General features: G+C 36.7%; 5 protein-coding genes and 1 pseudogene across 9 annotated transcripts; 1 reads left to right on the top strand and 5 right to left on the bottom strand.

The window, feature by feature from the left end:
* Positions 1-3,074: 3,074 nt before the first annotated feature.
* LOC132311169 (AT-hook motif nuclear-localized protein 16) lies at positions 3,075-4,301 on the bottom strand. Its single transcript, XM_059808936.1, has one exon. It carries the CDS (start codon positions 4,277-4,279, stop codon positions 3,464-3,466), a length of 816 nt encoding a protein of 271 aa, XP_059664919.1. The 5' UTR covers positions 4,280-4,301; the 3' UTR covers positions 3,075-3,463.
* Positions 4,302-12,440: 8,139 nt separating this feature from the next.
* LOC132311168 (pentatricopeptide repeat-containing protein At2g42920, chloroplastic) lies at positions 12,441-14,167 on the bottom strand. The gene has a single exon (XM_059808934.1). It carries the CDS (start codon positions 14,067-14,069, stop codon positions 12,453-12,455), a length of 1,617 nt encoding a protein of 538 aa, XP_059664917.1. The 5' UTR covers positions 14,070-14,167; the 3' UTR covers positions 12,441-12,452.
* Positions 14,168-43,283: 29,116 nt separating this feature from the next.
* Positions 43,284-43,382, bottom strand: LOC132315228 (small nucleolar RNA R71; annotated as a pseudogene).
* A 27,096-nt stretch (positions 43,383-70,478) lies between these two features.
* On the bottom strand, positions 70,479-73,273 carry LOC132313856 (exopolygalacturonase-like). Its single transcript, XM_059812796.1, has 4 exons — positions 73,097-73,273; positions 72,663-72,968; positions 71,060-71,575; positions 70,479-70,709 (listed from the first exon to the last, which is right to left on the bottom strand). The coding sequence occupies exons 1-4, from the start codon at positions 73,271-73,273 to the stop codon at positions 70,479-70,481; spliced, it is 1,230 nt and encodes a 409-aa protein (XP_059668779.1).
* Positions 73,274-86,872: 13,599 nt separating this feature from the next.
* On the top strand, positions 86,873-122,341 carry LOC132311166 (uncharacterized). Of its 5 annotated transcripts, none has more exons than XR_009482871.1 (5): positions 86,877-87,146; positions 101,581-101,780; positions 114,826-115,301; positions 115,437-115,540; positions 122,204-122,333. XR_009482871.1 is itself a non-coding variant. In XM_059808931.1 (5 exons), exons 1-4 carry the CDS (start codon positions 86,996-86,998, stop codon positions 115,474-115,476), a joined length of 867 nt encoding a protein of 288 aa, XP_059664914.1. In that variant the 5' UTR covers positions 86,877-86,995; the 3' UTR covers positions 115,477-115,512; positions 120,155-121,477. The 5 variants fall into 5 exon arrangements, 4 of the variants coding, with proteins under 4 accessions (XP_059664916.1, XP_059664914.1, XP_059664915.1 ...); XM_059808931.1 differs by lacking the exon at positions 122,204-122,333 and adding an exon at positions 120,155-121,477 and having other exon boundaries at positions 115,437-115,512; XM_059808932.1 differs by lacking the exon at positions 122,204-122,333 and adding an exon at positions 117,126-117,828 and having other exon boundaries at positions 115,437-115,512.
* On the bottom strand, positions 117,939-122,736 carry LOC132311165 (two-pore potassium channel 3-like). The gene is made up of 2 exons (XM_059808929.1): positions 121,471-122,736; positions 117,939-118,577 (listed from the first exon to the last, which is right to left on the bottom strand). Exons 1-2 carry the CDS (start codon positions 122,487-122,489, stop codon positions 118,427-118,429), a joined length of 1,170 nt encoding a protein of 389 aa, XP_059664912.1. The 5' UTR covers positions 122,490-122,736; the 3' UTR covers positions 117,939-118,426.
* Between the last annotated feature and the right edge of the window lie 21,443 nt (positions 122,737-144,179).

Below are 144,179 nucleotides of genomic sequence, written 5' to 3'. Positions count from 1 at the left end.
TCAAAAAATAAGAGTGGCAGTGGCTTCAAAGGGCTTCTTCAGTGTCAAAGTTGCTTGAAATAAGCCTCAAGGATAGTGTGGTCATTTTCTATTTAGTGACTTATCCCTCATTACTGTTTTAATGCATTCATCACAGCTCATCTATCTGTTCTTGCTAAATTTGCTGAAAATTGTGTAGATTCAGTTCATGAAAACTGTCACAAATGATTCCAGGGGTAGCATTGTCATTTCTCAGTTGTATTCAACATATACACGTATGTTTTGGATGCTGCATTGCACTGGATTGACCTGAGTGAATCAGCATTGTCATTTATACAGTTTTGGGATCTTTCTTAGCTAAGAAGTTAAAAAATCTGTTGCAAGGGTATTCTGATCATTTCTTATTATGCTCAGTAGTGTGACACGTTTCAGTGGTCCCAAATTAAGTGAATATACAAGAATATTTCATTTCTTGGTGGCTAAGACTAGAGCTGAATGGAATTTGCAGCATTGTGGTGTATGTGTGTACTTTAGTGTGCATAGTGACAAATCTGCTTAGGTGGCCTTCTATAATTGGCTCTTACTCTTGGAAATATCTACATTGCACTGTGTCAATGATTGGCTTGAGGTGACAGGTGTAACCTGTGGGTGTATGAAGGTTTGTGCATCTTGAAAATCCATATATATATATATATGTTGTTATAGCCTTTTTAGGGTTTTAGACTTGTGAGAAAAGAGTGTTTTTGAGCTACAGCCTACATTAACTCGAGAGCCTTAAGTGAACAAGTTTGTTTGAAGCCTTTGATGATGATTCAAGCCAGAAAAACTTATTGATTCGAGCTATGTGACAGTTATAGTAGAGAAGAGGTTGCTGCTGCTGTTTTTCACTGCTGCAAGGGCTGAACTGAGTATTGAATTTTAGTTCCAAGGTGCTGAGGCCTATTCAGAGAGTTGACACAAGTATCAATCACCTTTTTACACTTGCTCAATACTGAATTATTGTTGAAATCATGCTGAAATCAAAAATGGACAGTGAGCTCATCTGTTATACTTAATTTTCTGAGATTTTCATGGATTCAAACACTGATTGATTATGACTTGCTGTATGATAAGTTTTTAATCCTCTAGCAAGTGTATTTTGATGAAACTTGCATGTTGAAGTTGGTTTTGTGATAGAAATTTGGTCTGCAGCAATTTTCAGTTCTTAATCCTTAGTCGTAGAATGTGTTTTTTGCTGAAACAAGGGTGACATTGGTTCTATATGCTAAACTCATGCTGCACTTCAGTGATTAAAAGTCATGAACATGAGTACCACAGCGAATGACGACTGAGTATGAAGTTATTGAATTAATCTCGAGAGGAAATTTCCTTTTTACCCCTTAAGACATAAGTGCTGAAAATTGGTGTTATGAAGTGGTAATCTGAATTACTGAGTTGTCAGTTTCATTTCAATTGAAGAAAGGATCTGTAATTGTTGTTTTACATTTGTTATAATGTATTTGGTGAGCTTAGAGAGCTTGTTTGGTCCTGGCAGGGTTGCCTAGGACAAGGGGGGTGTTTGTATACACTTTGTAAAGCTAGTGTGTGAAGTGAAGTGTGTGAAAATTAGTGTCTACTTCTGATACAAGGGTGTGTGCAGAGTGTGAGACAGCTGAGTGTGTAACAGCTTACTTACAACTAGTGGATGTTTGCATTGGCTGAGGCCAAGACCCAAGGTTTTCCCTAATTGAGAGGGTTTCCTTGTAAAACCTGTTGCTTTGCAGTCTATACTTGTTTTTATGCTATTTTCCAGCTTCATTTGAAAATGGTTTGACCAATTCACCCCCCCCCCCCCCCCCCCTCCTGGTTCAACAGAAACCACTTATCTGGTGCTACAAAAACAGGTTCAGGCTGAAAACATCATTGGTTTACCTCAAGCTAGAATTCAAACAAGAAGAGACTCACTGAGTTGGAAGCTGAAGATGGTGAAGAATATAGTCACTTTGCAATGTTGTCTTTTATTGAACCAAAATCTTACTATGAAGCACAGAAAAATGAAGATTCAGTAGTGGCTATGCAAGAAAAACTTGATCAAATTCACAAAAATGATACCTGGACACTTGTTCCTAGACCTATAGCAAAAAATGTCATTGGTTCCAAGTGGATTTACAGAATCAAAATGGATGAAAAAGGATCTGTCATCAAAAACAAAGCAAGGTTGGTGTATAAAGGTTATTCTCAACAAGCAGATATTGATTATTATAAAACCTTTGCTCCAGTTGTTAGAATGGAATCCATTAGAATGCTCTTATCCTTTACTTGTCACAAACAAGTCAAAGTCTATCAAATGAATGTAAAGTCTGCCTTCTTGAATGGACACTTAAATGAAGAAGTTTACCTGGAACAACTTGAAGGATTTGAGGATTATAAGCATCCCTCTCACGTGTTCAAACTGAGTAAGGCTTTATATGGTCTCAAACAAACCCCCTAGAGCTTGGTATAAAAAGCTGCATCACTTCTTAGTTGAACAAGGTTTTTACAGAGGCAAGGTAGATAGCACTCTTTATGTCAAAGTTCATCAAGACCAATTTCTTATTCTTCAAATTTATGTGGATAATATCATGTTTTGTGGCTCAAACACCTCATCAGCCTCAGAATTTACCAATCTAATGAAGACAATGTTTGAAATGTCCATTTTGGAAACTCTCAGATACTTTTTAGGCCTCCAAATCAATCAAACATCCAAAGGAATCTTCATTTCTCAACAGAAGTATGCCTCTGAACTGCTTAAGAAATTCCATATGGTTGATAGTGGCTATCTCAACACCATTGTGTCCAAATACCAAGCTTACTCTTAAGTGCACCACAGAAGTTGTCTCCTCACACTTTACAGGTCATACCTAGGCTAAATATATACATGCCCATAAATTAACCCAATTATAATGCTTGAACTTTTCAAAGCCCATCTGTTAAAGAGAGAGAGAGTGATTTGTAGATTTTATTATTATTATTTAATTTTGCCGAACTTGGTGAGTAAAAAAATTTCCACTCCATAATAATTTTCCTGTATACACAGGTATGGTTGTGTGCACATGTATGCGCTTGCAATTGAATGTATCTCTATTGTGCAATTTTTAAATACTAGAGGTATTTAATTTCTCTATCCTAAAAAAAGGAGGGGAGGTGTTCAAATTAAGGCGTGGTCAATAGGGTGCGTTCGTGTTTGCTTTATTGTTTAAAAAATAATAATAATAAAAAAAAATAAAAAAATTATTTGAGTGCTAGAGGGGCGCTTCGTACTCAAAACATTCATAAAATGTGTTCTCATAGGCTTATCGAGTTAGTGACCATTCAAGCAAGAAAGGCAAGTGATTGGTCTAACAGGATTGCAAGAGTGAAGCTACAATTGTGCTTTTTTTTAGCATTGAACCAGAATGTAAAAATTAAAGAAAGGCAATATCATATCATTGCATAATCAGAACAAATGATTTTCGAGCCCTGCGAACTAGGTCTTTGACAGTGATCGACCTGGTGCCCAAGAATATATCTCGTGGAGCATTGTGCCATTTGTGAGCAAGTTTTGTTGCAGCCCATAAACATCCGAGAGGTCTACGTGCTGCTGGCGCGGTCGACAGTTCTGGTAGTGCTGATTCTGGGCTGCTGCAGCAGTCATCACATCATCGTCCTCCAATGGCAGACGATCGAAAGTGGCGTTCATGAATGACGCAGCCATGATCATGACCGGGCCTGAAGCGATAAGACCACCAACCACACCCCCACCCACAACCTGCCCTTGAGCCCCGGCTAAGTAGATGGTGAGTCCCGTGATCCCCAGTGGGGCTGGCGAAGGCAGGATTGATCCCAGCAGTGAGAGGATCTCAAACCGGCCATGAAGTGTAACGACTGCTCCTGGAGATGAAGGCTGGCGCAATGTGACATTCATGACACACCCAGTTGCACCAAGTACGCAGATGCCGCGCTGCTTCCTACCTGCAAAGTTAGCTAAGCTTTCGCTCACGTCACAACCAGAGCTTACCTCCATTGCATGAGCTCGGAATGCATTAGCACTGTCCCTGGTGATGATAATGGGTGGTTTCGGTTTGTTCTTTGAGCCGGCTGGCCTGCCACGTGGCCTTCGAAGTGTTCCTCCCTCAGCTACTGAAGAAACTGCCGGCACTGCCTTGGGGACTTTAGAAGCCATTAGTAATCCCCCTGCATCAATGCCTGCTCTGTGGTTATTGCCCTTTTCTGGTTCCGGATTACTGTCTGTGGTACCTTTAGCAACAATCGAAGGGAGAGTGAGATCTGCGCCACCAGCCATTCACGCACTTCTTTGTTTACAGATATCAATGCAGGGGGGGAAGTTGCCAACTGGGTGTTCGAAACATGAGTTTAAGTAGAGAGTTCCTGCCAAATAAATTTAAGATGAAAACACAAAGGAATGATTTGAGGGTTAGGAGATGATTAAGTAACACCAACCCTGTAATTAATAGTCTTTTATTTGAATTTCTTCCCAACTCTCAACAGACATTTCTGTCATGTCAATTGTCTTTCCCAACAGATGCCAAATCTACATATATATATATATTACTCAAGCCAAAAAAATTCTAATTAAAAGTAGTAAAATGAGTCTACATTGATATTTCACAAATGAAGGGCACTGAAGCTGTCAATAAACCATGCCCCCAGAAAAGATAAGTAGAACACGAGCTAAGATTGGGCAATACAGGTTAACTTCAATTTTAAATATATACAATTTGGGTAATACGCGAAAATTCAACATTGTTTCTACTTGATTGAATTGTAAAAATTCCTTGTATCCCAGATTTCAACACCACTAAAAATAACTGAGGAGAAAAGGAACAAAAAGATCAACACAAATAAGATGTCAGTGGATCATGTGTTGTCAGATGCAACAGGGTGACTGATTAGAAAGCAGGCCGGTCTTGGGAATCAGCAAAGAATCCACACTTCGGCTTTGCCTATGATGTTCTTATGTGCTGCCAATCTGAGAATGATGGGAAGTAGGGTACAGCAAAGATCCAAATTGCTGCAAGTACTACCGACTCTGTTGATACTCGGCTTGCATTTAATTCTATCCCTGAATGCTGTTATATGTGCTATCTAAAAAGGCACATTGTTCTCCAACTATTCCACAAGGCATGAACCCGCATAGCAGGGGATTTTTTCATTCTGGTATCACTATGAAAGGGATTAGCCATCAGTTAAGAAAGAAGAAAGAGTAGGAAAAAAGACGGGAAGGTAAATGTACAAAACAAACATTTGATTCCATATGGTACATTCTGAGTCAGAGAGACAATAGCTGTGATTTGCGAATACTTTCTAATTTAAAACACAAGAAAGTTGATATTTGGGTCAACAAATTACAATTTGTTTTCAAATTGAAGGGAGGTAATTTCTTATGTTCGATCCCATCATCTCATATTGCGCACTACTACCAACCATAATAGTATATCATGGAGATAAAGTTGACTGATATAGTGGTACTAATTTTACCTGCTGAGAAATGATGGTAATTTCCGTCCTTATATTTGGAATTTAAAATATCATTATGGCCAATAGAAGTGCTTGCATGGGCAGTGGATGGGTAGTTTTATCAGCACACTAAGGAAAGTTGCCACAGGGAGACAACTTTCGCCATTGGGGAAGTTGTACTTCATGCCAGGACTATGCACTGGCAGTAGACTTTTTTTTTGCTAAGTAACTGCTGGCAGTAAACTGATGAATGAAATTCCACCTTGGTGCGTTTTCTGAGAGCTAGCACATGTCATGTATGCAGAACTCAGGGGCAGGGAGGGTAGCCAATAATGTCGGCATTATGGACGTCCAAAGGAGAGAAGGATGAGACTAAAGGTACAGCATAAGAAGGGAAGTACGCTCCTATAGATACGCTGGTGCTAGGCAAATTTGCTTGTGTTAGCCATTCAGAAAAAGGCACCTGATCTTGGACCCCGCATTCCACATTAGAAGAATACATGGAGGATAATATTCCTAAATCTGATCCCATTGACTAACTTTTTAGTCAAACATTCAAATTTGTATTCTTGATCATAAGTTTTAGTTACACTTTATGCATATAACTTGATGATTGTTTATTCAAGTTTCAACTGTATCAATGAAATCAAGAGAAGCCTAACTCAAATTTCTGATATTAAAGGTTTGGGTCCTGCGTATGTGATCATAAAGGCTAAAGTCACTAAGAAAGGAGCAGCTATTCTAATCCAATCACATTATATTGAAAAGCTATTAAGGATGTTTAATCACTAGAGTTGTAAACCAATCAAAACACCTTTCGATCCTACTCATTACTTGGTACCTGTTGAACGAACACTAGTATCTCAAGACTATATTCAGATAACATAAAGCTTAAGGTATGAAGTGAATAACATGAAACTTGATATTGCATGTACCCTTGGTACTCTGGTGGATATTCTAGTAATCAAAGTTGTAATCGGTGGAAGGAAGGAATCTAATAGAGTTTTAAGAGTTCAAACACAGTGCATTAATAATCACTTCAATAATGTACCACTGCTATTTTATGATGCTACAAAGCCTACAATGACACTATATAGAATTCTAAGTGAGTTAAGTTCAAGATCGGATAGTGGCTGGTAATTTTCTATGGGTGGTGGTATTGCTTTGTCTTCTCAATAAAAAGTTTGTGGTCTGTCATCCTCTATGGAATCTGTACATATCACTACGTCTCTAACTAGTAAGCACATGTTACAGATGAAATATTCTTGAGGCGTATTCTTTTTAACAATGTTCAGAGGATGATCAACTACCTTGTACTGTGATAATCAATTGAAAAGTCACAGTAACAAGAACAAGAGAGAATGTCTTGCTATTACTATAAGATCAAGGGAATATCTAATAATTGCATCAGAGTTGGAAAGTAAGTTTGTGCTTGAGTATATACCTACTGATCATATGCTGGAGACCCCCTGACAAAACCATTTATTATTGGTGAAAAGATCAGAACCAAGAGAGAGGTGGGATTTATACCTGTCCAATGGAGATAGTCTTGATTGTAACTTGTTGGTATCAGTTGACAATTGTCTATATTAAAGAAATCAAGTCCTTAGGGTTCAAAGAAAATGTAATCAAGTATTCCCCAAAGAAATAATAATGCGAGCTTGAACTTTCAGTGCATTGCTTTTCTTATGAATAGTGGTGGTAGTTTTTTTCTGAATAGTCCTAATCTGGTTAATTGCACTTTTTTTCCCAGAACAAGAAGGCTGCATTTTGTCCTTAACAGAACTCATAGCTGGTGTGGAGCAATAAAGTATTTATATTCTGCCTTTGCAACAAATAGGAGTCGGCCAGATATGGCCTACTAACACTGTGCCTCGAGGAATGTGAACCCTATGTATAGTATGAGCATGTTTCTTTGAGTTTTTACTGGTGACCTTCTTTGCTTGGACAGTGATTTGGGGCGATATTTTTATGCTTGACAAATAACCAACCGTTTACATAAACAAAACACTTGGGGAACACACAGGAGATATATGTGGTTCAGCAAAAACACGCCTACGTCCACGGAGAACAAGATTCCATTAGATTGTTGTTTACACCCTTATTTTCACCCAATGGAAAATACACACGTGGAAGGAATTTTTGGGCTAAGCCAGTTTGTGACATGTAAAAGGAGTTTGGGTCAAGGCTAAACTCAAGGAATTTCAATTTGAAGTGGTTGATGGTTTTTGTTTAAAAACAACTTCTCCAATTGAAATAGGTCATGTGGGGCATGGGTATCGATTTATTTGACAGTTGAATTGATATGGAAGTCTATCACAGGAGAAGCCACGTAGGAGCAAGATGACTTGGTCAAAGGAACATGTTGGATTTTCAAACGTGGAATTTTAGTGCCTCAAAATATGGAAGTTGGTTTCTTCAAAAACCACGATATAACAGAAGAGCTTTCAACGTGGGTCACTACTACCATCATTAGGAGTAATGGCCATTGATTCAGACAAAGGAAATCATGTGATCTATTAACGGCATCAAAGGGCACGATAGCATGATTGATTGCATATTTTGGAACGTGGGAGCTTTAATGGCATCAAAGGGCACGATTGCACGATTGTTGGTATGTTTGGAACGTGGGAGCTCCATGGGAAAATCAAACATGATTATACATTTGGAACGTGGAAGTTCCAGGAAATCAAAACACGGTTCCAAAATGTTTGGAACGTGGGAGTTCCAGACACGATTTCCAGACACGGTTACATGAGTGGAACGTGGAAGAGGAACGTGGAAATTCTAGAAGGATCAGAAAGGCACGATTGCATGGCTTGGACACTTGGAAGCATTTGGAGGCGTCAATGGAACTGCTATTATTAACTGCTTGTATTTTTCATTCTATAAATAGGTCATTATGTTGTCACGTAATAGGCCTGCTCAACGCCAAACATAGTATTTCAATACAATTTTACTTTACATTGCAATGCACTTTCAATATGATTAGTCTTGGTCCTGCACTTTACTTTTCATTAGATAATTTTACAGTCTTTCCAATTACTTTCTCAGTTCTTCCTAGCCAGTTAACTATCTCGAAGTCCTTTATCAAAGGCAAAAAGAACCCTGAGGGGTTCATTCCAGACCTCATCACAATCGCCTGGTCCAGCAGTCTTCCTTCTGGAATATTGTTTGGATCTCTCTTTAGAACTACTGCAATTCCTGGCACGCCCATCCGGTTCCATCGGAACTGACCTCGTAGCTTTTTTCAGGCCAAACATAGTAGCACGCCCGGTGGGACATTCTGAACGGAGTGTTTCTATGGCAGGAGGAAAAAGACATGGCAAATCTGTTCAAGATCCCGCCGAAATTGAAGAGGAACAGGCTATTGGACTTCCTGATGAAAGTTCGCGGGCTGTTTCTGAAGAAGGAGAAATTATAGTGAAAAAGTTCGTTGAAGCGATGTCAAGCGGACCTTTCATGGAAACTATGCGCTCGATAGCTCATAATCAAGACAAGAATACTTGTGAGCAGATAGATGTTGCTAATGCACAAGACCAAAAGATGGAACGTTTGGTGGACCAAATGACTAATAAATTGGGAATGTTGCTTGAGCGGTCTTTCGCAAGTATGGCCACTATTCCTCAAGGTATAGCCAGTCTTAATCAAAGCATGGCCAGTCTTTCTAAAAGTATGGCTAGCGTCCCTCAAAGCATGGCCAGTCTTTCCCAAAGCATGGCCGACATTTCTCAAAGCACAGCTAACAGGCCAAGCAATTCAAAAGATTCTCAGCAATCGACCGTTCCAGTGAACAGGCCAAGTACTTTTTTTTTAAGGAAGTCCATCTCATCAACCTATGAGTATCATACCATAGGCGCAGACAGTGCAGGTGCCACTTGTACAATCGATGTCCATTCCAATGACCCAACAAGTTCAGAATTCAGCTCCTACGACTCTGCCTCAACAGGTTAGTCATGAAGTTTTTTTTTAACAATGTGCATCAATTTGGGTCTTCTCAGGGTACAGCGCAGGCAGGTCAATTGGAAAATCAATCGTATTTTCCACCCAATGTTGGCCAGCAGAATGTTCAGCCACTACCTACCACTCCTCAAAGACCACCTCAGGTTTTTCTTGTAGCAGGTGGGGGGCAGAACATACCAAGGGAGCCTCCTGACCAAGGAGGCAACAAAGGTTACTAGAGGAATAACCCGGACCCAGACACATTTCCAATGGTGTTTGGGGGGCAACCCATGGCCAACCAACCACAAGGATGGCCGGAGAATTACCAACCACCAGTTCAGTTGCCGGTGATGGATAGATGCCAACTTGCTGAATTCTTTTAGCAGGAATTTGCTTTGACTAGAAGGGGTGGAAGACCTGTTTATAGGAAACCTTACCTGAGTTCGTAAATAATGTTGAATATCTAAGGAATTTCAGAATTCCTGAATTTGCCACTTTCAGTGGCGAAGGCAACCAATCCACCGTGGAACACATAAGCCGATTTACGGTTCAATGCGGTGAAGCAGGAGGCAATCAATGGTTGAAAGTCTGGTTGTTTCCTAATACTTTGACCGGATATGCCTTCAGATGGTACACTAACTTGCCTACAAATTCCATTAATAGTTGGCATCAGTTTGAAGAGATGTTCCATACATATTTCTATCGAATTGAGCCAGAAGTTTCCATGGCTGATCTTTCTAGGCTTAACCAATTGCCAGGAGAGTCCGTAGAAGCCTTCTTGTCCAGATTCAGAAAGGTAACACATAAGTGTCATGTAGATCTTCCTGAAATCGAGTATGTCAGAATGGCCATCAATGGTTTAGACCTTGAATTGCGCAAGAAATTCAAAGGGATAGAATTCCGTGATCTCTTTGACTTGGCGAGTAGAGTTGCCAAGTATGAAGGGTTACTTCATGAGGAGAAGGATAGGAAAGCTTCCTCAAAAGGAACTTACTATCGCGATCCAAATTATGAAGTCTTTGCTGCTGACCTTGATAGTGATTTCGAGGTCCATATAGCAAAATTAAACATCAAAAAGCCATGTATTTGTGAGGCACTTGTGAAGTCAAAATCTGTAGCTACGACAAGTGCCCAAACCGCTTCCACTTCAAATAGGAAAGGGGTACCTGATTCCACCAAAGGATATTCCTTTGACATTACCAAAGCTGAGCAAATATTCGACTTGCTAATGGCAGACAAATAGCTAATTCTAACTCCTGGGCATAAACTCCCAACACCTAACGATTTAATTAGGAAAGAATATTGTAAGTATCACAATTCTTGGAGACATTCAACTAATAATTGTGTTATTTTTCGTAATATTGTGCAGAAAGCGATCGAGAAGGGGAAGATGAAATTTCCAGAGAAAAGTGAAGCAATAGGAGTTTTAGAGGAGACAGTTGATGTTTGGGTTCTTTGGGTCCTTAGGGTTCCTTGAGGCCTCTGTGTTGTTCTTGGGACGTGTTCCCCTTTTGAAGGCTTTCTATTAGATTTTTACTAATCAAAAAGAAAAAAATGTTCTGACATAAAGACTTGATCCTCTTGGTGGTTGAAATTACTTGCTACATATTCACCCTCAATTCAGGGCTTGTCCACCTAACCTAAGGGCAATACCTTACAGCACATTTACATATGAGTGTCCAGGGATTCTTGTGGGTGTGTGTATTTCTATTCAAAAAAATAATTGATAAAATGATTAATCATCTCATAAATCTAAATGTGTTAAGATGATTTCAGAGGATAACCAATTATTTTGTCCATCCCTCCCTATTCTTGGTTTTCAGGAGGATGGACTATTGAACATTTGGTAAATCCCACATGGATAACTTGAACAATCTTCTTTAATGAAAAATAATAATAATAATAAAACTTGAACAATCACAAACTTTCCATATTCTACCCCATATTCCCATCATGTTTTTCTTTGGAAGTAGAACAACCAATATGAGGGAGCTTCATACTAATAAATTTATATATGGAAACTGATTTGTAGTATATGTATAAGAATGGCAGAATAGAAATAAGAAGAGAGAGAATAGCAGGAGATAGAGTCAACAGTTAAAATGTTGTCTCTAAATGTCAAATTTAGTTTTATAATGTTAGGCCATTTGTGGGTGGCTGCTAGATCGGATGGTTAACTTACCTTTTTAGACTGACCTGTTATAGGCCAATGACTATATCAGCCAAAAGGTTGCTTCCTTTTCAGAAAGGAGCTTGGGCAATTTATCAGTTACTATATAAAGGACTTCTTGGCATTAGCCAAAGTATGAAAATTCAAAGTCTTCCACTGCATTTTCTACCTCTGAAATCATACTGTGTTTACATTGTTTCAAATTTCTTTCTAATTTCATCAGTTGGTTCTGGTTCTAAGATAACTCCCAAGGAGTGTAATCTTGTAACATGGCCATTGAAGACTGGAGAAAGGGTTACTGTGAATCCATTTTCATCAAAATTGGGATTAAAATAGTGTCTTGGAGATGTCTTAGTTCATATATTTCCACTTCCCGAATTTATTTTACAACAGCCATGGTTCACACCATGCCAACCCATGACAAGACTAGTAATGGGTTATCTGCTACATGATAACAAAAATGACACGAAATAGAGGTATCAAGTGTAGAAAACTAAACTAGCATCACAAGAGAATATACATACAGGAGCAGTGTTAGTGAAGAAGTAAAAGAATGCTGCATTTCTATGTGCACGAAATTATTTTTATATATCAATGGTCAATTAATTTGTAGAACAATTTTGAGGTTTGTCTTGTGATATGGAAGGGTATTATTAAAAAGAGGAGAGAATAAAAATGTTACTTACATTGATATAAAGTAGTTTATGTTGTGAATGAAGCTACAGGCATTGGAAATCTCTATTAGCAAGTTTTCTTGTAAAAGAATTTGGTGATTTGTTGTTGAGAAACAAAAACCAAGAGAATCATCTTTAGAAGAAACCAAACTCCATCTTTGTTAAAATGTCATATATTCTGGAATTTCTCTAGCATCTGAATCGGCAACATGTTAACTATTTTTGACATGCTCCATTTCTTGTAACATCAAGTCATTCAATAAATGACATATCTTTTGGACTTGAGGATGCAACCTTCCACCAGCTAAAAACTCATGAACTTCCCCATTCACTTCAATCAAACTGCATCCTGGTTGTTTCTCTATCTTCTTGTCTTTCATTGAAATCCTCTCCTGCATTGCCTTCTCAAAATGACCAGCTGCGGCATAAACATTTGACATAAGTAGATAACCACAGCTTTCACTCGGACTCAACTCTATTAAATTATTCGCTGCCCATTGACCCATCTCGGTATTACCATGCTTCCAACAAGCTGAAAGTAAAGACCCCCATATACCAGGATCTGGATTCATGGGCATACTTTTTATAAGCTCTTCTGCCTCTTCAAGGAGTCCTGCTCGGCCAAGCATATCAACCATACAACCATAGTGCTTAATTGATGGTTCAATCCTATATGCCTTCATCATTACCGAGAAATAGTCTTTTGCTTTATCGATCAAACCTGAGTGATTACAAGCCGTTAAAATACCAATGAAACTAACATCATCTGGTTCAATATCTGAAGATTCAAGCCTTGAGAATAACTGAATTGCCTCATCATCACAGCCATTTACTGCTAGGCCTAAGATCATGGAGTTCCAACAAGATAATCCTTTTATGGTGGCTGTCTCAAACACTTCACGCGCCTTTTCAATGCTTCCACACTTGCAATACATATTTACAATTGCTGTGGTAACAATGACATTCGATTCGATATTGTTCTTCTTTATATAACCGTGAATCCATTCTCCTTGTTTAAGTGCTCCTAATCGAGCCGAAGCATTTAACAAGCTCACCATTGTAAACTCGCTCAGCTTGATATTCTCCTCCTGCATTCGGCTAAAAAGATGCAATGCTTCCACCCACATCCCGTTTCTTACATACCCACTAATCATGCTATTCCACGAAACTTCATTTCTTGTTGGCATTTTATCGAACAACCTCCTCGCATCATTAATTTCCCCACATTTAGCCAGACCCATAATCATAGAATTCCAGGCAACGACATCAAAATCTGTATCTTCACGAAACAATTTGCAGGCTTCGCCCAAAAACCCACAATTCATGTACATATAGATAATCGTATTTCGTATAAAGGGGTCGAATTGGAGACCCAGTTTGATAATCCTGCCATGAAGCTGAGCTCCATCATGGGCTAGACCAAGTTGAGCATAGGCCTTGAACACCGAAGGGTAAGTGAGTCTCTGTGGTTGAATTGGCGAAGTGAGCAGCATGTCAATGAAGAGAGAGATTGCAATTTGTGGGGTTGAGCTATTAGCAAAGCCTCTAATGATAGTGTTCCAAATAAAGAGGTTTGGGTTAGGAATTTGAGTGAAGACCATGTATGCATAGTTGATGTCGTCGATTGGAGACTTGGAGCATAACGCCAACACACGGCTGGCGAACATGGTGTGTTTTGAGAGACCGGTTTTGATGAGTTGGGCGTGAATCTTCTTGAGATCGTTCACGGTGGAGCATCTTGATTCTAGCAATGACAGATGAGGTTGGTCTGAGATGAACTTGGAGATGGAGGTTGATGGCAGAGTGACAGAGCAGAAACATGGCGTCATTTTCTAAGGTTGTTGACGACTTCGTTTCAGAGTATGTAATATAATAAATGAATAGGATTAGACTTCTATGTGCACCAGTAATACTGAGGCAGTGAGGTGTTATCGACTAGTAATTGTACCTTATCCCAAACTTAAAAAAAAAAAAAAAAAAAAAAAAAAAAAAAAAAAAAAAAAAAAAAGAAGAAGGTTATATCTTATCACATTAAAAAAAATAATAATAATAAAATAAAATAAAATTATTTATTTTAATAGATCTTCTCAAAAAACAAAAAAAAAAAAAAAAACAAAACAAAACAAAACAAAAAATTAGTAATGTGATTGTTTACGCCCTTTTTTAAATAGATCTTCTCAAAAAAAAAAATTTAGTAATGTTATTGTTTACATCCTTATTTTCCACTTTCCAGTACGAGATTACCCTGGTTGATTTCAATGGAAATGTACCACCACATTCTAGTGGAAATTCTTGGGACACATGGCAGCCAAGGAAGCAAGCAGTTACAAGTGGTTACATGCAAAGTCATGAGACACATGGCAGCCTAAGAAGTGAGTGGTTACAAGTGATTATATGCAAAGTCATGGGACACATAGCAGCTTAGGAAGTTGGTCGATTCCAATGGAAAGTTACTACGACATTCCAATGGAAAGTCTTAGGACATATGGCAGTCAAGGAAGCAAGCGGTTACAAGTGGTTACATGCAAAGTCATGGGACACATGGCAGCCTAGGAAGTAAGTGGTTATAAGTGGTTATATGTAAAGTCATGGGACACATCCTAGGAAGTGGACGGTTACAAGCGGTTATATAAAGTCATGGGACACATGGCAGCTAAGGAAGCAAGCAGTTACAAGCAGTTACATGCAAAGTCATGGGACACATGGAAGCTTAGGAAGCAAGCGGTTACATGCAAGCTACCATTACTAAATTCTATAAATAAGGCATGATATTGTAACTTAGAAGGTCTGCTCAACGCCAAACACAGCATTTCAATACAACTTTACTTTTCATTGCAATGCACTTTCAATATGATTAGTTTCAGTCCTGCACTTTACTTTTCATTAGATAATTTTACAATATTTCCAATTACTTTCTCAGTTCTTCCTAACTAGTTAACAATCCCAAAGTCCTTTATCAAAGGCAAAAAGAACCATGAGGTGGTCATTCCAGACCTCAACGCAATCGCCTGGTCCTGCAGTCTTCCTTCTGGAATATTATTTGGATCTCTCTTTGGAACTACTGCAGTTCCTGGCACGCCCAACCGGTTCCACCAAAGCCAGCACCAGCTTTTCCAAGGCCAAACATAGTTGCACGCCCAGTAGGACAACTGGGAAAAGATATTTCTAATGATGTATCTGAGCTTTGTTTATGAAGACTATAACCAAAGGAGGGTCGAAGAACGTGAAATGTATTTCCTAAAGATGGCACACGAACGTGAAAAATGCTACCAACGTAAACAGTATTTCCGAGCTATATCGTAGGTGCAGACAGTGCAGATGCTATATGCACAATCGACGTCTTTTCCAATGGAACAACATGTGCAGAATCCTATGGTAATTCTTCAACAGGTTTATCATGATGTTTTTACTAACAATAGGCATCATTTTGGGTTTTGTCAGGGTATGGCTCAAACAAGTCAATCAGGTAATCAGCCGTACTTTCCACCCAATACTACTCAACAATCAGCCATTTCAGTGAACAGGCCAAATACGTTTGTTGAGGGGAGTCCTTATTATCAGCTGGTGCATTCCATGCCATAGGCACAGACAGTGCAGGTGCCACCTGTACAATCGATGTATATTCCAGTGGAACAGCATGTACAGAATCCTGTGGTAATTCCTTAAAAGGTTTGTCATGATGTTTTTATTAACAATTGGCATCAATTTGGTCTTCTCAAGGTACAACTCAGGCAGGTTAATTAGGAAATCAGTCATATTTTCCACCCATTGTTGGCTAGCAGAATGTTTAGCCACCTCCTACCATTCCTCAAAGACCACCTCAGGTTTTTCCTATGGTAATTGGGGGGCAGAACGTACCAAGGGAGCTTCCTAAAGAAGGAGGCAATAGAGATCGCTGGAGGAATAACCCAAACCCAAACCCAAACCCAATTCTAGTGGTGTTTGAGAGGCATCCAATGGCTAACTTACCCAAAGGTTGGCCAGAAACTATAAATTCATTACCCCAACCTATAGTGTCGATTCCACCAGTAGTGAAGTCGATTCCACCACCACTTCCATCGTATATGCAGGTTCCACCTAAGGTGCAGAACCCTTCAACAACAGTGAAGTCGATTCCACCAGCAGTAGCTCAACCACTTCCATCGCAGATGCAGGTTCCACCTAAAGTGCAGAACCCTTTAGCAATAGTGAAATCAATTCCACCAGTAGTAGCTCAACCACTTCCATCACAAGTGCAGGTTCCACTTGAGGTGCAGTACCTTCCACCACCAGCAGTCCAAAAAGTTCAATTTCAGGTCCAATAGAATGTTCCATTTTCGAACATTCAGCAACCTACAAGCACACCACCAAGGCCGCTTATGGCCTTTCCAATGGCATTCGAAATTGAACGCCCTCCAAGGAAACCTCTCGATCAAGAAGTAAATCCAATCCGCCGGAGGATTATTCCCTTGGCAAACCCAAACCCAATTCCAGTGGTGTTTGGGGGGTATCTAATGGCCAACCTACTCAAAGGCTGGCCAGAAAATACAAGCTAACTTGCTGACTTCTCCCAGCAAGACTGTGGCTTGGCTATGAGGAAGGTTAACAAACCTTTCCATAGGAAACCATTATCACTTCTTCCATTGGAAGAAGATTTTTCACAGTCAGATTTTCCTTTGGAAACGGCACAAGCTTCTCAATCGTTGTATATTCTTCTGCATGAAGAATATAATGGTCATAGTATTTTTCTTCCAATTTTGGAAAAAAATGCTACTATTTTATTTGTCCCAGATTCATATCTTGTGAATTTTGGGGGGCAAAAGTTGGCTAATCAACTATGTATTTGGCTTGAAGACGTACAAATTCATCCTCCTCGTAAACCTCCAGACCCCGGGGAGTAACGAAATTGGACATAAGGCTTCAAATCTTCGTTTTAGTTAAATAAAGTTGCTTAAAAGTTTTCGGCCTAATGGTACATTCCGGTTGAAAAATTTTACTTGTTCAATTCCTTAATAATAGGAATATCACAGGATAAATTCTCACTCACATCTAAAATTTGATTTGCCTTACAATTCTTCAAAGAATATCAGGCACATAAAATTTGGGGGGCAATGTTTACACCCTTATTTTCCACTTTCCAGTAGGAGATTACCCTGGTTGATTTCAATGGAAAGGTACTACCACATTCCAGTGGAAAGTCTTGGGACATATGGCAGCCAAGGAAACAAGCGGTTACATGTAAAGTTATGGGACACATGGCAGCCTAGGAAGTGAGTGGTTACAAGTGGTTATATGCAAAGTCATGGGACGCATGGCAGCCTAGAAAGTGAGCGATTACATGCAAAGTCATGGGACACATGGCAGCATAGGAAGCTGGTCGATTCCAATGGAAAGTTACTACGATATTCCAGTGGAAAGTCTTGCGACACATGGAAGCCAAGGAAGCAAGCAGTTACAAGTGGTTACATGTAAAGTCATGGGACATATGGAAGCCTAGGAAGTAAGTGGTTACAAGTGGTTATATGCAAAGTCATGGGACACATCCTAAGAAGTGGGCGGTTACATGTGGTTACATGCAAAGTCATGGGACACATGGCAACCTAAGAAGCTGTTCAATCCAATGGAAAGGTACTACGACGTTCCAGTGGAAAGTCTTGGGACACATGGCAGCCAAGGAAGCAAGCGGTTACATGCAAAGTCATGGGACACATGGAAGCTTAGGAAGCAATCGGTTATATGTAAGCTACCATTACTAAATTCTATAAATAGGGCATGATATTGTAACTTAAAAGGTTTACTCAACGCTAAACACAACATTTCAATACAACTTTACTTTTCATTGCAATGCACTTTCAATATGATTAGTTTCAGTCCTGCACATTACTTTTCATTAGATATTTTTATAGTATTTCCAATTACTTTCTCAGTTCTTCCTAACCAGTTAACAATCCCGAAGTCCTTTATTAAAGGCAAAAGAACCCTGAGATGGTCATTCCAGACCTCAATGCAATCACCTGGTCCCGCAGTCTTCCTTCTGGAATATTGTTTAGATCTCTCTTTGGAACTACCGCAGTTCCTGGCATGCCCACCCGATTCCATCAAAACTGGCACTAGCTTTTCCAAGGCCAAACAATTATATTATCAATATATAAGAAACATTAAAATATTTTATAACAAGACTTTATTGCTAGGAATCTCTCTGAGACTTGCTTGGGCCATGAAAATATTATGAATCTATGTTTGTGGAGAGTCAGCCTCACCAATCATCAAGATAAGGTTTGATTTATCCAATATTGAAAGTAATGCTATTTTTGTGTGCATTAATGAAATTATATGTAAGTGAGAATTGAATGAGAATGAAAATGAAATGGAATGAACATTCTCATTCTAATGTTTGGTTGTAAATATGAAATGTGTAGGAATGGAATGATAATCATTATAGTGTTTGGTTGCACCAATTTTAAATTTAGAATCTAATAAATTTCAAATTGAGTTATTCAAAATATCCCTGTTAGTAAAAAATAAATAATAAATTAAATTAAATTAACAAAATGAAATCCTTCTATAATTTTTTAAAAATAAAAGGTGATAGTAGCGATGGTGGAAGGCGGTGGCAAGAGTGTTAGTGGTGGTGGAAGGAGATACTAGTGTAAGTGGCGGTGGTGTAAGCCAATGGAGGTGACTGTGGTGGTGGTGGAAGGCAATGGAGGTGGCGGTGGTGGAAGGCGGTGGCGGTGGTGGTGATGGAAGGCGATGGTGGTCGTGGTGGTGGAAGGTAGTGGCGGTGGGGTGGTGGAAGTTGGTGAAAGGCCCCAGCGGCGGTGGTGGTGGAAGGTGGTGGCGGTGGTGGTGGTGGAAGGTGGTGAAAGGCGGTGGCGGCGGTGTTGGTAAAAGGTGGTGGAAGGCGATGATGGTGGTGGTGGTAGCGGCGGTGGTGGAAGGTGGTGGTGGTGGCAGAAGACGATGGTGAAAGGCAACGGCGGCGGCGGTGGTGGTGGTGTAAGACGGTGGCAGTGGTAGCAATGGTGGTGGAAGGCGATAGCTGTGGTGAAAAGCAGTGGCGGCGGTGGTGGTGGAAAGCTGTGGTGATGGTGGAAGGTGGTGAAAGGCGATGGTGGCGGTGGTGGAAAGCGGTGGTGGTGGTGAAAGGCAATGGCGGTGGTGGTGGTAGCAGCGGTGGTAGAAGGTGGTGGTGGTGGCGGTGGAAGGTGGCGGCGACGTAGGTGGTGGTGTAAGAAGGTGGTGGTGGTGTAAGACGGTGGTGGTGGTGAAAGGCGGTGGCGGCAGTGATAGTGGAAGGCGGTGGTGATGGTTGTGGTGAAAGGTGATGGCGGTGGTGGTGGTAAAAGGTGGTGAAAGGTGATGGCGGTGGTGGTGGTGGAAAGTGGTGGTAGTGGAAGGCGGTAGTGGTGGTGGTGGAAGGTGGTGGCAGTGGAAGACGGTAGTGGTGGTGGTGGAAGGTGGTGGTGGTGGTGTAGACACCCCATTTTTTCCCTCTCCCTTTCATTATACCAATCGTCCAAACTCCAAGAAGGAACAACGTTTCCATCTCCCAAGACTATTTCTCGGTAGGGCCCGCTTACAGTAGAAAATTGAAAACTGAGAACTAAATTATCCAATTGGATATCGGGCTTCACCATCATGCTTATAATATCACATAACCTAAAGCAACACTTCGATCGACCATATCACACACTTCTCGGCACCTGATCACCAATTCCCCAAAAAAGGCAAAATTGAAATTTTGTATTGCAACCCTGTGATCCTATTGTCAGAATGAAAAAATACTTCACCATCATGTCCAGAGAACCCAAAAACCCTAAGGTAAACTTCTTCTTGAGATCCCTACCCTTCTCCATCACTCACTTTGACCAAACCCCTCAGCAGGGCCCGAATGGTCAATGATGTGTGTATACCACTCACAATAGCATAAATCTTTATAGAATAGGGCTATATTAAGGGTGTCAATCCCATAGTGTGATACCCCTCGATTCTAGAGCCACGGGTGATCAAGTCCCAGCATAGATTCGAGAGATGCCAAACAATTTAGTATATAAACAAGCATTGAGTACAAAAGAAATAAGAATAAATAAATAATTAAGCTGAAAGAAAACTAAATACAAAACCCTTGAAATACTAATTAAATAATCCTCCAGTAAAATTTCCAAAACCTCCAATACTAAAACAACTCGGGAATCCATCTAGTGGACCCCTAATTAAAAATCCCAGCTGAAAATAAATTGAACTAAAAAGGAAATCAAAAACTAAAACATAAATAATAGTCCTACGTAGTCGGAAGAATGAGTGACTGTCTCCGCTTAGCGCGAACAAGCTCTAAGACTGGAACCATCCGATACCTACATCCTAGACAACTCAACAATAGCTAAATAGTCCATATATGTATAAATACACACTATAGGATGCTCACTGGACCATAGGTCTGTCTCAACCTGAATAGAAAGTAACATGCAAATCGCACATAAAGTAGGCATGTATACCTAGACCTACCAGGGTACCCAGATGACTACTATGTCTTGTTATCCATCCCAGGCGATATACGCACCCTAACCATGATCCTGAGACTCAAGCTCATATCACCGTATCATAATCATATATATATAAATCCATCTAAAACCAAGGTATGTCATTCAACTGTTCATTGACCTGACACAAAGATAAGTAGGACTTAACTTTTATAGTTAATCCATTCCCTTATTCCAGAATAGGTAAGACTTAGCGTTTTGAGCTAATCCATTCCCAATATGCCACTGTCCCATACCGGTGCATATTATCCACAAAACAATCCATTAATTGATAAAACAGAGATAAATAGTTCATCAATTAAAATCCAAAGAATGATATAATGAAAATCAGATAACTAACTGAGCACATTATATTGAATTATACATGAGTATAATCATACTAATCCATTTAACTTGCTAGAACAACTACAAGCAATTAAATCTTCCATATCCATAGACAGCATGCAAATAAGTATTTAAATTTCATGATGTCTAATATTTTAGCATATTAGCATATACTAACCATTCTAGGATTATAACATGTTAATTTAAATCATTTAAAAGCCCCCATTAAAGTCCAGAATTGCATTTCAGCCCCTGAAGTTTCCAAAAATACCAAAAGTACACCTACTTGTGTATTTCAGCAAGGGAGCCGCCTCCCTTAAAGAGGGAGTCGGCTCTCCCTCTTGTGGAGCCGGCTCTCCCCCATGGAGAGCCGGCTCTACTCCTTATGGAGCTGGATCTTCCTCATGGAGAGCCGGCTTTCTCTCTCCTGGAGTCGGCTCCCTCATTTGGAGAGCCAGCTCTCTCTATCTCAGAGAGGCGTAACCTGAACCCCTTCATCTTCTTCACCTTCGGCGATGTTAAAACACCTCCATAACTCCTTGTTAAGGTTCCTAGGGTTTAGTCTATGTCCCAAATTATCCCAGAAATTCATCTCAATCCAGTATGCATCAATAACAGCAATTAAAACACATAATATGGAACAATTGATATGATAAATCAAATTAAATTTACAACACATAGTACAGTTTAAACTCTGTTCTAACATGCATACAAGACTATTTTTAATGTCCGATTAAATCCTGGAGATTATCTAGGCATGCACAGAACACAAGTCTAAGGGAAAGAGTAAGAGATAGAACTTGCCTTTGAGATTTCGGATTAAAATCTCAATGTCGTCTTCCTAGATTTTTCGGCAATCCTTGACTGTTCTCAACTCCTCTGTTGCCCTTGGTTCAACCCACGAGCAACCCTTCTTCCGTCCTCCTTGGTCTGACCTTCAATCTTTGGCCAAAACCCTAGCTTTTCCTCTCAGTTTTTTCTCTGAAACCCCTCTATATATTTTTCGGCCTCTATGTGTACGTGAATAGGGTTTTTAACACTTGGCAGACATATAATGATATATTTATAGGCAATATTAATTTAACCTAATTCTAATTACCTAAGGAAAAGGAAAATAAAAATAAACTAAATACATATTATATATATCGGCACCCTAATCCAAAGTAGTTTCATATATATATATATATATATATATATATATATAGGCCATTATAATTATATACTATATAATATATACTGAATATCACTATTAATGTAATTATTAATTTTAATTAATAATTAACATAATCTTATATACATATATACCCATATATATATGTATAACTATCCATGGATAAAACCGTACCCATTTAATCTCTTATCTAAGTAGGCCATGAGACCCAAATGGTTGGTCTATTACTACTGTCCAAGTCCATCCTTAAATCAAAATTTAAAAGAAAATAAAATAAACATTTTAAATGATTTAATTCCTAACAAATAAGCTACACAAAATACACATAAGCAGATACAAATAATTCATTTAAAGCATGTAAATTCAAATAAACAATTACTTCAATTACCACATAGACATACAATTTAAATTAAAACAAATAAGTCAACTAAACAATTAAACAATTAGCCAAATAATTCAAATAATAAATTTAAAAATGCACTTAAACAATTAATTAAATACCGAGACTATCCTTTTAAAGTTAAGGGTAATACATTCTTCCCCCTTAACAAAAGGAATTTCGTCCTCGAAATTCGCTCTTACCTTCTTCTAGTATTTTAGGAAACTGTGAGCGAATGACATCCTCCCGTTCCTAAATAGAATCAGCCTCATTATGGTGACTCCACTGAACACGCGCTAAAGGTATAACCTTATTGCGAAGAATTTGATCCCGACGGTCTACAATACGACACGGTGGCTCCATATATGTTGCATCCGGCTACAACTCAATCTCACCAACATCGATATGCTGAAATCAATCCTCATCGCGCAGAAATTTCCACAACATAGAAACATGAAACACATTGTGCACACGATCTAAATAATCCGAAAGTGCTAACCGATAAACGACAGCTCCAACTCGATCTGTAATCATGAATGGACCGACAAACCGCGGTGATAACTTCCCTTTCTTCCCAAAGCGCATTATTCCTTTCATAGGAGACACTTTGAGTAGAACCTTATCTCCAACCTGAAACTCCAATGCACGAGTACGATGATTGATGGGTGTGTTACCATACCATACGTTTAAGAGTGTGTATTAAGGCGAGGGCCAAGAGTTTTACATTTGTAAAAGCCACTACTACCTTTCACTATAAATATAGCTAAGGTGAGTAGGGATCGTCCCAAGGGATTGGAGTCGGAGTTGATTGTGGAATCGCTATTAGGGTTAGTAAGTCGAATGATCAAACAAGTGATTGGTTGGTTATTTAAACTAGAGAGCAACTAAATTAAATTAAGTAAGAATGCAATGCTAAAGAGAGTAAGTAAGGGAGAGAGAGATCTTGACGTTTAGAGATCACCACCAAGCAATGCATTTCTATATCATTAACAAGTGATTAATGAGTGCAAATAGTGGGTTGCAATATTGGTGTGTGTGTATTTGGTTGATTCAATAAGCAAGGATGACTAGTTAAGCATGTATTGTCTAAACATCATGTGAAAAGCACAATATAGCTAAGCTATGAAGCATATATTGTCTAAATAACATGTGAAAGGCACAATAAATCAAAACAAGTTATTTATCATTTCATTAAGCTCACAATCCAAATACAACACAAGGATAGAGACATATGCTAATTGCATTCACAAGCTTGGATCATCAAACAACGAGCATAGATTGTCCTCCCATTTAACACTACACTATATCTACACTACTAGTATGAAAATAAACTAGGGGAGAGGCACAATCCATAAAGAGGTAAGCATGAACCATCAAGAGAATCACAAAAGCATTCTTTTAAAGCACAATGTTTTGACAATCTCTAAATCTATAGCATCAATACATATAGACATGCATCAATAGCACAAAATCTAGAGATAAATACATGAACATCTATTCTAGCATACATAGACATATAGATAGAATGAAATGACCAATTGGAAGCATTAAACCACATAAATCATTGAATAAACAAGATCTATATATATTAAAGTGTCAAAACATCAATTACAACACTAATCCCTCAATAATACATAAGATTAAGATATAGAAAGCATGATTAGGGCTAACTCTAGCCCCAAGAGGATGTCTAGCCACTCATGGTGATGATGCTCCAACCCTCAAGGGCTAACTCCATGGAAGAGGTTTGCTCCTTGTTGATGAAGATCTCCAATGGTGTCTCTAGCCTCCTCCTCCTCTAAACTTCCTCTCCAAGAGATGATATGAAAAGTAATGTTCCCTTCTTTTTTAAAAAAAAAACAATCCTTATCCTTATATAGGTAGGTCAAAATGACACCCAAAATGAGCTGGGGTCATGCACACAATATTCCCTAATGATTGGATAAAGGACAACTTTTAATGAGATGGAATTTTAACTTTTTCGCACTGGAGGAAGTTCGATCGATCGAAAGTAAGTGAGATCGATCGAAAGTAAATGAGATCGATCGAACTTAGGTTGGATCGATCCATCTGGCTGAGCTTTTTGGAAAAAGACAAATTCGAGATATTTGTGGGAGATATTTATGGGAAAATGACAAAAGTGGTTGGTGGGTGGTACAGCTGTGGATAGGATCAATCATTTGGATAAGGACAAAGGTGTTCGATCGATCGAAGAATGATGTTGGATCGATCGAACTTTTGGACTTAAGTGCTTTGGGTCAAGGCTTGGATCTATCTTGAAATGCTGAGATCGATCAATGTTCGATCGATCGAACCTTGAACTTGGATCGATCGAACTTTGCTGCTTTGCTTCATTTTGCTTATTTCTTTCTCCACTTTGCTCCTTTCTTTGTTTAATCTCAGAATTGCTTCAATTAAGCTCTTATTTGGCTGAGTTAGCTTATTTTCGGGATAAGCGCCTGAAAATGAAAATAATACGAAATCAATCTAAAACGGTAAAGTAAGTTAGATAAAGGTACTAGAATACCTAAGTTTAAAGGGTTTAAATACGCACTTTTCAGTGCTCATCAACGATCAGTATAACTCTTCTGCCTACTCTGGGCAGTACGCATGCGATCTCTAATAAGAGTGATCTTCTCAAAGGTATCCTTAATGAACTCAGGACCCAAAAATTTGCTCTCTCCAACCTCCAGCCAACAAACAAGAGAGCGACATGGTCGGCCGTACAATGCCTCAAACGGTGCTATACCAATAGTCTTCTGGAAGCTATTATTATACGCAAAATCCACAAGTGGCAAATAATTCTCATGGTGGCCCTTGAAGTCAAAAACACAAGAATGAAGCATATCCTCCATGATTTGATTAACCATCTTGGTTTGACCATCTGTCTAAGAATGATAAACAGTGCTAAGAAAAAACTTTGTACCCAATGCCTACTGAAAATTCTTCCAAAATCCTGACACAAAGCTCAAATCCCTGTCCGATATAGTAGATAACGGAATGCCATGTAACTTCATAATTTTTAGAGTCTCGCCAACTTGTAATAACTCGGTCATTTTCCTTCCTTTCTTTTTTCTCCATTTTTACGGATTAATTTTTTTCGTTGAAATTTTCTTTCGTATAACCTCATTCTTCATGGTCGGAGTTGATTTTTGACTTCACATGCTTTCATTCTTATTGGTTTCCTTGAAAGGTGTAGCTTCACTTTTGGAGGAAAGCTCGCCGGTTGTTCCTTTCTCCCGTAGGGGCGTGGATGAAAAGATTCTTTAGAAACATTTTTGTTCTTGGGGTATTTTTCATAAATATCTTTTATCAATATTTTGGTTTAGGAGTTTCTAAGAAAATATCTTTTGAAATATATTTTCATTTGGGGTCACTTGCACAGTTATCCTTTTGTGTAGGGGCCTTTGTGCAATTAATGGAAGTTAATTGCTACGTGTCTCCTTTGGGCTTGAATCCCCGTACGGGATTCATTTTCACATTTCATCAAGTCGTGTACTCGTAGAATTGTCTTGTGGTCAAACCTTACAGTTTTCGGGTTTTCGGCCCTAGTTTGTGCCACACTTGTTTAGGGCATATCTCTCTGCTTGGGACTCAGTTTTCGATGACGTTTCTTCCATTGTTCATTTTTACTCATTTCAGTTCTTTTTCGTCCACGGAGTTTTGCAGTTTGAGCACGTCTACTCAAATTCCACTTTTCAGGGTCGGGCGGGACCCGTTCGGGGCACTTTTGAGATTCTATAAATAGGAGGAGAGAGACAACTTGTCTCTCCTATGGCCAGCCCTAGCAGCCCAAAGGGCTACCATGCTTCTTCTATCCTTTTGACCTATTTTCCCTTGGATTTTTATAGTGGTGCCTTAGTGTTTAATGTTCACTTTGGCAAAGCCTTCGATTTCAACCGATTGGAATTTCGTTTTGGCCATTTTTTGAGTTCGGATTTCAAGCCAAGTTTGGATTTAGGTAGGACTCCCTTGGGGTTTAATGATCACCTTGTTGTTCCCGACAAAACCCCAAAGTTTCATCGGATTCGGAGCAGTTTCATTTCGGTGGGGATTTGTGATTTCATCACAAAATGAGGTAGGTGATGTATTAGGATTATATATTTGTGTTGTATTGATGGTTTTCTAAGCATATACAACTTGTAAGCATGCCTTGTTCAAGTTCTAGAGATTTAATTTAATTATTTCTTTATATAAGATTTAATTCACATAGATGTATGTTACTTAGAATTAAATTGTGGCAAGCTAGTAAATTAGGCCTCGGTATGTTTGTTAACATATATTAAATTTGGAACATTTGAATAAGAATTGCAAAACTTATTTAATATTTATCTTTTATGAAAGATTAATTCACATAGTTGAAACAAGCATGAAATCAACTTGTAATGTGATATTAAAGTAGGTTTTGGTATGTTCTTTAACCTATGTTAATTTGAGGACAATTGGAGTTGTTTAAAAATCTAGAGAAAAATTAGTTAATGAGCTTAAATTGATATTGGATGTAATGGTTGATAATCCCTTGAAATGTAGTGCAATTAATTACCTTGTGAGCATGTTACTAACAAGATGTAGAATTAGTACTTGTGGCCTCTTAAAATGGTAATTGGACTTAGCATGATATAGGATATCATTGACTTGTAAAACTTGTTTAAATATATCTTGTGTAGGTATATAGCTTGTCTAGAATATTATAATTGATTACCTTGAAAGCTTTTTACTAAATTGTAACTTATTTAGTACTTGTGGCTTATGATGGTAATTTGGTTTAATTATTGTAAGATATTCGTGTTTTGTATATAACTGCATATTGAAGACTTAACATGTCATATGCCATTTAGACTTGAATTCTAGGACATAGTTTATGTAGATTCAACTTTACTTGTGCGTGGAATGTAGTAGCTTGCATTTGATTTTGTTTAAGTTTCGAACTTGTTGATTTTGGAAAGCTTGTGAGGACATAATTCATGTGATGGCTAGGGTTTGGCTCTAGTACGGAGACAAGAGTCTTCTAAGTCATAAGTGCGCACTAGGTACTACCTTGTGGGTCGTAATTACCCGAAAATACTTGCTTGGTCTAGCGACCGCATATCCTAGTCTTTCCACTATTTGATTTCGCATTTAATTTCAAGTTGTTAATCATAGATTACTTGTAGCTTGAGAATTGATGCTCACTTTGGGTATTTGAATTCTATTTAGTATACTTGAACTTGTATACTTGCTCTGTGGGGTTAAATTTCATTTAGTATGCTTGTGCCGTGTATACTTGTCTTATGCGTATTTCGTTTAGCTTAGCATACTTGTGTTGGTATACTTGATATATGAGTACTCTATATATATCAAATAGTTGTGTATGCATATTAGATATTTCTTATCTCGTTTAGCATGATTTAGAGTACTTGAAAATGATGCTTGTATGTTGTATATCATGTGTTAATACAGTTTAGTGTGCTTAAGTATGTATACTTGTATACCGTAGTTCAATTCAATTACATGAGAAGCTTAGGATGATCCCTGAGTCTCACTTATGACATAGAAACTTAGCATGATCCTTTTGAATTGCTTCATGTAAATGTAATAACCTTGTAAAAAGTTAGGTCGATGCATACCCATTCCCTACGAGTAACTTGTTTACTCACCCCGAAGTTATTGGGTTATTTTCAGGTACGAATGCTTTAGTTTGGGATGCACAACATCCCTAGGTTGTTTCAATGGTTTGAAGTTTATTTAAGTGTATTCTTGTTATGCAAATGTTAGCATGTTTGATTTTTACTTTCAAAGTTAGAATGCATAGTTAGGTCAAAATGTCATTTTTGCCTTGGACTTGTAATGTGTGCCTAAGCACACTCTTTGACATTCAATTTATGTATATGATATGTGGCCAAGGGCCAAGCTTCATTTGAAATCCTTGTATACTCATAAATGTAGAATTTTGTCTTTAATGAGAATATTATGATAACTATGCGTTTTAATATGTCTTTTATGCATCGCAGTGTGCATTGGATATGAAATTCATTATCTGGCATTCATTTAATATGTGTGAGGTGTGGCCATGGGCCAAACACCATTTCGTTCTCAATTTTGCATTTAGTTTCATACATTGTATATTTGGGCTAAAATTTGAAAATCCGAGCCTTTAAGGGCTCATTTCCAAATCGGGTGGTACAAAGTGTGCACGAGTACATCCACTAGGACTCATTGAATATACATGAAGTGTGGCCAAGGGCCAAACGTCCTTTTGAAAGCATTTAAGTCTAGTTCTTGCATTTTTTTGCCTTTGAAGGGCATTTTTCACACATTGGGCTTTGGATAGGTCATATTTTGCATCGGCGATATTTTTAGGCCGTGGATCATTGCAGCACATCCTAATAGGTAAATTACGTCTGCGGGCATGATCGTTTTCGAGAAAAGCCTTTTCCTTGGTGAAATGAGCCTTATACGGACTCATTTTAAAATTTTCTTGCATATTCTAGTTTAAGGGCATTTAGGAATTTTCCTACGGGAAATAAATTCCGGTCTTGATTTCGTCACATAAAAAATGTGATTTTAGGGGTAGTTTATTCACGGCATTTTTCCAAAAAATGTCGTCTTGGCCTTAGAAATCCCGATTCCATTTTAATTTTCTATTTTCTGCATTTTTTTCTAAGAAAAGCTGTTCCAGCATGCTCTCAGCTCAAAAGAGCCAACTCGGTTCTTAAAGGAGCCGACTTTTTCTTCAACCGAGCCAACTTAGTTCATAATGAAGTCGACTTAGTTCACCTAGGCATCATTTTCTTCATTTTTTTGTGCTCTCAGCCCAACCCAGCCGACTCAGTTCTTAAAGGAGCCAAATGGGTTCATTCACGCCTCATTTTAGTCATTTTTGGTGCTCTCGGCCTAAAGAAGCCGACTTAGTTGCCAACTGAGTTGACTCAGTTTGGCAGCCATGATAACCTATCTTTAAATGGTCATAACTTGCTCATACCAGGTCCAAATTAGGTCATTCTTGAGTCTAAATTTAAGAGCTTGAAGTCAGCTTTCTAATGGTATCAACCACACACTGAAACTCAAACCATAATGAGATTTATGGTGGTTTTAGTGAGATAGGGTTATGGTATGTCTAAATCGGTGGACGCCGCTTTGTCCTATTTTCATATCTTTGTTATTTGGACTTCGAATCAAGTAATTCTTGAGTCTAACTTTGTTTATTTTTTGTTGTCTTTCCAATGGTGTGCACGGTGGCACCCATTTCATTTTGGAATGGCTATTTTGCCCTTGGTTTATTCCTTGAAGGGTTTTGAAACCCTAGCTTTGGTTTTTCTTCCGCTGAGTCACGGGACTCCTCAAAAGGTCGTTCTTGTGTCTTAAGGATGATGTACATCTCTATAGACTTGTTCATATTTAGTTTCCACATTTTGGATCCGTTTCGGGTTATCATAGGACACACTGGGTTTGTAAAATCCAGGGTCGTCACAGGTGGTATCAGAGCGTCCGGATTCAAATACCTTTGGACAATGGGTTTTGGGTGCATATCATGCTTGTGTTACCATGCTTTATGTTTTTAGTTGCTTCTTGATGACATGTTTTGGTTTGATAACATGTTTACGTACTTATATGGGCGTATGTTTAGAAGTTTATTTTAACTGCTTTAGCATATTGTATGTGCTTGTCTGCCTGAGTACATTATATATGCCTATTTGCATTAGCGTATTGTATGTGCTTGTCTGCCTTAGCATACCGTATTTGCTTGTCAACTTTAGTACATTGTATATGCTTGGCTGTCATTGTTTATTATTTTATGCTTGTCTGCCTAACATGTAGGATATACTTGTTTGTTTTAGCATATTATATGAGCTTATTCATCTTAGCATGATGGTATGATGCATACACTGACATGACTTATGTGATTTTACCTCTTGTGTAAGTATGTAGTCCATTGTTATGTTATGTGTTAGCTGTTTATTTTTATGTCTTGTTTAGGCATTGTGGGATGTCCCAGCTTGGTTGGTTGAGATTAATGCTAGTGCATTGTCTCTTGGAGTCCGCTGTATCCCTATGGATACATTCTTGTCTTGCGGAGTTTCTCCTGGGGTAGGAGAAATTCATTCTATAAGGACCCCATGTCGGGAACCTTTTTGCTTATTTTGTTGGTTGGGTGTTTCAAGACCTTAGTCTAACGTTTGATATGAGTAAGGCTTATGCGAGCGTAGAGTCGCAGTCCTTGTCTGGTGGAATGAGACGTGGGCCAGGGAGGCATCGTTTCATTTTTTTTTCTTCGTGGCTTCGCGACGTGGTCGGGGAGTGTATGGGGTGTTGGTATTGTCACTTGGGGTTTCATGGTGACCTTGATATGGTAACGTCATTAGGATCTTGTTTCTAGCGTTATAGGACGATGAGTCGTGATTGACTCGGGTTCTTCCTTGGGATTGGGAGTTTCATTTTTCTAGGCCTTAATGGCGAGGTCCTGCATCTCTTCTTCTTAGAGTGGTGGTTAGGGATTTGATAGGTGCGTTGACCTAAAATCTCTTCTTGTGTTGCATTGGACAACTTTTATGAGCTAAGGTTGGGATGTGGTTATTTCCGTGTAATTAATTGCATTGGTGCAATTAATTACTCTCCCCCGTCGTTGGAGACTTAAGGTTTTGTTTAGGGTTCCGATAGGATTTTGTAGAGTTCTCATCGAACTCGTCGGCATCTTGAGTTAAGTTCTCTTGTCGGTGTCTCGTAATGGTTAGTATTAGGACTATCCATCACATCGTTGTTTGTTTTGTGTAACGTTAGGATTCTACCTTGGGTTTGAGCCAGTCTTGGGAAAGACTTGTAGACTTTTCATTTTGGGAACCTTAGTGTTCATTCTTGGAGATTATTCATTTCCTTGAGGTGAGGGATTGGATTCATTTGGGTTTTTGGGATTCACTTTCGGTGAGTTTGTCCTTTTGAGAGGCATTTCATCCCTTCTTGCTTATGATTTTACAAGATTGTTATTGTATAGTCATTCATACATGTTTATATGCCTCGTTGTTTTGAGCATGCCTTAGAAATATGTTAGGGGATGTGACTATTTGGTAGTTATCTGATGCCATAGATGATGTGTTTTTCATTTACTATATCTGTTTGTCATGCTAGCGTCGTAGGTGATGTGTAGTGTATCTTTGATGCTTGACCCCTATGTGATAGGTAGCATATTTGATTGCCCTTGTACACTATGTGTTTAGTTATTTGGTGCCTGGATTTTTGTTTACATTTAGTATACTTGTACCAAGTATGCTTGTACGTTGTTTATTTCATTTCGTTTTGGTTTAGTATATTTGAGCCTGTATACTTGTCTACCATGTATTTAGTACTGCTTAGTATACTTGTGCATGTATACTTGTACATATACATATATTGAGTTTCCATTTTAATATTTCTTCGTATACTTGTGAATGTATACTTGCATATATGTATATATTGTTTCATAATTAATTGCTTTATTAGTTCATTCCTTTTTATCATTCCTTACTGTGCTTGGGGTTGTACGACCATGGTTGTCAGGATTGTGTGTGTGAGTTTGATCCGATGTCTTGATTCCTCGGCATAGCCTTGTAGGAAGGTTTCAAAACTGAAACTGAAGGCAAGTTCTTATTCTAACTCCTTCCCTTAGACCTGTGTTCTGTGCATGCCTAGGTAGTCTCTAGGGTTTAAATTGATGTTAAAATATATCTTTTAAGTATGTTTGAATTGAATTTAACTGTGTTGAATTAAACTGTTTTATGGTTGATTGTTGTTCTTAATTAAATCTGGTTTTCGTTGATTATAAACTTATGTTTAATTCATGTCGTTGATGCATGATAATTCCTTATAATTAATTTAGGATAGAGATTGAACCCTACGAATAATAATAAAAACAATACAGAGGCTCTGAACTTCACCGGAGGTGAAGAAGATGAACAGAGTTGAAGTTACGGCTCTTAGGGAGAGAGAGATGGCTCTCTAAAGGAGGGAGCCAGCTCCCTCATGGACAGAGCCGGCTCCCACATGGAGGGAACCAGCTCCCAGCACTATAGATCCGGCTCCTATTTGTGGGGAGCCGGCTCCCAAGAGAGTAGAGCTGGCTCTCAAAGTTCGGGAGCTTGCTCTCGTGCCGGAACGTGCAGAAATTGTGTTTTTAAGTCCTGTTTGGCCATTGGAAGTATTTTTAAGTTGTTTAAGTTGTTCTAAGTGATTTAAATAACTGTTATGGACATAAAAAAAAAATACTTGGAAAGCATGATTACATTAATATGCTAAGGAATGAAACAACATGAAGTTAAACAGTAAAACTACATGTTGTGCATTAAATAGTTGGTTTAATTGCTTACTGATATTTAGCAATTTTGTTTCTTTACATGATTTAATAGTGTTAATCATATTTCAACAGTTTATTAAGTGTAGTTGATTATCTGAATATTACTATGCCTAGTTTGGGGTTAATTGATGTTTTACTTTATTAATTACCGCATTAATTGTTTGGACTATTTGGTATGTATATGCACCGGTATAGGACGGTGACATATTAGGGATGGATTAGTTCAAAACACTAAGTCCTACCTATTCTGGGTATGGATTAATTCAAAACACTAAGTTCTACCTATTCTGGGTATGGATTAGTTCAAACACTAAGTCCTACCTATTTCGAAATAAGTTGGATTAATTATAAAAGTTAAGTCCTACTTATATATATGTATATGCACCGGTATGGGACAGTGGCATATTAGGGATGGATTAGTTCCAAACACTAAGTCCTACCTATTTTGGGGATGGATTAGCTCAAAACACTAAGTCCTACCTATTCTGAAATAAGTTGGATTAACTATAAACGTTAAGTCCTACTTATATATATGTATATGTACCGGTATGGGACAGTGGCATATTAGGGATGGATTAGTTCCAAACACTAAGTCCTACCTATTCTGGGAATGAATTAGTTCGAAACACTAAGTCCTACCTATTCTAAAATAAGTTGGATTAACTATAAAAGTTAAGTCCTACTTATATCTATGTCAGGTCAATAAACAGTTGAATGACCTACTTTATTTTGGGTGAATTATTTATATATATACTTATGGTACCGTGATATGAGCTTGAGTCTCAGGATCATGGTTAGGGTGCGTACATCACCTAGGATGGATAACTGGACCTAGTTATTGATTCCCTGGTAGGTCTAGGTATACATGCCCACGTTATGTGCGATTTGCATGTTACCTTCTACTCAGGTTGAGACAGACCTGTGGGCTAGTGAGCGTCCTATAGTGTGTATTTATACCTATACGGACTACTTTAGTTATTACTGAGTTATCTAGGATGTATCTGCGTATCGGGTCTCTATATGGATTGTAGTATAATAGAACTTATTTGTGGGCCTGATCCACTATCATTTTTCAGGAATCGGACGGTTCTAGTGTTAGAGTTTGTTCGTGCTGAGCAGAGACAATCATTCACTCTTCCGACGACGTAGGATTTCCTTTCATGTTTTAGCTTTAGATTTTATTTTAGTTGTTTACTTTTCAGTTTGGGATTTTATTAAGGTCCACTAGATAGATTCTCGAGTTGTTCATTTACCGGAGGATTTTATGGATTTTACTGGAGGATTACTTAATTTGCATTTTAAGGATTATTATTTTAGAATTCTTTTCAGCCTCTATAATTTATTTCTTAAATTCTTTTGTACTCATGCTTATTTAAATATTAATTATTTGATATCCCTCAGGTTTGGGCTGGGGCCTGATCAACCTGTGGCTCTAGAAACGAGGGGTATCATATCATCAAAATAATACAATCCCATCTTTGCCAAATCATCAAGCATCTTCCACTTCCTAATGGCTAACTCAACCAAAGTCCCACGAGATTTCCAACTTAAGGCATCAGCTACCACATTTGCCTTGCCCGAATGATACTGCAAGTCAAAATTGTAGTCCTCTACGAATTCAACCCATCGCCTCTGTCTATTTTTCAAGTCCTTTTGGAAGAAAAGATACTTGAGACTCTTGTGATCTAAGAACACCTCAAATCTCTCACCATACAAGTAGTGTCTCTAACACTTCAAGGCAAATACAACTATCGCTAATTCCAAGTCATGAATAGGGTAGTTATACTCGCGAGTCTTCAATTGTCGAGATCCATAAGCCATACTTTACCCTCCTGCATCAGCACATAACTCAAACCATCACGTGAAGTGTCACAAAAGATCACATAACCTAAGCCACGCTCGGGTATTACCAACACTGGAGTCGTAGTTAGCCTTGTCTTCAATTCCTAAAAGGATGACTCACAGGCTTCATTCTATGTAAACTTGATTCCCTTCTAGGTCAATCTAGTCATAAGAGCTGCCAAACGAGAAAAATCCTTCACAAATATGCGATAATATCCCGCTAGGCTAAGGAAACTTCGGATCTCAAATATATTCTTTGGTTGCTCCTAATTCAGAACTACCTCAATCTTTGAAGGATCCACTGATACTCCACCTTCCGAGACAACATGTCCCAGAAACTTCACCTCTTGTAGCCAAAACTCACACTTCTCATATTTGGCATACAAACGGTGCTCCCGTATAATCTACAATATTGTGCTCAAATGGATCTTGTGCTTCTCCCAAGTCCGTGAATACACAGGGATGTCATCCACGAAAACTACCACAAATTTGTCTAAATAATCATAGAAGACATGTTCATTATGTCCATGAATGCCACTGGCGCATTAGTCAGACCAAAGAGTATAACAAGGAACTCGTAATGTCCATACCGTGTACAGAACGCTATCTTTTAGATATCCTCATCCCTAACCCGCAACTGATAATAGCCTGACCACAAGTCAATCTTCAAAAAATAACTGGCTCCCCTCAACTGGTCAAACAAATCATCTATCATTGGCAAAGGATACTTATTTTTGATGGTGGTGTGATTCAACCTCCAATAATCAATGCCCAACCTCAAAAAACCATCTTTCTTCTTAGCGAACAAGACTGGTGTACCCCACGGTGACACACTCGGTCAGATGAAGTATTTCATCCTCAAATCATCAAGCTGCTTCTTTAATTCTTCCAATTTTATTCGTGCTATACGATACGGTGCCATAGAAATTTGCGCGATATCCGGCATCAAATCAATAGCAAACTCCACCTCTCGGTGTGGAGGTAACTCCATCAAGTCCTCCGGAAATACATCCATAAAATCCTGCAAAACTACCGGATAATCAACCCTACAAAACTCAACATCGCCATCGGCTAAAACACTAGCTAAGTAGAACCCCTGTCGATCCCGACCTTGAACACCATAGAAAGAAAGAATGAGAGAGTCACACCGATCTCCCACAAAACAGAAACAATCCCCATCTGGGGTACACACCGATACTCTACCCCTGAAGCAATCGATAACCACCCTGAAAGACAACAACCAGTCCATCCCAAGAATGACATCAAAACTCATCATCTCGAGAAAGATAAGATCAAACTCAAGCACCCGTCCTACAATCGTGATAGAACAACTGCGAAAAATTCTACTAAGAGCAACTGAACCCCCAATAGGCGTGTCAACACAAAGTGGTCTGTCTAACTGACTGACCTCCAACCCCAATGCCCATGCAAATGATAAAGCAATGAAAGAGTATGAGGCACCAGAATCAAATAACACCCTAGCCCAAGAATGGGACACAAGGAACATACCCCTGATAACTAAAGGACTAGATGATGGCTCGGCTGGAGTAGAACCTGGAGTGATTGCATACACATGACCCTAGGTTCTCTACCCCCGAGAAGCATCAGCCTGATAACCAGACTGCTAATTAGGTGCACTAGAAAGGGCTCCCCTGCTCAGTCAATAACTCTGAGCTATCATAGCTGGCTGAGGTGGTGGTGGCGGTCAGAACCCTAATCGAACTATGGCAGACTACGTCTACCTCTGCTGTGAACCTCCACCTCTGCCAGAACCACTGCCCCGCCATGGATAATCCCTCACCTTATGGCCCTGTTGACCATACCCAAAGCATCCTCCCGACGCCATCTGAATCTGTGAACACTATAACTTGTAATGCCCGGTTACTTGCACTTGAAACATACAACATCTGGCCTGGAAGACCCTATAGACACTAAAGTTGTGGGTGCGGATCTAACTAACTGCTGTCCCTGAAACCTTGACGACTCATTCTTCTGTTTTTTCTGTGACTGACTCTCAAAAGTAGCACCCATACTCCTACCGTGTTTGTAAGACTCCTTAATAGCCTTCATTTCCTTGCTCTCGACCTCAACAACTAAGGCTATCCTCACTGCCTTTGCATACTCCATCAATTCAGTGGCGATCATAATTGGCCTGATGGTGAAATTAAGGCCATTAACAAACTTTATCGTCTTTTCCTCCTTAACATGCAGTAGCAATCTCTGGAGCAAACCTTAAAAAAGATGTGAACTTGTTCTCATACTCTATGACTATCATATTCCTTTGTTTAAATTCTGCAAACTCTTTCTTCATCTCTCTCTTTTTAGGCTCTAAAAAATACTTCTCATAATAAAGTTTCTTAAATGCATCTCATATGTCATGGTGTTCACTTCGTGTGTGTGAGAAATGGTCTTCCACCAAATCTCTGCATCCCCTGTAAAGTTATAAGTCGCCAACATAATCTTCAACTTGTCCGATGATAAATCCATAGCATTTCAATGCTTCTTTACCCTATCCATAAACCTGTTCGCAATAAGCGGATCCAGACCGCCCTCAAACAAAGTAGGCATCAACTTCACAAATTTAGCAATATGGTCAAGAGTCTTCTCTGACTCACTCTTCTCTGGTGGTGGTGCCGACTGTGGCATAACTTGTGACGATGATGCCACTGTAACCTGTAGTACATCCTGAAAGACTGCATGTAGGGCCAACCTAACTTGGTCCTCACTTACTTAAGTAGGTGGCTCAACAGTCCTCCTCATTTGCCCCCCTCTTGGTGGGACCAAATCACGTAGCAACACATCATCTGCAACTGGCTCCTCATCCCTCCCCATGGGATTGGAGCTAGAACTCTCCCCGGGATCCGTTCATAGTGGCATGATGTTAAAGAAAGAGGGAACGAGTCAAAAACGATGACACTAGAATACGCACAAGAATGGAGTTCTTACACGAACGACTTGACATAAGACGACAACACTTAAACACTTTCCATACCCCCGGAATATCCAACCAATGATGAACATAATCATGATAATAATATACATTAACTTTAAACTCTTAGCACGTAATCACATAAGCAGTTAAGCAATTAAGCAAATAGGCATGCTTTTCAAACATTTAAACACTTCAACACATAAGCATATAAGCATGCAATTCAACTTCCCATGTAATCCTAGGTAGGCCTCTACCCGTCGTCTTAATGGTATTTGAACCATTGCTCTGATACCAAATTTGTAACGACCCAAGTCCACTAGATCCTGATCATTAACCTGGTCCTTACCCAACCCAAAATCATCTGAGGGTAACACGATCATTTCACGTCAAATTTCTATTTTAAAGTCTAACAAGGACAAGATGGTCATTTATCATGATTATAATGGTTTAAGGCTCAAAGTGTAGAATAGTTAATTACTCGTCTCATACAATGAATAAGGTGAAGTCCGGGGCTAATACAGTCATTTTCATGGTTAAAATATAATTAATGTATTATACTGAGTCATATAATGTGTGGCAAGATACTTGTGTGAGTGGAAAAGGGCAAAAATGAAAAAATAAACCACAACGGTAAAATATTTAGGAACCAGTCCATGTGTAACACTTACACATCGACTGGATTGTGACATATACAGTAGAAAAGCCCACTGTCCAAAATTTGGACATACCGGTCGACGCGTGTGGAAATTTCACATCGACCGGTTTAAGTCATTCGATCGACGTATGGCAATTTCACGTTGACTGGTTTGGGTCATCCACAGTAGAAATACTGACTGTCCAAAAAAACACGAGATACTAGTCGACGTGTAATGCTTACACGTCTATCGAAACTTGCCAAAAAATAATTTTGTTTCCTTCTATTTCTTTAATCACTCCAACATTGGTAACAAACCACCCATTACCACCATTGCACGTGTACATATTTATATACATGTTTATATTTATGTGATATCATCCAATATAACAACAACATTGTTAATATAATTTTAGGTAATTCACAAACACGTTCTATAAAATACACAAAAGGATTTAGTAAGATTAAATTTAATTACATCCCCAAATACGTCAAAATATATATATCCAAAATAATAGTCACTCCATTATGGTGACAATTTCAAAATAATACAAGTTTGTTCTAGTTATTACAAAAATAATACATTCTTCAACACTGACTACACATGTGGAGGAACATCGTCGAGTACCTCTTTATCATGACCTGAAAAATAATAAAGGGTGGGGTGAGCCTAAAGCTCAGTAAAAGTCGCATAAAGCGTCAGTTTTGGACTCCCTTGAGCCACGTAACGCATAAAAGGATAGAAAATGTGGGGATCATGCATTAGGGTTAATAAAATGGTAATTTCGTTTCAAATAAGTATTCATCTCAATAACACGATACATTTCAATGATATGCCATGTATTATATGAAATGCAATGCACCCCTTCCCATACTCAGTCTCTTCCAACCCGACTTTCCATTTTTCAAAAATCGCTAACTGACTTTACCAAGGCAAGATTGATATATATCCACGGTTCCAAATCCGGCAACTGTTTCGGGCCTAATATCAAATTTTTCATGCCCTACACCGGGCCGTGCTCCTTCTAGGTTAAGCTAGCCCCGAACTCACGAAATCCAGTTCATTTAAAAAATAAAAAAAATAAAAACATACCATTTTAAAGAACAACTTTACTTTTATAAAATCTTTCCTTCTCTTACCCTTTTCAAAATCCATCTTTCCTTGTCATGTTATGTAATGCACTATAACAACAATAATGTCAACATTACAACTACAATTCAATGGACATAGCAAGGCATTCCAAAATAACATTTAATAACAATCTTGGCATGTTCATCATAGAATCACTCATATAACAACAATTGCACCATTACTTACACATTAACAAAGCTCTTATACAACAAATTCATGCATCCCTTTGGCACAAAACATAAAACAAGTCATGCTCTTAACATTTAATATACCATTTACATACACAAGACAACAATATCAAGTCATAAACCACAACCTCAAGTATAAGGAATAAAAGAAGCTAGAATTTGCTCAAATAGAAATCAAAACTTGGGCCTTAGAGATACCCCTACCTCAATTGGAGAGAAAGAACACAAGAAGCCCCAAATTAAGTCCAATAACCCCAAAATTTGAAATCCAAAAGGGTGGCCAAACTGAGATTTGCTCCAATCAAAATGACGATCTTGACGAGCTCATCAACTTTTCCTTAAATGGCAGATCAAATTCTCAAAGGCTTAATCTATATCTTGGCTTGAAATTTGTAGGAAAAAAAAAAAAAAAAAAGAGAGAAAATAAAATTAAGAGGGTGATAGAGTGGCGTGAGAGAGAAATGAAAAGTGAGTGATGAGCGCTGAAAAGTGCGCAGTTAAACCCCTTAAGCTTAAATATTCTAGAACCTTTATCTATCTTATTTTCCTACTTTAGATTGATTTTGTATTATTTTCATTTTTAGGTACTTATCCCTAAAATAAGCTAACTCAGCCAAATAAGAGCAGAAATGAAGCAATTCTGGGATGAATCAAAGAAAGGAACAAAGTAGAGCAAAAGGAAGCAAAGGGTGGAATTTCAGCAACTTCGTTTGATCTAAAGAAAAGTTCGATCGATCCAACTTTCATCGATCTCAGCACTTCATAATGGATCTGAGCCATATTTGTCCCTATTCAAAGATCTCAAAGTTCGATCGATCCAACTTAATTCTCTGATCGATTGAACTTTCTTATCCTTATCCACATACCAGATCTTATCCAGCTGTACCACCCTACCAACCACTTTTGTCCTTTTCCCAAAAATATCTTCAAAATATCTCAGATTTGTTTTTATCTGAAAAGGCACCGCCATAGAGGATCGATCCAACTTTAATTCGATAGATCTCAGCCATGTTCAATCGATCTCACCACAAGTTCGATCGATCGAACTTCCCAAATCCCGAGAAAATCCAAATTCCAACTCATTAAAAGTTATCTCAAATCCAATCAGTAGAGGAATATTGGTGTACGAGCCCAGCTCATTTGGGGTGATCTTTGACCTTACTATATAAGGAATATGAGCCACTTTTTGAGAGGGATCTTGGAGAGACTTTTGATACACTTGAGAGGCACAAATTTTCATATCTTAGTGAAGAAGAAAATAAAGGAGGAGGCTAGAGACACAAGCTTGGAGTTCTTCCATCAACTAAGAAAATGAGCAATCTCTACCATGGAGTTAGCCCTTGAGGGTTGAAGGACACCATCCATAAGTGGCTAAACATCCTCTTGGGGCTAGAGTTAGCCCTAAGCATACTTTTTACATCTTGATTTATGTATTTTTGAGGGGATTTGTATTGTGATACATGTTTTGACACTTTTATATATATAGATCTTGTTTATTCAATGATTTTTATGGTTTAGTGCTTCCAATTGATCATTTCATTCTATCCATATGTCTATGTATGCTAGAATAGAAGTTCATGTATCTATCTATTTTTTGTGTTGTTGATGCATGTTTATGTGTATTAATGCTATAGATCTAGAGATTGTCAAGACATAATGCTTAATTGAATGCTCATGTGTTTTATTTGATGGTTCATACTCATTTCTTGATGAATTGTACCTCTCCCTTAGTTTAATTAGTTTAATTTCATGTCATTAGCTTAATTGTAGTGTAGTTGTAGTTTAGATGTTAAATAGGAGGACAATCCATGCTTGTTGTTTGATGTTCCATACTTATGAAATCAAGTGGCATATATCTCTAACCTTGTGATGTGTTTGGTTGTGAGCTTAAAGAAATGATTAATGGCTTAATTTGATATGTTGTGCCATCCACCATGTTGCTTAGACAATATATGCTTAATTTGTCATCCATGCTTGTTGAAACAACCACACACACACACACTTTATTGCAATACATGTTTTTCCTCTCATTAATCATTTATTAAGGGTGTAGAAAAGCTATACTTAATGGTGATCTCTAAATCCCAAGATCACTCTCTTATTTTCTCTCATTCACATTTAATTGCCTACTTTAGTTTAAATTGCATCTTAGTGCAATTCAACCACCAACCAATCTTTTGATCACTCGACCTAGTAACCCTAATCTTGATTCCACAACCTAGTACGACCCACCAATCCCTTAGGACGATCCTTACTTGCCCTAACTATATTTTTAGTGAAAGGTAGTAGTGGCAATTTCTAAATATAAAACTTGGCCACATTCATCATAACTCTACACCATTATCTTTTGGTATCACAAACCGTGGGGTTTTAGGGTTAATGACCCGAGACCACACCAAGTTTTTAGCTCCGTTGCCGGGGATTGATTGAAGGCAACGTTGTACTTATGGAATCAATTAGGAATTAGTACTCTTTTGATCGTGTCTTTACTTTTTGTTCATTTTGGTTACTTATTGTGTTGGTTCTTGTTTGACTAGGTGCATGAGCAAGAAGGTGAGCAAAGGAGTATTCCAAGCAAGAAGCTAAGCAAAAGCAAAGGGAAAAGGCAAAATTCTAAAAATTTGCAAGGCTAAAAATTGAAAATAAATTGAAGTGCTCAAGGACCCTTTGTGAGCTCTTTCTTAACTCAATCTCTAGTTAAATCGTTAGCCCGCGTGGAGGCTTATATTTCAATTCTTAGATAAATCGTGAGCCCACGTGGAGGCAATTTACTTTTCTTGTATATTGTTGATAACATAGGAGTATGGGAACATTGTATGTGGAGGAAGTTTGTTGATTGTTGATTTGTCATGAAGGTGAAGTGTTTGTCATTATTTCTTGTTGTGTTGCATTGTGCATGCATGGTTGTAGATCATTGAGACCCACTCTTGTCCCTCTAAATTTTCATCTTGAATCCGTTGTTCGAAACCCTAGGAAGAGGAAGTTCTAGTCAATCCATTTCATCAATGGAAGGACATAATGAGGACCATATGGAGGACCTTGGTCATATAGACCAACAAGGCATCCTCCACCCCAATGTGCATCATGATAACATGCAAGTACCATTAGGCATGCCAAGGCCATTCGTTCATCCACCACAACAACAAAGCCAAATTCCATTAGGAATGCCAAGGCCAATCTATGCTCCACCACCTCCCATCATTCAAGGCAATCAAGGTGCCCATGTTGCACCTCCAATTGCTAATCTTCCCCTTGCTTTAAGAGATCACTATGTGCCTAATGAATACAATGCACCCACATACATTCAATTGCCACCATTTTGAGCACACCACTATGAGATCAAACCACAAACCATTTAAATGCTTCCTAACTATCATGGACTTCCAAATGAAGAACCTTACAAGCATTTGGATGAGTTTCTTGAACTATGTTCCACCGTTAGATACACGGACATGCCGGAAGAGGTCTTAAGGCTTAAACTTTTTCCATTCACCCTTAAAGATAAGGCAAAATGTTGGTTTAACAATCTTAAGCCTTTTTCAATAACTTCTTGGGCAAAAATGCAACAAGAGTTCTTGAAGAAATACTATCGGGTTTCTAAGACCAATGCCATGAGAACCTCAATTCGAGAATTTTCACACGTGGATGGGGAAACATTCCATGAGGCATGGGAAAGATTTAATGAATTGCTTAGGAAGTGTCCACATCATGACATGCCCAAATGGCAATTAGTTCAATATTTCTTCGAGAGCTTATCGGACAATTACAAGGGCGTGGTTGATGCTTCCATGGGTGGCTCTTACATTGATAGGCATGAGGATGACGTGTGGCGTCTTTATGAGAGTATAAGTGAAAATTCTTTGCATCAAACTTTATCTTCCAAGAATGGTAGGAATTCAAGTGGAAGGAAAAGTGTTGGCTTACATCAAGTTGACTATTCCAATGAAATAGCCGCCGAGATTAAATCCTTATCTCAAAGGTTTGATCAATTCTTGATCAATCAAAACTCAAAAAATCAAGTATCTTCCATCCCTAACCATTCCCATCATGCATCCAATGAGACATGTATGACTTGTTCAAGTGTTTTACATTCTACTTCCAATTGTCCCCATGGACATGTGCAAAGTGAGCATCATAAACAAGTCAATGCAACTTTTGTCAATCAAGGGAACAATCCTTATGGCAATCATTATAATCCTAGTTGGAGGAATCACCCAAATTTCTCTTGGAAAAACCAAGGGGAAGACTCAAACCCTCCCTAAGGTGGTTTCCAAGGGAAGTATATTCCACCTCCGATGCAAAACTAAGGTTCCCAAGGATATAGACCATTTTAATCACAAGGAAACCAATTCTCTAATTCTCATTTTCCTAAACAACCATCATATTCTCAAGGAAATGCTAGGAGTCCCACTTTTGAAGAGAAAGTTTTGACCGCTCTAGGCACTCTAGAGGTGAATACTCAATTGCTTCATTCCCATTCTCAATCCATTGCTAAGCTAGAAACCCAAGTAGGGCAAATAGCTAGTACTTTGAATGCTAGAGAGAAAGGGAAAATGCATTTGAATGCCCCACAAAAGCAACAATGTGTTGTGAAGACTCATTCCTCATCGAAAGGTCACACAATAGAGCATGTCAATGCGGTAACAACCTTGAGAAGTGGGAAGATTATGGACAACCAAGTGGGTATGTCCAATGAAGAGAGTGAACCGGTGCAACCACAAGTTGACACCCGTCCCGTTTCATATCATATTCCTCCTTCATTGCATATGCATGATTTTTCAAATGAGAATGTCTTGAAAAGTGATTTGAAAAGTGATTTTGAAAAGAGAAATTTGCAAAATGATTTGAAAACTTCTTGTGTTGAAGAGACTTCAAAGAAAAATTCTGAAAAGGTTTTTGAACCAAGAGCTCCATTTCTGGATGCCTTAAAAGGATCCATTTCAATTGACAAGCAAAAGGCCAAAGCAAATGAAATCATGGATTTGTTTAGGCAAGTGAAAGTCAATCTTCCACTTTTGGATGCAATCAAGCAAATTCCGGCTTATGCCAAGTTCTTAAAAGACTTATGCACCCAAAAGAGGAAGAACAAAAGCCAAACACCTAGGAAAGTGGTCTTAACCGAGCAAGTAAGCTCAATTTTACAACACAACACTTTTCCGAAGTTTAAGGACCCCGGTTCACCTATCACTTCATGCATCATTGGAAATAATATCATTAATCGGGCTCTTCTTGACCTAGGAGCAAGTGTTAACCTTCTTCCATACTCGGTATATGTCAAGTGTTAATCGTCCTACCTCCTCCACTTGATCTTTCCATTCTTCTTATTCCTTTTATATATCTGCATATTTTTTATACTGTTATATTATTTTTGCAGCCGTGTCTGTTGGCTTTGATACTGGATGTACTGTACTTTATTTTTGGTTTATATATGCTTTCTTTATAGATGTCCTATTTTCATATTCCTATATCTATCTGTTTAACTCCATCCGGTGTATCCCAGTGACTTCAGTGAGAGAGAGTACTGCCCAAAATTTTCAGGACCACCCTTATACCTTTCTCTATTTTCAGTTGCTATCCCATTTGCACTTGTATGTCCACTGTGCACTGTTATTATCCCTTTTATTATCTGATGAGTTTTATCCAAGTGCCAAAATTTTAGGACCACAGTTAATCCCAAGTTTGGGGGGGCTATGCCACCCACTTTAGATACTTTTGTCCCGGCCTTTCTTTACCTTAGTTGCACTGGTATACTCTTTCCCTTTTGTTCTCCTTGCACATTGAGGACACTGTGCCATTTAAGTTTGGGGGTAACGGTGCTTTGCAGTGTTTGTTTTTAAATTCAAAATTTTGAGCATGACTTGTGTATTTGAGGGATTATCTATGATTGGTCCATAACTAGCTATGATTTCGATCTTTTGAGGACTATATTGCTTAAAATTTAAAAATTGTTTGACTTGAGAGTCCAATACTCCTTGTATGCCTTATGGATGCCATTTAGGAGTAAATTTTTTAAAAGATTGATATCATGTTTGCACTTGTGGTCCACATCATCCTGATTTTGTGATTGTTTTGAGATTCATTCTAGGATTCTACACTAGCACAGGCGCACACTAGCATTCATTTGTGGGGTACATGCTTTGTTGATTATTGAATTGATTATATCCCAATTGAGCTAGTAGTGCATTGAAAGCTTTCATTCTTGATAAAGGTGGATAACAACGTCTTTTCACTAAGTAGCCGGGATTCTAGCCTCATCAAGCACTGAACTTCTCGTGCCGAAAGGTGGAGGGCCCAAACTCTAGGCTAATAATTGAATTTTTTTTATAAAAAAATAAAAATAAAAATAAAAAAAAAAGAGTAATAAAAAAGTGAGGACTTCTCCCAAAAGGTGAGAAGTGGGAAATGATTAGATAGAGGTTGTTTTGTTTTGTAGCCTAGTTGATTTGAGCTTGTAAGTCCTTAGGGGTGTTTGAACACCTACTGCCCTAAAGCCATCTGGTTTGGGATTCATTGACCTAACGCTCGACCTTATGGATCGCTAGAAAGCTTAATTGATGAACACATTGCACTATGCTTCCATCTTTGATCCTAAAAAAAAAAAAAAAAAAGTCGAGGGAAAAGAATAAGCGCACCTAGAATAATAAAGCTTAAATAAAAGGTCCACTTTTTGTCTTGATGATCGGTACTAGATTTGTGTGCTAGTTTGAGGGTAAGGATATGATAATTTCTTTAGTTGGCTAAGATAGCAACATATTTGATGCCGGTCCACTCAAAAAGGATTCTAAAGTTGTTTTGATTTGCATGATCATTTTCTTGATATGTGGAGGACCATATTTGCTTACTTGATGTTGAAATTTTGGGAGATTGCTTGGAAAGGGTTGAAACATTGCATACTTGAGGTAGTTTTCTCCCAATGTTTGTTTACAATATTAGTGCCTCTTTTGTGAAAATGAGCTTAATGTTTGTGGATATCATTTCTGGAAACCCTCACGAGACTTCATTCGTCCACTAGGGGTAACCTAGGAGTTTAAAAGGCTTATTGCATGTGCTAAGTGCAATCGTGTTCCCTACGAAAGTGACGTTATCCATTTATTGTTTTCTAGTTTATAGTTGCTTAGTTATTCATTGCATTCCTTTACTTTCTAGTTCATTGCTAAGGACTAGCAATATTTAAGTTTGGAGGTGTGATGAGCGCTGAAAAGTGTGCATTTAAACCCCTTAAGCTTAGGTATTCTAGAACCTTTATCTATCTTATTTTCCCACTTTAGATTGATTTCGTGTTATTTCCATTTTTAGGTACTTATCCCCAAAATAAGCTAACTCAACCAAATAAGAGCAGAAATGAAGCAATTCTGGGATGAATCAAAGAAAGGAGCAAAGTAGAGCAAAAGGAAGCAAAATGTGGAATTTCAGCAACTTCGATCGATCTCAAGAAAAGTTCGATCGATCAAACTTTCATCGATCTCAGCACTTCAAGATGGATTTGAGTCATGTTTGTCCCTACTCAAAGATCTCAAAGTTCGATCGATCCAACTTCATTCTCTGATGGATCAAACTATCTTGTCCTTATCCAAATGATTGATCTTATTTGGCTGTACCCCTGCCAACCGCTTTTGTCCTTTTCCCAAAAATATCTTCAAAATATCTTAGATTTATTTTTATCCAAAAAGGCGCCGCTATAGAGGATCGATCCATCTTCAGTTCGATAGATCTCAGCCATGTTCGATCGATCCAAGGTCAAGGTTCGATCGATCGAACTTCCTCCAGTTCCAAAAAGTTAAATTGCCAGCTCATAAAAAGTTGTCCTCTATCCAATCATTGGGAGAATATTGGAGTACGTGCCAGATCATTTTTGGGTGTCACCTAACCTACCAAAAAAGAGGATTTGAGCAACTTTTGAGGGAGGATTCACAACACAACCCTAGAGGGAGATTTTTAGAGAATTCTTAGTGAGGAAGCAAAAGAGAGAAGAAGGCTAGAGACACCATTGAAGGCTCTTCATCAACCAAGGAATAGATTTCTTCCATGGAGCTTACCCTTGAAGGTTGGAAGACATCATCCATGAGTGGCTAGACATCTTCTTGGGGCTAGAGTTAGCCCTAAGCATGCTTTCTACATCTTGATTTATGTATTTTTTAGGGGATTTATGTAATACCCCTAATTTTAAAAGGATAGTCCTGGTATTTAATTAATTATTTAATTGTATTTTTAATTGTTTAATTGTTTTGTTTTAATTGTTTAATTATGTATTTGCTTAGTTGAGTGAATTGTGTTAATTGTGTTAGTTAATTGAATAATTTATTTGCTTAATGGTATTTGTGTTATTTAATTAAATTATGTGTTTTTTTTAGTTAATGGTTTATTATATTCTTTATTTAATTTAGATGAATTAAATGTTTTAATTATTTTACGGTTTTGTTTTAGATATCACGTTTTTGTATAGCCGACTTTTAATTAGCTTAGGATTAGGATTAGGTTTTCATTGAGGCTTATATATAACCTTGTATAAGTCTGCTAGGGTTAGAGAAAACCCTATTCACGTACTTAGTATATTGAGAGAAAACAGAGTAAGGTTGTGATAGGCAGAGAGGAACCGAGAGTAGAACTTGGGTAATTAACAAAGTAATTCAAGGAGGAAGGAACGTGGTTGTTTCTGGGTGGAACCAAAGCACTGGAGGTATAGAACTACAGCCTAGGACATTGACAAAAAGTTCAGAGACGTGGATTAGAGTTTAAAATCTGAAACTCAAAGGCAAGTTTATGTTCTTCTCTTTCCCTTTAATCTGTGTTCTGTGCATCCCTAGCTAGACTCCAGGAGCTTAATTAATGCTAAAAACATAATAATCATGCATGTTTAATTGGATTAAAACAGAGAGTTTTAGATTTTATATGCTTCTTCATGATTTCTTTATTTCTTAGATCTTTATGCATGAATTGTGGTTTAATTTGAATCTTTGTCTGCTAAATCATTTAAAATAATTTATTATGGACGTATGGGACATAGGTTGAAGTTTGGAGACCTTAACAATGGAGTTTTAGGGTTTACAGAGGCTGAACAGACGAAGAAGACGACCTTCGCACTAACTTAGGGGGCTGAGTTGGTAACTTAGGGGGCTGAGTTGGTAACTTAGGCTGCTTAGTTGTAACTTAGGCGGCTTAGTTGGGATTTTTGGTTTCAAACGCCCAGATTTGTTTTAAAACCTATTTTAATTAAATCAAATGGGTTAAATGGACTAGGGAAGGTTCTAGAGTATATAATACATCTCTTAGGCCTAAGGAATTGGACAAAATGGATTTGAAAATAATTTTATAAATTATTTAAAGGATGAATCAATATAAAAGCATACAGCTTAGCATACTGATAAGGGATAGAAAGAACCAAATTGCTTAGTTAAATTTTGGGCAACATAATGGATTGTAATAAGATTAGAAATCTTATATTTGGATGCATGATAGATCATTTTATGTTTAAAGTTTGAACTATGCATGCTCTGAATGTTAATTGTTGGAATATCAAATTCTCTAGTGCAATTACATGAATTAATGCTGGGATGTATATTGCTGAAATTTTAAATACTTTTCTGCAATGATATGGATAATGGTTTGGATTATAAATTACTAGCTTATTATGCATGTGTTGTAATTTACAAGGATAAGGAGGATTGTATGCACCGATATGGGATGGTGACATACTAGGAATGGTTTAGCTCAAAACGCTTAAACCTAACCTATCGGATTAAAGGAATGGATTGAAAAATATTGAATCCTAATTGTGACTAAGTCAGATCAACTGAGACTAAGTTGAATGGCTTCCTGGATTAATGGATGGTAGTTAAGTCATATCAACTGAATAAGTTGAGTGACTAACTAGTTTGTATATTGTATGTCATCTTAATAAGTATTTGAATGAAATACCCTGGTTTTGGATGGACTTTATATATATGTTTATGGTACCACGAGATGAGCTTGAGTCTCAGACTCGTTGGTTAGGGTGCGTATATGCAGTGGATGCGTAGCTGGTTAAAGTAGGTTGAGGTGTACCCTGTTAGGTCTGGGTACTCATACCCACCTTTGGGTGCGTTATCGCATGTTGCCTTCTATTCAGGTTGAGACCCCTACTGTAGTCCAGTGAATGTCCCTTAGTGTGGATATATATATGTATGGACTAGATAGATATTGTTAAGCTATCTAGGATGTATCTGTGTATCAGATTACTGTTTGGATCGTAGTAGAATAGGACTTGCATGTGGGCCTGACCCACTCTTTATTTTCCAGGTGTTCGTCAGTTCCAGGGTTAGAGTTTGGACGTGCAGAGCAGATACAAACACTCACTCCTCCGTTTATGTAGGACTACTCTCTATGTTTAGCTTTATGTTTCATTTCAGTTTCAGTTTGGGATTTTATTAGGGGTCCACAAGGATAGATTCCCGAGTTGTTAAACTTATGGAGTTTTGGATTATCGGATTTTAATAATTATAGCTTGAGGATTTTAAATTTAGAATTCTTTCAACGTTATTATTTATTTTCTTCATTATTTTGTAATCTGTGTTCGTTTTAAAATACTTTAATTGTCTGATATCCCTCGTGTTTGGGCCTGGGCCTGATCAACCCGCGTCTCGGATCCGAAGGGTATCACAGTTGGTATCAGAGCACTCCAAGTTCAAGTGTCTCTAGGATGTTTCGTATTAAGGCTTCCGCGTAGCGTTATCTCTTGATTAGAGCTTAAGTTTAGAATTCATAATATTCCTTTACGGTTCGTTTATAAAGTACTGATGTCAAGCTTATTTTGTAATTGCAGAATGTTTGGCACTAGGAAGAGGATGGGGTCTGAGTTGAAAGTAAAGACGGGCCCAAGGCCGAGGAAGGTTACTCCGGTAATTCCCCTACGAAGGCCGACCAAGAAGGCGGAATTGGAGACCAGGGAGTTGATTCCAATAGGCATTGCATTGGAGTACAAGTCAAGGAAAGTTTCTTGCGTGCGGGATTGGCCACCATACTGTGGACCTAACACAACTTCAGTGATGCTCGAAGCTGAGCCAAGCGGAGAGGAAAACCCCGAAGAAGATCAGGATGGAGGAGATACCAGAACATCCGAGATAGAGGGCACCAGAGTTCAAGGGTGACTGCTCTTTTAAGAGTACTTATAATTACTAGTAGTAGAGGAGGTATTAGTAAGAATGTAGTACGGATTTAATCATGTACATTAGGATTATGTTAAAGAATACCTTACAGTTATTTGTTTGACAGTTTATGGTTTGGGAAAGTTCTTAATAAAGTGAACTATTGGTTTTGGCTATCTTTAAATTGTGTTTTGTGATAGCATTCCTTTGGTGATGTATACACATATGTTTTAGTAGACTATATTGGAATGTGTATGTGGTGATGATAGATGATTGATCACAGTGGAATGATTGGTTTTAAACAGGCAAACAGATATTGGCTTGTACATACGTCGTGTTGAGACAGGATGATTACTAAGAGGTTTACAAAAGAACTTGTGTAAATCAATATGGTAAGTTTGGTTTAGAAGGAGGGATTCCCAGGAATAGAACAATAGTCAAAATGGGACGATTGTGGAGCATTTCATTTTGCCTTATGTGTTTTGCTCTACGGAGTATTCAGAAACATGGTTTTTTTATAGATTGGTTGGTGACACATGTATGCAATAGCCCTTGGGATATTTTTACATTGTTGGACAATACTGCCATTTTTCATGAGACTGAATGTGCCTGTGACACTAGATATTAGTAGACTCGGATTTCTAGCCAATCTTTTATCCTGGACATGTACACTTATGACGTGATACTTGGGATGGATTGGTTATCACTGCCATGCTCAAGTTATTTGTTTTGGATGGGTCTATTGTGGTTACCTAGTCAGGATGTTTAAGTCATTGCTATACCACGTTCTAACAGGGTCACTAGCACTTATTTGTTCCATGTGGAGGAGGAAATGAAGGAGGGGACTGTTGTATCATTGGATAGCATACCAGTTGTACAAGACTTCCGGGATGTTTTTTAGGGAATTCCAGGGTTACCGCTTAGTCGCGAGTTCGACTTTGTGATAGACTTGGCTCCAGGCACTACGCCTATTACTAGGGCACCGTATAGAATGGCACCAGTGGAGATGCGAGAGCTGAGGGATCAGGTTAAGCAGTTACTCAGCCAGGGTTTTATTCGTAGGAGTACTTCACCCTGGGGAGCACTGGTTTTATTTATGAAGAAGAAGGATGGTTCACTTCGGCTGTGTATCAATTACAGGGAGTTGAACAAGGTTACTATTCGTAACAAGTATTCATTACCCAGGATTAATGATCTTTTTGATCAGTTAAAAGGAGCTACTTGTTTCTCTAAGATTGATCTGTGGTCTGGATATCATCAGTTGAGAGTTAGGGAGCAGGATGTTCCAAGGACAGCGTTTCTCACTAGATATAGTTCGTGTCATGCCGTTTGGGATGACTAACGCACCAGCAGTGTTCATGGACTTAATGAACAGAGTCTTCCGGGCTTATTTGGATCAGTTGGTTATTGTCTTTATTGATGACATCTTGATCTATTCTCGGTCGGAGGACGATCATGCTAGGCATCTACGAATAGTGTTGCAGACGCTTCGTAAGCACCAGTTATATGCCAAGTTCGAGAAGTGTGAATTTTGGCAGCGGGAAGTGAAGTTTCTGGGTCACGTGGTGTTAGAAGGGGGGATAGCGGTTGATCCAGCCAAGGTTTCAGCCGTGGTAGAGTGGGCATAGCCTACTTCACCTACCGAGATTCGGAGTTTTCTCGGTTTGGCAGGATATTATCGTCGGTTCATCCAGGGGTTCTCCAAGATAGCAGGACCACTCACTTATCTGACCAAGAAGGGTGTACAGTTCGTGTGGGATGAGCACTGTCAGCGAGCTTTTGATGAGTTGTAAAGGAAGTTAACTTCTGCACCGGTTCTGGCTATTCCACAGAGCGGGATAGAGTATCTTGTCTACACGGATGCTTCGTTGCAGGGTCTTGGATGTGTTTTGATACAGGAGGAGCGACCGATTTCTTATGGATCTCGGAAGCTTAAGCCTCACGAGCTTAATTACCCAACACTTGATTTGGAGTTGGCAGCAGTGGTCTTTGCCTTACGGATCTGGAGGCATTATCTGTTGGGTGAGTCCTTCAGACTATTCAGTGATCACAAGAGTCTGCAGTATTTGTTCACTCAGCGGGAGCTGAATATGAGACAGCGCCGATGGTTGGAGTTTGTAAAAGACTATCATTTCTCTATCCAGTATCATCCAGGGAAAGTGAATGTGGTGGCAGATGCACTCAGTCGCTGACCTGTTGGTAGTCTTTCTGCTCTATTCACCACTGAGTGGAAGGCTTTGAAGAATGTGGATGAGTTGTCGGATGCTTTTATGGCTTGCATGGTGGTTACACCTTCCATCATTCGCATGGTTTTGCAAGCACAACTCACCGATCAGCAATGCATTGACAAGGTTGTAGAGATAGCTTCCGGAGAGGTTCCATTCTACTATGTTGGGGCTGATAGAGGTTTGAGGTACAAGGGATGGTTAGTGGTACCTTCTACTGATGATTTGAGGAAGAATGTGATGACTGAGACTGACCACTCTGAGTTCTCTGTTCATCCAGGAGGCGATAAATTGTTTCAAGATATGAAGCGGTAGTTTTGGTGGGCAGTTATGAAGAGGGACATTGCTCTTTTGTCTCACGATGTAGTACTTGTCAGATGGTCAAGATTGATCATCAAAGGCCGCCAGGAGCTCTACAGCCACTACCGATACCGGAGTGGAAATGGGAGAGCATTTCTATGGATTTTGTGGAAGGATTGCCAAATTCTTTCAAGGGGCATAATTCCATATGGGTCATTGTGGATAGGTTGACCAAGTCAGCTCATTTCTTGCCTATTTGCACTGACTACACTTCAGAGCAGTTGGCGAGGCTTTACATTTCAGAGATTGTAAAGCTACATGGCATTCCATTATCTATTATATCGGACAGGGATTCGAGCTTTCTATCTGGATTTTGGAAGAGTTTTCAGCAGGCCTTGGGTACAGAGTTGCACCTTAGTACTGCTTATCATCCTCAGACTGATGGACAGACTGAGCGGGTGAATCAGATTATGGAGGATATGCTTCGATCGCGTGTTCTTGATTTCAAGGGCCATTGGGAGGATTATTTGCCACTTGTGGAGTTTGCTTATAATAATAGTTTCCAGAAGATTATTGGGATGGCACCATTTGAGGCGTTATATAGCCGACTGTGTCGATCACCTATTTGTTGGATGGAGGTTGGTGAGAGCAGATTCTTGGGTCCTAAGTTCATCAAGGATACTTCCGAGAAGATAGCTCTTATACGAGAATGCATGCGTACTGCCCAAAGTAGGCAGAAGAGCTATGCGAATTATCACACTCGTACTTTGGAGTTTCGGGTTGGGGATCAGGTTCTTCTCAAAGTATCTCCTATGAAGGGTGTTATGCGCTTTGGGAAGAAAGGGAAGTTGTCTCCGCGGTTTGTCGGTCCATTCATGATTACGGATCGTGTTGGGGCTGTTGCTTATCGGTTGGCACTTCCGGATAACTTGGATCGCGTTCATAACGTGTTCCATGTTTCCATGTTGCAGAAATTTCTGCGAGATGAAGATCGGTATCAGCATATCGATGTTGGGGAGATTCAGTTGCAGTCAGATGCAACCTATTTGGAGCCACCGTGTCGTATTGTAGACCGACGGGATCAGATTCTTCGCAACAAGGTTATTCCCTTGGTACGTGTTCAGTGGAGTCATCATAATGAAGCTGAGTCCACTTGGGAACGGGAGGATATCATTCGCTCGTAGTTTTCTGAAATATTAGAAGAAGGTAAGAGCGAATTCCGAGGACGGAATTCCTTTTGTTAGGGGGAAAGAATATAATACCCCTAATTTTAAAAGGATAGTCCTGGTATTTAATTAATTGTTTAATTGTATTTTTAATTGTTTAATTATTTTGTTTTAATTGTTTAATTGTGTATTTGCTTAGTTGAGTGAATTGTGTTAATTGTATTTGTTAATTGAATAATTTATTTGCTTAATGGTATTTGTGTTATTTAATTAAATTATGTGTTTTTTTTAGTTAATGGTTTATTATATTCTTTATTTAATTTAGATGAATTAAATGTTTTAATTGTTTTAGGGTTTTGTTTTAGGTATCACGTTTTTGTATAGCCGACTTTTAATTAGCTTGGGATTAGGATTAGGTTTTCATTGGGGCTTATATATAAGCTTGTATAAGTCTGCTAGGGTTAGAGAAAACCCTATTCACGTACTTAGTATATTGAGAGAAAACAAAGTAAGGTTGTGAGAGGTAGAGAGAAACCGAGAGTGGAACTTGGGTAATTAACAAAGCAATTCAAGGAGGAAGGAACGTGGTTGTTTCTGGGTGGAACCAAAGCACTGGAGGTATAGAACTACAACCTAGGACATTGACGGAAAGTTCAGAGACGTGGATTAGAGTTTAAAATCTGAAACTCAAAGGCAAGTTTTTGTTCTTCTCTTTCCCTTTAATCTGTGTTCTGTGCATGCCTAGCTAGACTCCAGGAGCTTAATTAATGCTAAAAATATAATAATCATGCATGTTTAATTGGATTAAAACAGGGAGTTTTAGATTTTATATGCTTCTTCATGATTTCTTTATTTCTTAGATCTTTATGCATGAATTGTGGTTTAATTTGAATCTTTGTCTGCTAAATCATTTAAAATAATTTATTATGGACGTATGGGACATAGGTTGAAGTTTAGAGACCTTAACAATGGAGTTTTAGGGTTTACAGAGGCTGAACAGACGAAGAAGACGACCTCCGCACTAACTTAGGCGGCTGAGTTGGTAACTTAGGGGGCTGAGTTGGTAACTTAGGCTGCTTAGTTGTAACTTAGGCGGCTTAGTTGGGATTTTTGGTTTCAAACGCCCAGATTTGTTTTAAAACCTATTTTAATTAAATCAAATTGGTTAAATGGACTAGGGAAGGTTCTAGAGTGTATAATACATCTCTTAGGCCTAAGGAATTGGACAAAATAGATTTGAAAATAATTTTATAAATTATTTAAAGGATGAATCAGTATAAAAGCATACAGCTTAGCATACTGATAAGGGATGGAAAGAACCAAATTGCTTAGTTAAATTTTGGGCAACATAATGGATTGTAATAAGATTAGAAATCTTATATTTGGATGCATGATAGATCATTTTATGTTTAAAGTTTGAACTATGCATGCTCTGGATATTAATTGTTGGAATATCAAATTCTCTAGTGCAATTACATGAATTAATGCTGGGATGTATATTGCTGAAATTTTAAATACTTTTCTGCAATGATATGGATAATGGTTTAGATTGTAAATTACTAGCTTATTATGCATGTGTTGTAATTTACAAGGATAAGGAGGATTGTATGCACCAGTATGGGACGGTGACATATTAGGGATGGTTTAGCTCAAAACGCTTAAACCTAACCTATCAGATTAAAGGAATGGATTGAAAAATATTGAATCCTAATTGTGACTAAGTCAGATCAACTGCGACTAAGTTGAATGGCTTCCTAGATTAATGGATGGTAGTTAAGTCATATCAACTGAATAAGTTGAGTGACTAACTAGTTTATATATTGCATGTCATCTTAATAAGTATTTGAATGACATACCCTGGTTTTGGACGGACTTTATACATATGTTTATGGTACCACGAGATGAGCTTGAGTCTCAAACTCGTTAGTTAGGGTGCGTATATGCAGTGGATGTGTAGCTGGTTAAAGTAGGTTGAGGTGTACCCTGTTAGGTCTAGGTACTCATGCCCACCTTTGGGTGCGTTTTCGCATGTTGCCTTCTATTCAGGTTGAGAGCCCTACTATAGTCCAGTGAATGTCCCTTAGTGTGGATATATATATGTATGGACTAGATAGATATTGTTGAGCTATCTAGGATGTATCTGCATATCGAATTACTGTTTGGATCGTAGTAGAATAGGACTTGCATGTGGGCCTGACCCACTCTTTATTTTCTAGGTGTTCGTCAGTTCCAGGGTTAGAGTTTGGACGTGCAGAGCAGATACAGACACTCACTCCTCCGTTTACATAGGACTACTCTCTATGTTTAGCTTTATGTTTCATTTCAGTTTCAGTTTGGGATTTTATTAGGGGTCCACAAGGATGGATTCCCGAGTTTTTAAACTTATGGAGTTTTGGATTATCGGATTTTAATAATTATAGCTTGAGGATTTTAAATTTAGAATTCTTTCAGCGTTATTATTTATTTTCTTCATTATTTTGTAATCTGTGTTCGTTTTAAAATACTTTAATTGTCTGATATCCCTCGGGTTTGGGCCTGGGACTGATCAACCCGCGTCTCGGATCCGAGGGGTATCACAATTTGTATTGTGATACATGTTTTGACACTTTTATATTTATAGATCTTGTTTATTCAATGATTTATGTGGTTTAATGCTTCCAATTGATCATTTCATTCTATCCATATATCTATGTATGCTAGAATAGATGTTCATGTGTTTATCTCTATTTCTTGTGTTATTAATGCATGTCTATGTGTATTAATGGTATAGATCTAGAGATTGTCAAGACATAGTGCTTAATGGAATGTTCTTGTGATTTACTTGATGGTCCATACTCATTTCTTAATGGATTGTACCTCTCCCTTAATTTAATTAGTTTAATTTCATATCATTAGCTTAGTTGTAGTGTAGTTGTTAAATGGGAGGACAATCCATGCTTGTTGTTTGATGTTCCATGCTTTTGAATGCAAGTAGCATATGTCTCTAACCTTGTGATGTGTTTGGATTGTGAGCTTAATGAAATGATTTATGGCTTAGTTTGATATATTGTGCTTTTCACTATGTTGCTTAGACAATATATGCTTAATTAGTCATCCTTGCTAATTGAAATAACCAAACACACACAGACAAATATTGCAACACATATCTTCCCCTCATTAATCATTCATTAAAGGTGTAGAAAAGTATGCTTAGTGGTGATCTCTAAACCCCAAGATCTCTCTCTCTTTTATTCTCTTTATTGCATTATTGTTTACTTTAGTTTAATTTGCATCTAGTGTAATTCAACCAACCAACCACTATTTTGATCACTCGACCTACTAACCCTAATCTTGATTCCTCAACCTAGTACGACTCATTAATCCCTTGGGATGATCCCTACTTGCCCTAGCTATATTTTTAGTGAAAGGTAGTAGTGGTAATTTCTAAATGTAAAACTTGGCCACATTCATCATAGCTCTACACCACTATCTTTTGGGTATCACACAAACTTTGGGTCGGTGTGCGACAAACCCCACCACACCTCACAGTTCGATCGATCGAACTTTTTATTCGATCGATCTATGACAGATCGATCTCACTTATTCTCGATCGATTGAACTTGCATCGATCTCACATTTTTGTGATCGATCGAACTTCACAGATTTGCTTTCACACATTTCACACACCATTTCTTGTGTTTCATGCTATCTCATACATGCCTAATGCCTGTGTTTTCCACATTGGATGCATTCCATACTTATACTGTCTAGCATGTCTCACATCATGTCACTCATTCCTTCTCACTTGCATAGATTCATGTTCCTTATCTGTTTTGTCTATCCTATTTGACATATATGATTCTATAAATTGTACTTTAATTCTTTATACCGGCACTGACTTCCTTTTTGCAAGTTTTCCTTTTATTTTTGCAAGCCATGGCTAGGGTCAAGACTGTAGCTCGCGGACACTATCACCACAGGGCCAGGCAAAGTTTGGACCACGAGGCAAGTCTATCTCATGCCCAGGACCTCATTCAAGAGGAGCCAGCAGAGCCCACTCCACCTCAGTCTCCAGCTGACAGTCAACTACAGTCTTCAACCGAGGCATCCTCTTCACAGGTTGATGCTAAGGCTGAGCACATACCATCTCCATCACCACCGCCAGCTCAGCCAGTCCAGCACTTAGACCGGCCATTACCGAGATACTCACGCCTTCGGGTGGCGCACGAGTCGGTCTTTGACATCGATTACTTCTCCCAGTCTGTTCTTACTAAAGCAGCATATGATGATATAGACCGGAGGGGCATCTCAACCATACTAGCCCCTGTCACATACCGAGTGTACCTGAGGTTGGTCCGGATGTTCTTCCAGAACCTCCGACCTGCCCCGAGTAACCTGGCGGAGCTGCAGACTACCATCGATGGCCACCCTATCAGTATCACGATGGACACTCTTTCCAGATCCTTCCATTGTCCACACATCTGCCCTTCCGATCTCCAGGATACCTATCCTACTCTATGGAGGCCCACGTATGCAGACATGGCCGTTTTACTCACAGGTCACTATGCCGGTGGCGAGACTTTCGCCACTCGGACTTATTTGCCAAACGACCTATGGTTCTTCGATTCGGTGCTATACCAAAATATTTTTATAGCCGGCCACAAGACACAGAGGTGCGGCAACTATCTTACAGTTCTATACGCCTTCTATACAGGCCACTGGCTGTCCATTCCTGCGCTTATCTGGAGCGTGATGATAAAGCTGTATGTTGACCATATCAGCAAGGCGAAGCCTAAAAGGGCTAAGTATCTTCCATTCGGCCATCTCATCACACAGATTCTGAGAGACCAGCATTATCCCTTCCAGCCATGAGAGCATACTGAGTCCAGGGCCTATTCATTCAAGAAAAATGATTGGGATAAGAGCTACAACGCTCTTATCAAGAGTCTGCTGGACAACACTGCCGAGGCAGCTGAAGAATTAGAGTTAGAGGAGATGGAGCAGGCAGCGGTAGCAGCAGTAGCGTAGGCGGCGGATGATATACCAATCAATCCGCCTGCCATGCACATGGATATTGATTTAGAGCAGCCCGTAGAGGACCAGGAGCATCACTATCTAGCTAGGTCGCCCATTCATGATGAGGAGCAGGCTCAGGATCATCATTCTCCCGCTCCAGCGGTACTTGAGACTCCAGCACAGACACCAGGCTTTGGAGGATGCTATAGTATCTATCCGCGCCGACACGGTCTCTATCCGAGAGGATGCTGTCTCCATCCGAGCTGACATTACATCTCTCAGTACCGATGTCATGGTTGCGTTGCGAGACTTATCTCGAGATATCCGCGGAGCACGCCCTGCCCGTCCTGATCTCTCTATCCCTTTACTCCTGTCGTTTTATATATCTGTGATACATTATTACTGTTACTTTATTTTTGCGCCCAGTCTGTTGGCCCTGATACTGTGCTATGATGTATATTATTTTTGTTTATACATGTTATATGTCGGATGTCATACCTTGTATTGATATATCTGTTTGTGATTGACTCCATCAGGTGTATCCTAGTGACTTCAGTGAGAGAGTACTGCCCAAAATTTTCAGGACCACCCTTATACCTCTCTCTATTTTCAGTTGCTATCCCATTTACACTTGCATGTCCACTATGCACTGCTATTATCCCTTTTGTTATCTGATGAGTTTTATCCAAGTGCCAAATTTTCAGGACCACAGTTAATCCCAAGTTTGGGGGGGCTATGCCACCTACTTTGGATACTTCTGTTCCGGCTATTCTTTGCTATAGTTGCACTGGTATACTCTCTCCTTTGGTTCTCTTTGTACATTGAGGACACTATGTCATTTAAGTTTAGGGGTAATAGTGTGATTTGCAGTGTTTGCTTTAAATTCAAAAAAATTAGCATGACTTGTGTATTTGAGGGATTTTCTACGATTGGTCCATAACTAGCTATGATTTTGATCTTTTGAGGACTATATTGCTTAAAATTTAGAAATTGCTTGACTTGAGAGTCCAATACTCCTTGTATGCCTTGTGGATGCCATTTAGGAGTAAATTTTTTGAAAAATTGATATCTTGCTTGCACTTGTGGTCCACATCATCTTAATTTTGTGATTGTTTTTAGATTCACTCTAGTATTCTACACTAACATAGGCGCACACTAGCATTCATTTGTGGGGTACATGCTTTGTTGATTATTGAATTAGTTATATCCCAATTGAGCTAGTAGTGCATTGAAAGCTTTCATTCTTGATAAAGGTGGATAACAACCCCTTTTCACTAAGTAGTCAGGATTCTAGCCTCATCAAGCACTGAACTTCTCGCGCCAAAAGGTGGAGGGCCCAAACTCTAGGTTAATAATTGAAGAAAAAAAAAATAATAAAAAAATAAAAATAAAAATAAAAAATAAAAAGTTGCAAAAGCAATAAAAAGTGAGGACTTCTCCCAAAAGGTGAGAAGTGAGAAATGATTATATGGAGGTTGTTTTGATTTGTAACCTAGTTGATTTGAGCTTGTAAGTCCTTAGGGGTGTTTGAACACCTACTGCCCTAAAGCCATCTGGTTTGGGATTCATTGACCTAACGCTCGACCTTATAAATCACTAGAAAGCTTAATTGATCAACACATTGCACCATGCTTCCATCTTTGATCCTAAAAAATAATAATAATAAATAAATAAAATAAATAAAAATAAAGGTCGAGGGAAAAGAATAAGCGCACCTAGAACAATAAAACTTAAATAAAAGGTCCACTTTTTGTCTTGATGATTGGTACTAGATTTGTGTGCTAGTTTGAGGGTAAGGATGTGATTAATTCTTTAGTTGGCTTAGATAGCAACACATTTGATACCGGTCCACTCAAAAAGAATTCTAGAGTTGTTTTGATTTGCATGATCATTTTCTTGATGTATGGAGGACCATACTTGTTTACTTGATGTTGAGATTTTGGGAGATTGCTTGGAAATGTTTGAAAAATTACATACTTAAGGTGGTTTTCTACCAATGCTTGTTTGCAATATTGGTGTCTCTTTTGAAAGAATGAGCTTAATGTTTATGGGTATCATTTCTGGAAACCCTCACAAGACTTCACTCGTCCACTAGGGGTAACCTAGGGGTTTAAAAGGCTTGTTGCATATGCTAAATGCAATCGTGTTCCCTACGAAAGTGGCGTTATCCATGTATTGCTTTCTAGTTCATAGTTGTATAGTTGTTCATTTCATTCATTTACTTTCTAGTTCATTGCTAGGGACTAGTAATATTTAAGTTTGGGGGTGTGATGAGCGCTGAAAAGTGCACATTTAAACCCCTTAAGCTTAGGTATTCTAGAACCTTTGTCTATCTTATTTTCCTGCTTTAGATTGATTTTGTATTATTTCCATTTTTAGGCACTTATCCCTAAAATAAGCTAACTCAGCCAAATAAGAGCAGAAATGAAGCAATTCTGGGATGAATCAAAGAAAGGAGCAAAGTAGAGCAAAAGGAAGCAAATGGTGGAATTTCAGCAACTTCGATCGATCTCAAGAAAAGTTCGATGGATCCTTCGATCGATCCAACTTTCATCGATCTCAGCACTTTAAGATGGATCTGAGCCATGTTTGTCCCTATTCAAAGATCTCAAAGTTTGATCGATCCAACTTGATTCTCTGATCGATCGAACTTTCTTGTCCTTATCCACATGCTAGATCTTATCCAGCTATACCACCCTACTAACCACTTTTGTCCTTTTCCCAAAAATATCTTCAAAATATCTCAGATTTGTTTTTATCCAAAAAAGCGCCGCCATAGAGGATCGATCCAGCTTCAATTCGATAGATCTCAGCCATGTTCGATCGATTTCATCACAAGTTCGATCGATCGAACTTCCCAAATCCCGAGAAAATCCAAATTCCAGCTCATTAAAAGTTGTCTAATATCTAATCATTGGAGGAATATTGGTGTATGAGCCCAACTCATTTGGGGTGATATTTGACCTACCTATATAAGGAATATGAGCCACTTTTTGAGAGGGATCTTGGAGATACTTTTGATACACTTGAGAGGCACAAATTTTCATATCTTAGTGAAGAAGAAAAGAAAGAAGGAGGCTAGAGACACAAGCTTGGAGTTCTTCCATCAACCAAGAAGAGGAGCAATCTCTACCATAGAGTTAGCCCTTGAGGGTTGGAGGACACCATCCATGAGTGGCTAGACATCCTCTTGGGGCTACAGTTAGCCCTATGCATGCTTTCTACATCTTGATTTATGTATTTTTGAGGGGATTTGTATTGTGATGCATGTTTTGACACTTATATATATATAGATCTTGTTTATTCAATAATTTTTATGATTTAATGCTTTCAATTGATCATTTCATTCTATCCATATGTCTATGTATGCTAGAATAGATGTTCATGTGTTTGTCTTTATTTCTTGTGTTGTTGATGCATGTTTATGTGTATTAATTCTGTAAATCTAGAGATTGTCAAGACATAATGCTTAATTAAATGCTCTTATGGTTTATTTGATGGTTCATACTCATTTCTTGAGGGATTGTATCTCTCCCTTAGTTTAATTAGTTTAATTTCATGTCATTAGCTTAATTGTAGTGTAGTTGTAGTTTAGATGTTAAATGGGAGGACAATCCATGCTTATTGTTTGATGTTCCATACTTATGAAAGCAAGTGGCATATATCTCTAACATTGTGATGTGTTTGGTTGTGAGCTTAAAGAAAAGATTAATGGCTTAATTTGATATGTTGTGCTATCCACCATGTTGCTTAGACAATATATGTTTAATTTGTCATCCATACTTGTTGAAACAACCATACACATACACTTTGTTGCAATACATGTTTTTCCCCTCATTAATCATTTATTAAGGGTGTAGAAAAGCTATGCTTAGTGATGATCTCTAAATCCCAAGATCTCTCTCTTATTTTCTCTCATTCACATTTAATTACCTACTTTAGTTTAAATTGTATCTTAGCGTAATTCAACTACCAACCAATCTTTTGATCACTCGACCTACTAACCCTAATCTTGATTCCACAACCGAATGCAACCCACCAATCCCTTGGGACGATCCCTACTTGCCCTAACTATATTTTTAGTGAAAGGTAGTAGTGGCAATTTCTAAATATAAAAGTTGGCCACATTCATCATAACTCTACACCATTATCTTTTGGTATCACAAACCGTGGGGTTTTGGGGTTGACGACCCGAGATCGCACCATTGAGGGTTTGTGAATGACCCTAAGGCCTTATAATAGAGCTTATAACTTACGCGGGTCCCAAGGCCACAAAATATCATTTAACACAAACTTTAATATATATATATATATATATATATATATATATATATATACCAACCACATAACAACCACAATCAACATGTATCCACACAATAGGGCATGAAAAGTAATGGACTCAAAACATAACCCCCGTGCTCAACGACTCCGGTTGCGGGTCCCACCTAGGACCTCCCAATCCAAAAAATGTAAAAATGCCAAAATAGTAACCAATGCATTTACAATAGTCTTGAGCTCAAGGGAATACCCCACCCGACTCTCAAACACACCCAACACACCCCACGATGTCTGGCACGCAAAACAAGATAAGACTAAAATGACCCCAAGAAATCAGAAAATCCCAGAAAATGAAAAATAGGAAAAATCGGAAACATTACAGTAAATATATAAGCACTAGAGACTGTTATGCATACTTGTTGAGAAGCGACTATGAAATATTGGAAAGGTAAATGAGGTGAAGTATTTAGTATATGGTATTTTAAGAGTTAGAAAACCATAATAAATTCATCATAAATAAAATTTCAGGATTATCCCAAAGTTGTGTGAAAAATACTATCCATAGATGAAATTTGCTATGATTCACCTCATCTTAAAAGAAATACTTATAAATGTAGGTGTTCTGAGTCCAAAGAAATTTAGGATAAAACTAAAAATCATTTATAGTATTATAACAGTAGTGCATGTTGTTTCCTATGAGGAAAATATTATGGAACAACTAAAAGAGTTCTTTTTCTAGTTGAAAAGCTGAGTTATTTGTTCCAACTGAAGAGTCAAGTGTGCAAGCTTATAAGTCATTGAGTATGTGGATTAAAGCTAGTATCGAGACAATGACATAAATGTGATGCATAAGTCATTATATGCCTTAAAAAATTAATAATATACTAATTAATATAATTGATATGAAAGATTTAATATATAATAACATAATATATTCTCGATATAATAAGATTGAGATAATACTAGTTATGATAACAAAAGCCTATCTAACTTTTGTAGATATAAATCTCAAATATAAATACTAGTCAAAGTATATCACTGATTGAGATTGTAATGCATCTTAATAACTATGATTAATTGCACACTTTCAATTCAGGATATCATCACTTAAATGCAATAAATAGGGTAACTGAAATACACCCTAAGTCAAGTATTGCATAGATTGGGGTATTGAATTGGAGGTGTAAAAGTGATGCAATCTAGATGTGAGATATTAAATACTTTAAATCCAAGAGTAGACATGTCTTTATTATTAAAGGTGTAGTTGTATGTCCTTAGTATAATTCTAAGCTATATAACCTTTGAATAAATCAAACAGAAAAGTCAATAGACTTAACGTATATGACATTTCAAAGTAAGTCTATACATGTGCCACTAAAGAAAAAGGATATTACTAACAATAAGCAATTTTAGGGCATAAGGTATACATTTGCTCTCAATTGGGGAAATTTCTGCAGAGTGTAATATTTCTATATATAACCGTGTGGCCACATACAAAATAGAGGGTTGTATTAGAGAGCAATTGTACAGATCATCGAGGGGAATGAGGTTAAAGCCAAAAGCTAACGAGACATCTTAATAGATTCCCAACCTAGTTAACTAGAGATCCTAAGATCTAGGTTTAAAGGGACAACATAAATTCTCAATGACTTAACAGAAGCACTAGGAAGATATAAATCTTCTACCCATTTCTATAATGAGACAGTGCTACCTACAGTGAGGATTATGATAAGCTACACTTTTAATGACTCTTATACCTTGAAATTTCAAGTGGGACATGGTAGGATATTCTTAATAAGAAGTCAGCTATATAAGTTTGAAGTGGGGTCGTCTCTATGAGAACTAAAAAGGCTAAGTTTTCTAGAGCACTCATGAATGCCAGGAGTTGTTCAGGGCCAAAATGAACACCACAATGAGAACCAACTCTATGAGGAAGGGTACTGTGTGTTTGTTATTGTATTGGTTACACAAACAGCTGAACAGTTCAAGACATCACGTTTACTAGTTAGCCAGTAAATCTGATATCAATACATTAGGGAAGGTTCTAAGCCAAAAGCTACCTATCCTAACTACACTCTCTATAGTGTCTGCATAATCATCTTTTGCATTTAAGCAGTCAATTTCCATTCATGTGGGGGATTGTTAGAATTTGTGAATGAAATTTGTCTGATTAGAATACGTGAAAAGCATCCTTTAACGTAGTGTTTGTTAGAAAATACAACCACTACCATATCGCGTCTTCTCTAAAGACATGTCTATGTAACAATGTGAATGTCATCCGTGACAACGTAAATATCCTAGTGTGAAAGGTGGTATGTTGTTGCAGATACCTGTATATGATTCACATCCATTGATGTATAAAAAATGTGTGTACATCAGTATAACCGTATAAACCAAGAGGTGTAGTAGTTATAGACTGAACAGACGTCTAGTATGACTAGCAGTCACGTTGTTAGACTGATAATGGAAATGTGTGATGGATAAAACATGTCTATTCATCTAGTTTGTCTATAAATACCAACATTGGCTACATAATTCAATTGTTCAATTTTATTTTCTTCTCTCTCCCTCTCTAGGACATGGGTTCAAACCATATGTCAAGTGGTCCGAGCCACTTAGACCCTAATCCAATTTCACCGAGCCATATTAAAATTGGTCCGAACCATTTAGTTTGAATTGCATCCAATTCAGCATTTATATAGTATAGATGCATTTTTGAGTCAGAGAGAATATTGCACAGAGGAAATTCACCGTATTCACGAGTTTGTAATACTAATACTAGTAGATATAGACCATTGTATCCTGAGAGACAAGTGTCATATAGTCCGTCAGCACAATACGGGGTATAAATTGTCTTGAGGACATGGTATCTAATTAATACAACTCGGTCAAGGTTCTTTATTGATTAATATTATTTTATTATTTTAATTTGCATATTTAATTAAATATCGAATTGTATATTTAATTAATTATTTTTTAACATATTATTAATTATCTCAATAGTATATTAATATAAGGTTAGTTATACCTTAAATGTAATTTGAAGCATATATTTTCTAATAGTTCCTCCGGCGCAATAAATTCAGTTCGTGTGACACTTTTCTCAATTGGGAGATGTGCATGTCCACAGGTGAAGGAAATTGCAAGCACATGGAACCTACCAAGCTCCTTTTATAAGCCATCATCACATACCAATCCTTTCTACTCTTTCACCAATTAACATTTTCACCACCACCAGCAGCAGACGAACTATGACCTCTATATCAGCGAACCACCGCCATTACCAAGGAGAATTTCAGTTCTTGTTTTTGGTACACGCCCAGGTCTAAGTCCAGTTAGTGGGCATCTTTTAATTCTTTTAGATGGATTGATTATTCTTTTATTTTACTTTATCCAACTGACAAGTCACATGATTTATTAGCCACGTGTTTGTTTACCTATCCTCTTGGTTTAATTGTTGTTAGTTTTTTTTTTTTTTTTTTTCTGATGGGTTGTATTGTATTGTTTGATTTTGGGTCATATTTTACTGTTAGTTAAAATTTATACAATTTTAATTTACCCTTCAATTTTTATCAATTCTAAAATTTTTGTTCCAATTACAAACTTTACAAAAATATAATAACGCCACCACTATTTTTTTTCTTGAATGTGAAATTTTTTATATTTTTTTAAAGTAAAAAATATTATATAAAAAATGAACATAATAGTAAAAAATATTATATTTAAATAAATATAAAAAATTTCACATTCAGAAAAAAAAAAAAAAAAAATTAGAGTAAATAATCAGATTTGTTGTATCGGTGGTGTTATTATATTTATGTAAAGTTTGCAATTGGAATAGAAATTTTAGGATTGATAAAAATTGGAGTGTAAATTTAAATGGAATAGATTTTATTTAACGGTAAAATATGACCCAAAAATCAAACAATACAATACAACCCAAAAAAAAAAAAAACAATTAAGCATAGGTAAACAAACACGTGGCCACGTGACTTGAAGTAGTAGGTTTCTACACCTATACAAGTGTAACTGATTCCTAGACAAGTCACAAATGAGAACTAATTCCTACACTAATAGGACATGTGTCGTGGTTAGCAAAGCCCATTAATAAAACAAACAATGTAAATGATTATATATATAAAAAACATGGATGACGGGGAGAGAGGAAAAAAAAAATATATATATATATATATATATATATATATATATATATCAATAAATATAGAAATCTTTTAGACCCACTATTAAATTTCAAATAAAAATTTAGGAAGATAAAAATTATAGAATCTTTCTGTAATTGAGATAAGTATCTTTTGACCATTATTAAATTTCTCTATAGAAAGGAGATAAAATTTTTAGAAAGACTATAATATACCGAAGGGAAAAAATAATGCATATATTTCTTTCCAATATTGTTTCATAAACTTGCATTTAAGCATGTAAAATATATAGTTGTTAGCTAACTCTGCAAGAATACCTATTATTACTACTATCATCCAATGAGCACCCCTTATTTTTTAGAGGATATTATATTATTGATATTCAAGCAGGGGCGGCTGGACCTTAGGTGCCTAAGGCCGAACTAATAGTATGGTCTCAAATATTTATTTTTATTTTCATTATTTCATATAAATGTTATTTCCTTCTTATTATAAAATTTTTATTTCCTTATATTATAACCTCTTTAAAATTTTTATTTGTATTATTAGATCATAACTCCTGACCTGAGGAGCTGCAAGGGGCCTTGGAGCCTTTGACCACATGACACCTCCATAGCGTTGGATAGCTGCTCAACCACACTAGAGTCTCTCTCTAACCCCCTCTCCCCCTCTAGAACAATACCCAATCTGAACATTGTGACTCTTCCATGCTGTGTCTCAGGAACCTCTTCAATACGGTCCGGATTGCTAGCTCCCGTTCATAGTTTTGCTACAGATGATACACGATGACTCTTTTTATGGCGGTTCTTCCTTCTAATGACCGGCATATCTATGATTCTTTTCTTACAGATGAAGCAGCGGGCATCGGTCCGTAGAACCTATCAAAAAGAGATGGTTGTGGCGCGAAGTACTAACTGATTTTCTGTCTTTTTCATTAAAGGCTAGGAAGGAAAGAAAACTCATATTGTAAGAGATAGTAGCCCTTTAGAAAGCTTCTTAGTATTCTTATTACTCATTTGTTTCGAACAGAACGGGGTTTTCGCTCGGAGACTTGTTCTAGTTTTTTCAAAAGTTCGATCTCATATAGCAGGAAAAGCAGTGAAATTGACCATTTCTACCGATAAAGATCCCTCACTGCACTGGCTCTTATCTCGTTGTTGGCAGGAACTTCTGATGCTAAGGCCGGTCAATTCGTTGCCAAGCTTCGTGGCGAGTCTGTATGCGCCTTACCTTTACCGATTGGGGATATGAGGCCCTTACCTGCATCACTTGTTTCCTCTTTGCACTCGGAGTAGATTCTTGTTTTGTGACCTGATGTTGAATAGCGAATGAAGCGGATGTAGCGATTTCCCCCTCTCTTACCTAAGATTGTACTATATTCTTCCCTCGCCTTCTGAAATGGTTTTGTGTGCTTATTTTTGCTATAAGTCCGGACCAATACTTCGAATAAGAGGCATAAAGCCAAGTCTAAGAGCAAAGGTTGGGATCAATCTTATTTGATTAATATGATACGAGAATGACTCTAAAAATGTGAATTCTGATTCAGTTTCCCTGGACAAACCTAACCTAGAAAAAGAGGTTGCTTGCGGCACACCTAACCCCCTCTAGAACAATACCCGAGCTCCAGCTTTGCTTGCGTTCTTCACCGTCTCGCCAGATGTATCACTCATCCCGCTCCTAAGGGAAGGAATATTCTGTTTTTTATAATCTTTACTCAAATGAAGAGTCTATGCAAGATCCCAAGGCAAGGAACAAAATACACCAAACAGCAGCTAGTTCACAAATTTCATAGCATTGGGGATTGATTTTTGTTATTATTCTTATTGTAAAAGTATGTGGGAAAGCTCGTCATTCACTTTCTTTTTTCACTTTTCTTTCTCATTTTTCATTAAGTTATAAGTTATATACTCTAAGATCAATTATGTGACAAGAAAGATTAATTGGATTGACTATATATATTAGATATTAAAAGGCCATTTTTATATTTTAGTTTAAGGCCTCAAATTATATTAAGCCACCCATGTATAAGGATATTAATATGTCCTCATTCCCACCATCCAAAATTCAAATAATTGATATTTTGACTAACACTTTAATTATGAAAACATTAATTAACAAGAAATATAAATTTAATTCAACCCTCAAACTTGAGAAAAATGGAGTAAGATCTATCATAATTCGGAAATATACTTTATCCAATGATGGATCATTCCCACCATCCAAAATTCAAATAATTGATATTTTGACTAACACTTTAATTATGAAAACATTAATTAAATTCAAATAATTGATATTTTGACTAACACTTTAATTATGAAAACATTAATTAACAAGAAATATAAATTTAATTCAACCCTCAAACTTGAGAAAAATGGAGTAAGATCGATCATAATTCGGAAATATACTTTATCCAATGATGGATAACACATCTCTAAATCAAAAGGGGCAATACCTTCTCCCTCAACAATTCTTCCTAAAATTCTTATTAGTAGCTAGTTTAGAAGGTTACAACAAATCAAATTAATCCTCCTAATTACGCCTCAAGGAATTCCATGTTAGCTAGAGGACTATATACAACTGGGAGGATTCTGTTCGCCTGAGGATTCACCGTGAACATTCGAACACAGTGCCATGGACGGTGCGCCTTCGCGGCCATTGTAGGTCAAGTTGATGTCCACAAGCTTTATGCCCTCACAAGGATGAGAGCTGCTACAATTGAGAGCAACTGCAACTTTAGAACTCGAAACACCCCGGATGTTGTTGAACATCACATTGTGGATTTGAACCGAAGAATGAGCCTAAACCACAAGAAGATGAGTTACCATCATGTTTGTTTCAAAGTAAAATGTTTTACATGCATTGGAAAGTAATATATGTACAATTGAAAACTCATTTTCCTTCTTGTTGTTTATACATGTTTGGCTTATGTTCTGTAAACATTTTATATTATATAAAATGTAACATATATAAAAGCTTTCAAACTACGTACGCTCCATTTGTTTCAAAGCAAATTATGTACAATTGAAAATTCATTTTCAAAAATGATGGTGGATATAAACATTATATATATACATCTATATATATATATACACAAATGATGTAAAACATTTTACGTAAAAACAATTGAAGGGGTTTATGCAGCACATACCTTGGTATCACAATTAGCCCGTGGACAGTAGTGCTGATCAATGATGATTGGATTGTAGACATTATTCATCACCAAATTTTCGAAAGTAAAATCCTCCGCAAAGCCTTGATTAGAGGGTGCCCATGTTTTGATCCTCACGCCATTTTGGGTACCGGTAAAAGTGACATTTCTTACTGTAATTCCGCTGACTTTATTGTCAGTCTGAAACTTCCCGAGGCTCCCAATGCTAATACCATGACCGGGGCCACAGGTAACGCCGGAGACGTCGATATCTTTGCTGCCTGAGATCATGGCAATGCAGTCGTCACCGGTGCCTATGACACTATTGGAGATCTTGATGTTGTTTGAGTTTCCAATTCGGATACCGTCGGTGTTGGGGCTCTCATCCGGGGCTGTTAACCTAATGTTACTGATGTTCATGTAACTACATTCAAAAAGATCGAAATGGACGCTTTTGCTGTCGATTGATTTCAAATATTGTACCCTTGAATTGCTGATATAATCAAACGCCATTGACTGATGGAATATTAGAGCATCACAAGACAAAAAAAGGAAAGAAAAAAAGTTGTATCAGCAACATATGAGTTATGGAATTAAATTTAAACAGTGGTTTAATAAATAAAAAAATTTACTCTTCAAAAAGATTGAACAATTATCAAAGAAATAGTGTAAAAAACACAAAGGATTTAATTGTCCTTACAAAGCAATTCATTTAGTTTTTGATAAAAAGAATAAGGTGGAAAGATAATACAAATTATTATATTTCATCTATTTTCTAACACTTCACAAACATACAACACACATATTCACACACACAGGCAGTGACCCCGGACCTGTTCTAAAAAAGTTTAAGTATTTGAGCCAGAATATATAATGTATATGCATATAAGTATATATATATATATATATATATATATATATATATATACCTATATATATATACATATATATATATATATAGAAAGAGATAGTGATATTTTTGGAATTAAATTAATTGATAGATATGAAACATATATAGAATTTTATGAAGAATGAGAAAATTCAGGGGACACTTTTCATATTTTCATTAAAAAAATGAATATATATTATTATAAAATATATATAGAATATAAGAGAGGGCTGGTCCTTAGGGGAAATAAAAATAAAAATAAAATCAATCACAAACATACACACATATTCACACACACCACACACACAGGAGCGGAATTTGAATTTAGGTGGGTGAGTGTGAAAAAAATAAAAATTAAAATAAAATAAAATAAAATAAACAATATGCTAAATCAATGAATCCTATAATTGGAAAAATTATCTTCTTTTTAAGGAAAGCAAAGAAATTTGAAAAGTAAAAATGAAAAGAAATAAAAATAAAAATAAAAATAAAAAATTCAAATGAAAAAAAATAAACAAATTCAATAGATATTTTTAGAATTTAAAATTTTTATGGAGGGGGGGCGCATTTTATAGAAATTTTCATATACTTACAAAAAATAAAATAAAACATAATTATTTATAACATTGGGCGAGGCCAGGTGAGGGGGCTTGTGTGCCCCCTAGCACACACTGGCTCGTCACCTGCACACACAAATGGTGAGAGAGAACTTACAACAGGAAGAGCCTTGCACTGCGAATTCTTGGAGCAATCATTGTGAGACCAAGCATACGTTCCTTGTGCATCTAAAGTACCACCACCTTTGACCACCAATCGATCAATGTACTGAAAGGTGATCCAATGGTCACCATAGGATGGATCAGATGGAGCCTTAAGCACCCCTTTGATCAACACTGATATCGGACCCTTGCATGGACCCTTAAAAGTCATAGAACTCAACACGTACGTCCCTTTTGATGGGATCAAAACCCTACTCCTTCCCTTCCATTGACATGCATCCGTCCAAGCTGTCAAAAATGCCTACAATATATATATATGTGTGTGTGTGTGTCAATATATATACATGGAATACCACCGGACCCCTAATGGTAGGAGAGGCATGTTGTGAGTGTGTGTTTTTGCTTTGGAATAAAAAATATATATATTACCTTAGCATTGTCAGTTTTTCCATCTGCCACAGCACCATAGGTGGTCACATCAAAAACCTTGGGTGGTAGACCAAGGTGCGCATGAGTTGAGCCTACCACAATGAACAGTAGCAAGCAGACAGTGGCATAAGTTAACAAAGAAGCCATTAGGTTTTTCTTTGATCTTCGGATTTGCATTTGCGCGGGTGTGTGTTATTTATACACACATGCACACGCGTGATTTTAGGGTTGAAAATGGGAAATGTAATCAAAGAAGATACTTCTTTCTTTTGTAATACTCCAATGATTTGGGTTAATTTTTGACTTTTTTTTTTTTAATCTTCCTTGCATATATATTTCCTTTTTGAAATGAGATTTGAAGATAACTTAAAATGCTGATTTTTATTGAACTTCTTTCCTAATTTGCATATATATATATTTCCTTTCTGAAATGAGATTTTAAGAGAAGTTAAAATACTGGACATATATACTGGACTTTTTTTTTCTTTCCCGGTAAGTATATATATATTTGTATATATTTTGGACTTTCCAAGTAACATGCATAGAAAATAGAAGGATAGGATTAATCCACCAAACGTTCCTTTTATATATACATTTAAAAATATTTTCTATTGATGTTTGTGCGGGTTTTTTTTTTTTTTTTTTTTTTAACGTATATTTGTGTGTTTATATATATCTATCTTTTATATCGATTTTTTATTTTTTATTTTTTATTTTTTTGCTTTCTTCATTATTAATATTGGTTTTTTTTTTTTCTCTATCTATCTTCTATATATTTGTGTGTTTATATATCTATCTTTTATATCGATTTTTTATTTTTTATTTTTTTGCTTTCTTCATTATTAGTATTGGTTTTTTTTTTTTTTTTTTTCTCTATCTATCTTCTATACATTTGTGTGTTTATATATCTATCTTTTATATCGATTTTTTATTTTTTTTTATTTTTTATTTTTTATTTTTTTGATCTATCTATCTTCTATATTTTGGTTTTTACATATTTTGTAGCTCTTAGCGCGTACATATAATATATTCCTTTGTAGTAGTTACCATTAAAAGGGTGAGGACTGAGGAGCCCACGTTGGATAGTCAAAATTTGGAGTAAATTTTTCTATAATTTGTTTTCCTTCTTTTTCTTATGGATTAAAATGGCACATTAGTCTCAAAATCTTATTTTATTTTCTTTTTTAAAAGGAAAAGTAGAAGATAGTGACCAAGTCAAGAAAATTGTTCTGTTGCCATCATAAATTTGCAACATGTGACCAAACCTTAAGGTGAAAATGTCCAGTAGTGCCATTTAAAAATAATTTTACCAAATTTCTTAATTATTTTATATAAAAGGATAAGTGTAAAAAATATTCTCTATATTTAATACGGTGCATATCACCCCCTTTTAGTTTGAACACCACCCCCATAGTATGGAACAATGCAAATGAGGCCATGCGGTTACTCTGCCATTAGCAGATGATTAAATTGACCCAAATGCCCTTATTTAATTCGAGTGAAAAATACCCCTCAATTATACATGTAAATATAGTGCATGTTGTATCCAACATATATAGTGCATATAAACCCCTGAATTTGCTTATACTTTTTTTTTCCAGTTTTTGTAATGCACACTTTTATGTGATGGAAACCTTTTATTGTTTTGTAATGAATCACTACTTGGATTCTTTTTAGCTTAGTTATATTTACTGTTTAAAGTTAGACATCCAATAAATAAATAAAATAGAAAGAAAGAAAAAATATGAAAGTTGAAGGGGGTGTTATTATATATATGCACTACGTACAAAATCGAGAGGTGTTTTTAAGCACTTTACCTTTGTATACATGCATATAGTGACCGGGTATTCTAAAAATTATGTAGTAGTTATTATCTGTTGGTCGCGTGAATTGCACGTGCTCACTTAATTAACGGCAAAAAACATATCTAACAGCCATCGGACGAAGTATGGTTATGTGCAACTTATTTCAAAGTGGATGGGGGTCGGTCATATACACTACATGAAAAGCGAAGGGTGTTTTTATTTTTATTATTATTATTATTATTAAGTATGGTTATGTGCAGCATATTTCAAAGTGGAAGGGGGTCGGTCATATACACTACATGAAAAGCGAAGGGTGTTTTTATTATTATTATTATTATTATTATTTACCCTATTTAAAATATTAAAAAACAATTTAGAGAGGATTTTTCTTTTTTATTGGTAAGAAATCAACTCAAACACCTACATGTCGCTGTGAGATTTGAACCCTCAATTTAGGATTTCAATTCATGTTCGCAGGTCATAATCATGTTGTGTCAACTTAAGACTACTAGTCTAACGAAAATATCAACCCTAACATAATCCATTTAATAATCGTGTCAAAAACTCTCAATACTAACTTGACTTATTTATTAAACATATTAGACGTGTTAACTTGTGTTTAATCACTAAGTTACCAAAATTAGATATTACATTATTTGAATATTTATAATACTTAATCAAACAATAAATATTATGAAAATTATACATGATCTAATGTATATTTTTGTTAGGATTTATGTTGAAATGGTCTAGTTGTCCATAGCAATTGGGTCTAAACAAGTAATGAGTTGCACAAGTGATATTAACACAATTATAAACTTTTAGTTAAATGGGTATAAACGGGTTACACGTGTTGAACTCCCCAATTCTAACACAAGACAATTAATTGAACGGATTAATTATGTCGACTTATTTATGATCCATGCTAATTTAATGTAAACCCAAACCCGTTTTATCTCGTATTGTGTTTGAGTCGTATCCGCATTATGATTGTTTTGACCTTAGCTTCTACATTTGTTACCCGAGTTCTCGAGTCGGGTTTGAATCTACTTGTTTAATGCATCGGATCATGAGACTTGTTGCCCTGTTTTAATGCACTGGAGTCACACACAACGGTGACTCCGGTGTGTGTGAACACGTGTGAACGCGATTGGTGAAGAACCGGTGACAGTGAAATGGCGTGCGAATTCGGCAATAAGATCAATCATCATTCAACAATGATGTCAAGGTCATCAAAGAAGTTTCTTAGTCGGAAATGTGGTTGGTTTTACCGTCAGTTGTGCCGCCACTTTGCACACGGTGTTCTTGAAACTATACTACCACTCTAAACTATTTTAAATTAGGGTTAATTTCACTCACACCCTCTCAGGTTTGGCTATTTTTCACCTTCAAATATCTTTTGAAAATAACTATCACGTAGGTCCATTTCTAACTTTTCGTTAAATATTCTATTAAATACATGAGAAAAGACAACTTTACCCCAAATTTTTTAATCTTTTTTATTCCAAAATATCAAATTACCTAAATGACCATTTTACCCTACACCCACCTACCAACCCAGACATTGCAACAGAGATGAGCACTACCTATTATCATCGTAATTTCATCTTTGAGTTTCAGATTCTTCCTAATGTGACCGAACTCATGGCTTGGTTCCAATTCAATGAAATATAGTGTTAAGTCAATTTTAGCTTCCTTCCTTATGGATGAGTTTTAGGCTAGGTAGATGTAGTCCTAGTCAAACTCTTAGACAATTAAATGAAAAGAATAGGAACACGAAAACCTTTTCTATACCCATTGGATGTAGCTTGAAACCACTTTGGATCTATTATAATGGTTGTCACCAAAGAGTAGTGAATTGGAGGTTTTTCCATCTGAAAAACATCCAAACAATCTCAATCAAGAGATCCGGGGATTGAAGTAGTGTAAGCAAAAAAATTAATAGTCTAACAATAATTAATTAATATTTAGTTATCCATATATTTGAATGAATAGTCACCTGTATATTTAAGAGTTGTGATGCTTTGTTGAAGAGTCACATATGAAGAGTTGTGTTAGTTGATGGAACCAACACACCTCTTAACGTCTATTGGAATGATCCCAACCCTCATCTATATATATGTGTAGAAATCTGGAATCTATCATCCGGTATACAGTGAAAAGATAAAAGGGTTGAATGTCGTCTCCTATATGATATAAGTAATGTTTCCGATGTAATTCTCTTCAAACTGAGTTTCTATATTCAGGTATGTCTTTTATTAGATTTATGCATTGGAACCATGTATTCTATATATTGTTGAATTTTCTTACATGTGGTATCAGAGCCAACATGGACTTTGATGTATAAATTTAATTTATTTGTTAACAATATATTGTTAATAGTATAATATGAAATTTATATGCAATACATGTTTGAGATGGAAAATGACACATATATATATATGTATATATATACTCTGTTTTCATGTACACTCATATATACACACTATATATGCGTAAAAGTATCAAATATTTTAGTACAATTATATTGTATTTCAAACATGTATGCCCAAGATCTTCAAATTTTATGTGCATGCAAAGATATTGATATATATATATATATATATATATATATATATATATATATACGTATGTTATTATTTTTGTAACGACCCGGGTTTTGATTCAACCCGGTGGGTCAGTGATGAACCGAAGATTGACTCGATAACGAATCCAGATGCGGAAGCAAGAAACAAGACAACGGTCTCCCAAGGCATAACACACCTCTAAGACCCCTAAGATGGCCTTCCATGAGGTCACAGAACTCAAAGAAAGTATGTGCGGAAGCAAAAGATAAACCAAGTCTCACGAGATATAGATCATCTCTCAGACGCAAATGTGACATTCCATAAAGTCACGGAACCCAAAGAAATAACCGGAAGTGGAAACTAGGATAAAAAGGTTAAATAAGACCCTATAACACCAATGACAACTGAGGGAACAAAGTCTAGTTCAAACTAGACCATGTACGCCATTAAATGGCTTGTACAAGATCAATGAGGTTAAGTAGGAACGAATGAAACAAGGTTAACCTGTCTAGGCAACAAACCAAACCAACTCACAAGGCAACTCCATTTCGGTCGACCAAAATGGAGCATCGGTCTGCCGAAATGAGCCTGGAGAAAAGAGAAGAAAGAGCTCTCAGTTCGGTCGACCGAAGTGACAAACCGGTCGACCGGTTTGAGGCTTGAGATGAAAGATGGTGCTTCGGTAAACCGAAGTAGAGAACCAGTCAACCGAAATGAGCCTCTTCAGTGAAAAAGGCTACTGAAGTTGGAGTTTTTGCTAAACAATTGAAACCAAAGGAGAATCGGTCGACCGAAACAGGTCGAAAAACTAAGAATCAGGCCTGCTATGCACCAAATGATGAAAGAATTCCTAAGTCTCATTGGAATCCCCCATGGCATGATCAATTTGCATTATGAGCTAATGTGTGATGATGTGAACATACACGCAAGTGTAATATGACATTTTAAACATGTTATAATGGCCTACGGCCTCATTACATTCCATTTACAAGATTTGACATACCAAACCTCCATGGTTGATAAAAATACATTTCAAAACAAAATGTGGCACCAAATGAGTACAAGTGCAAATAAAAACATGCTTGGCCCTTGGACTCATATTATACATGTTGAATACAATGAAAAGAGTGTACTTATGTACATATTACACAAATAGAATCAAAGAATACAAGTTTGATACAAAAGGCTACAACAATGGCACTTCATGCTAACACTTGCATGAAATGAAAACTCGAAGCTACAAGTCATCCCAATGAACGACGAGCATCACGAACCAAGTCTTCGTACCTGAACAAATCCCCTAGTAACTTCAGGGTGAGTAAACAAGTTTACTCATAGAGAATGAGCATGCATCGATGCGATTTCTTTCAGATTTTTAGACTAACATGAAACAGTTCAAAATGGATCATGTCACTTAGCGTCTATGTCAAAGTGAGACTCAGGGATCATCTTAAGCTACCTTAGAATACAAACAACAAGAATCATGATACATATACATGTATGAAACAAATCAAGATTGGGATAATCCAAGGAACACAGCAAGAAGGATGCTTGAATATAAGTCAACATGAATTGCATTATCAATACAATTAAGCAAGGTTTAGAACACTCTATACAACACTACAAGAAAGGATACTTGAATACGGGCTAACAGGGATTACATTATCGATACAATTAACATGATTGGGATATTTCAATTGATAAGACGAGAGAAATGCATGTCAAGATCATGGCATAATATCTATACAAGTAAACAAGATTGGAACGTTCCAATTAGCAAGACAAGAGTAATACATGAAATCAAGAATAATGCATAATATCTATGCAATATAACATAATTGGAGCATTCCAATTTAACAAGACAAGAAGTATACATGGACATGAGTTAACTAGAATTATATTATCGATGCAATTAACATAATTGGGGCATTCCGATTAACACGATATGAGTAATACACAAAATCAAGAACAAGGCATAACATCTATGCAATTAAACAAGGATGGAACATTCCATGAAACACGAAAAGAGTTATACCTTAGATCAAGAACAAGGTATAATATCTATGCAAGTAAATAAGATTGGAGCATTTCACATACACGAAAAGTTTAAATCTTTAAAGAATAGCAACCTGAAATTTAAAGAGTAAAATCAACCAATGTGAAAAACTCAGATATCGCCTGAATTAAAACCGTACTCTTGAGATCACTTTAGGGCTATTAACCCATGGGTAACTTTCCCCTAGTGCGCACTATAGTGTAGGAGGACATTCCCCCGTACTAGAACCAAGTCCTAGCCATGTCAATTCTTAATTGATATCCCAAGTCCCAAAATCAACAAGTTATGCAAACCAAGATAGTATCAAAATACAAGAAATGCATTAACCACGTTTCATGCACAACCAAGATTTTGGAACATGCAAATCATGCCCTAAGTTCTCAACTATGATGGCATGTGAAATGTCAAGAATTCAAAGTGTGCATCTATATAGATTAGAACCAAAATATATAACATAAGAATTCCATTTAAGTACATATACCACAAGTATAAGATACATGATTCAATTACTTACTAAACAACATATGAATAATAAGATCATTCTAAGACAATTGAGCATGTTCATTAAGTACATTAATGAAACCAAGATACAAGGGTTCACGATGCCTGATAAAAAGGTACAAGTTCATGAAATACAAGTACATTTCACAAGCATTACAAGAATTCAATATCAAGGCATGATTAACTCGATAGAAGCATACAAAGGAATTTAGTCTACTTAAGGGATTAAATTATCAAGATTTCAAGGTGAGTCAAAATGTTCTACGAACAAGTTATGTCAAGGATCATGTCAAGGCCAAGTTTAATGTCAAGTTACAAGTTCATTTCATATAAAACACAATCATGTGAGATAAGTTTCATATAAGGGAAATAATCAAATATAAGTTGCAAAACTTATCCGATTATTCTCGATTTGATACACGTGAATGAACTTGTCAAGAAAATCATGAATACAAGGTTAGAAACTTAATCAAGTGCATAGAACCATTGAATGGATTTTAATTAATTCATTTTAATTAAAATCTCTAAGTTTTGAAATTCATTTAAATGATCTCAATTTAATATGTGTTATACAACATGTCAAGACTAGATTTAAAAACATGATACAAGTGAATTTTAAGCAAGACACGGCCATGAGTATTAAACTTTAATACTAAAAAAAATAATAAATGAAAGGCTTCAAAACCTAATCAAATATTCCTGATTTAATATATGTGAAAGTATATGGCATACATATCAAGAATATCAAGTCGAAATTCAAATGAAGTGAATAGTACACATGGAATCAATTAATTAATCAATTAATTAAATATTCTCTAGATTTTAAAACACCTCCGATTAGTCTCAAATTCACCTATTTTGAATAGCATGCTAGGGCCTAATATAATATGCTAACACACATCGATTTCAAGCTAGTTAAAGCCACATGAATTAATCTTTCACTTAAGATAAATATTAAATAAAAACTTCATTACTTATCCAAAAGCTCTCAATTTAATATATATTAATTATCATGTCAAGAGGTAATATTCTATCATGCCACATGTTTAAATCAAGTTATGAGCAATCGGGAAAATCAAATCTCATACAAGAAAATAATTAAATAAAATCTCTAGATTTGATATCCAAACAAGTAAACAAGTTGTATAAGTATCACAAGCATGCTATATAACAAGAAAATAAATTATAACACCCCCTACCTTAATTTGAGATAAAAACCTCAAAGGCCCACTGAAATAAAAGTGTTCCGAATCCGATGATACCGAAGGGTTTTGTCGGGGACAACACGGTGAACAAGAATCCCCAAGAAGCCCTATGAAAATCACAACTTGACTTCAAACCCAAACTCAAGAAATGGTCAGAAATGGATTCTAATAAGGGTGAAAGATGCGCATCGTCAAGACAAACATTAAACGTTAAGGCACTACGATGTTTCACTCGAGGGAAGTGGCCGGAAAAAGAAAAAGAAGAATGGTAGCCCCTTGGCAGCCATGGATGACGGCCAAGAGAGAGGAGAGAGAGAAGAAAATCTCATTTTTTCTCTTTAAGTCCCTTATTTATAGAAAATCTCAAAAAGTGCCCCGAAAGGGCCCCGCCGGGTCTAGAAAAGTGGATTTTGAGTAAACGCGCTCAAATGACAAAACTATGTGAACAAAAAAGATTCAAAATGAGAAAATATGAACAATGGAAGAAACGGCGTCAAAAACCAAGTCCCGTGTAGAGAGATATGCCCCGAACAAGTTCGGCAGCAACTAGGGTCAGAACTCTGAAACTGGAGAAAAAAGGCCAGAACGAAATTTTAAGAGTACACGACTTGACTAAATATGAAAATGAATCCCATACGAGGATCCAGACTCTAGACAAGGTATTTTTGCAATAACTTTCGTTAATTGCACAATGGCCCCTCTAAAAATTGAAAACTGCACTAATGCCCCAGAATGAAAATATCTTCCAAAAATATTTTCTTAAAAACCCCTGAAATAAAATATCTTCAAAAGATATTTACAAAAAACACCCCAAGAAAGAAAAAGATTCTGAAGAATTGTGTTAATTGCACAATGGCCCCTCCAAAAAGTGAAAACTGCACTAATGCCCCAGAATGAAAATATCTTCCAAAAATATTTTCTTAAAAACCCCTGAAATAAAATTTCTTCAAAAGATATTTACGAAAAACACCCCAAGAAAAGAAAAAGATTATGAAGAACTGTGCATCCATGCCCCTATGGACACCGGGAGCAACCAGAGTACTTTCTTACAAAAGTAAAGATATGTATTTCGTGGAAACCACTTAGAATGAAGATATGTGAAGTCAAAAACCAACTCCGAGTATAAGAAGTGAGGTTTTGCCAACAAAGTGACAAACGGGGTAAAGATTGAATAGGGAAAAGGACGAAATAGGAAAAAGGACAAAAAGCGAATAGTGTTCGAAAAGTGAAAATGTGGAAATGACTCGGTCCTCATAGGAAGTTGTCAATCCAAATGAAAGAGTCTCAGAAACCATTTCCGAGCACTCGAGATGACACTAAACAACGAGAAACAGAACTTAGAAAAGAAAATTAAACGGAAAAAATTTATCCATAAAATTTCAAAAAAAGGAAAGGGAGGAAAATGACCGGGTCATTACAATTTTGGGACAAACATTTGTATAATAAGATCATGTATATGCATGTACTGAATATGAAAAATATGAATAGTGTTTATACGAGTGTTATCATAGTTGTTTTAATGTGAATGTGTTGGACAACAACGTGAATATCATCTTAGGTATTCATGTTAGAGTGTCACAGTTGTTTAAGAATGTGTTGGACAAGAACATGAATGTCATTTTGGAGTGTGCATGACATCAACATTTCTTGGGTGTCATATATATCACGTTAAACAACAACATAAATCTTTAACATTCATGTACTAATATTTCAGTTTTGAGGGGTTATCTACCGATAATATTTAGAATCACGACCATTTTGACTGTTGTAAATAAATCAGTACCACCCATACAACGTACCCTTACATGTTTTAATTTGGGTCACAAATGTTCACATATCTTTTGAGTTTCAATTAAAGGTCATGTCTTATGGAGTTGGAATGAATAATCATATAGGTTCATTCGTAAAGACATGAATTTCAATCAAAGGTCATGCCTTTTGTATTTGACCAATAGTCATGTCTCTCCATTAATAGTCATGCGTGGTGCATACATCCGTATGTACGCTTTATGATCTCTGCACCAAGAATCATGCATGTATATGGTATCATAAATGTGTTCTATTATAGACCTATAGCAAACTCAATTAGAGTATGGGAGATTATTCTATATATATATATATATATATATATATATATATATATATATATATATATTACATGACTGATATAAGATTCATAATTCAATTTTAGTCCCGAAATTCTTTATTTTATAGCATGTATAAATTTTAAGGCTTGATATCTGATTAATTTAGTGCTTTAATAATTTTCATAAATATGCCATTTTTCTTAAGTTATCATCATTACTAGTTGAATGTTTTATATCTTTGATGATATATATGGCACAGTCAATGATTAATTTAAAGTTTCATAGCATATAAGTTTATGAAATTAAATACATAATTATGCATGTGCCTCATGTTATAAATTATTACAAATTGTTGCATAATATGTATATATATGTTTTGATTCATTTGAGAAAATTGAATCATATTTTCAATTCTAAACACAAGTGTCATTAAGTTTGATTGAGTGTTTAGTCACCAAAGTGGCACAGTCGTGAAAATTTAATGATATTTGTAGCTAGTGGAAAAATTATTATTTTGTTAAAATTAAAGGATTGTGTTGGCGTTTAGTAAAGACGAGCAATGATTAAGCCCAAAGGTGGGTCATTGAGTTTGTCCAACTAAGCGGATTGAGGTAATTAGTGTATAAGACACAATTAATGACTCACTACACCTAAAGGAGTATAAGTTGTTATTGTATTTTCTATGATTAATTAGTTTCAAACCTGAAGATTATTTCACCAGTGGGATACTAAAATATGATAATTTTGGCCCAAAGGAAAGATTATTACATGCTATATTGATCCCATTCAGAGTTAATTGTTTTGATGCATTATTTAATTAACTCTGAAAACTTTAGTTGGCATTCCTATCAATTAAACTGTAAATGTGTGGTTTTAGTTATTCTCAAAGTTAGTGAGAGTAAAATTCATCTTTGTGTTAAATGTAAATGATAGTTATAACAATATTTTATATGAGATCAATTTGTCTCAAACATTTGAGATGAATATGTTGGTGAAACCTTTTTATTGGCATTAAGTTTCACCGAAATGAATCTTGTGAAATTCTTGGATTGTCACAAAGAACCTACTTAGATAAAATTTTGAAAGTATTTGACATATAACACTGTAGAGGTAGAATTGCACTTATTGTAAAAGTTGAGAGATTTGATAATCCAATTACCAAGAAAATATCTATAGCAGTATTAGGTAAAAGACATTTCATATGCCTTTGGGAACCTAATGTATGCTTAGGTTTTGCATATGGTTAACTATAATATAACATTTGCTATTGTAAAGCTATGCAGATATCACATTGATCTTGGTTTGGATCCATAGTAAGAGGCAAAAAAATTTATAATTTATCTGCAAATAGTTAAGAACCATATCTTTATAGGATTGGTAGAAACTGACTTTGCTGGTTGTTAGGACATTATACAAATCCACTTCAAGTATTGTTTTACTACTATGATAAGTGATAGAAACGGATTTTATTTGCATGTTATAAGGCCATATTTCATGCATTAAAAATATCAGTTTTGGACTTTAGGTAAGTAATTCCGCTACAGTCTTGTATTAAAGAAATAACAAGAGTTCAAGTTGGTTTAAAATATGACCGTTAATACCTTGTTGTGAAATAGAGGATTCAAAACCAGCTAGTGTCTGATTGAGCACATTGATACATAATAAAAACATTGTTGATCCCATGACTAAGGGTTTGCCGCTAATGTTGTACAGTAAGCATGCATATTTCTCTTTGACAACATTAATTTACTTAGTTAGTGGGAGGTTGTACTTGGTTCAAGTAAAGACAGTTTTATTTTGTGATCACATTTATTATCCTCATTTACTAAATATTTTCCATATTGGTGCACATGTGTATGGAAAATTGTGATTTAAATATCCTGTTTTGAGACACAGTGTGTCCTTATTGAGACACGGTAGGACCGATGCATTGCATAAATATTGTGTTGAATATATGCATATGCGATATATATGTCATTGAAAATATAATAACGCCCTTGATCCTATATTAGTAGACTCGAAGGTACTCCAAATTGATGGAAGATGTGTTTCTTATATATATATATGGATTAACTTCTGTAGTACACTCAATGATTATTTTGATCTTGACGTGATCATAATTAATTATGTTAGACTAAGTGGGAGAATATAAGCAAAAAAATTAATAGTCTAATAATAATTAATTAATATTTAGTTATCCATATATTTGTATGAATAATAACCTATATATTTAAGAGTAGTGATTCTTTGTTGAAGAGTTACATATGAAGAGTTATGTTGGTTGATGGAACCAACACACCTCTTAACGTCTACTGGAACGGTCCCAACCTTCATATATATATATATATATATATATGCGTAGAAGTCTGGAATCCATCATCCGGTATACAGTGAAAAGATAAGAGGGTTGAAGGTCGTCTCTTATATGATGTAAGTAATGTTCCCGCTGTCATTCTCTTCAAACTAAGTTTCTATATTTAGGTTTGTCTTTTATTAGATTTATGCATTGGAACCATGTATTCTATAGATTGTTGAATTTTCTTACATGAAGTTCATTATTCTTTTCCTCAATTCATTAGGTAATTCATATTTGAAAGGAAAATGGTATGTTGAGAAATTCTAAATGCTTACCCTTCAAATCAATGTTACAAATCAAGGCTAACCATCACATCAAATTCAACTTGTTGGCTTGAAGATACGCCTAAGATCTCCCCCCCCCCTCTCTCTCTCTATATATCTGTGTGTAATGTGTATATATGTTTGTGTATGTATATATATATATATATATATATATAATTTGTAAATTTTTAACTTTTTAGGAGTATTTTAGTCTTTTAATATAATTCTTTAAGTTAAAGGGTTAGTTTGACAAATTTAAAGGGCGATTAAGTCGTTTTACATGGTGTTAGAACTGTTCAACTAATGGTTGGGGTGTTAGTGAAAAACGGAATAAAAATTTATGATGTGAGTGATAGTTATTTTCGAAAGATATTTGAGGGTGATATTTGGCCAAATCTGAGGGGGTGTCAGTGAAATTAACCCTTTAAATTAATATTGGAGGACCCAAGAGCCAGATAAATATATATTTTTGGGAGGGGTGGGAAGATCTTGAATATCAATAAAAGAATTTCAAGAATGAAGAATTTAATAGCAATGCTATTTTTATTATTAAAAAAAAGAAGAGATGCGTCTAAATGAACATCTTTCATTCCAAAATATATATAAAAAAATGTATAAATTTATAAAATGACTAATTTTAACAAGAAGTACACAATATAATTATCATAAAAAAAATCATAGAGGGAGGTAATGGAATAAAATTATAGGATGGAACAAAAATAAAATATAGAGCTTAAATCTCACAAATTCAATAATCATGGAGAACATATCTGTTTATTAGGGGGGCAATTTCCGAAAATTTTAAAACTATATATATAAAAAAGAAAGAAAGAGTAAAAAATTCGAAGGGGCATTTGTCTCCTGTTGGCTTAATAGCCAAAATAAAAATACTAATAATTACTAGTTCATAATTCTTCAACTTGAAAAACATTCTAAGAGGTTCGAATTACCAACACAAAATAAGGGAAAAAAAACAAGGGATTCGCATTCGGATGCGGGTCTTAAAAGTGCGACCCAAACTTTTAACAGTTCCCTCAAGCTCAAGCTCGAGAGAGGGAGATGATACTGAACTGTGGTGCCTTAGCCACCATATTTGTCCCACGGAGGCCTCCAATGAGCACGGCGTGCTTGGCTTCCAACCTCAATTCAGAGCAGCTACGTGCCCAACTCAATAAACTCCACTCAGAGGCGGAGAACACCAGAGCCAAAGGTACTCTACCCTCTTTCTCATCTATTCCTTGTGTGGTTTCTCTTCATATAAATGAAAACTCAGTTCAAGTTCCTGATTACCATAGAACTCCTTATGTTATAACTGATTGATTCTTAGAAAGATTATTTGGATGTGGAATTGTGACGAATATGTACTTCAATTTATCTGCTTGACTTTTCATTTTTTTTTTTTTGGCTCTTTTGTTATTGTTTCTTTTATTGTGTTTTTTGTTTTCCAATTTATAGCTAAGCTTTAATAATGCTGAATAAACAGTGACTTGGGCAAAATATTACTTTTGATTACTTTAATTTTGTAGTTTGAAAGGTGCAGCTTCTTGAGATTTATTTATTTTTGATAAGTAAGAGTCTTCGGCCCTCGAGAGGGGAGCGCTCCCAAGAGAATCGACTAAAAGCCGGCCAACTATTATTTTAGACTAGCAACGTATTTACAATTTCGCTCATTTGCCCGGAAGAATAAAGAACTCAGTATTATGTATTTGAGAAACCTATTTTCATCGTAGGACCTCCTATTTTACTCACGCCACATGCCCCATCATAAACAAAGGGGAGTGACCCTCAAAGCATCTCTGGCTTAGCTATCTAGTGTATACCCTCTCCAAGCCTCAATGGTGCCCACCATGGAAATGGGAGACACCCAATGCATATCGAAGAAAGAAAAAAATATAGGCCGTACATCCCTCGCCAGTGGACAATGAAGAAGAAGGTGATTCACTGACTCCTCCGCCTTCTTGCACGTGCAACACCGATTCACCACAATGTGGTGCCTTTTACTCAAATTGTTTAAAGTGAGGATACTCCCAAGGACAGCTCACCAAGCAAAAAAGCCACCTTTAAGGGAGCTTAAGATCAAAAAATGGCTTTCCAAGAAAAAGAAGGCCCCTGAATCCTCAAAAGACTCGGGTAAAACGATTGGACACAAAACACTCCTCTCGAGGAGCCCATCTAAACCATCTCATTCATCCCCTCCCCCTCCACCACCTGGCTATATAACAAAGCTAAGAAGCCACTTCCTCATACAATTGTATTGGGTGTCGTAAAGTGCCATTCAAAAGAATCAAAATCTTTGACACTCCAAAAATTTATTGCCTTGTTTAATCTTTGCCACTATTGTTTTAGCAATGTCAAGGTTGTCGGGTAATGTGAACCATAGTTAGGAAAAAAATTAATGTATACATGTTTGCTATATTCTATTTTATTCACTTTTTCTTTATTTTTATTACAAAAGTGATATAAATGCATTTTGGACTTAGGTTGGGATTTTTAGAGGCTACAGTGAAAAGGCGATTTTAGGCGATTTTATGGTGATTTGGAGTTCTGATCTGTAAGGGCACACAGATCGAGGATATTATTATATTTAGATGTTTAGATGATGAGGTGGGGTAAGTCTTTTCTGGATACGGCTTAATTGCCTTGCCTCGTGACAAATGGTGAGATTGATTTCTTCCGATCCAGCGAGGGTCATGTTTTTAGGGTTGATGCTCATAGTATGTTGGTTCGGGAGGACATGCTGAAATCGTGTTTGGTTGGACGATTCAATAAAGATGTAGGTTGTATCGAAAGGATTGAGGAGTGGGCATCAAAGACGTGGATGATTTCTTGTGGGGTGAGGGTGACATCTTTGCCGGATGGTCTTCTTCTGTTTAGGTTTCCATCGGAATCCGAGGCACGCAGGGCTCTAGTTTATGGAAAGAAGATGTGGGGTGATGCTTGGTTGTCAATGGATATGTGATATTTCGCGGTTGGATGCTTGACAGTGAGGTTGAGGTACAGGAAAAGAAGAGTGGTGATTTACTGGCTTCCTTTACATCTATGGTGTCACAAGCTCTTTAAAGCCATAGGAGATCTGTGCGGCGGATTTAGCGAAGTGGAGGCAGATATCTTGGCTGACGGAGATAGAGTTGTCATTCTCGTCTCCAACTGTGGTGTGATATCGGAGGCGGTGTTCGTTGAGGATCAACAAGTGGCTTTCAAGGTTGTACTGATAGAAGTAGCAACTCCATGTGTTCTTCCGAAGATGTTAGTTGGACGACCTGGTGCGGATCTTTGTCAGGATAAGGAGATGAGGGGAGGAAAGCGCCGTCTGGATGGAACGGAGCAACACATCCATGTTTCAGGCCAAGGACAGAGACGCGTCAAATTCACGTCACGGTGAGCGACTGGGGATGAGAGAGAGGGTACACGTGTAAGGCCACGTGGGTGTATCAGCGGAGATAGGAGTCAGCAGGATATTTTTGTTGGTGATAGGTTGGGGTATGGGCCTAGCTCATCTAATTTTATTGGTAGAAGAGGGGCGTGTCCACAACAAGGCTTTGGGCCTGGGGCAGCCCATAGACAAGCGTGGTTTGCTGGGCCAGTGGATACTTCCTTAGTATGTGATGCTGGTCTTGGGCCTAATAGGCTTAAGTTTAATGGACGGTTGGGCCAGATTGGTCTTGAAGATCCTCAAGCCAGTAAGAGGGTGGTCCAGTGGGGATTTGATAATCAAGGGTTATCCATTTCTTTACTTGGGCTATCCACCTCTGATGCTGTTACGAAGGCTAGAGATAGGAAAGTTGTGAATGATAAAGTGTTTACAGCCTCACAGAGAGATAAGAGGATATTGGCACCTTCGCTGCAAAATGGGTCTGAGGGTAGACATTGGTCGATGACAGAGAAGAGTAATTGGGTGAAGTTTAGTACAAGAAATACTGGGCTGGGTGAAAGAGGGAAGAGTTTTCGACATGATATGTGCTGTCAGAGTGTTTCAGAGCGCAGGTTCAGGCATCTCTCTTTAGTGCCGAGTTTTTTGATGGGAATTGGTGTGTCAAACCCAAAGCTCGAATTGTGATAAAATGTGGCAAAGTTTAAATTTGTAAAATGACACTACCACTACTAACTACTAAAGTAGCAAGAGTGAGTGGGGATCGTCCCAAGGGAATGAGGAAGGTATTCCGGAATCAATGTCGGATTAGTAGGTCGAATGATCAAAAGAGGGTATTGTTGGTTTAATTATACTACAATGTAAACTAAAGTAGTGCAATGTAAAACAAGTGAGATGTAGAGAATGAGAGAGGGTTTTTCGGACATAGAGTTTACCACTAAGCATTGCCTTCCTAGACATTCAACATTTGATAAATTAGGGGGATTATGTGTTGTAAACAAAGTGTGTGCAATTGATTGAAACATTAAACTTGGATGGCCAAGTAAGCATACATTGTCTAATCAATTTAGTGAATAGCACAACATATCAAATTAAGTCATTAATTCTTCCATAAGTCCACAATCAATGCACACTCAAGAATCTAGAGAAATACGACTTGTACTCATAAGCATGGATCATCAAACAAGAAGAATGGAATGTCCACCTATATAGGAAATTAAAGCAATTAAGCTACAACTATGCTAATGACATGAAAATTAAACTAAGAAGGTGGCACAATCCATCAAGAAATAAGTATGAACCATCAAATAAACCACAAGAGTAATCTATTAAGCACCATGCCTTGAACCACACTAGACCAAACATTGTAATACACATAGACATGCATCAGATGTAAAGAATCAAGTGTAAAGCACATGACCATTCATTCTAACATACATAGACATATGAATAGAATTAAAAGATCAATTAGAAGCATTAAACTACACAAATCATGTAGAAACAAGATTTATATATATAAGAGGTCAAAACAAGAGTTACAACACAAATCCCCATTAATTACAATCATCAAAGTCTAGGAGGCATGCTTAGGGCTATCTCTAGCCCCAAGAGAATAGTCTAGCCACTTATGATTGGTGTCATCCAAACCTCAAGGGCTTTCTCTATGGTTGAATTCATCCTCTTCCTTTGGTGTTCTTGGTGGAAACCCTAGAAGAATGGAAGAACTTTTCCAAAATGTATTTTTCTCCCTCTAATCTTTAGCCAATTCCTTTGTAACTAACCAACCTCTTTGCTAAAAATAGCCAAATTCCTTATATAGGTAGCTCAAATGTCACACCCAATGGTCAGACCTCGTGCACTAGGACCTTCAAATGATTGCACCACGAGCACACCTTTAATTCAGCTTGAAATCTGTTTTGCACGCATTTTGAGGCAGTTCGATTGATCACATGGTTGCTTTGATCGATCGAAGTAAGGCAGCACAATTATTTGGATAAGGACAAAGGCTGAGATATTTATAGGAAAAGGACAAAAGTGGTTATGAGGATAAGATCAAAAGGTTCGATCGATCGAATGAAAGGTTGGATCGATCGAATAGGAAATTTTCCTGAAGATAAGGACAAGGAGCTCAATCCATCATGGCATGGTTGGAACGATCGCAATGCGATCAATCATAGCTTGGTTTGATCGATCGGAGAGGACTTTTTCACCACTTTGCTTTCACTTTGCTCCTTTTTTTCACTGACTTTAGATTGCTTTCTCCAATGCTCTAATTCAGCTGATTTGACATGTTTTGGAGATAAGTGCCTGAAAAGGGGAATAATACGAAATTAGACTAAAATGGGAAAATTAGATAGATAAAGGTTATATAACATTCAATATTAAGGGTAAATGCGCACTTTTCAGCCCTTATCACACCCCCAAACTTAAATATTGATAGTCCCTAGCAATGAAATATGAAGTAAGAAAAGAAATGAACAACTAAACAACTATAAACTAGAAAGCAATAAATGGATAACGCCACTTTCGTAGGGAACATGATTGCATTTAGCATATGCAACCAGCCTTTTAAACCCCTAGGTTACCCCTAGTGGACAAGTGAAGTCTCGTGAGGGTTTTCAGAAATGATACCTACAAACATCAAGCTCTTTTTCACTAAAGAGGTACCAATATTTCAAACAAGCATTGGGAGAAAACTATCTCAAGTATGTAAATTTTCAACCATTTCAAAGCAATTCTCCAAAATTTCAACATCAAGCAAGCAAGAATGGTCCTCCACACATCAAGACAAAGATCATGCAAATCAAAACACCGGAGCTGGAGAAGAAGACCTGGACACTGGAGATGAGAGAGGGGGCTTGGATCGTTGATGTGAACGATCCAAACCCCTTGGGTCTATTTTTAAAACTGTGTCCGACATGTGCAATCGATCACGAGGTCCATTGGATCGATCGAACATCGATCGTTCATGAAGTGCCTTGGATCGATTAAACCTACAAAACGACAAAATATTTTTGAAATTTGTTGAATTTTTGAATTTTTTTTTTTTTAAAATTTGAATTTGGAAAAGTCAAAGTCAAAAGAAAGTCAATAGGGAACCCTGAACGATCGGAGCATGATCGATCGAACCTCGATTGTTCCAACTGTTCGAACGATGCACAGAGGCCTAAAAATCTACAGAGAAATTCGCACGATGGGACAGAGGGCTGAAATTTGCAGAGGTCCAAAATTTTTCTAAGTATGAAAGTGCGATCGTTCACAAGAACATTAGATCGATCAAAGGTTGCTTGGAACGATCGAACATAAAGTTCGAACGACAGATAGAGACCTGAAAATAAGCAGAGAATCTCGAACGATGGGACAGAGACATGAAAATCTGCAGAGAAGTGACTGCAGAGATGTTCGATCGATCTAATCTGCTCTTGTAATCGATCGAACAGGCACTAAATGCCTAATTTGGAGATGAAAGTGCATGCATTCCCTATCAAAACCTCAAACAACATGTAAGATCCCAGATTGTATCTAGAAGACGCAAGAAGTGAAAAATAAAAAGAAATGAGGGAGGAATAGGGTTGGAAAACCCTATGAAACACTAGTGTTTAACGTTTTTGGCAAAACGCTGGGCTCTTTTAGCCCGGATCAAATATCATGGTAGGCATCCCCTCCTTGATGGGGTGAATGGAACTTTGAACCCCACCCAACAAACCATTCCCTAAGGAACTTGTTGCATTTGGTTCAAGTGCTTTCAATGGCTTCGGATCAAAAAACTTTTGGGCTTCCATACCCGTTCAACATTGGATTCTAAAACAACATCTTTTGAAAACTTTTTCAAAGGCAAACTATTTGGATTTTCAACACAAATCAAGGACTCATTCTTTACAAATTCATTTGCAAAGCATTTTTCAACGACATGAATATCTTCATGTTTGTCCATAGAGTTAGGGGTTGGATAAAAAATGTTCAACTTCACTTTCATGTGACCAAATGAGATTTTCATTATCCCCGTCCTACAATTGATGTTTGCATTAGTGGTAGCCAAGAAAGGATGGCCAAGGATAACGGGAATTTGGCTTTTAGGATTTGGGACCGGCTCCGTGTTAATGACAACGAAATCGACCGGGAAGAAGAACTTGTCAATTTTAATCAAAACATTCTCTATAATACCTCGGGGCTTCTTAATTGATCGGTCGGCTAGTTGTAAAACTACCGACGTCGGTTTCAAATCACCCAAGCCCAATTGAACATAAACCGAATAGGGGAGAAGATTCACACTCGCTCCTAAATCCAAAAGAGCTCGATTGATAACATGATCACCAATAGTGCATGAAGTGGTTGGTGAACCGGGGTCTTTGAATTTTGGGAGGGTGTTGTGTTGCAAGATAGAGCTTACTTGTTCGGTTAAAACAACTTTTCTCGGTGCTTGGCTTTTGTTTTTCCTCTTAAGGGTGCAAAGATCTTTCAAAAATTTGGCATAAGCTGGAATTTTTCAAATTGTATCTAAGAGAGGAAGATTGATTTTTACTAGCCTAAACACATCAATGATTTCATTAGCCTTGTTTTGTTGTTTTTCAAGAGAGGTGGATGCTTTTAAAGCATCCGGAAATGGAGCTTTAGGCTCAAAAGCTTTTTCAAAAACATTCTTTGAAGCATTTTCAACAATGGGATTTTTCACATTCAATGAAGGAGGAATAGGATGTGAGACGGGATGGGTGTCAACACTAGGTTGCACCGGTTCACTCTTTTCATTGGAAATAGCAACTTGATTGTCAATAACTCTCCCACTTCTCAAAGTGGTCACCACATTCACATGTTCAAGTGTATGACCTTCCGAAGAGGAATTGGTCTCCACTACAAATTGTTGCTTCGGTGGGGGATTCAACGGCAATTTTTCCTTTCTCCCTTGCATTCAATGTGCTAGCTATTTGCCCGACTTGGGTTTCTAGCTTTGCAATCAATTGGGAGTGAGAATGAAGCAATTGAGTATTTGCCTCCAAAGTACCCAAAGCGGATAAAACTTCTCTTCAAATGCGGGACTTCTTTGAATTTCCTTGAGAATATGAGGATTGGTTTGGAAAATGAGAGTTGGAAAATTGATTTCCATTTAATGTTTGGTAAGATGAACGATAACCTTGGGAACCTTGGCCTTGCATAGGGGGCGGAACATATTTGTTTTGGAAACCACTTTGGGGAGGGTTTGAGCCTTCCCCTTGGCTTTTCCAAGAGAAATTTGGATGGTTCCTCCACCTGGGATTATAGTGAGTGCCATAGGGATTATTCCCTTGGTTAACAAAAGCAGCATTTACTTGCTCATGGTGTTCACTATGCGAATGTCCATGTGGACAATTGGAAGTAAAATGTAAAACACTAGAACAAGTCATGCATAATTCATTGGAAGGATGATGAGCATGATTAGGGTGATTAGGGGAGGAAGACACTTGATGAGCCGAGTTTTGATTGATCAAACCTTTGGGATAAAGACTTAACTTCGGCGACTATATCATTAGAATTATCAACTTGATATAAGCTTACATTCTTCCTTCCACCTACATTTCTACCATTTTTAGATGATAAAGATCGGTGTATTGAGTTTTCACTCATGCTCTCATATAAGCGCCATACATCATCTTCATGCTTATCAAGATAAGACCCACCCATAGAAGCATCAACCATACCGTTATGGTTGTCCGACAAACTTTCAAAGAAGTATTGAACTAATTGCCATTTAGGGATGTCATGGTAAGGACATTTCCTAAGCAAATCATTTAATCGTTCCCATACCTCATGAAACATTTCCCCATCCCCTAGTGAGAATTCACGAATTGAAGTTCTCATTGCATTGGTTTTAGACACCGGATAATACTTTTTCAAAAACTCTTGTTGCATCTCTGCCCAAGTAGTTATAGAAAAAGGTCTCAAATTGTTGAACCAATATTTTGCTTTGTCTTTTAGGGTGAAAGGGAAGAGTTTTAACCTCAAAACTTCTTCCGGCATGTCCGTGTATTTCACGGTGGAACACACTTCAAGAAATTCATCCAAATGCTTATAAGGTTCTTCATTGGGTAGCCCATGGTAATTAAGAAGCATTTGAATTGTTTGTAGTTTAATCTCATAATGGTGTGCTCTAAATGGAGGGAGTTGAATGCATGTTGGTGCATTATACTCATTAGGCACATAATGGTCTCTTAAAGCAAGGGGAGGATTCACAACCGGTGGCTCTACATAAGCCCCATGATTTGCTTGAATAACGGGAGGTGGAGGTGGTGGTACAAAGAATGGCCTAGACATTCCCATTGGAACTTGGCCTTGTTGTTGTTGTGGAATGAACGGTCTAGGCATGCCTAATGGTACTTGTATGTTATCATGTTGTTGATGCACATTAGGGTGAAGAATGCCTTGTTGGTCGATATGACCAAGGTCTTCAACATGGTCCTGAGGTCCTCATTATGGACATCCATTGATGAGATGGAGTCACTTGAATTACCCCCTTCCTCTTGGATTACGAACAACCGATTCAAGATGAAAATTCAATTGGACAAGAGTAGGATTCAAAGACTTACGACCATGCATGCACAATACAAAACAAAACAAACAATAACTCAACAACTAGCAAGTAGTAAACACTTCTCCTCCGCAACAAGTCAATCAACAACAAACCTCCACATACATTGATCCCATACTCCCATGCTTTCAACAAATGCAAGAAATAAATTGCCTCCACGCGGGCCGACGATTTAACTAAGCAAAGAGAGTTAGAAAAGCTCACAAAAGGTTCTTGAGCAACTTCAAGATATTTTTAGCTTTTTGCCTTGCTTTGCAATTTTTTTATTTTTATGCTTTGCTTAGCTTAGCTTGCTTATTTGCTTTGAAGATCCTTTGCTTTGTTTCCTTGGCTCCAAGTACCTAGTTAATCAAGAATAAACACAATAAGTAAACAAAGTAAAATAAAGTAAAGATAAGATCAAAGGAGTACTAATTCCTAATTAATTCCGAATACGGCGTTGCTTAATCCCCGGCAACGGCACCAAAACTTGGTGTGTGTCAAACCCAAAGCTCGAATTGTGATAAAATGTGGCCAAGTTTAAATTTGTAAAATGCCACTACCACTACTAACTACTAAAGTAGCAAGAGTGAGTAGGGTTTGTCCCAAGGGAATGAGGAAGGTATTCCGGAATCAATGTCGAATCAGTAGGTCGAATAATCAAAAGAGGGTTTTGTTGGTTTAATTATACTACAATGTAAACTAAAGTAGTGTAATGTAAAACAAGTGAGATGTAGAGAATGAGAGAGGGTTCTTCGGACATAGAGTTCACCACTAAGCATTGCCTTCCTACACATTCAACATTTGATAAATTTGGGGGATTATGTGTTGTAAACAAAGTGTGTGCCATTAATTAAAACATTAAACTTGGATGGCCAAGTAAGCATACATTGTCTAATCAATTTAGTGAATAACACAACATATCAATCCTTGTCTAAGCCATTAATCCTTCCATAAGCCCACAATCAATGCACACTCAAGAATCTAGAGAAATATACTACTTGTACTCATAAGCATGGATCATCAAACAACAAGAATGGAATATCCACCTATCTAGGAAATTAAGGCAATTAAGCTACAATTATGCTAATGACATGAAAATTAAACTAATTAAACTAAGGAGGTGGCACAATTCATTAAGAAATAAGTACGAACCATTAAATAAACCACAAGAGAAATCCATTAAGCACCATGCCTTGAACCACACTAGACCAAACATTATAAAACACAAAGACATGCATCAAATGTAAAGAATCAAGTGTAAAGCACATGACCATTCATTCTTGCATACATAGACATATGAATAGAATTAAAAGATCAATTGGAAGTATTAAACTACACAAATTATGTAGAAACAAGATTTATATATATAAGAGGTCAAAACAAGAGTTACAACACAAATCCCCATTAATTACAATCATCAAAGTCTAGGAGGCATGCTTAGGGCTATCTTTAGCCCCAAGAGAATAGTCTAGCCACTCATGATTGGTGTCATCCAACCCTCGAGGGCTTTCTCCATGTTTGAATTCATCCTCCTCCTTTGGTATTCTTGGTGGAAATCCTAGAAGAATAGAAGAACTTTCCAAAAATGTAATTTTCGCCCTCTAATCTCTAGCCAATTCCTCTCTAACTAACCAACCTCTTTGCTAAAAATAGCCAAATTCCTTATATAGGTAGCTCAAATGTCACACCCAATGGTCAGACCTCGTGCACTAGGACCTCCAAATGATTGCACCACGAGCACACCTTTAATTCAGCTTAAAATCTGTTTTGCACGCATTTTGAGGCACGATTGATCACATGGATGCTCTGATTGATCGAAGTAAGAGGCGCAATTATTTGGATAAGGACAAAGGCTGAGATATTTATGGGAAAAGGACAAAAGTGGTTATGAGTATAAGATCAAAAGGTTCGATCGATCGAATGAAAGGTTGGATCGATCGAATAGGAAATTTTCCTGAAGATAAGGACAAAGGGCTCGATCCATCATGGCATGGTTGGAACGATCGCAATGTGATCGATCATAGCTTGGTTCGATCGATCGAAGAGGACTTTTTCACCACTTTGCTCCTTTCTTCCACTAGACTTTAGATTGCTTTCTCCAATGCTCTAATTCAGCTGATTTGACATATTTTGGAGATAAGTGCCTGAAAAGTGGAATAACATGAAATTAGACTAAAACGGGAAAATAAGATAGATAAAGGTCCTAGAACATTCAAGATTAAGGGGTTTAAATGCGCACTTTTCAGCACTTATCAGGAATGGCCAATCCGATGCTTCACAATGGCGTTATGAAAGGCGATGGTCACGTTATGAAAAACAAAAATGGGTCATTCGTAATCAGACGGAAGGTAGACCTGGTATGTTCCATTCTCTGCAATCTCAAAACACTCTTTCTACCCCTTTTTCTTCTGCTTCTACTCCTTCTTGTTGGGTGTTGAGGGGGGCGGTGGGGGAGAATAATCGACTTTCGCCTATGATGGAAGGAGTGGTGGATGATGAGGAGAAGGATGGGAGGATGAACGGAGGTGGGGGCCTCGGGTTGTCAGAAAGGGTTGTGACGCCCGGGGAGGATGATAATAGAAGTCTGACTGTGAAAGAAGCTGATGGGGTGACGGTTTGTGTGGGAAGAAATATGAGGATCGAAATTGGTAATGAAGCTGCCTCGGCTCTGGTGAAGGAGCTACATACTTACAAGGCGCTGAATGGACTGAACTGAATTTTGGATTTTGGTTCCGAAGCAATTGGAGAGGACTTGGATGGTAATTTAGGCTTTCCTACTTGTACTGGAGTGGGTAGCATTGCTGATGAAGACAGGGGAAGGGATGCAGAGGATAATGCGCTCTTTGATGGGGAGTTGGTCTCATGGGAGGAGGCCTATGAAGCACCAACACGTGGGAATGGATAGTCGTACTGGTGTCGGATACGTGTCCGACACGGACATGCGTGTTTGAGGCTCGGACACGTGTTCGACACCTCTGTAGAGGAGTCATATTTTTTTATCATATTTTTCATGCCGGACACGGTGAAGGACACGCCGGCGACATGCATAGAACACGGGATTAATAATTTTTGTCAAAAAAAAAAAAAATGAATAAAGAGATATATATACAGGCATCAAAATAAAAAAAATAACAGGACATGGGATTAAGAATTTTTGTCAAAAAATAATAATAATAATAATAAGGAGATATAAACACAGGCATCAGAATAAAAAAAATAACATTAACCTATGGATTTTTGCATGGCTTGATCGATCAAGGAGCGGCCGCAGCCGGAGCCACCGGACTAATTGATCGGCGAGATGGTTTCGGATCAGATCTACTTCGTTCCCCTTCACACACCGGACTTTGATGGTGTCTATTCTACTTTCAGAGTTTAATCAACTTGAACACTTTGTTCTTGGATCTCTCTCTAGGAAATGATCGTTAGGAAGATGCTTCGGATCTGCTCTGTGGCTTTCTCTCACACACCAGACTGTGGTGATCGTCCGGAAGATGCGCTAACTTTTGATTTTCTAATTTCTATACAATTAGGGTTATGTCTTAGTGAATAGGCTTGGGCTCAATGATGCTTGGGCTGTATTTTGGGCTAAAAGTTGTGTTTATTAAATAATGGGCCTAAAAGTTGTATTTATTAAATATAAATTAGAAATTAAGTAAAAATAAAAAAATATATATATATATATATTATAATATATATTTTCTGTGCTTCATAGGAGGAGGCTGAGGTCTTGGAGTGTATTCAACCACTTTCTGAGATACGACCGGAGGGTAGTTAGATGGGTCTTCCTGTTGTAGCTCATGAGGACAGTGGGGTGGATTGGGTTAAGGAGAATATTGATAGTGTGAGTAGTTTATTGGGGATTTCGTTGAGCCAAATGAGAAGGTGGCTCGTATGGTTTTGCATTCAATTGCTGAGGGGAAGACTGGGGAGGAGAGGGGTAGCAGGTAACGGACCGGGAGTAAGGAAAAGAGGTTGACTCCGTGGAGGGGGAAGGGAGGTTTGCAGCCTGTTTTCTGGTGTGAATTATGAAGGAAGTAATGGGACTGGGAGGGGGAGGAGTCATGAAAGGGGTAGAGGGAGAAGGAGAGGGGAGGGGATATCCATTTGTTCTCAATGAAGTGCAGAATTATTTCTTGGAATGTCCGAGGACTCAATAACCCGGACAAAAGAAAAGTGGTGAAGATGGCTGCGAAGAAGTGGGGTGTGTGTGTGGTTTGCTTGCAGCAGACAAAGGTGGATTCTATGATCATCATCTTATTTTGTTTCTTATGATCATCTGTCACCTTCTTTTCAAGCTCTCTTTCTCTTTGTCATCTGTTACTATTCCTAAGTCATAAGGGAGGCTCTTTCCCACCAATGGAAAAGGAAATGCACACCTTACAGTCAAATCATACTTGGTATCTACTTCCAAAGCCTGTAGGTGCTCATTGAATCCTGATGGCACCGTTGATCGTTTAAAGGCTCGCCTTGTTCGTAAGGGTTTCATTCAGACCTATTGGAGTTGACTATGCCGAGACTTACTCTCCTGTGTCTAAGCTAAACTCTATTCGAATAATTATCTCCCTTGCTACCAATCCTGACTGGCCTCTCCATTAGCTTGATATAAAAAATGCTTTTCTACATGGCGATCTTATAAGACAGTATACATGGCTCAATGAAGAAGATTATGTTGTAGGTTGTGTACACCGAGAGCGTTACCCTAAAAACTCCTTTAAGAAATTACATGCCCAAGCTTGTGGATCTTACCGTATCCATCCTAAGTTGGGACCCAGTGCATATGTATTTGACTTACCATCAGATAGGGGTATTAGTCTGATTTTTAATGTATAGGATTTGTCACCTTACCGAGGCACCTAGCCGCCTCCTTTTCCTTATAGTTTAACTACAGGTGGATCTCCTTCGTCATCAGCTCCAGTGCCTCCTCTTCCAGTAGTGCAGCCACAATCTACAAATCAAATTGCCGATATCCTTGATAGTCAGATTATTCCTTCGCTGCAGGATGATTCATGGTGATTCCTTGTTCGATGGGGAGAACTGATGGAGCTCGTGAGGTGTTTCACACCTATGTCAGGTGTAGGCACAGGGACATCTTATTGGGGATATTTTAGTACTTTTTTCATTTGAGTATTAACTGGATTTTTTTTAGTAATTATTGGGTATTTTATTTTCTTTTAGGGTTTGCCTATAAAAGGCTTTCATGTAACAGATTTTATTAATTTTGGAGAATAATATTGTTGCTTCTTCTGATTTCCCTCTCTGGTCTTCTTCTCCCCCATTTTCTGTTCTTGCTTCTGTCACCAACCCCCACCCCCCCCCCCCCCCCCCCCACCCCGCGACTCTCTAATCTACCTATTTACTCTCTTTTCTCACCCCTTTCATTTGTCGGATTGGCCTCAAGGAGGGGAGAATCAAATCCACAACCTCAGCCTTGTTAGGCCGGGTGCTTAACATTTTAATCCCTATGGGGTTTTGTCCTTGTGGATCCTGCCAAAGGGGTTTCGTTGTTCTTGTTTTTTCCTTTCAGAAGTAAGCCTCCATATTATCCCTCTTTGTTTCTTAAATTATAGTTTTCTTTTTTCTTGTCAGAAAGCCTAATAAGGAAAAAAAAAAAAAAAAGTCCTTAGTGTATGGTTATTTTTTCAATAAGTTCAGTACTTTTAAATATTAAATATTTTGTTTAAGACACATATTCCATGCAGTTTTCTAGAAATGTTTTGGTTGTTGATGCAGCAAATAATGCAAGATTGAGGCTGATGCGGTTGTCTGAAGCAGCAGAGAAGCTTCGACAGCAGGCTGCTGTTAGTGTTCAAAATGGAAGGGAAAGTAATGCAAGGGAGCTACTTTTCCAAAAAAAGAAGGTTATGCAAGCTTTGGAGAAATCAAAGAGTCGCATTGAATTGCTTGATGAGCTTTCAGTTAAGCTTAATGAGGTATAGTTTAGTATAATTGTAATTGTCTGAATTTGTGCTTCGTCTTGTTGAATAACTACTACTAGAATAGTCAAGATTTGTGGTTATTTCTTCTCCAGTGAAATCCTGTTAGTGATGTGCCATTTCAAGAAATGTGTCATACATAATTTGAATTGTAAAATCCAAGTCAATTTGCCACCCTCACATTTTGAACAGTCTGATTGAGTCAACCATAACCAGAAAGGGGACCCTGGTTCAATTTATTGTTTCGAAGGGGAAGGGAAAAGTGGTAATGCCCCTAGATAGAAAAGGTCAGATGGAATGTTGACAAAGAAGGAAGTGGTTATTGATGTCATATGTAGATTCTTTCATGGCCATGCTTAATCATTTAATTTAGCTAAAGGTCCTTGTTTGGTAGGTATTCATTCCCAGTTTTATTGGCTAGCTTTCACTCATTTGCTAACATGATGAAATCAGTTGATGAATATGGCTAGGGGCTGAAATTCCCATCTCATCATTAAACTAGGGTCACTTGATGTGTGAAGTTGATATTGTTAATGCAAATATGGAGAAGTAAAAGATGATGGAAAAAGATGCGTTATAAATGGATGGGCCTATAGAAAGACTCAAATCATTACAATTTTTCTTGCTTATAGTCCTAATGTAATGGAGTTCATTATATTGGTGGATACTTCCTAATAAGGGATGCCACAATTGTTTGGGTTGCGTTGACTCTTTAATGAAGGAGATTTGGGAGGAGCTCGTGGTTAAAATATTGACAAATAAAGCTTCCCTTTTGTAGTCACCAGTTTGTTGGAGTAGAAAAGGAAGAATTATTTTGGTTCCCATGTGCTGCCCAATGTTTGCAAAGCTCCCTTTGAGGTTTGGGGCAGCCCAATTTAGAGGGTTAGGGAAGGAGGGTGAGGGCCATTAAATTGCACTCTTGGAGGTTGAGAATTTTTTATATTCTGCCACAAAGACACAATCAAAGAACAGATTTTGAATAGGTTCGGCTGTGGACCTGCAGAAAACACAGGAGGCAGCTTGGATGATGTCTTTCCTGATTAGAGAATCCTGGTTTTGGAGTTTGTCATTGAAGCTAGCCAAACAATAAAAGCAAATTTTGAACCCATGTGCCAAACAACTGGATATCAGGGTTCTTTGCATTGGTGAGCTCTGATAGAATTCCAGGCCCTTTTGATACTGAAGGGGCTGTGAGATTTTCCCCGGACCAGCTGCTTTTATAATCGTGATGAGAAATCAAGCTGGGAGGCATAAGTTTAGGTCAACACCCCCACTCTCCTCCCACCCACCACTACAAAAGAAAGAAGGAAAAGAGAGAGAGAGAAGGGGTGGGGGGTTGGGGGTGAGTATCAGGCCGCAGCCATAATCCACAATATGAAAAAGAAAGAAAGCAAACAAGCGTATCAATATGGATACAATCAGATTTTAATATTAGCGCTATCTAAGAATGGAGAGCTAAAATGCCCTTCCCTCAATATCATGATTGGGTCGAACAGGCCAGATCACGAGTGAATAGAAAATCAAAAATGTCAATAGCAGTTGCTGTTCCAGCTGAACGAACTCAAATTGATTTTAAAAATATATAAATAAAAAAACATAGAAAAAGAGGACCTGATTTCACACCGACCAACGCCAGCATTTATTGGGTAAAACAAAGGCTGCAAGGCTGGTGCTCGCTCAGGCACCATTCTTAGTGATATCTGTCAACACTGCATCTCATCCTAACCTGAATTGTGAATTATTCCGCGGATGGCAATGTTCAAACCAAAGGAAATTGAGGAGCCCATTGCCAATAAGAAGCCTGAAATATCCCCTAAACTTGTTTCTCAAGCTCAGCGAGTTTCTCCAACACCAAGAACTTTACTTGGGGATCTTTAATGTGAATAGTTCCCACTTATTAGGTTGTAATTTTTCTTACCTCTAGATATAAATTTTGAAACTAAATTCTAATACATCTCACTCAAAATTAAACAATAAATGACCCAAAACTACCACTAGTAAGGCGATCATGAGGGCTCTCTGATGCAAATCATTAATGGTGATTTAGCCAGGATTGAGGCAATCAATGGTGCCTTGAAAAGTGTTTAGTCAAAGTCTATTAAACAGTAATTATGGTGTGGAAAACTGAATATGTCCTGGGAATAGAAGTTGTTATTAATGCTCTTTGGGTAGTCCAAAAGCCAGTCTAATATAGTCCAGAAGTTAGTGTAGGGAATTGAAGAGTCATTAATAATCTTATTATAAAAAGGACAAACCTCTATATGTGTTGTATTCAAGTCATAATCAATATAATTTTGAGTTATTTTCAGATTATAAACTTCTCTTAAGGTTTTTCCCAGATTTCCCTTTAGAAATATAGGCTCCAACGGTGACTGGAGTATTTCTAGTCTTCCTTACTGCGGTAAGAAGACTTATTTATTTCTGTTTGCTTCAAGTGGTATCAAAGACTTTCCTTTCAGATCTGTGATTATCGCGGATCTATGGCTGGGCAAGGAAGCAAGATAGCCACAAAAGAAGATGTTCAAAGAGTGCAGCATAAAATTTCTCATCAAATTTCTCATCTGAGCACTCTGTTAGAACAAAACGGAATCATTTCTCCTCTGCATCCGGACAGTAGGGGAGAAAGGGATTAGCAAATGAATGCATATGAATGCGAATATTGGACAGAACAACCTACTAGAGAAAGAAGTTAGCAGCATAAACAGTTTAAAAGTGCAAAATTGGGTGCTGACACATCCGTTAAACAGCCCAAAAACAGTTGGTCAGCAGCGGTGTACCATGCCCAAGATTCTGAATTTTGGTCCTACATGTGAGGATTCAAGATTTTAGTATGCCAAGTGTCCAATAATTTTAGATAATCGCATAATCAATGCAAAACAAATCATCATTGAGGAAAAAAATGACATGTTAGAAGCTGATGTTGAAGAGGACAATGAAGCAGGTAAGAGAACAGAGGAGAAATCTAAGGAAGCAACCATCAACTTGTCTAAAGTTGAAGAAGTTGTCACTGTTCCACCTGCAATTCATGGATTTCTCAACAATTTCTCTGCTAAAATCTTGCCTATTGCAAATCCTGGTCAGAGCTATGCCTGAGTCTTATATTCTTATGATGATTTGCCCAAAACTCTATTTGCAAATCTGAATCAGGGTTATGCTATGAAGAGCATGGATTTCCATCTAGTGCAACAAACTCTGCTTCCTTCTAGAACGAATATTGGCTATGTCGCATTGTGGGAGGTTGGTAAGGAGAAGCTTGCTTCCAGAAATTTCAAGGTCTGTAACCTTCGATTATGTTCAATGGCTCTGCAGAATCTTTGGCTAATGAGTATCCTGCATCAGTGAAGAGAGTAATATGGAGTTCTGGTGCTGCATACTCCAAGGACACTGAGCATATATATTCCTACCGTGGTGGTGAGGATGTACAGAACCACCTAGACATTGACGCTCGGGTTGATGGTGTTAGTGATCTTGCATTCTCTCATCCAAACCAACAGTTATGCTTCATAACTAGTGGAGAGGACCAGACAATTAAGCTGTGGGATGTTGCTACTGGTTCTAAGCAGTACACCTTTGAGAGTCATGAAACTCCTTTTTATTCTGTATGCACACCTTATAAGGAAAACATTCAGTTGATCTTTTCAGCACCTATTGAGAGTAAAAATAATAAATCTCATCCAGCGACGTCTTCTCAAGTTGGGCAATCTGAGATATAAACACTGAACTTCCAATGGCATGTGGTTCACTAAGCATTACATCAGATTTAGGTTGCTTGAATAACTTGGCAAATGAAGATTCTTTTTTCATGAAGTTGGAAAATCATGAATTCCATGTTCATGACTCAATTTGGGATATTTCTTGCTGCAACATATAACTTGGGGTTGTTCTAATTCAAAAATCAGATTAATTCAAGTTTTGGTTCCTGATCTATGTTTAAGCAGGTTTTGGAAATCTACTGAATTCAAAAGAGAGCTCTGAAAGTTAGTGCAAAGGTATTCTTTGTCAGTAACCAAAGATTAGTGTGTTTGGTTAGAGTATGGAAAAGAAGAAAGAAAGGTTGGAAGGCTTTACTCTGGTTCTTCATTGATCGTGGTAAATTGTTTCAAACTTGAGGGCGAGTTTTCTTCAAGGAGGAGGGTCTGATGCAGATCATTAATGGTGCTTTAGCCAGGATGGAGACAGTCAATGGTGCATTGAAAAGTGTATAGTCAAAATCTATTAACTAGTAATTATGGTGTGGAAAACTGAATATATCCTGGTAATAGAAGTTATTATTAACGCTCTATATGTAGTCCAAAAGTCAGTCTAGATAGTCCAAAAGTCAGTCTAGAGAATGGAAGAGTCATTAATAGTCTTTAATAAATAGGGCAGACCTCTATATGTGTTGTATTCAAGTCTTATCAATATAATTTTGAGTTATTTTTAGAGTATAAACTTCTCTCAAGGCTTTTCCCAGATTTCCTTTAAGAAATCTAGGCTCCAACAGTGATTGGAGTATTTCTAGTCTTCCTTATTGCTGTAAGAAGACCTGTTTATTTCTGTTTGCTTCACTCTCACTATCAGCTTGCAACCACGCAATAGCTTTTTTGTAACTACCACAATCACTTTTTCCCATACCAAAAATGCCTTTTAGTTGGCATGCGGTCTAACACAATAGTTGAGGACTTTCAAATCAAGTATGTCAAATGTGGCCAGGCAAATGTTCAGGGCATTTTGTGCTCCGTGGTGGGCTTTTGGATGGGGTTAAATTGCTGAAACTAAGAAGCAGGGACACTTTAACGAGTCGTGTCCATTTGGGCATCAACACTTTCCAGATATTTCTGGACTTGTGTTTGACAAATCCAAAATTAAAAAATGAAATTCCTTTTATTTAAGACACATTGCCGAAGCATAGACTTCTTGAATCTTAGATAAGTATTTCTTTTAGTATTAAAAACTAAAAAAAAAATGTATAATTTTCAGAAAATGAAATTAACGTTTACCAAAGTTATTTATCAAAAAAAAACATTGACCAAAATTAACGTGGGTAAAGTTAGTTAGGAAGGATATGATAGCATGTGGTTTGACCGACAATATGGCCTTAAATATATAAAAATATAGTTTTTCGTTGCATCTATTGTAGATTTTGTTGTCAGGGGCTTATTTGTTATTACTTATATAATATTGGGGCTTATGTGTAATTTCTAAAACTTGTTAGTATAAATAGAATGTGGTGGAAGGATGAAAGTATTTTTTTCATTCTCTCTCTTTCCCCATCTCTCTGTCTTTTCCTCTTAACCTCTTTCTTCTCTTTTTCTTCTTCTTATACTTTACTCTAGATTTGATTATATCTTAAAGTCAACATGGTATCAGAGCCAGGTTTGTAAAGCTCTAGGTGTGTAGTTGAAAACCTAGGGCAAGTTTGTGTATACCTTAGTGGGTGTGAAGGGTTTTGAAGAGATTCCAAGATGGGATTTGTTTGCAAGGAAGTAGTGTTAATCATATCCACATGTACCGCGGATCCAACTCCGCGGTGAGTTGGCTGGGGGTCGCAGGGGTAGTGTGCCCTTGCTCGGGGTTTGGGGCGAGGCCCCAGTAAAAAAAAATTGGACTTGTTTTTGATCTGTTGCATTCTCGATTGGTGTTTTTAATGTGTTTGCGTGGTTCTGCAAAATTGGCTTTTTCTTCGTCGTTCGCAATTCTAGTATGGTCTACTTTGTTGCTTTCTAGGGTTTGTGTGGTGATTACGTGGTCGCTTTTTTATGCATCTTAGAAGATGGTAATCTTTCTAGTTGAAGTTTGTGTGTTAAAGATGTGGTTCTTTACGTATTTTGTTGTTGCTTTTTTTTTTCTGACGATTGTATTCCCATAAACTATTTGATAAAATGTTTGGCTCAGAGGTGACTTCAAAAGAAGCTTGGTCTTCTTCTAGTCTGACTCCAGTATTGGGAGGTAGTAGTGATCACTATCCAGGCCTTTGTATTACCACTGTTAGGCTGGATGAGACGAACTATATGGAGTGGGTTTAATTTGCTTATATGCATGTCACTTTTCATAGGATGATCGACCATAACGAAGGGACTGTCACGTATCCCTCCAAGAGTGATCCGGAATTCAAAGAGTGGAGTGTAAATAATGCACTAGTTATGACGTGGTTGTTGCAGTCAATGCGGCCACAGATTAGCAAAGGGTTTTTGTTTGTGAAAACAGCTAAAGAGCTATGGACTGTTGTGGAAGAGACGTATTTCTCGGTTGGTAATTTTGCAAAACTGTATGAATTCCAGCAACAGATTTCAGGATTCAAGCAGGAAGACCAAACTCTTGCTACATATTACCACACTCCACGTGGTATATGGGAAGAGTTAGATCACTACCAAGACTACATACTTGTGTGTGCAGCTGATGTTAAAGCATTTCATGCTATGGTAGAAAGGAATCGAATCTATGAGTTCTTGGATGGTTTGCATTCGAGATACGAGCATGCTAGGGTACAAGCGTTAGGTAGGTATCCAGTCCCTACTTTTGTTAGAGATGTGTTTTCGTATATCCAGGCTGAGGAGAGTAGAATGAAGGTTATGTCTGCACCTGTATACACTAAGCCTGAGCCAAAAGTACCATTGTCTGAGAGGTATGCTCTTGCCACACAACAATGGAGCAAATCCAATCCTCCAAAAGGAGGGAAGCAGGATGACGAGCAAGTTGAGGTGTGATCACTATGGGCGTACGCGCCATACTAAGGAAACATGTTGGAATCTACACGGTTGCCCTACTCTAGCTCTTGCTCATGCGAATTCTAGGCCAAGGCCTGGTCCATTTAGGGGGTTATCCATAAAACATACTGTAAAGCGTGAGATTGCTTCTACTGGTAATGCCTCCTCAGGACCACCAAGTTCTTTGTCCGGGGCTGAACTTGATGCTCTCCGACATCTACTAGCACAACATGCCTCCATTTCCACCTCTAACTTCGCGCAGACATGTACCTCTCATTCGGCACATCAGGTTTCCACATTATCTGATGGGCCACACTGGATCGTTGATTCAGGAGCCACTGATCACATGACTTGTATGGCATCTAATTTTTCTTCATACATTTTATGTTCTGGTAAGGATGAGGTTAGAGTGGCTGATGGAACCTTCACCTCCATTGCGGGGAAGGGCACTGTTTCTGCCTCTCCTAATCTTACCTTATCCTCTATTCTTCATGTCCCAAGGTTTGCCAATAACCTCCTTTCTGTTAGTCACATTACAAAAGGCTTGAATTGTAGTGTAACCTTTTTTTCATCTTACTATGTGTTTTACGACTTGGACACGGCTAAAACGATTGGAAGTGGACGTGAGGATAATGGCTTGTATTTGCTAAACGCAATGCCAACTTCTTATTATGTTGCAAATCAATCTAGTGTTAGGAATAGTAATATCAATAAAGATGTGTTAATGCGATGGCATAATAGACTAGGTCATTTACCTCTTCCTGTTTTGAAGCATGTGCTTCCCCATTTTGCTTCTGTTGAATCTTTTGAGTTAAATTGTGAAACATGCATTCTTGCCAAACAATGTCGTGTTTCATGTCATATTTGTTTTAATAAAAGTACAGCTCCTTTACAGCTTGTTCATTCTGATGTGTGGGGTCCTGAATCAACTACTTCATTACTTGGTTTTCGTTACTTTGTTGTGTTTGTTGATGACTTTAGTCGATATACTTGGCTTTATCTTATTAAAGCAAAGAAGAAGTTCATTCCATTTTTAAAATCTTTCATAGGATGGTCTGTACTAAGTTTGGTTGTCCCCTCAAAGTCCTTCCTTCGATCTGATAATGGAGGAGAGTTTATGTATGGTGGTCTTGCCTCCTTTTTTGCTGATAACGGGATTGTCCATCAAACCTCCTGTATCGATACACCACAACAGAACATTGTAGTTGAAAGAAAACACTGTCATATTACGGAGGTTACCCATTCTCTTCTAATTGGGATGGGAGTGCCTAAAAGTTATTGGGTTGATGCAACCTTAACAACTACATACCTTATCAATCGCATGCCTTCTATGGTTCTTGGCTATCAATCCCCCTTCTCTGTCTTACACTATAACAATACCTTGTTTACTGTCCCTTCGAAAGTGTTTGGTTGTGTTTGTTATGTTCACATTCATCATCACAAGGACAAAATGGACCCTAAGGCAATCCGATGTGTCTTTTTTAGATACTTCGCCACTCAGAAAGGGTATCAATGTTATGACCCTACCACTCGTCGTCGCTTTGACTCCATGAATGTTACATTCTTTGAGTTTATTCCTTTTTTATTCCATTGCTTGGGATTCTCTATAGGGGGAGACTACTATAAAGGTAGATAATCTGTCGTCCATTCAGTGGGAATGCCCCCGTCCTTTGCCCATCCCCATTCAGGGGAGCTTCTTACTGAGATGCCTACGTCAGTCCTCCCAACACTGATGATTTGCAGCAGGGAAAGCAACCAATTGTCTACACTAGGAGGGCAAAACAAGTCATTGACTCACCCCAGGACCAAGAAGTCTCCCTCGATCCAGGTAGTTCCTTAGTTGACATTGATACTCCTGATTCTTTTCCCAATAGAATTCTTGTTGATCTTGATGTCCCTATTGCCTATTGTAAGGGTGTTCGTAGTTGTACAAAACATCCCATATATCTTATGATGCCTTATCTCTAACATATCGTGCTTTTACTTTGTGTATCTCCTCTGTATCTGTTCCTTCTAATGTTTCAAATGCTTTCAGTCAAACTCCATGGAAGGAAGCCATGCTTGAAGAGATGAAGTCCCTTGAGAAGAATGGTACTTGGGATAATGTTCCATTCCCTAGGGGTAAGAAACCAGTAGGCTGCAAATGGGTCTACACAATAAAGTATCATGTAGACAGAACAATTGAGAGATATAAAGCCCGGTTAGTTGCAAAGGCCTTCACGTAGACTTATAGGATTGATTATCTGGAAGCATTTGCTCTAGTTGCCAAGATGAATTCTATAAGCATCCTTCTTTATTTGGTAGCTAATTTGAATTGGCCTTTACATCAGTTGGATGTAAAGATTGCTTTTCTTCATGGTGACTTGGAGGAAGAGGTGTATATGACTATGCCACTAGGTTTTAAGCTTGCCAATGGTCAGAATTTAGTGTGTAAGCTAAATAAAGCCTTGCATGGGTTGAAGCAGTCGCCACATGCTTGGTTTGAAAGGTTCAGCACTGCTGTGAAAAGAGTAGGGTACACATAGAGTCAGGCAGATCATACTCTGTTCATCAAGAAGCACCAGGGCTGCATCACTGCCCTTATTGTATATGTTGATGATATTGTTATCACTGGAAATGATCCAGAAGAGATTCATCGAATAAAGTCATTCTTAGGGACAGAGTTCAAGTTTAAAGACCTCGGATTATTGAGATACTTTCTTAGCATCAAGGTGTGCAGATTGAAGAAAGGGGTATTCATTTCTCAACAGAAGTATGTGTTAGATTTGTTGGCTGAAACAGGCAAGCTTGGAGTTAGACCTATTGATATTCCCATTGAGCAGAACATAAGCTTAATGATGTAGATGGAGACCCATTTGATGATGTGGGAAGATTTCACTGATTGGTTGGAAAACTGATTTATCTATCTCTCACGCGCCTGAATATTGCCTACGCTATTAGTGTGATTAGTCAGTTTATGCATGCTTCACGTACACCTCACCTTGAGGCAGCTCATCATATTCTTCGTTACCTCAAGGGTTCACCTAGTAAGGGGATATTATTTGGCCGTTATGGCCACTTGCGTATTGTAGCCTGTACTGATGCTGATTGGGCAGGGTCTGTGACAGATCGATGATCTACTTCGGGATATTGCACATTTGTTGGAGGTAATCTTGTTTCATGGCGAAGCAAGAAACAGTCTGTAGTAGCTAGATCTAGTGTATAGGTTGAGTTCAGATCCATGACATATGGAGTTTGTGAGTTGTTATGGCTACGAACGATGTTGGGTGAGTTGGGTTATCCTGTCCGCGAATCAATGAAGTTGTATTGTGACAATAAGGTTGGTATTAGCATTGCCCACAATCCATTTCAACATAACAGGACAAAGCACATTGAAGTTGATCGACACTTCATCAAGGAAAAGCTTCGTCTTGGGCTGATTTGTACTCCATACGTCAACACACATGATGTGACTAAGGGTGAGAGCAAGACTTGCTTGCAAAATATGTTAGTTAAGCTGGACATGATAGATATATTTGCATCAGCTTGAGGGAGAGTGTTGTCAGGGGTTATTTGTTATTACTTATATAATATTGGGGGTTATATGTAATTTCTAAAACTTGTTAGTAATAAATAAAATGTGGTGGAAGGATGAAAGTATTCTTTTCATTCTTTCTCTCCTTCCCCATCTCTCTCTCTTTTTCTCTCATCCCCTTTCTTTTCTTCTTCTTCTTCTTCTTCTTCTTCTTATACTTTACTCTTGATTTGATTATATCTTAAAGTCAACAGTTTTTTTGTATCCAAAGACCCATGCTCATGTTCATCTCCCAAGTTTTTAAAGATTTTTTGTGTGGATGTTGTATTTTGTCCATGTCTTGCGCTTGTATCCGTGATTCTTAGTCATAAAACATGAGTCCTTTTTTAGAGCTTGACTGATGGAAGCGTGCACCTAATGAGGCATCCTTTTTGAAGGGCGAGCATCATAAAGCATTTTCATGAATACAAGTGGTTTATAGAAACAAAAGAAATGAAAAAAAGAAAAAGGTGAAAATGTATTACTTACATTTCCTGAACTTGTAACTTGTAAGTTTCAGGTAGTTGCTCTTGAAGGCCTCACAACTGAATATTAAGCTTTTGAGGATAGTATAGCTAGAAATCCTTCTCATCTTCGTGATCTCTTTTTACTATTCTTTCTTCTTTTTCCTTTTCTGTTTTCCTTTTAGGAGACAGACTGAAGATTTGAAAAAATAATCTTATATGATTAATTGTGGAGACTATTTCAAACGTGGCTGATTATTGGTCTTTCTAAGGGCCATGTGACTTGTCCATTGCATGCAGTTGGGCAAAAGTTGTATCAAAGTAATTCTTTGCTTATTGTCTCTTGTTGAATGAAATAATACGTAGCAAGTTTGTTAACCCAATGTCAAGGATTTGATTGGAAGGAAAGTAATCCTTTGCTTCTCAACAACAATAAAATAAAGTAAGATACCATTTACATTTTCTGGAGATGAGCATATAAATACTGCTGGCCTTGGAATAAAGGATAGGCTTAATGGCCCTTGGTTCCTTGGGCTTGTTTTATTTTCTGTAGGCATCGTGGTATTTGTTTTAGATGAATTATTTTGTCGTTGACTTGTGACACTGAAAATCAAATTCTTCATCTAGCCTTGCTCAAACTTTCACTACTTTTCGAACCTTGTGAGGCATGAGGTGACACTAAGAAATCATCTTGAAGATTGTATGGCTTTCCTCCCCCCCTCCTCCCATTCGCACACCTTACCTCAAATATGTTGACCATTTTCCCAATAATATCAGCTATGTCAATTATGAGACGGCTTGGCTTGCTATACAAAAGGAATATCAGGCACTTTAGATGAAAAAAATATCAATTTATCTACCTTCTTTAATTTTCATTTCTGACGACAATTTTATATATTTGGTCTTGTTTCCTACCTTTTTTGCTCATGTAATGTTATGTTGTTTTCCAAGCAATGTGAGTAATAAAATAATTCTAGATTTTTGCTTGCTTCCAATTTTGATTAGACCTTTAATTGGTTCTTTAAAACTTCCAAATACGAAAGAAGTAATGGTGAGATTGACTATTATCTGAGCTTTGGTGAACATTGCAATGGGAAACAAGAACAACACATCCATATCACAAAATATATCGTGATGATGTTCGGAAATTATTTGAGATTAGATTAGTAATCAACATAGAAAAATTGGAGTAAAACTTATTAGTGATTATAGTAGAGTAGGCTTGGGTTATGGACATATGAAAGTTAGGTCATAGATGCATCAATTACTTCATCTTATGTTAGTTTTAGTTTGCCTCTTTGTCTCTTATCTTTTATTTTGGCTAATGAATTATATACAATAGGAGAAATAACTTGTAATATAGATAAGAGTGGAAGGAAAACTGTCAACCCCATTAAGTTGGGATGAAAACAAGGAAGATGATAATGATGAAAATGACATTGCTTAATATATTTAGGAATCTTAAGGCTAACTCATAATATCTGCATATGTGGACTTGTGTCCCATTTATTTCTGTACTAGCTATGTCGCCATGCGCTTCATAAGGAGTGAAATAACAGGGACTGGCATGGCATGACATCATTTTAAGCATGCATGTGTTGGACATTGCTTTTATCATGCAGATTATCCATATTCATATTCACCAATGGGAGCAATAGAATCGTAGTTGACCACTTTTTTATGGATATTTCTGTGTGAGTGAAGTAAATATTTCAACATATGCTATTTTGCGTAGGGATTTGATGTTTTTTTTTCTTTCTCCTAGTTTAAAAGTCACACACCCGTTTTACCCCTATGGGGACTTGAACTCTAGATCTACTTTGGAAGGTGAGGAAGTACCACTAGGCTATAGCCCTCGTTCAGGGATTTTAATTACCCTTAGATCCTGACATGGTAAAATTAGATAGCTTGAAACCCCCTGTATCTCCCGTCTTTAAGTTTATGGGTAAAATGAGTCAGCCATTTGGACAGACATTAATACCTGTCAGACATAACATAGACCTTCTGCAAGGTCTTATCACGCGATAAGAAATGGTGGATGTAATGGAAGCTCCTCATGCTGTACGCATTAATTGTAAACAATCGTTTATTACTAGAAATATACTTCACTATATGTCTTAATTCTTTTCTCCTGAATTTTCATGTGAGAATTCTCAATTTATGTGACCTGAAGTGACTACAACTATGTGCAGCAAACATAAAATGACTTTAGGAGCTGTTAAAAGTCTGACTCCTACCCTATGTGCTGTCTTATATTTCCAGGATGGCATATTTTTCCTTCTATTCAAGAATTATATCTTCTAACCTGATTTGTGAGTAGAAGCCTCATTTTGTTTCAGGCCATATCTTTGAAGGAAACTCAGTTAGTAGGTAATGTTGCTTTAGATCTTGAGGAAGGCAGAGAAGATGCTTCTAGTCCAGTTCGGATTGTGCCTCCGAAGGAGGAAGTTACAGGAAAATCAAATGAAAATGAAGACTTACATCTGAATGCCCTCAAACTTCATGGGAATGAAGTATCACAAGTTCATGAAGGCAGTCAAGAAGACATACCTATTGGTAATGAGCCAGCTAATTTTCAAGATTCTTTGACTAGGGGAACTTGGAATGAAAATAATATGCTCCAAAGCTTGAATGGAGTATCCTCTTATGAGGACTTCCTGGAACATCTAGATCAACAGCTCTACAAAATTGAAGGAGAGCTTCTTGCAGTTTTAAGGATATCAACCTTGGTGATGGAAGGTGAGGAGAAGCCAAAAAATTCGAAGGTGCAGCAAACAGTAGAAATCCTTGAGGGCGTTCGTCAGATTCGAGTGAGGTAGTGTGAAAACAAACATAGAATTGGTGAATATTTCAACTTCTCCCCTTTGCAGGATCTCTGAAACAATTATTATTCTTACAGACACTCTCTTGTTTTCCCAGTATTGAGGATCCAAATATTTTATGTTTGCAGAATTGCTAGCATCATGGAGACAAGAGTGGGGATTATATAAACCTTCGTTCTGATGTATTCAGTCTCCCTCTGGCAGGTGAGGATATGAGTTTCTGCATGAGAAAGTAAGATTCAATTTTTTTTTTCCCTAAATAAAGTAAGATTCAAATTCAGTGCTATAGGAGGTGATATTTCATTCTGAACTGAAGAAAACTGAGTTTTTTTTGAGTTACTGAGTAAAAAAAGAATTAAAAATGAAAGCTAGTGATGAATGAGAAAAGTTCACTCTCTTGTTTTTTTACCATCGTAGTATTTTTAGGGAAAAGGTCAGGGTGTTTGTGTTTCATCATATCTGCTGGAATTGTTGGTGTATGTTTTTTTTTTTTGGTTACTTTAAAGTCCCCTAAATGGTTACGAGCTATAGGGGATATTAATTAACTTGCTAGTCTTTTGTTATAGTTTTTGAGATAAAAGAGAATATACTTTCTAAAATGACTTTATCTTCTAAACTATTTTGGTAGACTGGTAATTGGTTGTGCTCATCTACAAGCTTGCCACTTAATCATTGGGATTTGGCTAAATAGAAAAGTATGCAAAGGAAAAAATTGAATCTTTTCAGTTTTAAACCAAAAGACAAACATGACATGTTTCAAGCCCATTTGAGCTTCTGCCTTTCTCATAGCAAGCCAATTGCTACTCCTTACATACCTTAGTTGTGATGCTTAACTTGTGTTATCTGTTGTCTATTGGTAAAAGGTAGTGGGCATTCTTTTAAAGTAATCAATCTTGTTAGATGGGACTGTGTAGAAACATTTGCCCATTGACTGAAATTACCAAATAATGTACAGCTTGCATATTGACAAACACACACACACACACTAACAATGTCACCATTGGATTACTAGTCTTGTTATTGTGTCCAAGATTGTTCAACTGTTAGGTTTACCATGTAGAGACAGATTTGTTTAATTGCTTCTCATTTTGATAAATGGTCCAATCTGGTAGGTGGTCCAATATGACATTTTTTTGGCATTATACTTTTCAATGGCCTCAATAATTTTTGGACTCTTCTCCTTGTTACCCTAATGTTTTGTATATATATTTTTAATGATTGACCTTCATCTAGGTACTGTTATTTTCTTGTTTGTTTTGTAATTTAAATAATTTTTTCTTTTGTTTGCCAATTATGTATGGTATTGTGATGTATGTGCCACTTATTAATGATATATTATGAGAAGCTTAGTATGTGCCATCTTTCCCTTTTTCTTTGGAATTATCCTGGGATCATCATCTGCAAACTGGTGCAGTATGGCCATCAGAACCTTTTCCAGTTGCTTCTTTTCAATTGTTATTGTTGTGTTCCCGTAGACGAGTTATTTTCAATTATTTTATTTAACTAGTATATATAGTAAAGACTGGTTCAAAGTAGTAAGTATAACATAGACCCATGAAACCAAGGGCTGTTGCCTAGTTCAACAGTTTTAGGCTTCAATATCAGTGCCATTTGTGCGATTTTGAGCATCAAAGCTTCCACTTTCTGAAATACAAAAGGAAGGTTAGGTCTGTATCGAGTCCTCCCTCCCCAGGACCCTACTGTAGCAGGACCAGAATTGGGTGATGTTTCTTTATAGAGTCATGAAACCATAAATTATAGTTTATCCTTTACATTTAGTAAAGTAAGGAATCCATAACGCTATGAGATTTGGACAGGTAAGACTTGTAGAATTGCTTTACATGAGCTAAGCAGATACTAGAAACAATGTAATCCAACTCCGCAAATAAGTCACCAGACCCTTGAGCTTTTCAATGACGAAGATCTGAGAAGCAGCACAATTTTACATGCGTATCAGCACAGAGCATCCATAACACAATATGTTGATAACTATTCTCTTTCGACGGGACGATTGCAACTTGTTCCATGTCAGGAATCTTTCTTTCTTCTCTTTTAGGACAAAGAAAGAAAAAAAGAAAAGAAAAGGGAGTGTTGTGATGTTAAGAGTTACGACATGTTTACCATTCCCTGTTGTATTTTGAGCATTGTTTGGTTTCTTTTTAAATGTTGTCAACTTGAAATTGAATTACTCATTTTTTTTATATATATCAAGTCTTTTTGGTAATTGGTGCTATTATGTTATGTTGGCATACTTGTTAGGAGGCATGTTCTAGCAATATACCAGCAGTGCTAGGATTCCATGTGACTGAAAATTCTCACTAAAATCAAGAGCAGAAATTGAATTGTACCTTTTTGAGATAGCTTCTCAGCCTTCTGTACATTATAGACCTATAATATACAGTATGCATTAGCAAATTGATGGAAATTTACCTCGTCCCTGACCACACATAACGAGTAGTACTGGAGTAACACCCAAAGTTTACTGGGGATTCCTTTTTTTTCTTTTCTTTTCTTATTTTTTTTTTTTTTTTTTTTGTCTGTAAATGAGTTGATTTCATTCCAAAGATAAGCATTCAGTAAATGAACTATAGTGAGGGCATACCCTCACTGTGACAAGACCTCAAAATTAATTGAAAAAGACCACTTCCTATAAACATGGAAGTGAGTGTAAAACACGAAAATCACAAGTCTAATACTGATTACAAAGATCATCAATGGAAGGAATAGCAGCTACTTCCATCACCTCAAAGACAACTAATCTGGTTATGCCAACAGCACACCTATATTACCCCTTGATGCAATCTTGATTTCCTTTCTCTCCAGATAGCCCAGATAGAGGTAGAAACAATAATGGGAAACAATTTTGAAGCTGGGGATTGCTTTTTATATGAAAGAAGTTGCAAATAATAACTCCAGTTAGTGCAGCCATTTTGACTGGTTTTTGAAGAGATTAACAGTTAGGATAGCATCTTGTCCCCTCTTCTATTCTTCTATATTTTAGAAACAGAAGGTATTTTCATGTTTCTTCGTTTCTGTAGTCTGTGGAGGGTTCCATCTCCAAGGCACGAGATCTCGACAACTTGGCATTTTCCTTTCCAATAAGGAAGATAGCTTTGGATCAATCAGTGTCACTTTCCATGAGATCTGCAACAGTAATTTTACCATGGTTGCTGTTATCTAACATATCAAACTGGTTGCATATTTGCAAGATGTCCTTGTCTGATACTTTCCCCATTTCCTTAAGCTTGTAAATGACGTATTCAGATTTACTGCACCCATAAGGAAATTAGTAGGGAAAGATGATTGTGCTTCAAATAAGAGAATAGTTAGAGAAGATGATGATGATTTATAAAACCTTGATGATGCTCCCACCAAAAAAAAAAAAAAAAAAAAAAATTATTACAAATCAGAGAATAGGATATCCCACTAGTAACCTCTTGTTACTGAACTTCCCAGATAGCTAAATGTTGGAGAATATTATAGGAGTGATTTTAGCCTATGATAGAATATTGATTGGAGTGATTTATGGGATTGATTTTAGGAATCCTCCATCAATGTATTTTCCATATTTATAACTTGAATTCTTTCACCTATAAATAGAGGTGCTTATTGTAAACAATCTGAAGGGAGAACGTAATAAAATTGATGTAGCCCCTTTGGGTTTTGTGTGTCGTGGTGGACGTAGGCCATAGTGGCCGAACCACATTGTAACCTTGTGTTCTTCATGTTCATTTTCTTTCTTCAATTCTTATATCTTTCGACATGGTATCAGAGTAGGTTTATCATACCCTACTCTATACTCTACTCGCCTTGGATCTTCGAATCAATTTGTCTTGGATCTTCAGATCAAGTCATCTTGGATCTCCAGATTAACTTGTCTTAGGCTCTCGACAACTCCATATTTAGTTTCAAGTTAGACACTTGAGTTAAAATCTTCGTGTACCAATTGGTGAGGGGGGGGGGGGAGTATGGGATTGATTTTAGGAATCCTGCATCAATGTATTTTCCATATTTATCACTTGTATTATTTCACCTATAAATAAAGGTGCTCATTGTAAACAATCTGAAAAAAGAACCAACAGGCCAGTGGCCTAGCAGTACCAAGCCCCTACTTCTCAAAGAGAGGTCAGGGGTTCGAGTGTGTGTGAGTACCCAACTAGGAAAAAAATAAACAATCTGAAAAGAGAATATAATAAAAGTGATGTAGCCTTTTGGGCTGTGTGTCGTTGACGTAGGCCGTAGTGGCCAAACCGTTTAATTTCTCTCTTTAATTTTTATATCTTTCAACACTGAAATTCCATCTTAGATTGGTCTCGCCAAATAAAATCAGGTGGCCTATTTTATTGAAATTTGGAGAATATAAGGCTAGAGCTGTGTGGACCATATGTCTTGTAAACTAATTTTCTAGTAGAACTGCTTCACTTGAAACCCCATTTCCAACAAATTTGTGTGATTTATCAAACTAACAGATTCATTTGTTGATGATATCAATCAAGGAACCTTATCTTCTACATATCTATACATTTTAACTCTATAATTGATCCCTGATAAAACCATATCATAACAGAGATCTCTTTTCTCCCATCGCCAAATACCTTGCTAATTATTACTTGATTTCCCTGTGTCCTCAAGTTCCACATATGGATTCGATTAGAACCGTTGCTTCTGAAATCCGATATTTAATTTTCCAAGCTATTTATGATCAGTCCTCCTACACGAATGAAGGTCCAAGGAGCTCCTTAAACAAATTTATTTTTCATAAGAAAGTAGCTTTTGAGAGCTCTGATCCAGGAGCAAGATACTGTCCTAAAATTATTGTACCACTGATAAGTATTATCCAGTGCAGGGTGTCTATTTTTGCTGCTGTATGTATCAATGCCACAAACTTCTTCAAGCTTGTAGCAGTTCTGCAGTCTTTACAGTGTTCTAAAGAAGAAGATTTTACCAAGCTAAAGTTGGTATTATTACGTATCATACAAAAGTGTTATCCCTGTCCCCATCTTGTCACAGTTTCTTTCAGCTTGCTTATTTATTTATTTTGTATATGTCTGTTTTAGAGTCCGTCTCTTTTTACTATCATTGGAGGATTCTGAGGATGTTTTTGTTTGTCCAATAAGAACATTACCTAGTGTACATTGTTTGTCAATGACTGTATATTTTCAGTTAGTATTCCCTTTTTCCCTTACTTGTTAATAATACATAAATAAGATATTTTGGAAGTTTTCTAGATGGAGATCTGTCTCAGCCTTCTTAAATACGTTTTCTCCTTTCCATGAACTCTGCCCATTTCCCTGATTTGTGATTTTCACTTGTGCTGAAGCGTTAATCAGCATCCTCATTTGAATTCAACTATTTCCTTCACTTCTCTTTATTTGATTAATCAAGCACAATCAATTATCTTTGAGTTTATACTCATTATCCTAAGAATTTATAGCAACTGTAATAATTGTTTCGGTCATCTGTGGCATCATTAGTTATCTTTGTTTATTTATTTTTTTCCTATTTTTGTGTTGTTTTGATAAAAAAATTTCTTCTGTAAGTTTCATTTTATTTGTCAAGACAGACATCCATAATCCATTTCTTGTAACTCGCTCACCTCTTTGTGGTGTATTATACCCTCTTGTAGCACCTTCCATAAGTAATTCTCTGATTTTTATGTATATCATTCTTTAATTGTTCCACATGCATCTACAGATAGATGTAACTCCATAATTGTTTTGTATCCAAAAACATGTGCATAAAAAGCCACATTTCATAAACTTAGAAAATTGCGACACTTTGTTGCCCCTTGTCCACAAAAGAAATTAAAATCTCGTGTCTTTCTTCCCAAATTGCTTTAAATGTCTAGGCTCTGAGCAATTATATTTTGCATTTTGTACCCCAAAGCGTTTAAATATGTGTACGTGTGCATGTGCATGTGCATATCTTTACATTTCTTCTGTGATAAAAAGTGACCAGCCCCTAATTTTTTATCATTGGCACGTCTAGATTATTGTATATGTTTTAGATGAATTGGAAGCAATTATAAATGCAGAGGGATAGAACAAAAAGCTAAACTATGCAAGGGTACTAAGTAGGAATCTCTATGTTGACTTGTAAGTAATAAATATATGTGATAAAACATATGTTTAGATGCCATGTGTAAGGTAATATCATACACACCTGATGACTCCATCATGGTCAAGATCTGCAGCCACTAAATCCCCTAGTGTCATCTTCCTCTGAAGAACCCATTTGGCAATCTTACGGTTACGCTTGTCAATCCTTAGCTCAGTCAGATACAGAAAGGCCCTCGCAACAGCTAGTGTGCTTACTAATAGCCAAACTATAGCAAAACACCTGCCCACTAGCGTAGAGAAGGCATAATCCCCATAACCCACTGTGGTCACAGACGTTACGGATAGATAAAAACTATCAACCCAACTCATTCCCTCTAAATAATGCACTGTAATTGTCCCTATTGCAATGCAACTGATCACAACTGCCAAAGCCAGCCCTACTTTCATTCTTATCCTCATTCGCCCCTTTGCAGTATCTATCATATATGTTCGAACCATATTTAATCGATTCTCATCAACAGTGCTCAACAATACTGTCTCTTGTCTGTCCAGAACATATGTAACCAACCCATTAAGCAATATATCGATAAACCCGAAACCAACTAAGATGAAGGCACATGTAAATAGCTTTGTGAATGTTGTGTCTGGGACAATATCACCGTAGCCAATGGTACAAAGACTGACCACACTGAAGTACAGGGCATCCACCGGCTTTACTGTTTCAGTGCCTTTGAAACTTCCACTTTTCATTAAATATACTGTGGTGCCAATTATGGAATATATGACAATACCGATGAAAGCTTGCCTGACGACTACAGGTGTTGATTTTCTTGCAGGTCTTGGGTCCAAAGAATCCTGAAAGGCTTCCTTCACGTCCGTTATAATGGAAGGTGCCGAGTTTGACCTCCGGGAGAGTCTATTCTTTTTGTTTAAATTGGCTACTAGGTTTATGAAAGAAGAATTGGGTGTTGTGATGATGGGAATTATGCTGTCGTTGATGAGATGAGCGGTGGACGTATTGATGTCGAGGAAACCAGAGGGGAATTCTTTCTTTAATGGCGATTTGTTGGATGCTTCTGCTGCTGCTGCTGCTGCCGTCTTGGGGAGAAGAGGTTCATCCATGGTGATGAATCTGCATTATATGAAATAGATATATGTATGGCTTCTGCTGCTGTGGTGTTTTCTTTGTTTTTTTTCTGGTGCAAAGATTTCGGAGAGGACATGTGAAGTGCAACTATAAGTCAATGCACTGAATTATAGTTTTGATCATATAGTTTGTTCATCTAAGAGTCAAATAGGGGCCAATTTTTGTGCATTACTGCTTCCAACCGTCGCAGGCTGTAGACTGGTTGTTGAGAGCTGTTTTTACAATTATGGATAGTATAACTATACTAGTTTCTTTGTTTAAATGCAACCCTTGCTTTTTCCGTAAAGGTCCATCCTCTATTGATTTTGCAGTTGTCATTATTATTTAATTTAATTTAATTTTATACTTCCTCTGTTCCACAAAAAAATGTCCACATTTCCAGTTTTAGTCCCAAAATAGATGTCACAAATTGAACAGTCAATTTACTTTTTTTTTTTGGGGGCTAAACCATCACGTTATTGTGAACCAATTATGGATAAATTGATAATTCATCTACTACTAATACAATAAAAAATAATAATAATAATAATAAAATAAAATAAAATAAAACCTAATAAAAGATATCACCTTAAAAAATTAGATTTTTGAAAAGGGATAGTTTTATATGAGGCGGAAGAAATATTTATTTATTATTATTTTTTTAAAAGCAAGCGTACACACTTCGCATTAGGGATGGCAACGGGGCGGGTTTGGAGCTGGTTTCCCTAATCCCGTCCCACCCTTTTTATTTTTTGTCAAGTCCATGCCCGCCCTGAGACCCTCGACGGGTTGGATTTTCATGTTCAGCCCCGCTCCGTTGGGAAATACTGTGCCCTATGCCCGCCCCGTTAATAAATTTTTTTCTCCTACTTTTTGGAACTTAAACTCCTCCTATTTGAATGTGGAAAGCCTGGGAATGGCACAACATAAATGAAATTATGTATCCCAACAAAAATAAAAAAAATAACATGCACATAACATAATTCAGAGAACATAATAAACAAAAATAAAAGTAAATTTAATACCAAGTTTTTATATATATATATAAAATATAGTTATATACTTAGCGGGGCGGGGCTCCTAGGATATGTATATTGAACCCTTACTCGCCCCGTGATTCGCGACGGGTACAAAATTTGTATTCATTTTCGCCCCAACGGTATAAAAAATGTTTCCATATCCATTATTAATGGGACGGTAAAAATTAACATCCCTACTTCGCATGTTCATGTTCACGTTCATTTGAAAAAACGAGGCTTGATTACCGGGCTAGAAGGTGTCATATAAATAAATAGATAGCAAAGTCAACTCTTTAAGAAAAAAAATGATTCGTGGGTAATTAAATATAGAATAAAAGTAAGTGCGATCATCATCAGTAATCCAAAGATGACGTTGAAATATAGTTCTAAACACGAATTCATTTATGATGAGCAAGTAAACAAAAGTGAAGTGAGTGTAAGAGTTACTGGCAATAATCATAATAATAATATGTATCCCGTAGAGTTGTTGTACTAATTTTTTTTAAAAATAATTTTTACACCTTATGAGTTATTTTTACACCTTAGCTTAATTTGTATAAATTGTTATTTATTATTATTATTTTATATATCCAACCAACAAATTCACACACCAATTCGGGAAAAAATTGAAGAAAAAAACTCACACCCCCACATTGTATTTTTTATAAGGATTTGAATTCTTGATATTCTAATTTGAAAGGATATGAATTACTGCTGCTGCTGTCACTAGTAATTTGTATAAATTATGTAATTTATATACGTGAATTGACAAAAAATAATCTCATTTCATGCGTTTGTTTGGGTGTAAAATATTTTTTAGAAAATATTTTTTTATTTTTTGGTATTTGGTTGTTGTAAAATATTTACGGAGAAAAACATATATTAAAATTTAACAAATATAACTTACCCATCAATTTTCAGTAAGTTATTTTATATGTCCTGTTCGATGAACTCGACCTCAACATCGACCTAAATTTCTGCCAAATACCGAATAAGTAAAAATAAAAAAATATTTTATTAGAAAAAGTAAAATCTTTTCTGAAGATAATATTTTACGTCGAAACAAAAGCAGCTTAATTTGCAAAGCATAAAAACTTATTAGTTCCCTCTTGGACCCTAAACCTCCAATACAATTTAAGATTTTTCTACTACTACTAATAATTCTAATTTAAAAAGTAATAACCTCTAAACTCCCTGTTAACTTTTAGTATCCTAATTCCTAATGACAAATATTACTTTTAAAACTGAAACTCGGTTTGTTTCGAGGCAAACATTTTCCTTACGTTTTACAAGTAGAATAAGGCTCTGTTTTATTTGGATGCAGGGGTCTTGTTTATTTGGATGTAAAATATATTTTTGTAATTTTTGGCGTTTGAATGTCGTAAAATATTTATGAAAATAAAAATATTAAAATTTAATAAAAATAATTTATTGATCAATTTTCGATAAGTTATTTTATATGCCCTACCCAGATAGACTCGACCTAAATCTTTGTCAAACATTGAAGAATAAAAATAAAAATATATATTTTTGAAAAAAAATATTTTGTAAAAAAAATATTGTACTTCAAAACAAATGGACCTAAATATAAAATAATTTTCATTTTTATGTTCAGGTGTTGGGTTCAAGTTTTAAAATACTTTTTTGACATTTAGATGTCCTAATATCATTTTGAAGATGCATGAAAATTAAAATTGAAATGACCACAGTACCATTGGAGAGTCTACTTCCCACGACTAAGACCATCTCCAATGCTAAAAGTCATTTTCACGTGCCAAATCTATATTTTGACAGGTGCTACAGTGTCAAAATGCTACATTTTACCAATTCTGCTCTAATGGTGAATTTCATGCAAAATGCTATTTTTTGACATAACCACCATTCTTTTTCAACTACCATTCCCACTATTTATATTTGTATCAGTAATATTAATATTAGACACATTTCAAGTCAAGTTGTAGACATTAGAAGGAAACTAAATTAAATCTAATTAAAAAGAAGCAAAAATCTAAAATATCTGGTCCAAAAAGGACCAAAAAAAACAAAAAAATAAATTTATTATTATTTTTTTTACCACTATTTGTGAATTAATTTTTTTGTATAATATATTTTTTTCTTTTTCGAAAATTTATATATATTATATATATATATGTATATTATATATATTTGATTATATTATTATTAAAAATATATATATTTTTAGGGCAAATCATTTCAGCCTAATTGCCTCTATCTCTATTCTCGTTCTCAACTCTGAGAACTTGCCCTCTCCCCCTCTCTCTCTCTCTCTCTCTCTCTCTCTCTCTCTCTCTCTCTCTGCAACTGCAAACTACAAAATCTACAAGAATCAGAAGTTCAAAACCCACATATTTCAGTTTATCTATCTGTCTGCAAGAATCCAAAGTTCAAAACCAATTACCTATATCAAAACCCATATCGGAGTATCATTTCAGATTGTTCAAAAAATCAAAACCCATATCGGAGTATCATTTCAGATTGTTCAAAAAATCAAAACCCATATCTTTTAGTTTCCATCGTTCGCTGTTCCAGTTCGGGTTCACTGTTCGCAAGCTTCAGCCGCTATCTCTCAACTCTCAAGCTTCCCCCCCTCCTCGCAACTGCTAACTTGTATGTATGGGTTTTGCTTTAATTTTTTTTTCTTTCTAAATCAACTAATCTAGGTCTGTAATTCTTGATTTTGTGTGTGTCTATATATATATATATATCAAGGTCTGTAATTCTTGTTTTGTAATCAAAAGTTCAAAACCCATATATTTCTGTTAAATGTGATACAAAATATAGAAATAGCTATTGCTATTTGTTTTGCTAAATTTGGCATAAAAAATGGCAAAGGTAAATTTTGGCAGCTAATATAGCAGCCCATTAGATAGATCAATTTTAATCCATCTGTTATATTTTGAATTGACAACCAATATAGTAACCCCATTGGAGATGCTCTAAGAAGTTGATCCAGACATCAATCAACGCTGTACAATTGAGTTTAAAATGATAAAAAAGTGAAATGAATATATATATATATATATATATATATATGGGTTAAGTGCACAATACACCCCTATATTATGTTTACAGCGCATATCACACCTCTCACGTGCAAAAAACACTCCTAAAGTATCAATTTTGTGCAAATAAGTCCATCGGACACATTTAAATTATACTTTGACTAATTTGCCCTTAGTAAACTATTTTATAAAATATATAAAAATATATCATTTTGTAAACTGACCAAAATGGGTACACTTTAACATTTCTGTGTGGCTGCATTTTTTTACCCATCTCACGAAAGATTAATGATGACGAACAAGAGAACAAAACCCATGAATGCAACGACGAAAATAGAGACCAGAAAGAGACTTCAGAAATCAAGAGGATGGTGTCGACTAGATGCCTCGGGCTTCGATCGGGCGGGTGTTGGAGTCTGTTGGTGCGTGAGAGCATATTAGCGAATCATCAGAGAGATGAGAGTCACATGGTGGTGACTTGGCCAGGTGAGGCCTAGTTTGTCAATGAAGATGCCATTGGATTGCAGTGGTACCGGCGATTTGGAGATTGTTGAGAACCGATAGAACTTGAATTGTTTCTATAGAGTCGTCGGCGGTGACTAAACTGGGTTGCCGCTTCTGGAATCATCACATAATCGGTAGAAGGTGGAGGCCGCCGGTGGCGGAGATTGACAGTGGCACAGTGAGCACCTTGAATCGAATTTGAGCGTGTTTATGTGCGTCAACGGTAACCCGTCGGCGGTGATGTGGCGGAGTCGTAGTAGGTACTAATTGAGAACACGATGGCAAGCTAACCCAGTAGGCCAACTTGGCCACTCGTGAGACCCAATCTGGTGGTAGAGATGACCCGTTTACTCGTTAGAGTGAGTTCTTATTCTCTCTCTACCGTCGCCTCGCTAACCCGTAACTCACTGAAGAACGTCTACCCAGCCATTATCCTCTTCATCACTCCACCGGCGAGCACTATGCAAAACAACTCGCTCGCCGAACTTAGGCCTGAGATTGACGTAGTGAGAGTTGCAGAGGTCGTTGTCGCCAAAGGTTTCATCGCCAGTGTGCCACAGTCGCCGTTGTCGTTGCCTCTGCCGCGATTGAAGTAATGGTCGGCCTAAATAACAGTTGTCGTTAGGTGTTGTTGAACATAGGCCTGAGATTGACTCAGTTATGTGTTGTTGAAGAAGGAGAAGAAGTGTGTTTGGTTACATGAGTAATGGTGTCCCAAACCAATTTGGCCCGACCCCGGGGGCATTTTTGGAAAACCAAAAGGGTAAAATGGGTATTATAACATTAATTTATGTCAGATTTCTGATTGAGGGGTATTTTTGCACAATATGAAAAGAATAAGGGTATTTTTCGCACACATTTTCAAATAGGGGTAAAAGTGCTAACTAAAGTATATATTAGGAGTGTTTTCTGCATTTACCCCATATATATATATATATATATATATATATATATATTATACCGGTAAAACATAATATTAATTTAACAAGATAATAAGTATAATCTAAATGAATTACATGTGGTAACCATTTGGGCCAGACATCCCATGTTAGATCCCACATTTGTGATACAAAGCTCACTTACTTGAGTACATCGACAACTCTATTTCTTTCCCTGGAGGAATAGAAATATAGGTCATATATAGCGGATTCTAATTAATTGTGAATAAAGCTTAATTGTTGACGTTGATATAATATCTTTGAAAATAACAAAATGAGCAAGGGTATTGGTCTTAATTCCAATGCCATCAAGTTCGGATTTGGTGTGGTACTAGATAAGTGGCATCCAGTTTGGTATCCACGTGGACAAATGAAAAAAAGACAAATGGACCAAATTATGGTCCAATAATATAGTGACACGTGGCATTTGCTAAAGTTAAATGAACGCCCAACACTTGTGTAGTTTGGCAGATGACAAGTGTGCAATATTTTAGTTGAGACTTAGAAGAATTATGTGGTAGAATTGTATAGTACCAGCTGGCTATATAATTCAGCCATAAAAATATATATAATTAGCACCCCAAACAAGTCCTAAAAATGAGGGATTATAGGCTATATACGTAGATTCAACACCTTTCTATGACACAATACTTTTTAAAGCCGTGATGGCCGTAAACCTATCAGAACTCTAGAGTTCAGCGTGTTTAACCTAGAGTAGTACCAGGATGGGTGACCCCCTGGGAAGTCTCTGGTCCGGAGGAGCCAAAAACGGACAATATTGTGTCTGGTTAGGGTAAGGGTCGTTACACCTAGTACCTGGTCTATCCCACGGGCCTATCACATTGTCAACTAGATGACTCAATCTAACCCTAGAACTACCAGATATGAGAATATCTAAAGAAAGTGTAGGAATTCCTATAGGTTCATTAGTGGTGACACCTAATTCCTTATCAACATCATCATCAACCTCCTCACATTTTTTACCTAAATTATCAACTCTTTCTTCCTCGTGAATTGTAGGTTCATCTCTATTTCCTACAATTTCAAAATTATTCTCCTCCTTATCAAGTTGAGTAGAGATAACCTTTGTAACGACCCAAACCTGTGGGTCGGAACCATTAACTGGGTCCTTACCCAAACCCGAGGTCTTCTAAGTCAATCCACATCATGTCTAAGGTCAACACCTTATACTTGCGTCTTAATTAAACTTCAAGAAGGTTCTAGACAACTTTCTAAGGCTTAGGGTAATTCAAAACCGAAGGAGGAACAAGGATGCACAAACAGCTCCATTTCGGTCGACCGGAATGGAGTTTCGGTTAGCCAAAATGGCCTCTGAATTGACCCCTGTACTGGTCAACCGAAACAAGCATTTCGGTCGGCCGGTTGTGAATCCAATAGTAGCCGAAGCTACTGGAAGAACCGGTCTGCTGAAGTAGGCATTTCGGCAGGCCGAAATGGCTCTACGAGTTGGTCTTGCTACTAGAAATGTTTTGAATGCAAAAATGTGTTTTGGCCTGTGTAGAAACTTCGAAAATCTGCTCTAAACTAGTTCTATACCTCAACAAACTAATAAACCATCATCTATGATTTTAAACATCAACACTATTATACAAAATAACTTCATTCTCCCATTCCATTACAAATAATACATTGTCTTTACATTCTTGATCAAATTTACATCTAATTGGAAACCAAAGGTTTATGATTAAATTATATTGCCATACCAAATAAACTTAAATACATTTTTGACATGATGCTCTACAAAAGAATGGCTCTATACACAAAAGATTGAAAATAAAATAAACTTCTAGTCTCCTTCAAACTTGTGGTGGATTGTCATCCGCCACTTCTTCCCGTGACGTGAAAAATGTTAAATATAAGGGGTGAGTAAATTGCTTAGTAGGTGGTGCCTAAGACACACCTCTTGTGACCCCATGAATCCAAACAATGAATAGAAAAATAGAAAACGGGATCATGTTATGTTGGGAAAAATACAACACAACATCAATGCCATAATGAACAATGTCATGCCATGAAATGTAATGTCATGCTATGTCACTCCCTATTTTAAAATTACTTCCATTTTTTCACTTTTCAAACCGTTAACATAACCCATCCCAAGGTACTGACTCCTTGGCGACACGAGAGAAGGATTGGCTGTTGTCCCTGACCCTTGGTGCGTCATTTGGGGCCCAGATAGGTCAACTACGCTAGAGTGTTTTCCCCAGTTTTCTTTAGGTCATATTAATGCCACGGAACCTCGATATCCCCTTGGCATCCGGGTTTTTCTCAAAACCCTTTGTCAAAACTTTCCCCAAAATCCCTTTTTTTTTTTTTTTCAAAACATTTCTTTCCCATTCCATGCCCAATGACATGCATGTATATTCCATGCTTTTCAACAATGTATAAATGAGAAGTCACACACCATACAAATCAATATTTACCATGTAACAAACATTGAAGGAAAATTTCTAATAATAACTAACATGCTTTCCATATTACGAATCTTAGCAAGTTAAACATGGTAGGCATGTAATATCATTACTTAAGCATGCTATTCATATAAATCAACAAATACACATATTCATATACTTCAAACACAACAATTTGATCACTAAAAAAATATCAACACAAATTAGGCATGCTAGGCAACAATTAACATAGAAGTAACTCACAAAAATCCAAGAATGTATGGATTAGAGACCTTTACCTCACTTAGATGCAAAAACCCCCAAATGGGTCCAAAAATTCAAAATTCCTAGGGTTGGCCAAATGAGGAATTGTTTACATCAATGCGTAGATCTCGCCGTGCTCTTCGTTTTACCGCAAACGACACCCAAAAATTTCAACAATTGAAAAAGGAACTAAAGATTGAAGTTTTAAAGCAAAAAGAAAAGAAAGTGTAAGAGGAAGAGAGTGCCGGGGAGAGAGAGAGATGTGAGGCCAAAATGGTGGCCTCTTGGCCACTAAACAAAAAATGGTGGGTCCCACTTTAAAAAAAACATCTTTTTCTTTTAAATTTTCCACCATAAAACCATACATATGCTATAAATATATCGTAGCCACAAATTTAACATTTAAACAAGTAACTTATACACAAAATATTTATGCATGGTATGCAATTGACCTAAAATAAAATTCCTGTACGTAACAATTTTGGTAGCGGGTCCTACCCGTGACTGTCCGGCCCGAAAAACGAAAAAAAATGCTGAAATGGCAACACCTACATTTCAAAGAGTCCTAAACCAAATGAAATACTTCAACCAGCTCTCGGACGCACCCAACACACCCCATGGTGTTCGGCACGCAAAATGAGAAAAGACGAAAATTTCCTCGCAGAACAGGAAATTCTAGAAAATTGGAAAATGAAAAAAAATGGAAAAATTACAACCTTACGCCTTATATCATCAAGCACAACATGAATTGACTATAACAATATTGGTTCGAAGATTAAAAATCCTATAAGCCCGACTGGTTTGTGAATACCCCTAAAAGACATATTCATCACTTCTAAAGTCAAATTTTCTCAAGTGTTCCCTATCTCTAAGGATATAACATTTACTTCCGAAAACTCTAAAATATTTAACACTAGGCTTTTTATTATACCACAATTCATATTAAGTTTTTTTTAATTCCAGGCCTAAGATAAACCCTATTTAGGACATAACAAGTAATACGTACCGCCTCAGCCCAAAAATGACTGGCTATTTTATTCTCATGCAACATAGTATGAGCTATACCTACTATTACCCTATTTTCCTTCCACTACACCATTCTGTTGTGGTGTTATAGGTGCTGAAAAATAAATGCTTAATGCCAAGATCATCACAATATTAAATAAACTTCTTTGGTTCAAATTCAACTTCATTATTGCTTCTAATCCGAGTTATTTGATATTCCTTTTCATTCTGGATTAATTAGCAAATAGACCTGAAATACACAAAAGCATCAGATTTTGCTCCGAAAAAGGTAGATATGTAAATCGAGAATAATCATCAACCATTACAAGCAAATATCTTTCTCTCTCTTTCTTCTTTTTTTTTTTTTTTTTTTTTTTTTTTTTTTTTTTTTTTTTCAATGCCATCAGGTGTTATACGACCCATTAAATCCATATGTATCAATTCTAAAGATCGAGAAGTGACTTTATGGCTAAGTCTCTTATGCGACACTCTAATTTGATTTTCTAATTGACATGGTCTACATATTTCATTCTTAGGCAGTTTTAATTTAGGCAAGCCCTGAACAAGGTCATTATTAGATAAATTAACCAAATCATTAAAATTCACATGACCAAGTCTTTAATGCCATAAAATTGCCTCATCAGTAACGGTAGAAAAACACATAAGTGAAGGATCTGAATAAACAATATATTAATTATCAAAAGTTCTAGTTCCTTTCAAAATACATTCACCTTTTTCATTAGTTAGAAAACTCATTTGTTGAGTAAAATTGACTTGAAACTCCTCATCACATATTTGACTAATAGTCGACAAATTAGTAGCTAAACCTTTAACATATAGAACATTTTTTAATTCCCCAATGTCTGGAAATTTGATCTTTACCTTTACTACTTACTCTAGAAGTATTTTACCATCACCAAAAGTATTGGATCCACCTAAACATTCCTTAAAAGTGGTAAAAAAATTTCTATCCCCTGTCATATTCTTAGAACAACCACTATCAAAGTACCAACCACATGGACCAAATGCTCTAAGTGCATTGTGCATACATTGAAAACTCTTTTTCTTTACCCAAACAACATTAGAATCATTATGCAATGATTTTCCTATTGTTTAAGGCAAAGTGTCACAAAGATCAAGAGACTTTTTTTTTTTTTTTTTTTCTTAGCTTTATGAGTTCCATACTTCAACTCATTAAGCAAATACTTTGAACTCTCTAGGTTTTTTATTTTCTTCCCAAGTTTAATTTTTCTTTCTGACACTTATACGTGATGTGACCTTTTCCTCCACAAAAATGATATGTTGAAACAAGTTTGGGAGGACTAGTGATAACAGAAGATTTGGTTTCAACTTTCACAAAAATTTCTTTAGATTATTGAAAATACAAATCCTTTTAACTTGCAGCCAATCCTTTGTTACTACAAGTGTTTTTAACTATTCCTTTCAATTTATCAAATTTGCTAGTGTTAGTGTCAAATTTTTGAAAAGACTGTTTGGATTTAACAAAATCACTACTCAAATTATCAACTTTAAGTTCAAGTGATTTATTAAACCTTTTTACCTAATCAAGTTCTTTTTCCAAAACAATTAATCTTATGAAAAAGATTCAAATTTGTATGGCCAAGTTCTTCCAAATTTTATTAGTGACTGAAACTTCTAACTTATAAATATCTCTATCAAGTTCCACAAGTTTTAATTTCTCCAACAAATTTTCAAAATCCCTTTTAAACTTAGACCCATCAACATGCATGCTTGTGACAGTATAAAAAACAGGAGGTAAAGGCACAGCATCAATAGAAGATGTATTATCAGACATGATGCAAAAATCACAACAAAATCAACAAATATGATCTACTTAATATGTCGAGTAATCTGCCCGATACCAATTGTGAGTTACGCTGTGTGGAAGCTAACAGTTTATTAAGATGTGATTAACTCTCCAAATGACCTATAGGAGATGATCGAGTAGGTCAACTTACCCAATTTATATGATTGATTAATTTATCCACATATATGATCAATTAAAAATCTACAACCACATAAATGAAGACTGTAAAGTAAAGCAAGAATAGTAAAGATTGAGAGATGACACTAGGATTTTAGCGAGGAAACCAATTGGAAAACCTTGAGGTTTTTTGCGCTATCCCGAGCATAAATCTATCCACTATGTATGCCTAACTTTGACTCAGGCTCACACCCCTTCACTCTACCAAGACCCAACTCGCTGAACGCCTCTGACTTTGCGACCTCCCGTCCAACAGCTGTTGACTTTAGACTTACTTCTTTAACCTTGTAGAAGGATTGCTGGTAGATCAAAAACACTTAGTAAGTTCCTTGACACCTTTAAAGTATGATTGAAAAATCTTCTCAAGTTTGAATTTTATGTGAATGTAGATAAAATCTTACTTCTTGAAATTTTTGAATTTTCAATTATGCTCGAATTCTGATGAGATAGAGAACAATTAACACTCCTAAATCACTCTTGTGTTTATGTGTGTGCTCTTAAAAAAAAAAAAAAATCATGAAAATCAAGCTTTATTTTCTGAAAAATATCTCTCAATGGCTCTCATAAAATCTCTGCAATTTTAGTTCCAAAAAGCTGTCCTCATATTTGAGTAAAAGAGGGATTATACAAAATTTTGGAAGACCTAAAAACTCTTGGAAAACAAGCCAATTTCGTGCATGATCAATGTAGCAAAAGTCTATCCAGAATAGAAAGACAAAATATAATAGGAAACAAAATTACCAAAAAGTCCTAAAGGAAATGGACCAATTCACCAACAGGTCAGTGGCCTAGCGGTACCAAGCCCCTACTTCTCAAAAAGAGGTTAGGGGTTCAAGTGTGTGTGAGTACCCAACTAGAGAAAAAAAAAAAAAAAAAAAAAAATGAACCAGTTCAGGAGGGGTTGAACCGGTTTAAGTTGGCCAGAGATAAATTTGAGAAAACGACTTTGAAACTTGAACCGGCTCAGGTTGGGTTGAATAGGTTCAAGTTGGCCAGACTTGAACATCTTTAAAAATCCTTTACAAGATGAACCGGTTCAACTTTTGCTGAACTGGTTCAAGTTAGGCAGAATGTAAATTTTCCCCAAAAGCCTAATTTTGAAACATTCAAGTGTCCTCACATGCTCACTTACCTTCCTAAAGCGTTGTTCTCATCATTACAGAGTGTACCAAAGTATGAACATGTCACTTCTTCAATTCCGCTTCCGATCTTGAATCTTGACAAATTGAACAAAAAATCTACAATTCGATTGAACTCATTTTGATAACAAAATTTGCCAAATTAGAATTTATATTTCACATAGCCAAGTTAGTAGAGGCACTCTCCTAAATTGTGTGGGAGTCCAAATTCAACTCACCCAATCTTCTCTCCACCCCCTCCTTGCCAATTAAATAAAAAAGAAAAATGAAAACGAGGAATGACATTCCTTAATCCTTATCTTGTCAGTTCACCTCCACCTGAGTTCTTAGGATTAGTAAAAAAATTTCAAAATCGATGTAGCTTAATAGTACTTCCTCTACCTTTCAAAATAATAGGTCGATAATTCTCAAATAATAGGTCGAAAATTCAAGTTCTCGAAGGGACATGTGAGTATATGAATTTCTTACCAGGAAAAAAATAAAAAAAAACCATCGACTGTCGAGAGAAAATAGTAGAATAATTGGATTAGCGACTTCCACACTTTATATTTTGCGTTGAACTAGTCATGGTTAGGCATTAATTAAGTTATATGCAAAATTACCTTTCGAAAAAAAAAAATTATAGACAAAATTTTTGTTTATTTGAAAGATGAATTTTAAATTACCTTTCAAACAAACTAGACAAAATTTTTATTTATTTGTAAGATGATTTTTATGCCCACGAAAAAAAGAAAAAAGAGTGTATATACATGAGGCAATTTCTTATTAATAACCTTCCTATAGGTGTTCATTTTGATCCATACACGGACCCTTGAGTGTGACACCCCCAACCCATGCACGTTAAAATTGTGATGAGTTGAACCATGAATGAGAGTGGTAGGCTGTGCGTCGATCTGACTGTTCTGTTAGATGTGTTAGGTTCTTTTCACCAATAAAAGTGCCCTAAAACCCTGAGATAGAGTGCACTAAAGTAGGTCAGAGTTCACGAGATACTACACGGGATGGTTGTACAGATACTCTCAATTCACGGCTATAATCTAGTCCGTTAATTCAGGTTATTTGCTTGATCTTTGGGATGGGCCCTCTGGGTTATTGTTTGGGTTGGGCTTGGTAGTCCGGTTTGCCTTTGAGTTTTGTCTTGCCTTTCTTTGGACTGCTTTGGTCGAAGGCCCTCTTGTAATCATTTTTCCATATATATATATATATATATATATATATATATATATTCAGTTGCCTAACCTTATGAAAAAAAAAAGAACACAGATAAGATTTTATTTATTTATTTTTTATTTTTTTTCTCTCTCTTCTTCTTCTAATTGGTACTCATACACACATGTCTCTTATGAGACTTAAACCTCTGACCTCCCTTTGGGAGGTAAGAGATTGATACCGCTAAAAAAAAAAAAAAACAGATAGATACATACTCTACTTTTGTATTGTATTAGAGGTTCTTTATTCTTTACTACTTTTTTTAAAATTTAAATTAGAAGTATATCACTCATTATTCTTAACTTTGTAAGATATAAATTTTGTAATTAGTATAATGAGCGATATATTTCTAATTCTAAAGAGTGAGGTCAAAGAATTTTGGTGTCGTGTGCGATTGAGTTGTAATTCTGTATAATTAGTATAATGAGTGATATATGCTGTTAAATTTTGGTGTCAGTGTGCGATTGAGTTTTAATTTTTGTTTTACTTTGAATCTCAATGCTGAAAAGTTGAACAATAAGTGCTTACATATTTTGAACCGACGCGAACTTTATTTAGAAACACTTGTGAATATATATATATATATATATATATATGAATGGTATACGTCACAAGTCCATGTTCATGGGTTAAATAGATCAAATATCTTAATATATAGATTTAAGAATAATGAGATTTCCTAACTATAACGTTATTCTCAAGATGTACCCGAACTCACAAGCCCATGTTCATTGGTTAAATTTCACAAAAATGACCCATCTAAAATTTCACATAAAAAGATAAAAATAAGCTTGGCTTTGAGCTTGGGCTCATGTTGCCATTTGGGTTCAACTATTGTTGGGGTAATTGTATCTGGATTCTGCCTTCCCATTGGGCTGATATCCTATATTTTAACTTTTTTTTTATTGAATTCTCAGAAATAAATAAATAAAATTCCTAACTAATTCATGTTGTTGGATCTAGTCAAATTTCTAAATTAAGTTTTATTTACCATTACAATTAACATGTAATTGAAACCTAGTCCTCTGTTGCACAAGTTCACAACTTAAATCTCACCCGTGTCATGAGATTGTTACAGTGAGGGGTGGTCAACCAATTGTTCTAACAGTGGAATTTTGGGCCATACTGTTAAACAATTTAAAACGGAGAGATTCTTTGATTGGCAAATTTTTTTTGGTGGTTACCAATTCGAGCCGTGGTTGATAGTGATGTTATTTTATTTAATGGTGGGCTTAAACTTTCTACTGAGAATAAATGTTTGGCTCAATTGTTGCTATCTAATGACATTACAAGTGTTGCCGGTTAGGCCCACTATTTTTTGACCCAACCTAAAAATAGGTTGATTTTTGTAGACGTGAAGATAGTTGTTCATAAGTCCGCTAATTACATTTGTGACAAGTTATGTAATTTTTGACCCAACCTAATAATATTAGAAGTGTTACTATGGGATTAGTTTGCTGATTTACTCAAATCATCTTTGTGAGAATTCTAGTTCTCTATGTGTGTATATATATATCATCATATATTATCACCAAACCCGTTTTCAACTCGATGTAACTCGGGGCTTTAGGCGAAAAATTAAAATTGACATTTTCATATCATAATATGCAATATATTAATTATTAAATAATAATTAATTAAAAATCATCCTTCTTATTTTTTGAGATGCAAATTTACTAATTAAATTCTTATATTCAAGAGTGGTTAAAATATCTTTTTCAATAGACAATATAGTCAATCCATTTAATCTTTCTTGCGACATAGTTGATCGTAGACATGATTTTATCAACTTTAATTTCGAAAAACTTCTTTTTGCTACCGCAACAGTTACAGGTATTGTCAATAATATTCTATAAGCAATGCATGCATTTGGAAAAGAATCTAATCTTCTAATATAATTTAATATTTCAAGTGGAGTGTTTGTTTCTATGTGTAAAATTTCTTTTAAAACTTTTAATTCTAAAAATAAATCTAAACCATCAATATCAGAAGACTCACCATGTTTTAAAAATAGTTTAAATTAAGACAATATTTTTTCAAACTATCATCATCTAATGATTTTAGCATTTTGAAATTAAACAAAAAACCAAAAATATCTTCATATGTTTTAAATTGTTCAAACCTACTATGAATTGAAGAAATAGCTTGATCAACTATATATAAAAAATAATCGATCCTAAAAGATTTTTCAGCTGATTGAGTTAACTTATCATCTACATTCTCATCAAATTGTTTTTTTTCTATGAATTATACGTTTTTCATGAAAATCAGGTTTTATTTCGATTTCATTAGCAATTTTTTTAGCTGAAATGATAGCGAATGTAAATCCATTTTCTCGATATTTTGTGAAAAAAGAAATAAGACCTTTTAGTTGATCTATGGCAACATCAATATGCATATCTTGAGATTGTAAATTTTTACTGACTGAATTAACTGCAAATAATATGTCATAGCAAATAGTCATACCCACTAAAAACTCAAAACTTGCAAATTCATACGTTGCTAAACATTTAGCTTCACTTATTGTCTTAAGATCTTCACTTACTTTTTCTAATTGAAGTAAGGCTTCTCTTAGTTTTGGAGCTTGAAATCTTATTGCTTTAACACTTTCAATTCGACTTTCCCAATCGGTTTGTGACAATGACTTAATAGTTAAACCGGGTACATTATCTTGTAAATTTTTCCACCGTTTTGTGGATGAAGAAAATAGTGAATATATGCGTTGTACAACTTCAAAAAAAAAAAAAAAAAGATATAACGTTAGGACAAGAGTTGGCCATATCACAAAGTAATAGTTTAAGACTATGACAACCACATGTATAGAATGCTCTAGGGTTTATGTCTAGTTGTCTTTTTTGTACACCTTAATTTTTTCCTTTTATGTTAGATCCATTATCATATCCTTGTCCTTTTACATTATTAATTAATTTTATATGTTATGTCCAAGATAGTGATTACGAGTCTCACCATGTTGAATACGTCGTATATAGTCTTGCATTATTGGATCAAACTCTGCAATCATTTTAATAAGGCTTAAAAAATTCTCTTTATTTTCTTGATATATTTTCTCTTTTTTTTCCATGAAATGCCAAATTGTTTTTGGCAAGATTTTTCACAATAGCAAAACTGTAAAACTTTTTTCCAATGATCCTAGCTTTCTCTTTATTAATTTGATCATGGATGCTTTTATCAATTGTCTTATTCTTTAACAACCTTGCTTGTAAATCTACCCAAGTGTTCATGCTAGTAATTTGCTTATTTGTTGTTTTGTGATTTTTTAGCTTAGCATTAAGATTTTTTCAATCTCTAGTTCCATCATTAGTTAATTGACTCGTGTTATACTTTGAATGAAACAACTGACAATAGAAATAAAAAACTCTATCTAAATCTTTTGAATAAACGAGCCATTTTCTATAGTGATTCTCTCCATTTGGTAATTTCCGAATATAATATGAAGTGGAAAAATGCCTAAAGTTTTCAATTTTTGGAAAATTAAAATCATTCAATCTAATTGGACCATTTTCTACTAATAAATCTCTTATTTTTGTATCAGTATTTTTCCATTGTCCAGGATCATATATATTTGTGGGAATAGAATATGATTTTCAATTACTTGTTTCACTTTCTTCCAATTCTTTTTGTTGTTCTTGATTATTATTGTGAATCAAGTCACTAGTATGTTTTTTTTTTCACTATTGTATAATCTTCTAATTCTATTAGATGATTTGATTGTTCATTTACTGAACTTTCACCTAAACTTTTTGTTAGGTTTTGATTATTAGTTGTAACAAATTTATCAATAGCTCCCTTTTGATACTGAATTAGTTTATTTATTCTTCTCTCTCTTTCTCTCTCTCTCTCTCTCTCTTTTATTTTATTTTTATTTTTATTTTTTTAAGTTTTTCAGATCTGGATTCATACTTTCTAGTATACATATTAAAATATATGGGTAAAAATAGTCACATGACTCACAACTCACAAACAAATATACAAATATATGAAAAATATAGATATATACAAATTTATAATAACAAGTTAGTAAAACTAAAAAATAATTAAAGAAAAAGAACAATATAACTTGATTTAGAAATCCTCAATTCAATGCTGCTGCAAATTCTTCAATAAAAGAAAAGTGCGTTAAAATTGAGATTTGAGACTAATGAATATTGAGTCGAGAAGAAAGAAAATTGGAAAGTTATAATCAGAGAGGACTGAGAAGAAGGGAGCTGACTCGTAACTTGTTGAGTTTGCTGAGAGAGGAGATAATGAACGTGAAGATTAAGAATAAGAAAAAAAATAAAAAAGAGTAAAATCTAAAAAAAGAGAATATGAAAAGTTTCTTCACTTCCCCATGCAACGGCTAAATATTTATTGTGGTGCAACTTACCAAAAAATATATATAGTGATGGTGTAAAAAAAAAACGTGTATAAAAAAAAGTGTGTAAGATAGACAGAGAAAAAAAAAAATTTAAGAATATAATATTTGGGCCCATATTAAGTGTGTAATGGTTAGGGTTTAGTTTACTAAACAATCGTGAATGAGGAATGGAGAGAAATTGTGAGAAAAAATGAGATATTTTAGGAGATAAATAAAAAAAGAAGGACATATTTTAGGAGATAAATAATTTTTCTCTTGGTTAAAGTTTAATGAAAAGACGTGAATGGATAAGGAGAGAGGAAACAAGAAAAGAAGAGTTATTTTAGGAGATAAATTCTTTAGAATTAGTGTTCAATCAGGAAATAATTACAATATATCATATATACAAGGCAACTATAATATTTTGGGGCATTTTTATTGGCTGGGGCCTTAGGTGGCTGCCTAAGTCGCCTAAGGCTTAAGCTGCCCTTGGATCCATGCATGAACACGTCTATGGGTATTGATATGGTTCCACTAAATTTAAAAAGTACATTTCATAACACATCTATGGACTGAAGCAAGCATCCTGAAATTAGAATATCCGTTTTAACTGGGCAGTTAAATCTTTTAATTTTGAGCAAAACGTTGATGAGCCATACGTGTATAAGAAGGTGCAGGGAAATGTGTTGATTTTCCTTGGCTTGTATTTCGATGTTATATTACTCATCATAATGATATAGGTGCTTTATCATCTATAAAAGTTTGGCTATCAATCCAATTTGATATGAAGGACTCGAGTGAAGCAAGTTGCATCCGTGCTAGGAAGAAAAGGACGCTAGGCTTATCCCAGACTATATATCTTAACAAATATTAGGAAAATATTTGTAATGCAACGATTAGGCATGGATTTGTTCTCTCTCGGGATCAGTGTCCTAAGACACCTGATGAAGAAGAAGGGATGGGATAGGATCCATACGTTGCGGCTGTTGGTAGTCTCATACATGTTATGCTTTGTAAAATACCAAATATATGTTATGTAGTAAGCATGGTTAGCAGATATCAATCTAATCTTAGTCAGGAGCACCAGACAATAGTCTAGTGCATACTCAAATATTTGAGAAGAATCATAGATTACATGCTCATTTACAGTTGTGATAAGCTTATTCGAATCGGGTATACAGATTTTGAGTTCCAATTAGATAGGGATGCCAGAATGTCTATGTTGGGGTTGTATGCCCTACAAAACCATTAATGATATTTATTATAGATTCTAATTTAATAATTTTCATAAAATATTGATAATACAGTATTAGTTAGATCAGGAGATTCTGGTTTTTGTAATCCATTAATTATGATAGGATAAATTTATGTGCATAGGCGGTATAGATATGTGCACACGAGATATGAATTTATTAGTATTTATAATTATAAATATTCGTGCTCTATCAAATAGAAATGGACATTCTATTTCTATTAATTATTTATAATGATATATCCGGAGTGATCTATGAATCAGACAACTTAAGTACTTTGTGTCAATAATTAATATATTGATTGATGAGCGCTGAAAAATGCGTATTTAAACCCCTTAAGCTTAGGGATTCTAGTACCTTTATCTATCTTACTTTACCATTTTAGATTGATTTCGTATTATTTTCATTTTCAGGCACTTATCCCGAAAATAAGCTAACTTAGCTAAATAAGAGCAGAAATGAAGCAATTCTGGGATGAATCAAAGAAAGGAGCCAAGTGGAAGCAAAAGGAAGAAAAATGTGGAAATCAACATCTTCGATCGATCTCAGATCAAAGTTCGATCGATCCAACATGATCAATCTCAGCACTTCAAGATGGATCAGAGCTATGATGACATTTTCAGAGATCTCAAAAGTACGATCGATCCAACATCATTCTTCGATCGATCGAACTACCTTGTCCTTATCCAAATGATTGATCTTATCTAGCTGTACCACCCTACCAACCACTTTTGTCCTTTTCACAAAAATATCTTTGAAATATCTCAGATTTGTTTTTATCCAAAAAGCGCCGCCATTGAGGATCGATCCAAGTCCAAGGTTCGATCGATCCAAGTCCAAGGTTCGATCGATCGAACTTCCTCCAGTGCGAAAAAGTTAAATTTCCAGCTCATTGAAAGCTGTCCTTGTCCAATCATTGGGAAATATTTTGTGCATGACCCCAGCTCATTTTGTGTGTCACTTAACCTACCTATATATAGAATATGATACACTTTTTGAGGAAGAGACTAGAGATTGATCTATCACAATAGAGGCTATTCTTAGGGAGGAAGAAAGGAGGAGAAAGCTAGAGACATAAGCTTGGGAGCTCTTCATTAACCACGGAGAAGATTTCTTCCATGGAGTTTGCCCTTGAGGGTTAAAGAAGCACTACTATGAGTGGCTAGACATCCTCTTGGGGCTAGAGTTAGCCCCAAGCATGCTTTCTACATCTTGATTTTGTGTATTATTGAGGGATTAGTGTTGTAATACATGTTTTGGCACTTTTCTATATATAGATCTTGTTTATTCAATGATTTTTGTGGTTCAATGCTTCCAATTGATCATTTCATTCTTTCCATATGTCTATGTATGATAGAATAGATGTTCATGTGTTTGTCTCTATTTCTTGTGTTATTGATGCATGTCTATGTGTATTAATGCCATAGATCTAGAGATTGTCAAAACATAGTGCTTAATGGAATGCTCTTGTAATTTTCTTGATGGTTCATGCTCATTTCTTGATGGATTGTACCTCTCCCTTAGCTTAATTAGTTTAATTTCATGTCATTAGTTTAATTGTAGTGTAGTGGTAGTATAGTTGTTAGATGGGAGGATAATTCATGCTTGTTGTTTGATGTTCCATACTTTTGAATGTAAGTAGTATATGTCTCTAACCTTGTGGTGTATTTGGCTTGTGAGCTTAATGAAAGGATTAATGACTTGCTAGATATATTGTGCTTTTCGCATGTTATTTAGAAAATATATACTTAATTGTTAGATATATTGTGCTTTTCACATGTTGCTTAGACAATATATGCTTAATTGGTCACCCTTACTAATTGAATCAACCAAACACACACACACATCAATATTGCAACACACATTTCCCCCATTAGTCACTTGTTAAGGGTGTAGAAAAGTATTGTTTGGTGGTGACCTCTAAACCCCAAGATCTCTCTCTCTTACTTACTCTTTATTACATTCAATTATTTAGTCTAATTTGTTCTCTAGTTTAATCAACCGACCAACTATTTGTTTGATCACTCGACCTACTAACCCTAATTGTGATTCCACAACCAAATTTGACTCCAATCCTTTGGGACGATCCCTACTCACCCTAACTATATTTTTAGTGAAGGTAGTAGTGGCTTTTATAAATGTAAAACTTAATCCTCGCCTTTATGCACATTTCTAAGCTTATGGTGTAGGACGGCAAACCACCATCAGTTTTTGGCACCGTTGCCGGGGATTAGGCAACGTCGTATTTGTGGAATTCATTAGGAATTAATACTCTTTTGATCGTGTCTTTAATTTGTTTTTATTTTTCTTTTGATTACTTATTGTGTTTGTTCTTGGTTGACAAGGAGCATTGAGTTAGGAGGCAAGCAAGGGAGCATTCAAGCAAAGGAGCTAAGCAAAGAAGGAAAAAGGCTAAAAATTTAAAAAAAAAATTTGCTAAGCTAAGTTAAATTTGGAGTTGAAGTGCTAAAGGACCTTTGTGAGGCTTTCTTTACTCAATCCCTTAGTTAAATCGTCGGCCCGCGTGGAGGCTTGTTTTAAAATTCTTAAATAAATCGT

This window comes from Cornus florida, unplaced genomic scaffold (genome assembly GCF_030987335.1).
Source record: "Cornus florida cultivar Cherokee Brave unplaced genomic scaffold, ASM3098733v1 CherokeeBrave_3.0.0_Hap2_Chr06, whole genome shotgun sequence".
In the NCBI taxonomy this organism is placed as follows: domain Eukaryota; kingdom Viridiplantae; phylum Streptophyta; class Magnoliopsida; order Cornales; family Cornaceae; genus Cornus; species Cornus florida.
Note: the sequence above shows the minus strand (reverse complement) of the source record. Positions and strands in the feature narration are given on the sequence as shown.

Bases quoted from the DNA above. Each gene is read 5' to 3' on its own strand.
- LOC132311169 (XM_059808936.1), bottom strand. From the start codon at position 4,279: ATGGCTGGTGGCGCAGATCTCACTCTCCCTTCGATTGTTGCTAAAGGT.
- LOC132311168 (XM_059808934.1), bottom strand. From the start codon at position 14,069: ATGACGCCATGTTTCTGCTCTGTCACTCTGCCATCAACCTCCATCTCC.
- LOC132313856 (XM_059812796.1), bottom strand. From the start codon at position 73,273: ATGCAAATCCGAAGATCAAAGAAAAACCTAATGGCTTCTTTGTTAACT. The intron at 72,969-73,096 runs GTAATATATATA...TATATATTGTAG, and splicing joins GAAAAACTGACAATGCTAAG to GCATTTTTGACAGCTTGGAC. The intron at 71,576-72,662 runs GTAAGTTCTCTC...ATATTCCATCAG, and splicing joins AGTGCAAGGCTCTTCCTGTT to TCAATGGCGTTTGATTATAT.
- LOC132311165 (XM_059808929.1), bottom strand. From the start codon at position 122,489: ATGGATGAACCTCTTCTCCCCAAGACGGCAGCAGCAGCAGCAGCAGAA. The intron at 118,578-121,470 runs GTGTGTATGATA...TTATGGGTGCAG, and splicing joins GACCATGATGGAGTCATCAG to TAAATCTGAATACGTCATTT.
- LOC132311166 (XM_059808930.1), top strand. From the start codon at position 86,996: ATGATACTGAACTGTGGTGCCTTAGCCACCATATTTGTCCCACGGAGG. The intron at 101,781-114,825 runs GTATAGTTTAGT...ATTTTGTTTCAG, and splicing joins TTTCAGTTAAGCTTAATGAG to GCCATATCTTTGAAGGAAAC. The intron at 115,302-115,436 runs GTAGTGTGAAAA...TTATGTTTGCAG, and splicing joins GTTCGTCAGATTCGAGTGAG to AATTGCTAGCATCATGGAGA.